Here is a 141,886-nt window from a genome sequence, read left to right as displayed (position 1 = left end):
GTTTGATGGACTATTGCTTTATAATTATGATGTCATCATATTTGAAACGTAAGCCCCTTCGTTACTCTTCTATTTAAAATCTTCTAGTCTGTTGTATTAGTTAGCTATTGCTGCATAATAAATGACCCCAAAGTCTAGTGTCTTAAAACAACGAACATTTATTCTCTCACACAGTTTCATGGTTCTGGGACCACTTTAGTGGGTGGTTCTGCCTCAGGATCTGTCCTTAGTTGGTTCCAAGGGGCTGGCCGGACTGCAGTTGTCTGAAGGCTGGCCTTGGGTGGGGGCCCACACGTACTTCCCCACAGGGCTGCTCCGAACATGGCAGCCAGCTTCCCCCAGAGGTAAGACAGCAACAAAGATGGGAGTCTTTCATAACCTACTTGGAAGTGCTGTCTGTGGCTTCTGCCATATTCTGAGGTACAATGTGGGAGGGACTGCAGCAGACGTGCTTCCAGGAGGTGGGCTTACTGGAGGCCTTCTTGGAGGCTGGCCTCCACAGCTGGCTTTGTTCATGGTTTGCTTCAAAACAACTTCAGAGTCATTAAAAAAGAGTTTGACTTTGCCTAAATCTATGCATTGATATGTGAACAGCTTACACTATTCCCATATTTTTCCCATACAGCTTTTTCTTCATATTTGTCCTGCACATATTTATGAGCCGGGGAGAGAGACGGGGTTCCCTTTCTCCAGTATTTTCCCGACTCTTCTGGAAGCCCCTGGTTTTGCACCTTGTTTTGTGTCTGGTCACCTCACAGCCTCCGGATCCCTAGGTAGTGGCTCCGGGGTCCTTGGTGAGCTTTTGACAACTGGATGACAGGATTATAGGGACCAAACAGGCCTTACAGCTGCACGTGTGGCCTTGCCAGGGCCAGCCCTCACCTACTGCAGGGGACATCTGCTTCCCACAGGAGAGTTGCTAGTGGGCCAGGGGTTCCCAGGTCGCTAAGCATCAGAATCACCTGGAATATCTTTAAAAAGAAACCCAGCTTTATCAGGCCCAGCCCAGGCCAAGGAACTCAGAATCCCTGGGGCTGCTCCCAGGACACCGTGTTTTTATAAGAAGGACCCCCAGGAAGCAGAGTGTCCGCAGAAGGGCATTTGGGGAGTCCCCCGTGAGTGCCAAGCAGAGAAGTCCTCTCCTCCCTTCCAGGCCTCAAGCTTGGGTCTGAGCCTCCCGTCTCAACTCTTGCCTGCCACTCACCTTGAGCCCAGGCCCTCCTGGACCCCAGGATACTGTGGGCCGCTCCCAGCTGGCCTTGGTCCAGTCCCTTAGCTGGGAAAGTGAGGGCATGGAGGGACTTGCCCAAGGCCATAGTGAGTAGGCAGGGACGCCTTAAGTTGGGCGTGCTGGCCCCCCTCTCAGTGCTCTCCTGAGCACCCTGGCCAGCAGGCGACCTCTGGGGCTGCGCTCTGTGTCTGCCGCCCACCCCACTCCGGGCCTCCTCTGAACGACAGTGTCCTGCAGGCGGCACACAGGGAGAGAGACATCGGAGTGCCCAGCACCTTCTGACCCCCGGCCCCCGGGCTCACCCCACCCGCCTTGGACCTGCACCCCGCCAGCCTGGGCAGCGGAAGCGCCCTGTGGACCAGCCCTCGTCTAGCTCCAAAGGTTGAGTTTTGGGTCTAAGTGCCAGGGCCTCATGACGGCAGCAGCGTATGGGATGCTCCCAGCTGCCTGGGGTCGGTGCCCTGCTCATTAGAACCTGCTCCTTAAAATACTGACACAGGCTGGTGTCACTGTTACCCCAGGACAGAGACCCCCTCATACGGGACCTCAGTCCACCCTCACCAGGACCCTGGGAATGGGCGGTCGATGCCATACCCCCATTTTACAGATGAGGACGTGGAGGCTCTGTGGGGCTAAGGATGCCGCCTCTGCTGTTTCGGCCGAGCTGAGCTGAGGACTGGGGTCTCGGTGCCCACCAGGTGCGGCCCTCTCTCTATGGGCACAGGTGCAACAAGCACAGGTGGGAAGGCCGGCCGGGAATGGATCTTTATTTAGCAAACTCACGTCCAGTGTCCGCCCTGCAGGAGGGTCTGGAGCTGGAGCCATTGCCAGCGCTGCCCCCCTGCCCAGCCCTGGCAGCTCCAATTGCCTGACACCCCCGACTTTATATTTTCCTGATCATCCCTCCCTGTGACAGCCTCAAGTCAGCTGGCTGGGAGGACCCTTTGTTCCATCCCACATCTTGTCTGAGCCCTCCAAGCTCTGTAGGCACATAGGGACACCACAAGAGACCCCTATCCCAACGGTCTGTCTGCAGGGAGGCGGCGGCCCGTAGAAGATTCCTGAAACCTCTCCCCCACACACTGCCTGCTGGGGCCACGGCACGGCTGCAGGACACCTCTCCCTAAAGCTCCTTGGTTTCCCTCCCTGACCCGGAGAATTCGGGAGTCTGGTCTCTTGCCCGTCGAATCCCGTTCTCTCCGACCCCCAGCTCTTCCGCCACTTCACAGGTGGGGAAAGAGGACAGAAGAGAGGAAGGGGCATGGCCCAAGGTCACCAGAAGGAACCAAGGCAGGACCCGAGGAGGGCAGACAGAGGCTCAGGACGCGACCAGAGCCACCGGCACCAGAGGAACTGAGAGAAGGGACACCCAGGCGACTCTGGAAGGAGGACCAATGGGAAACACGGGCTGGAATCACAGGTGCCTGAGGGAAGACCAGGCAGAAGGGCGCGGGGCTGAGATGGCAAGTCATCCAACTTCGGGGCCGACTGGGGGACTGACTCTCGGGTCAGCGGTGAGAAGGGCTCTGAAGCTGATTCCTGCCAGGGGGCAGACCTGGAGGGTGGCAACTAGCACGCTGGGTATCCGCCGGCCTGCCCTCAAGGCTCACCTGGCCACCTGGGCGAAAGGAAAAAGAGAAGAGAGGACCCAAACCACCCCGGAAACCCCTTTGGGAGGAAGGCAGGCTGCCAGCCCATCTCACTCCCCGAAGCTGAACATCTCGGCTTCTTTCTCCTTCCAGAAGGCGAAGCTCCGGTCGATGTAGCCACAGATGTCCTCGCTGTTGAAGCTGCCCCGCTGGGGGCGGGACCCCAGCCTCTGTGCCACGGGCTCGGGGCTGCCGCTGGGGCCGGCATGGGGCGGGGGCCGGAGCGGGGTCAGGCCCGACTTGCGGCCGGGCTCCGCGCCCCAGGGGGTGCTGCGGCTGGAGCCAAAAAAGCGGGCTTTGATGTCCTCGAAGCCGTCGGTCCAGGCACGGCGGCCGGCAGCCACCTCGTCCGTCACGGCCTTGTGGAAGGCGCGCGCGGCCTCCCAGCCGTGGGCGCCCAGGTGCTCGAAGACCTCGAAGCAGAGCAGGTGGCGCATCTTGCGCTCCTCGGCCGGCAGGTCGCACTCCAGGAGCTGGAAGTAGCCCAGCATGAAGAGGTCCAGCGTGAGGCTGCCGTAGGGCACGGGCGCCCCGTCCACGTGGGGCAGGAACTGCTCGGGGGACAGGGGGCCGCGGGGCCGCCGGCTCAGCCGCCGCAGCTGCCGGGCGGGCACGTGGGCCAGGATGGACTTCCAGGTGCCCAGCAGGTGGGTGATGATGCTGCGCTGCTGCCACAGGTGGCCCAGCCGCGGGCTCTCGCTGGGCGGCGGCGGGCAGGGCAGCCGAGGGCCCCCGGCCGCCTCCCGCCCCCGCGGCTCCAGGCGCCGGGCCTCCAGGGTCCTGCAGGCCGCCGTCTTCAGGGCCGGCGTGTAGGCCGACTTCTTCCAGTGGCTGAGGAAGAGCATGACGATGCGCTCCTTGCGAAGGCTGGCCGGGTCAGGGCCAGGCACGGCCCCCGCCTCTGATGGGGCCTCCTCGCAGCTGATGCCCGAGTCGCTGGCCTCCTCCGCGTCGCCCGGCCCCGGCTCCCCTGCGATAGGGCCGCCGCGGGGCTGCAAGGGGGCGGGCCAGCAGCCTCTCAGGCACGGTCCCGGCTGGGGATCCAGCTCACAGGGGCCAGGGCTTGGGGTGCAGGGCCGGCCAGGGGCTGACTCGAAGTTGCCACGAAGTGTCCGCACCGACACCCCACACTCCTGGATCTCGCGCTGGGCCTCGCTCCTCGGAAGGCTGGCTGGGGCCTCCCTGCGGGCCTCCCTGTGGGCCTCCAGTGGGGGCCTCTCCTCGCCCTGCACCAGCCCGTTCACGCCCTTCAGCAGCAGGGACAAGCTGCGCACCAGCCGGGCGACGTGGCTGCACCAGAAGGGCAGGGGCTGCGTGCCGGGTGTGGCCTGCGAAGCCCCCATGGAGCCCTCAGGCTCGACCTCGGGGCCGGGGGCTTCCTCGCCCTCCAGCCCAGGCGCCCGGGGCAGGAAATGGCTGTTGACGGTGATGCTGACCAGGGGCGCGGGGAGCAGGGCCTGCAGCTCGGCCGCCAGCCGGCCCAGCTCGCTCTCGTACTCCTGGCAGCGGCGCCGCAGCTGCAGGTCTGCGATCTGCTTCTCCAGGTACACCAGGTCGTCCTCGGTCAGCAGCTCCCCGAAGGGGCCCAGGATGGCCTGGTGGGTCTGCGAGTACCGCCAGGCCGCCTGCTCTGTGGCGCCCGCGCTCCCGCCGTTGTCCTGGGCACAGGGAGGGCAGCTCAGCGGGGCCACAGCCCACATGGCGAGTTCCTGCTGGACACAAGCTCCCCGGGGTGGCCTGACCCCCCTCTGACCTCACCTCTGCCCACCACGCCTACTCACTGCGCTCGGCAGTACCAGCAGCAGCCTCCTCCCGCTCCTCCCTCGGCCGGCCCGTCCGTGCCCCAGGACCTTTGCACTTGCTGTTCCCGCTGCTCCCAATCACTTGTCCCACACTCCCTAGGGCTCCCCTCTCACTTCCTTCTGGCCCCTGCTCAAGGCCACTCCCCAGAGAGGCTGCCCCTGACCACCCGGACGGAACAGCCCCCTCCCCTTTTCACTGCTTCGCTTCTCTCCTTAGCACTTGGAACCACCCTCAGCGCAGTTGCCCAGTCACCCCGCCTTCCCTGCTGGAATATAAGCACCAGGGGGCGGGGCTGGTCTCCTTCACTGCTGAGAACAGAGCTTGGCACACGGTGGGCACGGGATACAATCGTTAGATCAAAGAACATGTGGGTACCACATCGTTAGAGATGAAGGGTTACAGGTGAAGGGACACAGCCCTCTGATCTGGTTCAGCTTCATGGTCTGGCAGAAGAGGAAGCTGAGGCCACAGAGGGACACGCAGTGGGGTTCCGGGTCTCAGGACTCGAGGTGTGTGCTCAGGGACCCCACCTTCCACGTCCACCAGCCAGTACAAAGCCTCCTGCCCCCGCCTCCGCCCTCTACGCTCTGGTCCCACCCGGGCCCCGCCCACCTGCCACAACGCCACGCCCCTCACCGCCCTCTCCAGTCCCACCCTCCAAGCCGGGCCCTGCCCCCTTTCAGGCCCCGCCCCCACCCTCGTCCCCGCCGGGCCCCACCTGGGCCTCTGGCGCTGGAGCTGCGCCCAGGCGAGCCCGCAGCTTCCGCACCATCACCTGACGCTTCCACTCGGGGATGGGCCGGCCGCGCTCATCCCGCGTGGGCACCAGCCCGTCGAGGTCGCCCGAGGGCAGCCCGTCCAGCTGCAGCGCGACCAGGCTGTCCGGGGTGCCCCCCGCTGCCGTCTCCGTCCCCTGTGCGGACAGGCAGGTCGTTCAAGGCCCCTATGGGCCTCTGGTCCGGGAGGGAGCGTAGGGGAGGGCTGCCCGGGACAAGCGCAGCTGAGGGAGGAGGGGTGGTGGAGGCTGACCAGGGAGGGCAGGGGAGCTGACCACTAACGGCACCCCCAGCCTAAGTGTGAGTCTTCTGAGGGCAGGGACCCCGCTGTGCCCTGTGGGACCCAGGCACGTGTTGGGAGGCTTGCTGGCTGAGAGAGGCAATCAGAGATCCCACCCAGAGCATGCCATGTGGCTGGGCAAACTCGTCTGGGGAACAGGTGCATAGACAAGTCTGGTGGCCAGTTCTGGGCTGCAGGACTTGTCAGAGCCTTTAGTGTGCTGCGTGCACTGTAACGCTACAGGGGGCGGCACTGCGCAGCATTTCCCAAACTCAGACAAACAGCGCATCTCAGGGGCTGAGGTTCCCAGGACCCATTCAGGGAAAGGGTGGGCTGGATTTAAAAGGGGCTGGTGCCCAGAAGGAGGAGGAGAAGGAGGAGTGGGCCGCTGGGAGCCCCCCGAGGAGGAGAGCAGTGGGCGCCAGGCCCACCCTTCCCATGGACTGATGCTTCCCTGTACCGTGACAGCAGCATCTGTCAGGATGAGGGGCTTGGGCCACTGGGACCCCCTGGAATCAGAGAAGTGTCCCTCGTCTACTATGACGGGGAGACAGGTTGCTTCTGGCCTTGGAATCTCCATCTCCTCAGATGCCAGCCAGTCACCCCAGGGGCCTCCTGGAGGAAAGGGCCTGGCTGCCCCAGGAGTGACCTGGCTGGGGCCTACGTAGGAGAACATGGTGAGAAGCCAGCCGGGCTTTGGCTGGGGTGCCTTGGGAGACAGGGATATGGCGGGGGCTCTCACCATAGGGACGGCTGTGGCACTGGTGGTGACCCTCGGGGGTGCTGTGCGGGTCGTGTGCTCCCTCGGAAGAGGCTGGGCAGGCTGGCCGGGCCAGGCTGGGCTGAGAGACGCTGCCACTGGGAGGAAGGGGCAGCTGGAGTCAGAGAGGTCGGGGGATGGGGAGCAGAAGATCCGGACCTGGGGCAGGACCGGCCTTCCTGAAGGACCACTGGACTTGGAGCCAAAGGCCCAGCCAGCTCCCTGCCAAGTGCCCTGGGACCTGGGCAAACTCGTTCATCCCTGGCATTCCAGAGGTGTCCTTGGAGCCCCCTCCAAGCCCTGCTGGTTGGGGAGCCTGCATTTTACCCACCTCATCCCATCCCACGGCCCGTCCCCCCCTCCCCAGCCCCTCCTGTAGCCTAGAAGGAGCTAGAAAGGGCATAGGGTTCCGTGGTCTGGGGATCTAATGCAGCCCCATCAGACCACAAACCTGTCCTTTCACTGCTCTTCCCTCCACTAAACACACACACACACACACACACACACACCCTACGTGTGACTATATAACTACAGTCCATCCCATGAAGCATGCTAACCTTCACGGCACATGGGGCCTGCTGACATTTTTCATGCTATTCCATGCCATTTCATTTTGATAAGTGCTGTCACAATTCCCTAACGGGAGGTGACCTGCAGTTCGAGGGCCGTTCCCCTGCCCCCTGCTGGAATCTCAGGCAACAGCAGCGGACTCGGAAGGCCCCTTCAGACACAACCTTTGATTTCCCTCTGGACAAGCTGAGGCCCAGAGAAGCGAGGAGGCTGCCCCAGATCACAGTGGCAGGACAGTCAGGCCGCGGGGGGTTCAGGGCTCACAGAGAGATGCCCGAGGGCTGGGCAGGAGGCTGTTTAATTGTGGTTATGGAACGCGTTTGTCCTCACTTTAAAAAGGCAACAGGACAACAAAGGAATCCTGGAAGAGTTGGGGTGCTGGCTCGTGGGAAGGGGTGGTCCCAGCCCTGTCCTCAGTGTCCTGCGTGCCCAGCTGCCGAGAGTCTGCTGCTTCCCACCTCCCCCCGGCCCCTTCGAAGGACCTCAGAGGTGAGGCCAGCAAGGCCCACTCCCAGCACCCACGGCCCAGGCCAGTCCTCCCTGGAGATGTGTACTCACCGGTGGGATCCCCGAGACCTGGGCCCCCGCTTCTTCCATCCTCCAGGGTGTGCCTTGCAGCCGACAACGGAGGAGGGGGGAACGGCGGCGGCGGCGGGGGCGCCATCAGGAGTGGCACCTGGGGGCAGACAGGCCTGGTCACTGGGAGGCCCAGGTGGGCCTCGACTTGGGCTTCCAGGTGGGGGTAGGAGGCATCCAGCAGGCTAGCCCTGGCCCGGTCTCCCTGGGGCTGGGGCTGTGCATCTGAACGGAGCTCGGAGAGGTAAGTTTGCGGGAGTGAGGGGCAGCACCCCTAGAGGTTCTGTCCCCCGTCTCTCCACCCCTCCACACGGGTGAGCAGGGCTCCCCCAAACACACCCACGCACTTGTCTGAGGGCTGCCACCCCTAGGTGAACCCCTCATCTTAAGGCCCGGCTCCCTCTGGAGGCAGCTTAACTCAGCGGCTCTGGGCTCTGGGTCAGGGTCTGGTGCCCCCCTTGTGCTCACTCACCACTCCTTGGCCTTACGAGAGACACGTGCACACGTGCACACATGCACACGTTCACACATGCACACACACACCCTCCCTGACTGTCCCCTGACTGTGCTGAGACACACTGCCTGGACCTGCCCCCTCTCTCAGCCCTGGGCATAGGGGAAACCACAACGAACTTGGAACTCTTCTCAGCCCCGTAAACAGTGCGGCCGTGACCGCGCCTCAGAGCAGAGGCGCCGCGCCCAGGACCCACCATGCAGTGTCTAGGCCACTCTCCCAAGGGCCACCCGGAGACAGAGACCACCAACATTGGTCCCCGGCAGCCTGGGGTCAGGGAGATCCATCAGCCCCGGTCTGGGGCTGCAGGGACACCCGCATTTCAACCCCATGTCTGCCCCGGGTCTGGGGCGAGGCACAGACCTGGCCTTGACCATCTCCCCTGCCCCCAAGCGCTGACTGGTGGGCAGCCGGAAAGAATCCTCGACCTGGAGGTGCCACTGCCCTCTGCATCCCCAGCTCAGCCCTGCAAGGTCTCAGCTTTTGCATCTGACCAATGGGAGCCAAGACTCCTGGAGCACGCAGGCTGCTGGGAGGCCGCAGGTGGTGACAGAAGCGGGACTGCCCTTGGCCCCCTGCCTTCGCCTGTCCCTCCCCAGGCGGCAGAGAAGTTCTCTGAGCTGTCCTCCTAGGACTCCAGAGCCGGGCTTGCTGCCTTTTGGTTTAAAGCTGAACGTCAAAAGGCTGGCCGGCCGGCCGTCTTTCAAGTGACGTGGGTCCCGGCTGTGCCAGTGTGGCCTGGATGCCTGAGAGCGCATGGCCGCCCCAGCTCGGGTCCCCAGCCGGGAGGGCCACTCACGGCGGTCTCTCTGGGCACCCACCGCTGGCCGTCAGACCGAAGCTCCTCGCCCACTCCCTCCAGTGGGTAGCTGTGGCGGAAGGTGGCCTCATGGCTGCCAGGCCGGGCTGGAGAGAGCCCTGAGCGGGGCAGAGGAGCTGGTGCCAGGCCGCCCCCACGCGGGACGTGTGGTTTGGGGCCGGCGCCGGCGTCACGCGTGGGCGGCTCGTGCTGCAGCTCTGTTGAAGGTTCTCCAGTCTCTGTCTTGAAATTCTTAAGCAGTTGTTAACAAGAAGCCCACGTTTTCATTTTGCACTGAGCCCTGCACGTGCTGGAGCTGGAGCTGCAGGGCCAAGTCCCCCGGCCACGCTGTGTCCCCTGGCTCACCTGTAGGTGGGCCCTGTCCCTCCCGCGGGCAAGGAGGCACAGGCGTTAGGCGGCCTCCCCAGCCTGGGGGGGGGGGGTCCCGTCAGAAGAATCCCCGGCTCTGCAGCCACGGCCTCGGGCCCCTCAGTCGCACTCCCGTCTAGGACCCGCGGCCCGCCGGGGCCACGGGGAGGGGAACACAGCCCGAGCCCTTATCTGCCACCGCCCTGCACCTCATACCTCACTCTCTGCAGGAATCTGTGCCGAGAGCCCAGGAGCCCTGGTCGTGGCAGGGCGGGGAGTGTCCGCCAGCCCCGAGCCGGGAGGACCTTTGGAAGCAGGCGCTGGGCTGTGAGCACAGGAAGCTGTGGCCGTCCTGGGCCGTCGGGGGCTGTCCCAGCTGCTGCCCCCAGGAGCAGGAGCTGTCGCATTAATATTTGAAGGCTGAGGTGTCAGGTGGCCCGGCGGGCTTGGGCTGGGTGTGGGATCCCTTACCACTGTGCTTTAACCCTCCACAGCGCAGGGGCCGGGGGAGCGGACCCTCGGGAGAGGTGGGGGAGACCTGAGATCCCTGGTCACGCAAGAGAAGACCACCCAGAGGACTCCCGCAGTACAGCCCCCCAGGCACAGATGGGGAAACCGAGACTCAGAGAGGGCAAGGGGCTTTCTCAAGGGCCCACAGCTGGGACGGGGCAGAGCTGGGACCAGAATCTTACTTGAGACCCCCCTCCTTGCTCCTTCCAGGACTGAGAGCCCCTCGAATGGCTGCTCCTTTTGTCCAGGGGCACCAACAGTGGAGGAAGAGGCGGGCGGGTGGGTCTCTTGCGCCCCTACCAAGGATGCAAAGCCCTGGCTGCCCTGCACCCGGCTTTTTCTCTGGGCTGCCTTTGCGCGGGAGGGGCCCAAAAGGAAGAACAGGCTGCTCGCCGACTGCTACAGAATACGGGCCTTCCCAGGCTCAGGGGCCCCCCGGCTGTGACACAAGTGTGCGCGCGCAGCAGCCATCTGGTCCCATATCGGTCACGCTGGGACTTGGAGGGGCGAGGGGATCCGATAAAACACGATGCTTTCTCCCTGCCGTGTGTCTCCGACCTAGGAACCTCCTGTCTTCTTCCAGCGTCCGCAAGGCAGGAGCGAGTTGGCTTAGGAACTTTATGCAGGGTCGAGTCAGACCCCAGACCCCACGGCTGGCACTGACAGTCTGATGGGCAGAGCAGGGCTGAGTCCCAGGTCGACCCTGGGCCCCTGCCCAACCAGGACGGGGCTGTGAGCCTGCCGCACTCTCCCCTGTTCCCTGCCCCTGCCTGGGAGCCTGCAGCCCCTCCCCGCAATTGAATCTGCTCTTGGGCTGAGGGGCAAGGGCCTCCCAGTCCCTGAAGAGTGAAGGGCTCAGCTGGGGTGGCCGGGGCCCTCTCATTCCGGGGAAGATGGAAGAGGCAGGAAGTTGGTCCAGGGCCCAGGGGGATGGACTTGGTGCCAGTACAGTAGCCACAGCCTGGGAGACCTCATGCCACCTGGTCCCTGAGGCTGAATTCTGCTCCAACCCTCACCAAGGAGAAGCCTTGCAGAGTCACTCAGTGTCCCCCAGGCCTGAGTTTCTCTGCCTTTACTGGGAAAATGAGGAGTTACTGAGAGCCCCTGGCAGGGCCTGGTACACCGTGGCACTCAGACCTCTTTGCTGTTGTTAGCACGGTGTCTTGGTGATCTCTGAATTTCAGCCGGGACGGGGGTCGGCTGTGGTGTTTCCCAGGTGACAGGAGTATCCACATCCCCGCGTCCCTCATTCAGGCCCTGGACACTAACGGAATCTACAAGGACCCGAGGGCGTGGCAGATGTTGGGTCCCGACATTTGGGGTTCTGACAGCTGGGCGTGTGCTGCCCCCAAAGGGGGCTGTTGCCCTAAGGTCAGCGGTCAGCTGGCCCTGGGCTGGTGCCCTTCCCACGGCCTGGTGTCTCCTTTTCTCTGTTTTTGATGAGATTTGAGCAGCGCCATGCCTGCCATGCATTATACATCGAGGACAGCTGTGGCGAGCCGGGTTACAGGCCTGTAATGCCACCCGGGCCGAGAAAATCATGACCCACAGATGGGCGACGGCTGAGATTCGGTTACTGGCTGCACGGCCAGGCCCCACCCCTCCCTGGGGGAGGAGACTGCCCAGGGGAGTCCCTTGCCCTCTCTGGACCTCAGTTTCCCCATCTGTAAAAGGAAGGGGTCCTAGGGCTCTTCTGGACCCAGGGGAGGGAAATTAGCACCCGCTGTGTGCTGAAGGCACATGTCTACCAGCCAGCAAGGCTCCTGAGTTACATTATACAGATGAGAAAATCGAGGCTCACAGACGCTCAGAACTGGGGATGCCGCCCGGCCGGGAAGACTCACTCCAGCTCTGTGAGCGCTGAGTACCGGGCTGGGGGCAAGCTGAAGGGGCTGGGCTCCCCCTGCACGGGGGGCTACGCTCACCCTCCTGGGCCGCTGCCCCTAACTGTTGCTGCCGTCCAGCATCTCGCTCTAACCTGGCCCTGCAGCCAGGAGCCCAGCTGCCCGGCCCACTCCTTGGGGGTCGGGATGCAGGGGGCCCCTCTAGCCGCTGCCCCATTCAGGTCAGAGAAGCCCAAGCCCTCACTGTGCAGAGGGGTACCCCAGGCCCAGGGGGTGGCAAGACTTGGTCAAGGTCGAGGTGGCATGGTCGAGGCAGGGCCTGGCCTTTCCGAGCCTCGCGGAGGCCCCGCGATGGGCAGCGGGTGAACCCAGGCCCTGCGGAGCCTTCCAGGAAGGGGGCGCCTCCCACAGGGCAGGCCTCCGCTACCCATCCAGCCGTGCCCCCCAAGGCTGCCTCTCTTGGGACCCACGGCTCCCTGGGGGCAGAGGCAGGCGGCCGTGTGGAGATGGCTTTCACCACCTCCTCCGAGCCCGACACAGGGAGAGGCCGCGCAGGCGACCTCTGGATATTGTGTTTCCATCAATACTGCATTAGGCGCACAGCCTCGCCTCGCCTCCCCCCCGGCGGCCCACAGCTGACAGCCCGCCGTCCCGCGGGGCCGAGACTGCCAGTGAGGCGGGGGCCGGCAGGGAGCGACTCCAACCAGCCCCGGATGCAGTGGATCTCAGGGAGGCGGCCCAGCCTGCCCACTCTCCACCACCACAGGCAGGGCACGTGGACGGGCTGGACACCACAGGCCGGAACGCCAGGAGGGGAGGCTATACAGACAGCCCAGCCCGGCTTGGGGAATCCTGAGCGGAGGGGATGCTGCCTTGTACCCTGTGGTGACACCAAGGAGACCACCAGGACCAGGCGAAACCGCAGGAAGCCTGACATGGGCTGGTCCCCAAAACCCTGGGGGCTCAGGAGAGCGCCCAGAGCCTCCACCCCCTAGGAGAGCTGGGCACAGCGGCCAGGAGGGGCTGGCAGATGTGCCAGGGGATGGAGAGCAGGGGGCAGAGACCCTGCTTGGACAGAAGGCTCAGCCGTGGGCACCACCGTGTGGGCTGGGGACAAGCAGGGGACCCCAGCCGGAGGCCAGGCGGCACCTGCTCCCTGGCAGCCGAGCAGCTGCGCACCCCACCTCCAGGCCGGCCCCAGGGCCCACACAGAGGCTGGGGGGCCCAGGCGGCCAGGGCATCCCTGGCCAGTGGACTGCAGAGCTCTGTCCGCTACACCAGGAACCCACTGAGTTCCCCCAACTTCTGGAACCCAAGCCAGAAAGACAACCCTTATCATACAATAGCCACTCGAAGGGTTAGTGAATAATCAGTACATTGATTACTTCAAGCAGTGAGTATAGTCCTGTTTCTGAAACTACGACACCAGGACAAACCAAGACTCCAACTCGTGTGCCCCGAAGCACCCCTGGCCTTTGACCCAAGGCCGCCTGGCTGTGGCTTTCAGGCAGTGGAGACAAGAGGCTCTCAGTGGTGGTCGGGTGAGGACCATCCCACTGGCCCAGGGCCGGGGAGGACGGGGGCTCAGCCTCAGTTGGTCGCGGATGCTCCGGGGGATGCCCCAAGGAAAAAGGAGGCACAGCAGCCGCGGGTGAGACCCCGTGTGGGGGGCTCATCGCCCCTCTGGGCCTCGGTGCTCTCACCTGAAGGTGGAACCAAGCGATCCCAGGGACGCCTTCCGAAGGGGCGGCCGCTACAGAAAGCTGCGGCACAATCTGTGCAGGTTGGGACGAATTGTCGGTCGCCGCCCAGGGCCTGGAGTCGGGGGTGCAGGCCGGGCGGGAGGGCACTGGCCCCAGCTTCCCCACCACACACCCGCCCGCCCACCCTCACCTGTCCACTCGCTCACCCGCCTCTCCACTCATTCAGCACACACGCGTGGCCCGCCACATGCTGGGGGCTGGGACCCACGAGGTCCGTGCCCTTGCGGACGCGAGGCCCGGCGAGGTCACGTGCCCCGATGGGAGGGCGGGACGAGACTCTCCCCTTCCGGGCTGCCCGGGGCTGGCCCGCCTCACCGGGTCACCTCACCGAGGGCCCAGGGCCCTGCTCCCACCCCCGGGGTGTCTTCAGCCTGACACGGCGTCACCCGACAGCAGCCCAGGCCGGAAGCGTGGATCCCACGTCCTAAGTGTGCTTTCTGTGGCCCGGGTGGACCTCAGCCGAGATCCAGCCACAGCCCAGCCCTGGTGCCGGCTGTCACGGCCCCTGTCACGGCCCCCGTCACAGCCCTGGTCCCGGCAGCGGCTCAGGTGCGGCCAGGCCCTTTCTCCTGACAATGACACTGTGTACGCAGATGGCTCTCCAGCTACCCGGCGTCAGCGCGGCAGGGGTCTGTCACCCGGCCCGGGGGGGCTGGGGACCGCGAAGCTTACCGGCCGGGTGCTGTCGCGGAGGTACTGGGCGCAGTCGCGGTGGCCGTGGTACTCCGCCAGGTCTGCGGCCGTGTAGCCGTCCTCGTCCTGCAGGGCGGGGTCCACGCGGTGGGAGAGCAGGGTCTGGCAGCACTGCGGAGAGGGCGCACCCATGGCCGCACCGCCGGCTGCCCCCACCAGCCCCAAGCTGGGGCACCGAGGCCGTTCAGTCCGGGGCACGGCCTGAACCCGTGCCCGGACCCAGGCTGCCCTGTCCCGCGGGCCCCGGCATCCCCCTGTCCCGGGTGGGAACCCCAGGCGCCCGCGCTCAGGAGCTCACCAAGGGCCCAGCTGGTCAGTCAGCCACCCAGCCGGATCCTAGCCAGGCAGCCTGACCCTGACTTTGCCCTTGTAACCCTTGCCTCGGGTTCAAATACGGAGCCGGTTTCCATTTTTACAGCGACCTTTGGAGGTGTGTGTCATTTTCACACGAAGAAACCGGGGTGCAGGAGGCTAAACAGCGTGGCTCCCCCCCTAGGACTCCGGGCCTGTGCCCTCGCCCACCTCACCCTGCCCACTCCTTGGTCTCCCGGTCAGGCCTGGCACTCGATGAGCCCCTCTTCTTGGCCCCAAGCCTAGGCGAGCTCTAGGGGTTCCCACCCTCATCCTCTGCATCTCTATCTCTGCGCACACAGCTCCACCAGCCACACGCGTGCTCCCTCCTTGGTCAAGCCGGGGCTGGGCCCCCTTGTCTCCCTCCTGACTGGTCCTCTGGGCTCGTGTGATGGGAGCTGGGAGGAGAGGAAGGTCTGGAGGCGCAGAAGCTGGGAGGAGAGGGGAGGATGGAGGAGAGCAAAGCGAGAGGAGATCCAGGTCTGTGAAGGGCCCTTTGTGAAGGAGGCTGCGGTGGGGTGGAGGGGAGGATACAGGGGGCTGCAGAAGCAGGCTGTGCATCCAGAGCATGGGGTGGGGGTGGTCACAGCAGAAGCAGAGTGGAGCAGGGGGCACCGGAGGGTCAGGCCTGGCCCCAGATGGGGCGGGGACAGCAGCCCGGGGGAGGGAGAGGGGGAGGAGAGAACTTTCCCGCAGAATGACGGCGATTACTGCTGGCAAACGACGGGTGATCCATTTGTGAGCAGAGGGTGGGTGGTTACAGATGACCAAGAGTTAAGTCTGGAAATCCATGAGGTAGCCGTGCCAGCGGCAAAAACAGGTGGGCGGACGGATCCACGTCAAGGAGTAGAGTACCAGGCAGGTCACACCAATCCACTCTCCAGAGTCAACGTAAAAAATGGGCTAAATGTGAAAGGCACCTTCCTAGAGCATCAGACAGGCAACAAGGAGGTGAGGAATTGTCGGACCAAGCTCAGGAGACAAGGAAAATCCCGAGGGATCAGCCCACCACTCAGAACAGCTTTCGCCCTAAGAGCAGGCTGACGCGAAGAAATGGCTGTAACCAGAGCAGCTGTGTCACAGGCTCACGAGGCTAGGGAGACCAGCAAAAGCTCAGGGTCCACCGCAGGCTGGGCCTCCACCCTCAGAGAAAAGGTGAAGCAGGAACCAGCCAGCCCTCTGCTTCCCGTCACGCAGGTGCTCCAGGAATCTCAAGCCCGGATTGTGGTCTAAGATGATCCTGACTCACAGTTCCCACGTGTGCCTGTCAGGCAGAAGCAAATAAGATGTCACCCAAGGCCCTAAATAATGATGTGCGGCATAGAGTCAAACAAAACCAGGAGCACAAGGAAATAAGATACCAGAAACGAGAACCAGAGGACCCAACACACAAAGGAACAGACCCACAAAGTCCCGAGAAATAGCAGACTGTAACACAGCTGTGCTCGCTGCTTTCAAAGAAGTAAAAACCAAGCTTGAAAATTTAGGCATGGAACTGTAAATTCTAAAAAGCGGCACAGATTTTAAACCATCAACAAAATGAAAAGACAGCCTACGGAATGGGAGAAAATACTTGCAAACAATGTGACTGACAAGGGGTTAATATCCAAAATATACAAAACAGCTCATACAACTCAATATCAAAAACAACCCAATCAAAAAATGGGCAGAAGGGACTTCCTTGGTGGTGCAGTGGTTAAGACTCTGCACTCCCAATGCAGGGGGCCCGGGTTCGATATCTGGTCAGGGAACTAGATCCCACGTACTGCAACTAAGAGTTCACATGCCACAACTAAGGAGCCCTCCAGCCACAACTAAGGAGACCACCTGCTGCAACTAAGACCCGGTGCAACCAAAAAAAAAAAGGGCAGAAGACCTAAATAGCCATTTCTCCAAAGAAGGCATACAGATGGGCAACAGGCACATGCAAAGATGCTCAACACCACTAATTATTAGAGAAATGCAAATCAAAACCACAATCACCTCACACTGGTCAGAATGGCCATCATCAAAAAGTCTACAAACAATAAATGCTGGAGAGGGTGTGGAGAAAAGGGAACCCCCCTACACTGCTGGTGGGGATGTAAATTGATACAGCCACTATGGAGAACAGTATGGAGGTTCCTTAAAAAACTAAAAATAGAACTACCATATGACCCAGCAATCCCATTCCTGGGCATATATCCGGAAAAATGAAAACTCTAATTTGAAAAGATACTATCACTTTGAATTACTGGTTTCCTCATTAATTAATGAATTAAATAAAAATGTTTGACACAGGCTCATTTTATAGTTGAATGAAAGTCATGATTACCAGCACTTTTAAAAATTATCCTTTAACATGTGGAATCATTACAAATTCACAGTTAAAAATCAGACAGCTGAAGACTCAAACATCAGGTTCAGCATTGCCATTGGTGATGTCATTTGCTCAAATAGTGAATAATTTTTGGTAAAGTGCTAAGTAAAACAAAATTCTATCTTCCCTCAATATATACAGTAGGACCATTCTTGGAAAACTCTTATGTATATTAAAACTATGAAGAAACATTGGTGTATGTGTACGTATATTTGAATTTAGGCTCTAAGCTTAATTACATGTACTTGAGTTAGGTTCGAAGCTCAGATAACTATGAACAGGTTTTCTACCTACATACATATCCAATCCATTGGGAAGTTGCTTGGGACACAAGACCCTTCCTCACTGTGCAGGACTGTTCTGGAATAGTGGGCCACCCAGCCTCCCCCACAAGAGCACCCCAATTGTTGTTAACAACAGAAACAGCCCTGAAATTTCCAAAACCGACCACTCATCTATTGCAGATATTCTCTGGTTCTCGAATCCTTGGTCACCTACTAAGCAAATGCTCAATAACTCTTTGTTGAGCGAGTGAGTGTCTGCATGAAGGAAAGCGTGGACATGAATAGTTGACCATCAAAGACGCTAAAAAATTAGCCAGCACAGAAAGTCGACAGAGGCAATCGTCTGCTCGGAACGCCTTTTTGGGGACTCACAATACTCAGTAAAAATTCTCTCTTGAATTAGCAGCAATGTTAAGCTAGGTAGAGAACTACCAACGAGTTATAACCGCATATCTAAACCTTGAAGGGACCTCGTTTACACCTGTCTTCTGCCGTTTCCTCTTCAACCTCATCAGCAAAGCCCCAGACCACACCCCATCTTATGGCAACTTCCCGGTCCACAGCAAGCCCTCCTCTAAACAGCAAGGAAATCATATGCCCTCTTCTCGGGATCCCACAGCAGCTCCCAAATGGCTCCTTACACAATATTAAAACTAGTTCAAGGTCTTCCACCACTGCCCTCTCACTACAAGCCCCAGCTTCTACTCTCCACTCTGTCCTAGCACTCCGACCACTTATAACCCTCTCTGCCTTGCTAGAAATCCTGCTCCTTCCGACATTCAAATCACTGCTTTATGAATGACCGTCTTCCAGTAAACTGTGTCAGTAACTCAAAAAAAAAAGAATGACCATCTCTATGAATTCTTTCTAGATTAGCTCAGCTAACGCTACTCACATAGATGGTTCTCAAATTTGACATATATTAGAGTCACCTGGGGAGTTTTAAGAAGTCCTGATATGTGGGCTCCCTAGGACCAATTAAATCAGAATCGCTGGGGTAGGTGGAGCTCAGGTATTAGAATAGTTTAAACCTGTTCTGGAGAGTTCCAGTGTGCACCCACGTTTGAGAACCATTACACTAGTGCTATCTACCACACTTAAAATCCTAAACAAAATGTTAGCAAATTAAATTCACCTATGTATAAAAGAGATCGTTTTTCATGACCAAGTTGAGTTTACTCCAAGAATGCAAGGTTGGTTTAACATTTTAAAGAGTAATCAGAGTAGAAAGCAAGGTCTTGAAGAGATAGTTGCATACCCATGTTCATTGCAGCATTATTCACAATAGCTCAAAGGTGGAACCCAAATGTCCATTGATGGATGAATGGATAAAGATAACGTGGCATAACATACCATGGAATATTATTCAGCCTTATAAAAGAAAGAAATCCTGATACATGCCACAACATGAATGAACCTTGAGGACATTATGCTAAGTGAAATAAGCCAGTCACAAAAAGATAAATACTGTATGATTCCACTTGTATGAGGTCCCTAGAGTAATCAAACTCATACAGACAGAAAGGAGAATGGTGGTTGTCAGGGGCTGGGGAAGTGGGGATGGGGAGTTGTTGCTTAATGGGTAAAGACTTTCCGTTTTGCAAGATAAAATTTCTGGAGATGTGTTGTACAACAATGTGCATATATTTACACTTCTGCACTGTACACTTAGAAATGGTTAAGATGGTCAATTTTATGTTATGTATTTTTTACTCAATTAAAAAACCAAGTAATCAGTGTAATTTGTGACATAAGAAAGACTGCGATATAGCAAAACAAAACACATACTAAACTATCATCATCCCCCATGGGGATGCTAGGGCACCAGCTCATTATTCTGAAGTTTTGTTTTTAAAGGGTTGGGGGGGAACTGTCACAGCTCAGGGGAGCCTAAGGAGACAAGATGATGAAACGTCATGTGGTGTCATGCAAGGGATCCGGGAACAGGAAAAGTACATCAGGTGAAAAGTAAGGAAACCTGAATGAAGTATGGACTTTGGTTAGTAATATTGTATCAATTTTGGTACATTAATTGTGACAAACATACCATGCTAATGTAAATTGTTAATAACAGGGGGAAATGGATGTGAACTCTGTGAGAACTGTCTGTACTAGTGTCTCAATTTTTCTACAAATCTAAAACTCTTCCAAATTATTCTAAAATAGAATTTATTTTAAAACGGGGTATGGTGTGGGGTGGGAATGAAGCATTATCCTATATTTCCTGGATGAATATATTTCTGGAATTGCTAACAGATTAAGACCCAACAGACAAATCAATAATGTGTGGATTTTGCTTCGCTCCTGATTACAGCACAAGCAGGGAAATGGATATTAGATGGCTATTAGACAGACTGGATATTAGATAATATTAAGAAATTATTGGGGGCTTCCCTGGTGGTGCAGTGGTTAGGAATCTGCCTGCCAATGCAGGGGACACGGGTTCGAGCCCTGGTCCGGGAAGATCCCACATGCCATGGAGCAACTAAGCCCGTGCGCCACAACTACTGAGCCTGCGCTCTAGAGCCTGTGAGCCACAACTACTGAGCCCACATGCTGCAACTACTGAAGCCCACGTGCCTAGAACCCGTGCTCCACAAGAGAAGCCACCACAGTGAGAAGCTCGCACACCGCAGCAAAGAATATCCCTCACTCGCCGCAACTAGAGAAAGCCCGTGCTTAGCAACGAAGACCCAACGCAGCCCAAAAAATTTAATTAATTAATTAATTATTTTTAAAAAGTAGTCTAAAAAATAAATAAATAAATAAATAAAAGAAATGATCATGAATTATTTTTAGGCGTGATAATGGTTTGAGGTTGTGATAAGAAACAAAGGGAGTCTTCGTCTCCTGGAGAAGTCCACTAAAGTATTTATGGATAAAAAGATGTGCCTTCTCTGACTTGCTCTTAAATAATAGTGTAGTGGAGGGAATGGCCAAGAAAGGCCAAAGAGCTGAGGCAGGAGGCTCGTGCTCTTGTGTGTTTAGAGTTTTCATAACAAAAAGATTGAAAAGGAAAGCAGTTCTCAGCTCCGAGGCTTGAGCTATTTTATTTTCGTACGAAGGGAGGGTGAGGAGCTGGTGGTCTCTTGGCTTATCTGGTGAACTTCTTGGGCTCCTATAGACTATTTCACTTGAAAAAGATGATGCTGCTTAAAAATAAAGTTTTTAGAGCACTGTTCCAGCCACCCTCCCGATTATGGAGCCGGAGGCTGGGAGATGGGCGGCTGCCTGAGCCACACTGCAATGGCTCAGGGCTCTTCAGGCCACCAACTGCCTGCGGGGACACCCCCTCCCCGCCTCCCACCCAGAGGCACCTCTGGACTCCCCATCCTGTCATCTGCTCAGCTTCTTCTTCTCTCGTGTCCAGGACAAAAGGGATGACTGTAGGGGTAACTGCAGGCTCTTCCTCTTCTCTGAGGACTGGCCTGGCCCGGACTGAGGTTCATGCCTGCCCTTCCCCTCCCTCTAGATAGGGGCGGATTGGGGGCATTGAGCCAGGGAGGGTTGAGTGGTGGCTTGCAGGGGTGAGAGGAGGGGGGCTGGGGTGGAGGGGTGGAGAGCGGGAGGGGGCCCTCAGGAGTCCTGAGAGTCAGAGGAAGACAATTCTCAGCAGCACTGCCATGAGCTGGATTGGGTCTCTTTCTGATTCTTCAAAAGGACCGTGTGCCTTCCCATGACTCTTGGTGGCTGCCCTGTGCTGCTTTTACACAACGCTGCTCAGCCTGGGCCCCAGGAACACTTTGGGTTCCAGCTGGAAACAGCTGTGCAGAACCGTAGGCCCAAAATGGGATACTCGGTTGCACCTCAGTAAAGCCCTGCCCCTTGCCTAGCCTTTCCTGGACCAGGAGCACATTTCTCATGACCGCAGATGCAGGAGGCTAAGCCCTGGGGGCTGTGGGAATGACACGGAAAGCCCGGGAGACGTCATGGGATGAGCTGACTGACTTCGGAGCCCTGCTGTGTAGGCCTGGGTGGGGCAGGTGCAAGAGTCAACCTCTGCGTTCCCCTCAGATACAGCCTTGCCTTTACAGGAGGTCAGTGGGCAGGTGATGCCAGTGCGGGGCCAGTGGCTGATGGCCAGGTCTATTCCCAGCGTTGGACCTTAAATATTTGAACACCATCCCTGCCTACTCTGGATGTCTGGATGCTGTTTCCTGGGAACTGGGCCATAGGAGCCCCCAAGGTCTATCTGGATCATAGCGAAGGGGCTAACCTCACACCCCCGGCAGGACTCTGCTCCCAGGCTGCTCATATCAGGGGGCCAGCAGCTAAAAGGCCCTCCGGGGAGGACCGGCAGGAAGACCACTCCCTGAGCAGGCACCCAGGGAGTCTCTGTGCGAAGGGAGGGGCCGAGAGCACGGATTTTGTTCCCAGATAGATCAGAGTCTGGATCCTGGGCAAGAGACTGGCCCTCTGAGCCTCAGTTTACCTGTCTGTAAAAGGGGACTAATAACATCTATTCTACAGGGTTGTGGTGAGGGTTTAATGGCTTATTCATAGGAAGGCTTCCAGGACTGCTGGCTCTCGGAGGCCCCCCAGCCCCACCGTGCATCCTCCCCCGGCCCCTGCCTCACCTCCATTTGCCCGTTCTCCGCTGCGTCATGGAGAGGGGTCCCACCCCAGGAGTCTCTCATGATGGGGGCGCCCATCAGCAGGAGCCGGTCTAGAATGGGCGTGTGGCCACCTCGTGCGGCAAAGTGGAGGACGGTGGCCCCCTCGTTATCCCGCGCTGTCAGGCCGATGTCCGTGAAGGTGACCTGAGGGAGGAGGCGGGGGGATGGGCCAGCTGAGGCTGGACGGGGGTGACCACTCCTACCTCAGGGCAGGAAGCCCTGGGACAGAGCTGGCTCCTCTTGGTGCGTCCCGGGCAGCATGGGAGGAAGTGAGCTCGGTGATTTTGCTGGGAGGCTCCATGGTCCCCAAATCTGCCCCAGCCCTGACCGTAAGCTGAACACCCCCAGGGGCTGGTTTCACATATCAAATAAAGAAATGCCTTTGGGCAGCACCTAAGGGACAGTAAACAGATGTTTGCTGATGAAGGGAGGGAAGGAGGGAGAGAAAGGACATCCTGGCACCAGGCCTGTTTGTACCCTGATCACGTCTCCAGTACGAAGATGCAGGGGTGCTGGGAGGTGGGTCCTGAGCAGCCTTCCTCATGGTGAGCCCAAGCCTGGTCATCCTGTGGCTTGGGCCCCATCCTGCTGGCAGCCACTGAGTGACTTCCGGCCGGCCCTCCTCACGGGCCCTCAGCTGCCCCTCTGTGAGGGCACCAGTGGGCTCTGGTCCACGGCACCCGGCCAGGCCTGTGGGCACGCACTGGACTGCGTGCACCCAGGGCAGCCATGTGACAGTGACACGTACGGGGCTCTTCTTCTGCCTTCCGGATAGAAGGGGCTGGTGGATGTGGTGTCACCCCATTTTCTCCCTCTTCCTGCCTTGAACGCGGCCAACTTTCACCATGAGAGAGAGGCCAGGAGAACAGCAGAGATGTGACCCAGTGTCAACGGCCTCTACGTGGGCGGGACAACCTTTTAGTGGTTTCGTGCACTGGTCACTGCAGCCAAATGCTGGCTGATCCAACATGCGAACGTGTCTGTTAGAAAAAGGACAGTGAGCCGGGAACAAAGACCCTCCCGTCGGCCAGCTCCCCGAAGGGAGGGGTGCCCAGCGCTGAGTGGCTGAGCCAGGCTGGACGCTGCCCCCTCCCCTCTCGGTCCATCCTGCAGGACGCGGGGATAGGGAGTCACATCTGGAAAAGCCTTTCTGGCCCTGGGACCCCGTGGCCCCAGCTGTTTCTTCCCGGGATGAGCCCCTATGGGGCTCCATGGGACTCGGTGGACATTCTTCCCTCCCACACCATTTGCTGAGCACCTGCCGCGTTTGTGGCCCTGCGGCCAGAGATGACCAGGACTCAGGCTCCCGCAGGGCGAGGAGTCCAGGTCTGGGGACAGGCATATTTCTAGGAGGCCAAGATCTGAACTACCGTGAGGGGACATAAGGACAACTCCACCCAACAGCCCCGGTGGGGCCAAAGACAGGAAAGTTAGTGCAGCAGGAGCCGCAGAGCTTTCTCCTGCGAGAGGAGCTGGCCGTGTAGGAGGAGCTGCAGAAAGGGGGCCCAGGAGGGGACACAGCCTGTACGAAGGTGTGGCTGTCTGAGGGGCTAAGGCCAGCCTGGGAGATCCAGCAGCGAAGGGAGGCTGGAGGCAACTGCTGGCGGCCTCTGAGGCCAAGGTGAGTGGCTGGAGGCCAGATTCCTTCCCTCCTTCACTCACTCATCAAACATCTCTGGAGCCCTTACTATGTGCCAGGCACAAGGAACCCAGCAGCAGGGCTGCACCACTGCTTCCTGGACCCGCTGGAACTTACACCCTGGGGTGGGAATAGACAACCACCAAGATGAAGTAAAACACAACGTTTATCAATGTTGGTGCAGGAAAGACAGCAGGAGAGCAGGACGGGGTGCTGGGCCAGGTGGCTGCCATCCTAAACAGGTGGACGAAGGATACAGTGGGGGGAGGCACACCTGGGGAGCTGTCACCAGGCAGAGGGTGCAGCGCGTGCAAAGGTCCCCGGGGCAGGGAGGCCGGCCTGCTGGAGGGAGGGCTGGAAAAGCAGGCCCCATGCGAAGGGAGGGAGGTTCTGCGTGAGGAAGGGCTCCCCCTTCTCCACCAGTGACCTGCGTGACCTTCAGAGATGCCAGCAGACCCTGGCGCTCCCAGCTCGCAGCCCTTCAGCGGGTCCCCAGGGCCCCAGGAAAGAGCCCAGGTCCTCCCGGGGCCTCGGTCTGCCTTTCCGCCTCACCCCGCCCCACAGGCTCTCCCAACACTGACTGAGCTGGGCCCCCGCTCCTCCAGGAACCTGCTTTGGGGCCAACCCCCTGCCCAGCCTCAGTTCTGCCCCTCCCCAGAGAGACCTCCCCACTCTGAGACTTGGTCGGGTCTCTGTAATGGACCCTCAGAGCTCCCAGACACCCCACCAGGCCAGGTTTTTGGTGACGGAGCCAGGAAGTCCTCAGCCCTGGAAGAAGTCTTGGCGGAAGGCATCCTCCCCAAGCTGGGTCACTCTGTGTTCCTTCTGGAAAGAGGGCCTGGGCTCCAAATGGCCAGGGCCAAGCACTGCCTGTGCCAGAGACAGAGCAGCTGGGTGCCACCGACCCTGAGAGCACCCAGGAGACCCACCAGGACTCCTGGGGGAGGGGCAGGAGAACCCCCAGGGGGCCCTGCACACGCCCACGGTCCTGCAGGGGCTGACTTTCAGTCCACAGCCACCTCCAGTCAAAGCTGTGGGCTCCGGGCTGCACCCCGGGGCCGAGACTGGGCCTGGCATGTGGGTGCTCTGAGCCATGGGCCTGCACATCTGCTCCCCCAACCACCGTGTGGATCCTCGGACTTCCTGTGGGGTGCCGCGCCCACCCCAGCCGGGCGCCACTCGCTCGAAGGCGGTTCTGCAGGCGAGGTGCCAGCCTTCCCGGTCCTCCCCTGCCTGCGCCCCCGGCGGCCCCTTACCAGCCAGACGACGAGCGAGTAGTGGCCGCGGGCAGCGGCGGCGTGCAGGGCGCTCATGCCGTCGAGGGCGCGCAGGTGCACGTCGGCGCCGCAGTCCTTCACCAGGAACTGGGCCAGGTGCAGGTGGCCCTCCTGGCAGGCCAGGTAGAGCGGGGAGGCGCCGCTGCGCGTCCGCCGGTTCACGCCGCTACGGGGAAGGGCGGGGTTCAGAGGGCGCTCGGCCCGGGGATCGCGGGGAGCCGCTCCAGCCAAGGGCCCGGATCGGGGAGGGCGTCCCGACACCTGGCCGAGCTGTTGCGGCCACCCCGCTTCCCGGCTGAGGTGAGAGGCCCAGCCGGCCACCTGTAGCGTTGCACAGGTTGCGCACGGCGCCAGGGCACGGGGTCGGGGGTGAGGTGGGCACAGGCCGCCGGAATGCAGCTTCCCCTCCCCCACTCCCGCTCCGCATCAAGATGTACGCGCCGCCGGGGGTTGGCCGGCAGGGGGCGCTTCTTAGCGGGTGACTAGCCCAGCAGGGCCTGCAGTGGGCGGGTCAGGGAACCTCCAGAGCTGGGGGCCTGCTCTGTACAGGGTGCCAGGGAGCAGGACACTAGCCCTTCTGTGGTGCCCAGCCCTGGCATCCGAATTCCAGGCCCCCATGTGGATGGACTGGGGCACGGTCGTCAGGTTTCCTGCCTCCGGCTTTGCCTCCATGGTGCTGCAGGCCCAGGAGAGTTCTTGGTCCCCAGGGCAGCCCCCTCTCCAAACCGGACCCACGCCCTGTTGACAAAGACTTCACCTCTAGGTCCTGTGGTCGGTGCTGGTGGGAATGTGGGCCCTGGGGCGGGGGACCTTCCCGTGTGCTTGTGTGTGCTTTAATGTGAAATCTTCCACTTTTCAAATGACAGAAACTGCTTCTAAAACTGCCGGTCTAAGAGACACTCTGTGGCCGGCCGGGCCCTGGGGCAGCTGGTGTGGACGCTCCGGGGAAGATCCGCAGAAGCGAGTCCCGAAGGCCTTTGCCAGGGGGTCGGGATGGGAAGGCCCGGGAACGGGAACACCGCTCCACAGCCGAGCTGTCCGGCCTCGTCCGGGAACAACAGCGGGGTGGCCAGGACAGCCGGCCGGCCAGCGAGAGGCCCCGCACAAGGAGAAGGCGTGTGGTTACAGAGGCAGGCGGGTTCGGGGGACAAAGGCCAGGTCAGGTGTGGGGTGGACACAGAGTCCCACCCCCAGCCAGGGCAGTAGCCCTGCGAACAGACGGTGGGGGGCAGGCCACGTGCATGGCACCCCTAGATGGCCCGTTGTGTGCCCAGGGTATCGTTTGTGGGGGGCAAGGACCACAGCGGTGCCCACGATGGGGAAGGGGAGTCCTGCTGCCCCCTGCCCCCGCCTCGCCATCCACCAACTCCAGGCAGTGGGACAGGGGTTCACAGTGTCAGCAACAGGACAGTGTGGAGGGAGAATTCCGGCCGACCTGATGGGGCGCCCAAGTCCACTGCACAGCCTCTGCTCGCTTCGGGTGACTTGAGGGGGCCACCTTCCCAGCCAGGGGAAGCCGGGCCCTGAGACGCCCCCAGGCAGGGCCGGGAGCGGCCTGAGCATATAGAGCGCCTCCTGCTCTGAGTGCTGTAGCAGCTTCCCCGCCGTTCTCACTGCCCCCTCCACGCTCCGAGCCTCACCCCATGCGCCCTCCCCCCTCCCCTCCCCCTCCCCCCTCCCCTCCCCCCTCCCCTCCCCCAAGGCCCGCCTCCAAGGCGGCAGCCCCTCCTCCTCCGCCCCCTCGTGCGGCCGCCCCAGCACCTGCACACCCCCGGACTGCCCAACAGGCGGCGCTGCGGCTCCTCACCTGCCGTGGGCGGCCGTCAGGAGCTTCAGGCAGGTCAGGTCCCCGCTGACGGCGGCGTGGTGCAGCGGCAAGGCCCCCTCCAGCGTCTCCAGCGTGGCTGCGTGGCCCTCTCGCAGCAGCCACTCCACCAGCACCGGGTGTCCGAAGCGGGCGGCCAGGTGCAGCGGGGAGACGCCCGAGGAGTCTCGGTCCTACGGAGGCACGGACGGGGCGGTGAGCGGGCGGCGGGCCGGACCCAGCCCTGCCGGGCAGCACCAGTGTGACCGGAGCCAGCCGCCCAGGACCACACCGCCCCGCCCGGGACCCCGCCGAGAGCTTCCGCCCCGCCGCTCCCCTCCCTCCGGCGTGCTGCATCGCGGGGCGTGCGGAGGGAGGTCTCTGGGGCTGAGCCCGGTCGCCTGCTCGAGGTCGGCGGCAGGGCCAGGATCAAGTCCAGGTCTTTTGGGTCCAAGTCCCTGATCCTGAGCATCCGAGCTCCCTCGCCTTCTCTGCTCACAGTCAGAAAGGCTTCCGCTCGCCCAGCTGCGCCCGCGCCGGGCCGGTGGCCTGCCGTGTGTCCAGGGATGCGTCTCTGGGCCTCTGCCCCACCCCCACTGAGCGCCCACCCGCCGGCCCCCGAGTCCTCTTGCCGGGGACCCTATCCACCGTGGGCCTCTGGCAGACCTGGGCGTTCTCCCAGGCACAGAAGTGGCCCCGCTCCCGCCCTCGGGGTTGTGGGGAGAGCCGCTGAGGATGAGGAGGGCGGCTCGGAGGCTGTTGGACACTCAGGCTGTGACCGCTGAGTCCTCCCCCTCCCGGACCGAGCGCGTCACGGTGATGCCCACCCGGCTCCGGCCTCTGGGAGGACGTCCTTACCCCGTCAGAGCTGGCTCACCCACCTCCCGTGGTCCTTCACCCACACACGCAGCACCCACGGGGCCGGCAGGAGAAGGGGGAGGCGGGCCGGGTAGAAACGTCCCTGACGAGACCATCACTGAGCCCTGAGACTCTTCTCTTTACATCAAGGTTCTCGTCCCACTGCCCCCCCCACAGCCACGCCTGTGCTGTCACCCACCGGGGCCCCCGGGCGTCCAGGCCGGTGCCCACAGCTCCCGAGCCCGCGTGCCCACCTTGCTTCTCTTCGTATGGACCCTTTTCTAGACCCTTCGGAAACAGGCCCCACGGATCAGGCCTGATAAGGGCCCGTGAGATCGCCACTGGCAAGGCCAGGCGCTCCTGGGTGGGGCGCAGGGAGAAAGAACAAGGGTGGCCCCTCCGTGCTGGGCGCTGGGGAACGCGAGGGGGTTTAGGAGGTGCCCATTTTGGGTGGGGAGGGATGTGGGGCAGGGACAGACGCCCCTGACTGTGCCGTGGGGTCCGCGTGGTGACTCCCCGAGAGGAACAGCCCAGGGCCGAGGTGCCCAGGGGAGGCCGAGGGCTCCGGCTCTCGGCTCACGCCTCCCTCGATGCCCACGGACACGGGTCCCCCCGCGGCCACCGTTCCCGCTCAGCTCACCTGCAGACCGCAGCCGCCTTCGCGCACCAGCCAGCACAGCTCGGCCAGGCTGCCGGTGGCAGCGGCGTCATGCACCGGCGTGGCCCCGTTATGGGCCCGCTGGTTGCCGGGCAGCTGGGCCCGCTGCACCAGGAACTTGACGCAGGCCAGGTGGCCGGCCCGGGTGGCGTGGTGCACCAGGCCAGCCCCCAGAGCGTCGGTGACGCCTGGGCCCAGGGCGCCCGCCTCCAGCAGCCGCTCCAGTGTGGCCAGGTCCCCATCCTTGGCGGCCGCGAGCGCCCGCTTCTCCTCCATCCACCCGGCCGGCTCTCCTCGACTCACGCACAGGCCGGGCTTCCTGTTTCAGGCGTGGACGCAGCTCCCGGCTCCGGTTACCTGATAAGCTGCGCAGAGGGCAGATGGGAGGCGGCAGGGGGTTGGGGGGACAGGCCTTGGGGACCGGGCCTCCGCAGCCCAGCCCGAGCCGCTCCCGCGGCGCCCAGAGCCGCGGTGGGCAGAGGGTGCGGGGGAAGGGCCCACACCGGGTTTGGGTTGGGGATGGGCGCTGGCCCGGGGGCACTGCCCTGTGCTGGCCCATGCCGCCTCCTCCCGTGGAGCGAGGGCTGGGATGGACCTCCCGCGTCGAGCGGGTGTTCACAGTGACAGTGTCCTTTCCGGAAAGCCGTAGGCTCCCGAGCATCTGTTTCCCCCAGGCTGGGGGCAGCCGCCCTGAGGGCTGTGCTGGGCCATGGGAGGCCACCTGGGAGACCCTTCTCACAGGAGGGCAGACCCATCCAAGTGGAGCCCCTTCTGGGGAACTTAACTACCAGGTGTTGGAGTCTAAGTGTTTGGGACGTGCTGTCACCCACCGGGAGCTGGGGGCCTGCCTGGTCCCTGGGAATTCTATGCTGGATCCTGGCCGCAGCTGGCCTTGGAGGCTCTGTGAACCTCTGGGCAGCGGCTGCTCCCCAGGGCCGGTGACGGGCACAGGGCCCTGACGGAGAGTCTCTGGGGCTGCAGCTAAAGGTCCCGAGTGCATTTTTCAGAGCTGCCAAGCATCTTTTTCCAGACTGTTCTCTTCCGTGGGGCTGGACACCCGTAGTTCTTTGCTGGGGGAATCAGGACACCACAGCCTCTGCCTGGTGGAAGCAGGATGCCGCATGTTAGGGACCTACTTTCTAGAGCTCCCAGAGACACAGTCACAAGCCGAGTTCCTGAAGCTAAAGCGTGATTATGCAGTGAGCAGCGGGTCTGACCCCACCCCCCAGCCGGCGCAGACACACTGGTGCCCCCAAGGGAAGCACCCACTAGAAGAACCACAAAATGTCCAGAACAAGCATTGGAAGCTTTTATTAGTTCATCTAATTTCTGACGGTTGTTTCCTCAGTGCCATCATGAAGTTCCTTGCACCTTTCAACCGCACATTAAAAGTGTTATTCAATTAAAAAAACCACTCCTATGTAAATGTCTCCATAGACATGACATTTGATGTGAATCAGACACCACAATGCCTCTGTGAAGATCAAAGAATCATCCCGCAAATACAACTGAGATGGGAGCTGAGCGAGGGATGAACGATTTTCCGCCTTGGGAATGACCCAGCATCACGCAGGCACTGCCGCCCGTGACTCTGACGGCTGAGCTGAAACTCTGAGTGAATGATCGAATGGAAGGGACGGGAGGGGCCTGCGGACTGGGTGAGAGGGTGCCCAGTGGTCGATGGCCCGAGTGACCAGCAAGTGATGAGGAGGATGGGCAGGCCCAGGAAGCGGGGGGACGCCAAGCGGGGAGGGGGCCTGACCGCAGGGGCCCCCTCCCTCTGGAAAGGGCTTGAGAAGGGCCATGAGGGTGAGGAGGGACCGACCTCTCAGCCAACAGGTGCACAGAGGCCAGGACAGCAGCCAAAAACCAGGTTTCCTATTTCCATGAGAGCAGCTGACAATCAATTGTAACTACTAGGATTTTACCTTTCGGATAAAAATGCCACCTTCCAGGAAGGGCGTGCTTGTAACAAGCTCGCCCCGCTTCCGAGAGGGGAGCGTGGACGTGGCTAAAGCGTTTCTAATCCAACTGGTGCCACTGGGCAGCAGTGACAGGGACGGTCCCACGAGGGCATCTTGTCCTGGGCCCCTCAGCACCGGTGGCATCTGTGTGCCCAGCAGACCCGCTCCCTCACTGACCAAGGGACGGGAGGGAGCCCGGAGCCCACACGCTCTGGGACAAGAGGAAGACTCCTTCTGGCACCACCCTGGGCACTAGGCCTGGCCCTCCAGCCGGGCCACCGCCTGCTTCAGGTCCTGCACGACGAGGTCCACTTCGGCCCGGGTGGTGCCGCGGCCCACGCTGAGCCGGATGGCGTTCCTGGCCACGTCCAAGGGGATGCCGCAGCTCAGCAGCACCAGGGATGGCCTGTGGGACGGGGAGACGGGCCGGCCGTCAGGACACGGCTCTCCCGGGCTGCCACGTGCCCTCGGCCAGCTCCCCACTGGCCACGCACACTGTTTGGCCCACTGTCGCCAAGGGCCGGCTCAAAGCCTCCCTGCTCTCCAGCCGGGCCTGCCCCAGCACAGACCCCGACCCCGGGAGCACAGAGGCGGCCGCTGGCCCCTGCACCCGAGAGCCGGAGCCCGGGGTACAGTGGTAACTCCCGTCTCCAAGGAGCTAGCGGGCTCAGTTCCCGGAGGGGACGCAGAGCCACACGCGAGGCAGAGGGACGGCCTCCTGCAGACACCGGAGGCTGCGGCCCGCCCAAGTCAGTGCTGAGTTTGGTCCCGGTGCCCTGGCCTCGAACGGGGCCTGTTTCTCATCACGACCACAGCTCTGCTCTCTCCAGAGCCCAGGTGGCGGCATCCAGCTCCACTCCCGCCTGCAGGCCCCCCCAAGAAACCGAACCCCCTTCTCTTCCTCCAGCAGGGCTGCTCCCGATGCCCACGCCCGGGGCTCCACAGCCTCCCCTCCCGCCTCCGCCTGCTCCTGGCAGGGGGTGTGATCTGAAGCCAAATCTGGTCACAGCTCCCGGTTTTCCTGAGGCTGAAGTGGCGCCTGCAGCCTGGCCCTGCTGCTCCAGCCCGCCCCTCCTCCCCGCTCCCTGCCTCGCGCTGAGCCCTGCTGCCCGTCTCCCGGTCCAGCCCGAGGCCCCTGTAGGCCGCAGCTCCCACTCTTTCCTCCCGAGGGCCTGCGGCGTCTGGTCACTGTCTACGTCCCTGCTGGGCTGCAGAGCTGCCCGGACCTGGCGCCCGGATGCGCCCTGGATGCCGCGGCGAAGCACGTGGAGAGCACTCACCGGTCTCCATGGTCCGAGTGGCACGCAGCCCCCATGCTGGCCAGCAGCGTCCTGCACTGGGCCAGCACCAAGCGGCCTAGGAGACAGAGCACAGGGCCCCTGAGGTGGAGTCCAGGCGGGGGCTGCCTCTCTTCCCTGCTGCAAGTTGGGAGGCTCCCTCCCTCGTACCACCTGACAGAATCCCAGGGCACAGGTCCCTCTGACGGCAGGTGAGAGAAACCACAGCAGGTCCCAGAGGAAGCGCTTCCTCTGCCCCTTGGCTGCAGAAGAGCAGACACTTTTCGGCCTCATAAGACTGGCCTTGAGAATGTGGTATCCATCAGCTGCCTGGCAGGACACACAGAATCCTGACGAGCTGCCTTACCGAATAACGTGTTGTCCTGGTAATAATGTCTAACTTGACGTCTCTGTTTTCTAAAGGGAGAGACATTGGGTTCTGCCTTTGTTAAGCTAGAAGGCACTTCCCTCTTCCTTCACAGGCACAGAGATTTAAAAAAATACAATGATGGGAATTCCCTGGCGGTCCAGTGGGTAGGACTCTGCCCTCTTACTGCCGAGAACCCAGGTTCGATCCCTGGTCGGGGAACTAAAAATCCCACAAGCCACGTGGCGCAGCCAAAAAAAAACAAAAAACAAAAACAACAAAAAAAACCCCAACACCGATGACTGCTGATTTAATTAAAACGAAGAGCCTGCCTCATTTAAATTAACACAGGTCATTACAGAATACAAAGTCTGCCCCCAGAAAAAGGGGGGAAGACACCAGAGGGAGGAACTTCCCTTCCCACAGCAGGGAGATCTGGAGAGTTTGCCATGTGCTTCCTTCCCAACGAGGATGCACTTCACCCCGGTGACGGCCGCCCCAGGGTTTCTTCATGGTCCAAACACGCTGCCCCTTTTCTCAGAGTGACCATGAGGCAACGACCTCTTCTTCTAAGAGGTGAAAAGTGCCCTTCAGGTCGGCTCTCCCGTGCTCTCGGGGCCACCATAATCTCCTCCCAGACAAACAGGATGCTCTACACCCTGGACTCGAGCCTCAAGGACTCCGGGCAGCCAAGTCCTACACGTGTCTGGGATACGAGGCGTCCTAAGGCTAATCCTAACGCTAACCCCAAGCCTAATCCTAACCCTAACCTTAACTTTTCCAGCCAGGAGGCAGAGATCGCAGGAACTAATGAAGCCCACAGATCGGCACTTCAGCCTGACTCTGAGCCAGTTTTTAGTTGGTTGCCTCTACTTTCCTGACCCTCATAAAATGTTTCGTAAAAATCGCAGCCAAAGATGGACCAACTAGCCTAAAATTCAGTTCGCTTTATCTCCATCCCTCACATCTTTGGGGCGGGGCTGGGACCCTGTGAGAGCTGAGCGCCGCTGTGCTGTGTCCAGAGCCTTAGCACCCGGAGCAGGTCAGCAGCTGTGCCCAGAGCCCCACCACCACGGGACAGTGCCTGGTGGGGCGACCCCGCCCTCGGCCAGTGCCCACGCCTCCCCACAGCGCAAGCTGTGCCCAGCCCAGCCCACCCCAGCCCCCAGCCAGGGAGAGCTGGGGGCAGTCGTCACCTTGCAGCTGGGGTCCCAGGATGGAGAAGTTACAGGTGTTGGGGAGTCGCTCAGTGCCTGGAAACTGGCTGTTCAGATGGATTCTCTTACCAAATTCAGCCTGGAAAATTAACAGAATATGCAGTGACATCTTCAGAGCCCCCTCCCCCCAACTGTGTGAACTTCAGACTTTCTGGAAAACAAAACCTCCCTCTCGGGAATTCCCTGGCGGTCCAGTAGTTAGGGCTCTTCTGCACTCTCACTGCCGAGGGCCTGGGTCCGATCCCTGGTTGGGGAACTAAGATTTCGCAAGCCGCACAGTGTGGCAGGAAAAAAAAAAACCCCTCACCCTCAACACACAGAATGATTACCTTACTGATAAGCATCTACTGATAACAGTCAGGGAGACTATGGAGAGCAAAGTTAATTGGGAGAAAAAAATTCTGAATACATTTGGGTCGTCTTCATACAATCCTTAAACATCCCGTCTCTGGGATTTCTGTCATGTGCCTGTGAAAAAGTCGCTTGGTCTGGAGCCCCCCGTCGCGGGTCGCGGCCCTGGCTGCTCCCAGAGCCCCGGGCCGGGCGCTCACCGCCAGCCTCTCCTCCAGGTAGCTGCACACGTCCCGCATGTGGGCTTCGTAGGCCTCGCAGTTCTCTGCCACCAGCTCAGCCGCCTAGGGACACAGGAGGGCCCCTCAGTTACGGTAAACCAAGGGGAGCAAGACAGCTTTAAGCAGCAGAGGTGATTCTTCCCGCGGACACACAGGCGACACAGCCTCAAACTGCTCATTTTCTGGAACCTCACAAATACACAGTATGCGCCGTGTGACCGGGGCCGGGATAAGTGCCGAGTCCCCTTCACTTGTTAACAGGAATTTACTTTTTCAGGCTTCCGGATACCCCAGGCACTGGAGAGGCCCTAGCCAGTGACCAAAGGCAATCCCAGTCCTGAAGGCACGTCCATCCCAGGGACAGACACACCAGGGAAGAGGTGACCACGGTAGACCGATGGGTGGGCGCCGTGACGGGAACTCGGGGCAGCGGGGAAGGGCATTCCAGGCAAAGGCCCCGCAGGGGGAAAGGCCAGCGCTCCTGGAACAGAGTGAGCGAGGGGGACAGCGCCCCAGAGGCCCCATGACAGGCGGGATCTGAGCCTAAACACAAGGCAGATGCACGTGGATTTTGAGGAAGGGATGAGATGCTCTGATTTGTGTGTTAGAACTGGATGCTACGTAGAGAATGGATGAGGCGTCCACACACAAGATGGGGATGATCTGGCCTAGAGTCGGTACAAGAGGCAGGTCCTGGACCTCTCGTGGAGACTGAACAGACAAGGCCCGGGTGCTGCATCAGGTGCAGGGGACGGGACAGGGCAGGTCAAGGGCACCTCCTAGATTTCTCAGCTGAGAGCCTGGGTGGCAGGAGGCACCATGGGAAGAGACGCCAACGACGGTGGAGAGAGAGCAGGACACATCGTGGGCTCAGAGGAAACGTTGAGGAAGCAGGTGGGACGTGGGCCTCCCAGAAGGTCAGGACCTGCCCTGAGACGTCAAGTCCAAGACCGGAGCGCAGGCTGGCATCAGAGCCACGGGACAGGGTGAGCACGGCGAGAGGGAGAGGAGGCTGGGACGGCACCCCGGAGGCGGACGGGCGAAGAGGCAGAGAAGGAGCCTCTGGGGGGAGAAGCGGTCCCACAGCTGCAGGAGGTCACAGGGCGAAATGGGGACCTCGTCGACCAGCTTCTGGGAGCAGAGCAAGGAGGTGTCGGGAGGATGGCAGGGGGCGAGAGTGCGTGCGGGCTGCTCCACGGGGCGGAGAATACGGGAAGAGGCTGGAGCGGTGAGGACCAGGGGAGGATGGTTTTAAAGGCTGGGGGAGGAACACCCTGGCAGAGGAATGTGAGGGTGCAGGAGAGGGGGCGGCCGCAGGGGGGCGCCTTTCTTCAGCCGGCACACGGGGAAGCGGTGGAGAGCAGCGAAGAGACCTTGACTCGCCCCAGGGGGGCCAGGACACACCTCCCAGGGGAGAGGGGGCGGGGTGTGTCCCGAGCCAGACCACACTGAGGAGGGCCAGGCTGAGCAAGGGGAGGGGGCGACAATGGTGTGCCACCCCCCCAGTGACAGCAGGGTCAGAGGGCCTGGGCACAGGTGCAAGCCAGCAGCGAGGAAAGGGTCACGGCCGCAGAACGGAGCGGAGGGGCCTGAGGCTGCAGCGCCGCCATCTAACCCTCATCAGGAAGATCTTTAAGAAGCTGCCCCTCTGTCCCCATCTCGGGGGGGTGGTAACTGGACCCAGGGGATGAGCAAACCTGTGGTCATGACGTCTTTGCTTTCAATATTAGAAGAGACTTGAGAAAAGATACTTCCCTTTCAAAGGCTAAGCGTATGAAACCCACTCCACAGATCTTAAAAAGCACATCTCCAGGTTGATAAATAAAATTCGAGGTTTCTCTTATGTTGGTCTGTTTCTTGGGATCATGAACCTGATCCCTCCTAAAGCCAGGATACCTATTAAAGCTGCTGGGAAACTGATGTGAGATCACAGAAAATACGCACTCTGGTCTCTGCCCTGGACCAGGCACAGAGCTCCTGAGACCCGTGGAATTTCCTAAGTGATCAGAGCCTGAGGAGCGGCCTTTATTCTAATATTTGGTCTTGGACTCTGGTTCCTGCTGCCGAGCTCCTAAATCCCTTGGAATTTCCTGGGTGATAGGAGTGTCTTTTGCTCTAATGAGGCGACCCTGGGTGGGCTCCTGGATAGGGGCTGGTCACCGAGACGTGATTAGAAGCTTGGAATTTCTTTAGAGGGGAGAGGGGCTGGAAATGGAGTTAATGATTGATCAAAGCCTCCATAAAAACCTCAACAGTGTGGGTTCAGAGAGCTTCCAGGTTGCTGATCACAGAGGTGCTAGGAGGGTGGTGCCTGGAGAGGGCATGGAAGCCCCTTCCCACATCCCCTGCCCTACATTCCTCTTCCTTCTGTATGCTCACCTGTATCCTTTATCATATCCTTTCATAATAAACCAGTAATCTAGTTTCTCTGAGTTCTGTGAGCTGTGCTAGCAAGTACACTGAACTCAAGGAGGGGCCATGGGAACCTCTGATTTACAGCTGGTTGGCCAGAAGTGCAGGTGACAGTCGGCATCTGAAGTTGTGGGTGCCCACAACTGAGTCCTTAGCCTGTGGGATCTGACAGCAGCTCTGGGTAGACAGTGTCAGAATTGAGTTGAATTGTAGGACACTCAGCTGGTGCCACAGAATTGCTGGGTGGGGACCCCCAACCCCGCACATCTGGTGTCAGAAGTGTGGTGAGTGTGGCAGTGGTTTGAGAGTGAGGCGGAAACACAGGAGGAAGACATCGATGGACAACGCAACGGCTTCAGCTGTCCGAGGTCACCAAGGCTTACCTTCCCAAGGCCGGCAATCATCGGGGTGTTCTCTGTCCTGTAAGAGACAAGGGATTCAATCCTATTTCCATGCAAAGCAATTAACAAACATCCCCGGAAGGAATCCCGTCTATCTGAAAGTCAGGTGTTCAAATAAAAGCAGTCACACCAACATCTTTCCTAAACAAGGGCAGCTGCCAGCCCCCAAACCCTCGTCATCGCCCAGGGACAGTAGACATGGCCCACCGTGGGCAATATACAGTCGGTGTCCAAGTGACAATTCTACCTGGACCCGCCTCCTACCCAGGAGAAAGCCCTCCTCCGACTGCAGGCCCCAGAGCCTCCCCCTTTGGTCCCCCTGCCAAACCAGGTGAGGGTCTGAGGAACTCACTCCCCGCCCCGTTCCCTTCAGCTGACGTTTCAGCTGAAGCCTCTCAACTGTAATATGGGATGAATCTTTCGTTACTAGAGACTTGGGGCGTAGTGCCTGTGTTCGGGGGGCTGTGCAGGAGGGGACAGGAACACCCCCGAAGACGAGTGGTTCCCATACACTGATGTAACAAACTGAAAAACAACTCTTCACTCTATTTCAGGAAAAACAAAACAAAACACTAACTTAATTTTCTTAGTTTTACATTTTGGCTAAACAAAGTTCTATTAAACCTTTGGAGCTGGCTACTGCTTGTTAACTAACAGAGAGCAAGGTAAGTGAGCACACAGCACAGGTATGACAGGAAACGAGATGCCACTGGTCATCTTTGGACAAGCTTATTGGTCAGGACTGTCCCCGGAGACGGGCTCTGACACCTGGGGGTGGTTTGGGAAGAACGAGGCGCTCCGGGCTCTGTCCTAGGCTGGGAGATCCTGAATGTCATCCTCTCTGGGCCTCACCCTTCTCTGTAGGACGATACGGTCAGACCAGAAGCACCTCTCAAGGCCTGTGACTTGTGACTGACTGTAGGCATGGCCAGGGTGGCCCAGCTGGGCCCGTGTGGGACCTGGAGCCCACGCGCACTAGCCCAGCGCTGCAGTCAGGCCTGTCCCCCCCTCCACGCCCACCCGGGGCCATGCACACCCTGCTCTCACACCTGTCCACCCACGGAGCTGCCCACTATGGCTCCTGGCACAGCTGAAGTTCTGCCTTTCTTCCTTTTTTAATTAAACTCTTTATTTTGACAGAATGTAGATTCACATGTAATTGTAAGAAACAGCACAGAGACATCCTGCGTACCCTTTACTCGGTTTCCCCCAAGTAACACTGTAGGACAGTATCACAACCAGGATACTGACAAGACACAGACATTCCCACCACCACAAAGACCCCTCCTGCTGGCCTTTTATAACCACACCCACTTTTATAACCCACACCCTTCAGCCCCCCTTCCCTCTTTAACCTCTGGCAACCGCTAATCTGTTCTCCACATCTGTAATTCTGTCATTTCAAGAATGTCACATAGGTGGAATCACAGAGTTTATAACTTTGAGGGACTGGCTTTTTTCATTCACCAAAATTCTCTGGAGATTCTTCCAGGCTGCTGTGTATCAGTGGTTCACTCCTTCTCATTACTGAGCAGGGTCCCATGGCACGGATGTGCCCCCGCTGGTGTAACGCTCACTCATTAAAGGACATCTGGGTTGTTTGCAGTTTGTGGCTATTATAAATAAAGCTGCTAAACACTTCTGTGTACGGGTTTTGCTTGTGAACGTAAGTCTTTGTTTCTCTGGGATAAATGTACAGGAATGAAATTCCTAGGTTGTATGGTAGTTGCATATTTACTTTTTTTTTTTTTTTTATAAATGTATTTATTTTATTTATTTATTTTTGGCTGCGTTGGGTCTTCGTTGCTGCGCGCGGGCTTTCTCTAGTTGCGGCGACCGGGAGCTACTCTTTGCTGCGGTGCGCGGGCCTCCCATTGCGGTGGCTTCTCTTGTTGCGGAGCACGGGCTCTAGGCGCACGGGCTTCGGTAGTTGCGGCTCGTGGGCTCCAGAGCGCAGGCTCGGCAGTTGTGGCGCACGGGCTTAGTTGCTCCACGGCATGTGGGATCTTCCCGGACCAGGGCCCGAACCCGTGTCCCCTGCATTGGCAGGCGTATTCTCAACCACTGCGCCACCAGGGAAGCCCCATATTTACTTTTTAAAGAAACTGCCAAACTGTTTTCCAGAGCAGCTGTACCATTTTACATTCCCACCAGCCAAGTATGAATGATCCAGTTTCTTTCCATCTTCGCCAGCATTTGGTGTGGTCACTATTTTTTATATTAGCCATTCTGACAAGTCTGTAGTGATGGCGTCTCCTTGTGGTTTTAATTTGTATTTTGCTAGTAGCTCATGATGTTGAACATCTTTTTATGTGCTTATTTGCTATCCTCTTTGGTGAAATGTGTTCCTGTCTTTTGCCCATTTTCTGACTGAATTGTTTGGGGTCTTTTTGCTGCTGAGTTTTGAGAGTTCTTTATATATTCTAGGTGCTAGTCCTTTGTCAGATCTGTCATTTGAAAACATTTTCTCCTAATGTGTAGCTTGTCTTTTCATCCTCTTAACAAAGTCTTTTGCAAGGCAAAAAGTTTTAAATTTTGATGAAATTCAATTAAATGTTGATGAAGTTCCATTTATCAATTTTTGGGTGTTCTTAGACTTGACACCACAAGTGCATCCATTTTATGCTGTGGTGTCAAGTCTAAGAACTCTTTGCTTAGCCCTAGATCCTGAAGATTTTTTCCTGTTTTTTTCTAAAAGTTTTATAGTTTTATGTTTTACATTTCAGTTCACGATCTATTTTGAGTTACATTTTATAAAGTGTGAGACTTAGGTTGAGGTCTACTTTGCCTGTGGATGTCTTGAGTGCTCCAGCACCATATGTTGAAAGGCTATCTCATATTAGGTGAATTGTGTTAGCTTTTTGACAAAGTAGTCCACTTCATCTGAGTTATCAAATTCATGTGTGTAGGGTTGTTTGTGGCATTCCTTTATTACTCTTTTGATGTCTGTAGGGTCCGTAGTGATACCTTGTTTCACTCTTGATATTGGCAATTTGTTTCTTCTTTTTTTCTTTGTCAGTCTTGCTAGAGGTTTGTCAATTTTATTGATGTTTTCACAGAGCCAGCTCTTCAATTCATTGATTTTTTGTCATTTTTGTTTTGAATTTCATTGACTTCTATTTGCATCTTTATTATTTCCTTCTTTCTGTTTGCTTTGGGTTTATTTTGCTCTACATTTGCTAGGTTCTTCAGATGGGAGCTTAGATTATTACCTTGAGATTCTTTCTCTTGTCTAACATGTGATTTGGTGCTATAAATTTCCCTCTCAGCAGTTCTTTAACTGTGTCTCACAAATTTTGGTAAATGTATTTTCATTTTCATTCATTTCAGTGTATTTAATGAGACTTCCTCTTTGCCTCATGGATTATTTATAAGTATGCTGTTTGTTTCTAAGTGTTTGGAGACTTTCCTATTATCTTCCTATTATTGATTTTTAGTTTGATTCCACTGTGGTTAAAGAATACACTCTGTATGATTTCAGTAAATGTACTAAGGTTTGTTTAATGGTACAGAATATGATTTATCTTAGTGTATATTCCATGGCACTTAAAAAGAATGTGTATTTTGCTGTTGTTGGGTGGAGTGTTCCAAACAAGTTGATTAGATCCTGTTGGTTGATGGGTGTTTTTGCGTTCTTCTATACCTTAGCCAATTTTTGTCTAGCTGTTCTATCCATTGTTGAGGGAAGGGTGTTGAAGTCTCCATCTATAATTGTGGATTTGTCTATTCTTCCTTTCAGTTTAGTTTGGTTTTTTTTTTTCCTCACATATTTTTCAGCTCTACTGTTTAGTGCATCCACATTAAGATTGCTATGTCTTCTTGGAGGACTGATTCTTTTATCATTATATAATTCCCCCTGCCTCCCCCATCCCCGGTAATTTTCTATTTTCTTTGCTCTGGAGTCTCCTTTATCTCATGTTATATAGCCATTCCTGCTTTCCTTAGATTAATGTTAGTGTGATACACTTTTTTCCAACCTTTACTTTCAACTTGCCTCTTGCTATATTTGAAGCAAGTTTCTTATAGACAGCATATAGTTGGATCAGTTTTTTAAATTTTTATTCTGCCAATCTCTGCCTTTTAATTGGTATATTTATACCATTTACATTTAATGTAATTGTTGATGTTCGGGCTTAAGTCTTCCATTTTATTTTTTCTCTGTTTTCTTTTTCCTACCTTTCTGTGGGTTAAACAGTTTTCAGAAGTTCAAGTGAAGAACAGAAACCTTACCTCCTTTTACATCCCTTTACCCTCCCCCATTCATAATATAATTATCTTAAATATTTCTTCCACATACATTTTGAACCACATCAGACAGTGCTATGATTTTTGCTTAGGCCATCAAACATAATTTAGAAAACTGAAGAGAAGGAAAGTCTATTTTATTTACCCATATTTTTGTTTACCATGCTCTTTCTCTCTGATGTTCCAAGGTTCCTTCTTTTACTGTTTCCTTTCTGTGTAAAGAACTTCTTTAGTCATTTTTAGCATAGGTTTTCTGGTGACAAATTCTGTTAGTTTTCTCCTTCATCTGAGAATGTCTTGATTTCCTCTTCATTCCTGAAGGATATTTCTGCTGTGTTTTTAATTTGGCTTGACAGTTCTTTTCTTTGAGCACTTGAAAACTTTTGCATACTTCCTCTGGCCTCCATGGCTTCAGATGAGTAATCTACCGTCATTCGAATTATTTTTTTCCTATAGATAAGGTGTTATTTATTCTTTCCTCTGGCTGCTTTCAAGATTTTTCTTTGTCTTTCATTTACGGAAGTTTACTTTCTATGTCTACGGGTAGATTTCTTTTGGTTTATCCTGTTTGGGTTTTGTTCAGCTTCTTGAATCTGTGGATTTATGTCTCTTGCCAAATTTGGGAAGTTTTCAGCCATTATTTCTTCAAGCTCTTTTTCATCCCACCCTCTTTCTCCTATCCCTCCAGGACCTCAACGAAATGAATGTTAGATCTTTTGTTATAGTCCCACAGGTCCCCGGAGGCTCTGTTCAATCTTCTTCCAGTCTACTTCCTGTCTGTTTTTTATATTGGTTACTTCTATTGTTCTTTCAGTTCACTCTTTCCTCTGTTGCCCCTATTCTGCTGGTGAGCCTGTCCACTGAGCTTCTTACTTTGGCTGTTGTAGTTTTTAGTTCTAAAATTTCTGTTTAGTTCTTCTCTACATCTTCTTCTTCTTTGCTGACACTTTCTATTTTTTCTGTTTCAAGTGTGTTCATAATTGCTCAGTAAAGCATTTTTATTGTTTTTGCCTTAAAATCTCTTACCAGATAATTCTAACATCTTTGTCATCTCAGTGTTGGCATCTATTGATCGTCTTTTTTCTTTAAGATCTTTCTGGTTCTCAGTATGATGAACGATTTTCAGTTGAAACCTGGACATCCCTATGTCGTTATGACTCTGGATGTTTCTTAACCCTTCCGTATCAGCTGTCTTTTTTTGACCTTCCTCTGGCAGGAGGAGTGTGCCAACTGACTACTGCCAAGCGGGGGTAGACGTCCAGGTTCCCTCCTCGGCCTGTGTCAACATCCAAGAGGAGAACGCACCTTGTTAGTGATGGGTATGGGTGGAAGCCCAGGGTGCCCACGTGGTCTCCACTGACACCTGGCTGGGGTGCATGACTGTGGTGGGGCAAAAGTCCTGGCTCTTCACTGGGCCCTGTCTGACACAGGAGGGGCGTGGGGCTCTTGTCACAGCCTGTGTGGGTGAAGTCTGGGCTCCCTACTCTCCTTTGTGGCACAGGTGGGGGTGGCGGCAGTTTACCATGGTGATTGGCTGCAGAAAATCAGGTATTGTCTAAAAGTTCTCTGTTTTGCTAAGCTCTCCTTTCCCTGGTCCACTGGCTGGAGAGAGAGGACTTTCTTGGGCATTTTTCATCAGCCCTTATTGGTGTTTCTGAGTTGCTGGCTTCTTCTGCTCTAATTCTGGAATAAAGAAAGCAAGAGAAACCCTAGGGAAGTCACCACATGTTGTCTGTTTCTTCCTCTTGTTATCAAGTTTCTGACAACACGTGTGGTGCTGGTGCCACCTCATTCCCTGGTTAAAACATCCCTGCAGGTCATGGGGACACAGGAGCTTTCAGAGAGGAAACCAGGTGCTTCTACATGGCCCTGCTCACCCCACAGTCAAGAGAAGGGCAGCACATCTCAGCCGGGGGGCTCCGGTGGCACCTCTTTGGTGGGCTGGGCCAAAATAACAAAAGGAACTGGATGCTTTGAAGCAGCTGTAAGAGACTTCCTTCATCTGCTTTGAATCATCCCCAACGAGACTGCAGATCCGTGAGTCCTAAGTGTAGAACCGGCCAGTGGAGCCACGTCTGACTCAGCGGAGATGAGAGCACTGTGCTATCACCGTGCTTCCAAGAGACGGGAGAGCCACTGCCCTACATACAGACAACATAGCCAGCGGGCCAGACACCTCGTTAAACTTCTACCTTACCCCGGCCTGAAATTCCGCTCTTGTCCACCTCCAAAGAGCATAGGGTACAGAGGGGTGAGTTCACCGAGCCCTCGGACGTAAAGTGCTCCAATCCTGGGGCCATAGAACTGAAAGAAAAGTCAGTCACTTATTCAACAAGAACCTTCTGGGGACCTTCTCCATATATGTATTGAGAGGCCCACAGAGATACTCTACGACGTCCAGGCCCACCTCCTCCGGTCCCGCAGGTGGCCACCCAAACCCACTGCAGACACGCGGGGGTCACAGAAGCCTTCGGGTGGGGGCAGGTGCTGGACTCTGGTCCCCAGCTCGGGGGCAGCGGAGCACCTGCACGGCACGTGGGAGACTCTGTGAAGGAGAGGGGCTGGAGAGAGAGAAGGCCAAGGGCTGTCCTGTGGATGACTCCACGCTCTCAAATCCACATTAGCTAGAAATCTTAAGGGCCGCCGTGTCAGGCCAGCACCTCACTCCCTTGGGAACCAGCTGGGGGAAATTACTAAAAATACTCCAGCTTCTAGTCAGCTGCTGGAAAGACGAGCAAAAGCTTTAGAAGGGTCTTCACTGTTAACTATTTCCCCAGCACACCCGAGAGATGAGGGCCATGAGAACCACACCCTCACACTCAGAGCCACACTTTGAGTCAAGTTAGAGAGGCCATCATTCTTGAACCCTGCATCTTCCGTCCCTGGGTGGGGGGGTGAGTAGGCTGAGGAGGGGTCTGCACACACTCTCCGGGCTGCAGAGGTCACTCACTCCCGGGCTAAACCCACCTGTGACCTCCACTCCCCCCACCCTCCCCCCGACCCCGCCTCTCCCCCTCCCCCTCCCCCCCTCCCCCCTCCCCCAACGGCCTTGCCTGGCCTCCCCTCCTGCCCCGTATGGGCTGCACTGCCCAGCGTCCCCGGCGCGCACTCAGCACTCGGCATCCTAGCTCTGCCGGGCTCTCCTCTGAGCTGCCGAGGCCGGGGCCGCGGTCTGCCCATCACCACGACCCAGGGCCTCGCTGGGCATGCGCGCCGGGTGCACCGGTGACGGAGGATGAGCGGGGCCGCGGGCTCTGCTCGCAGGTGAGCCTCGCGGGCGCCGAGGCGTCTCCCTGGCAGGAGGGCAGGAAGGCGAACGGACGCACCTTGTGGCCCACGACGGTCAGGAAGTCCACGCCCAGGTCCCGCACGTCCACGCGCCGCTTCCCCAAGGCCTGGGCGGCGTCCGTGTGCACGAGCACCCCCGGCAGCCCGCCCGCCGCCCGCTGCTGGTTCAGGGCTCGGACTCGCCGGCTGATCTCGGGCACCGGCTGCAGAGGGAGAAACACACGGCTGAGTGTGTTGATTTGATGAAGACGGAATGAAAGAAACGAGGACGCAGCAAAAAGTTCCCGGATTGAAGAACAGGGGAGAGAAGAGGCGGGGCTGGGAAGCCGGAGTCCCCACTCCATCTTCCTAAGAGGGACAGCCACTCACCATGATGACGCCTGTCTCGTTATTGGCCAGCATGATGGTCACGAGGCACGTGGCCGGGCGGACGGCCGCCAGGATGTCCTCAGCCTCCGCCTGCCCATTTACCTTGGACACGGGGACAAAGGTGACCTCTGAGGAATAAGACACAAGTATGAGGTCAAACCCACAAAGTATCCTTTCTGGAACGTTTACTGAGACACAGTGAAAAAAGCAATTTATCATAAAGGTTCAGAAAACTCTGAAGAAGGAATATGAGCCCCCTTTATCGCCCCGCCCACAGACAACTGGCTTGAAGGCTTCCTCAATGAGCCTCAGTTGGGGACACCCTGTTCCGCCTCTAAGGGACCCGCAAGCAGCTGAGACACCCTCAGTTCATGGGAGCGTCTCGAGGCGCTAAGTACTTAACCTTCCCTCACTCGGCACTGACCCAGCCTTTGTTAAGCACCTACCGTGTGCCAGGCGCTGCTCCAGGCACCTAGAATCCTACTACTGCAGATGGAAAATAACGAGGGGTGACCAAATCGAGGTTTTGGATTCAAAATGGTGAAGACAAACACACCCACTTTCCCCTCAAGGTCCCACTGAAACGAGAGAACGGATATATTTCTCGATAAGGGCGACCACCTGTGGACAAGGAATTTTGAGCAATGCCCCGAATACAGAAAGATGATGTCATTAGACTAAGAGCATCAGGGAAAACCCACCCAGGACACTGATAGGCGAAAACTAACTCCACAGAAAGTAGGAAAGGATCCAGAGGCCATCCACGTTCAGGGTGCACTTGTGGAGAGCAGGGTGGGGGCCGACTGCCGAGGCAGGCAGAGGACCAGGTTCCGACGGACAAGGACCCCCGCCTCATACCCAGCAAGTGGGTGGCAGCAGCGCTGGCCTCGACAGCAGGCGGGCTCGGGGGTGGGCGGGCGGTGCGGGGCAGCAAGAGAAGGGCAGAACTGGTGCATCCACTACGGGACTCAAAGGGGAGCAAAGGAAGGGCAACTCCGGCCAGGACTTCTGTCTTTTTATTAAGTATATGAGCACCTGCTCAACATCATCAGCCCTCAGGGAGGCGCAGATCAAAACCCCCATGAGCTCCCACTTCACACCCGCTAGGATGGCTGTTACAGAAAACACAGACACTAACACATGGTGGCGAGGACGTGGAGAAACTGGAGCCCCCAGGCACTGCTGGTGGGAATGTAAAATGGTGCAGCTACTGCAGAATACAGAGGTTAGGGTTAAACACCGAGATACTTCAAAGGTGAAACAGAGCTACCACATGACACAGCAGTTCCACTCCTGGGTATATACTCAAGAGAAACAAAAACATTCGTCCACACAAAAACTTCTACACAAATGCTCACAATGGCATTATTCATAGTATCAAATGTCCATCAAATGTTCATCAACTGACGAATGGATAAAATGTGAATATTATTCACCCATAAAAAGGAATGGAATACTGACACAGGCTACAACGTGGATGGACCTTGAAAACATGATGCTAAGTGAAAGAAGCCAATTACAAAAGACCACATATCATGTGACTCCATTCATATGAAAGTCCAGAATGGGGAAATCTCCAGAGACAGAATGTATTAGTGGTTGCCCAAGGTTGAGGGAAACAGAGTTACAGTTAACAGATGCGAGGTTCTTTTGAGGGTCAGGAAATGCTCTATAATTGACTGTGGTGGTGGTTGCACAACTCTGTGAATTCACTAAAAACTACTGAATCGTACACTTCAAACAGGTGAAGAGTATCATACGTGAGTTCCATCTCCATAAAGCTGACATATATATTAAAAAACAACAACAGCAACAGTTGGACCGTGTGGAGGTGGAGGGGTGTGAGACAGTTGAGGTCAAGTCCCCATTTTATACCAGGGAGTCAACAAATAGATGCTTGAGTTAATAAACTAAGAAATGGAGATTATGTGTGCAAGTTATTAAGTATTAAAGTGGAAGTAATTAAAGTGATAATGCCAACCACGAGAAAAACTGAAGGCAAACTTGAGGGGCGCTGCCTCCGAGGAGCAGGACTGGGGGGGGGGGTGGGGAAGAACCTTTACTTTACAGCAATACTTGAAGCCTTTCTGTCATCTTTAGGTGCCCATCTATTCTTTGTAAAAACGTGTACAATTTTAAACAAGAGGTAAAATGTAACAGCAACTAATAACAATGTATTAAGTTGCCCTTCCCTGTACCTGAGACACAGAAAAAAAGGCACCAGGGATTAAAAGGAAGGACAGTTTAAACAAGAAAGTTGGACCTGACTTTTTTTTAGTTAGAGTGGTGCATCAAGAGAAAAACCTTTCCAGTGGTCAAAGGGGAAAGTGGTAACAAGGCTCACAGTCAAACCGAGCAGCTCTGGCACAACCCCTTTATCTTTAAGATGAACACTCTCCCCTGCCTCCCCTTCAGGTTTCTAGGCAGATTAGGTAAGAAGGCAAATGCTGCGGAGAAAACCAGTCTTATTCCAAGGAGAGGTCAACCCTGGCTGTCTTGGGACAAATGTCTCTTACATTTTCAAAAGCTAGTATCTATACCCTGTGTCTCGAGATGTCACATCACAGGAAAAGTGAAAGGACCAGAAGTAACCAGGGCCACTGCCACTGCTGCGCAGGCCCCACCTGCCCCTCAGACTGCCTGGCCAGGTGCACCTCCCGGTGGGGCCCCAGCACCCCCCCCCCCCCCCCCGCCTCTGCTCCCCTCACCCCAGGAGGCCCTCACCTCCTCTCTGCTGAGATAACAGGCTCCCAGCAGGGGTGCACTTATTCTTGTTTTTACCACCAGAAGTTGATGTCTATTGGATCCTTTTTCTTTCTACCAGAGGGAGTGCAAGCCAAGATTCAATCATTAAAATCAAACAATGAAAAGCACGGGTTAGCATTTCTAGGCATGCTATTAAATATGCACGTATTTATCATACACAAGAGTCTGACGTATCATGCGGTGGTAAACGACCAGTTCCACGCACTGGTGATTGATTTCTCCCTCAGGGAAAATCTGGAAGGACAGGCCTTGTAACCTTTGCCCCTGGGCACAGCCAGGGAGCCCAAGTGCCAGAGGGTAAATGATTCACCGGGGCACCCGGGTAGGGCCAGGCCGGCCCCGCCGGAGCTCAGCCAGCTGCCCACTCACCGGCCACTTGTTCTTCCACCAGGTGCTCCAGGGGCAGGCGGATGGAGTCGTGTTCCACGGTGCAGGTGATGATGTGAGGCAGGGCCCCCTCCACTGGGCTGGGATGCTCGGCCGTGTCCCCCACTGCGGCATGGATTTTGTGGAAATGTTTCACCACAGAATGGATTACTAAATTATTTGACTGCAGAGACAGAGCCGAAAAATCATTTACGAAAACTATCCTAAGGGGAGACTTAGAGTAACAACTTCTCTCATTTGTAGTTTCCTTTGTAGCTAACATTTAAAACAAACAAACAAACAAATGGTCTCAAAGAAAATCAGCTCCTGAGCTGCACCTTCTGGAAGGCCTAACTACAAAGATTTGGGGGTTTCCAACTTTCAAAAATGTCAGAATTCGTTTCCGGTGGATTACACAGGCTTTTTGTTAAGCAACATCATGCATTTAAAAAATTTTCTAAATCTGGCAAAAAAGAATATTTTGCCCAGGCGCCCATCGCTGGTGGGAATGTGAACTGGCACAACCTCTGTTAAGGGCCATCTGGCATATCTATCAAATAGGCCCTCTGACCCAGGAAGTCTAGTTCTTGGACTTGATCCTACAGCTACACTTGCACAGAAGCAAAATGATGGATGTAAAAGGTTACTGGTTAAGTGTACAATGACGTAACAGCAAAACCTTAGGAAACCCTTCAACGTCTATCAATAAGGGGACTTGTTCAGTGGACCCCAAGCAGATGTAAAAGCACAGAGGGAATGCCCTAAGGGCTGATGCCAGAGATTTCAAAGGCACTTGTTAAATGAAAAAAGGTAGCGAGCATTATATACAGCATCATACAATTTGTATAAAAAGGGTGAGATACATACACATTTGCTTATACATCCCCAAAATCCTTGAAGAGGTAAAAAGGGAAGGAGAAAAGAATATATAAATCTACACACTTAATCTGTTTTTAAGGCAAAGGCTATCTCTGCAGGACTCGACAGAAACTAACAATACTGGTCTCCTGTAGGGAGAGGAAGTGGATAACTGAGGGGATGGGTGGGAGATTTTTTTTTTAAGGACCTTTTCTCTTATTGCTAAATACAACATATACACAGAAAAGTGTATAAAATAGAAATGTAAGTTTCACGAGAAAGTATGACAGTGAAGGCCTGAGTAACCGTGACCTGGGTCAAGACGAAAACATGACCCACAGCAGGAAACACCTCCCACCCGCCCTCAATCACTGCCCCACCCCCATGCCAGCTAACCTCCACCCTGATTTGTATGGTAATCATTTCCTTGCTTTTCTTTATGCTTTTCCTTCCTATGTAAGGATCCCTAAGTGATTTTGCTTATTTTGCCTCTTTTTGACCTCCAAATGAATGGAATTGGACTGAATTAATTTTTCTCTAAACTGAAGATCCAACCTATTCGAGTATCTGAAGGCACCGCCCAGTGGGAAGGCGGTGGCTGCTGCTTGTCCTGTGCTGAGGAGACCACACACTGTCACCCGGCGCTCAGAGGACTTAAAAGGCACTGAGAGTCTAACAGGCGGTCCTGATGGAGAACGAGGCGGCCGACGGCAGGGCTCACCCAGATCTGAGACACATCGAACCAGATGATGGGGAGGAGACGGTCAGGATGGAGGGCTTGGATGCGCTTCTCTGAAGGCGGATGGTTCTTTAAAGTCCCAGGTCACCCCCTCGCAGATAACACAGCGACTCCTGGTCCAGAAAGGAGGGCCTCCGTGGGCTGCACACCTCAGGCCAAAGCTGAACCTACCCACCGTGAACGCGACAAAGGTGCCTGGGCCCCTCCCATGTGCTGCCTCCACCTTCAGGTACCAAAGGGCACAGGACTTCACGCTGAGCGCCCAGGTGGCACTGGGAGCACAGCAGCCTCTGTCAGAACCGGTCGGTCACAACTAAAAACGTACCACGTGCCCCCAGGCCACCAGGTTCCTCAGCACCTGGCCCCCGACAAGACCAGGACAGCCCACAGGGCAGCTGGGGCGGCTCCTTGCGGGGCACCAGGAGTCTGGTCCTGGGGGGTGGTCGGTGCCCAGGGCCCTGGCGGCAGCTCCCCTCCCCTCTGGTCAGCTTGGCTCGGCCCGGCCTGGCTCAGCATAGCCTCTGGCTGACGCCCTGCGCTCCACACTCAGGATCCCGCCGCGCTGCTGCAGGGGACTGTGTGGTACCCTTCCACCCAGGACAGCATCAGAGGTGTGACTATCGGTCCATGCTATTGGGAGGGACATCTGGGTTGTCCCCAGTCTCTGGCTGTCATGAACGCTACCACGGACAGTCCTGCCTGCCCCTGCTGCCCACGTGCCCCGTTCTTCTACGGTACGTACCTGAGGGGAGCTGCTGGCTGATAGGGTGGCGTGGCCTCGGCTTCACAGGTGATGCCAACCCACCTTCCAAAACGGATGCCAACCCACCTTCCTTACACTCCTGCCAGCACCGTGCGTGCTCGTTGCTGTACATCCTTTGTCAATACTTCCTGTCGTTGGACTTCTTAATTGTCACCATCCTGATGGGTGGGCAGAGGCAACCCATGTTGTTGTTCACCTTTGTATTCTGATCACTTATGAGGCTGAGTACCTTCTCCCACGTAGAAACCACATGGGTTTCTCTGTAAAGTGCATATTCACTTTTCTCGCCCATTTTTCTACCGGGCTGTCTGCCGTCACATCCTGGATGCTAGTCGTGTCTCTGTTACGTGCCGCTACCATCTTCGCCCACTGTCAGGCCGGTCTTCCGATTTCCTTCAAGGTTCTCTGATGAACTACAAATTGTTTAGTGGTGGTGGTAAAATGTATCGACCTTTTCTTTTCTGATTAAAGTTTTCTGTATTTTATCTAAGAAATCCATCTCTTCAACATCACAAAGGCCAGGCCTTGTCACATGACAAGGACCCATCCAGGTATGGCCCTGTTTCGGGCCTCGAGTCTCTCCTTGCCCTAAGACCATCTGCCTTAATTAGTAGAACAATTCACTGCGTTCTTAATCTTGAAGAAGATTTGGCTATTCTTGGCATTGTGTATTTCCATATAAATTAGTTTGCCAGATTCCATCAAAAGAGAGTCAGAATTTTGACTGGAGTTGCTTTGAATCTACAGATCAATCTGGAAAGAGCTGACATATTTATCATACTGAGTCTTCCCATCTGTGAACATGGTATATGCTCCATTTATTTAGAACTTCTTTGAAGGCTCTCGGTAATGTTTCTATTCCTTTCCCAACGTGTGTGTGCGGGTGTCTTACAAAAGCTTTTTTACTAGATTTATTTCCTAAGTATTTGATATTTTTTGGTGCTCTGGTAAATACCTGTTTGTTGCTGGTACATAAAAATACAACTGATTTTTTTATCTAATAACTTTGCTGAATTTACTTACTAACTCTAATAATCTAGCTGCAGATTCTCTTGGTTTTTTATGGGGATAGTCACGTCACCCATGGATGACCTTCTTCTCCAATAAGGAAATGAGATGGCGAGAATTACTAATTGAGTAGAGACCTTGACATCATCACACTGTCACTGAGTATCTTCCATCAATTTAAAAAGAAGTACCTTTGAAATTGGGTCAAACCTCAAACTTTTTTTTTTTTTCAATTGAAGTATAGTTGATTTACAATGTTGTGTTAGTTTCAGGTGTACAGCAAAGTGATTCCATTATATATATGTTCTTTTTCAGATTCTCTTCCATTACAGATTATTACCAGATACTGAATATAGTTCCCTGTGCTATACAATAGGTCCTTGTTGGTTGTCTGTTTTATATAAAGTAGTGTGTATCTGTTAATCCCAAACTCCTAATTTATCTCTCCCCCGCTTCCCCTTTGATAACCCTAAATCTGTTTTCTATGTCTGTGAGTCTATTTGTTTCGTAAATAAGTTCATTTATATCATTTTTTTAAGATTCCACATATAAGTGATATCACATTATATTTGGCTTTCTCTGTCTGACTTACTTCACTCAATATGATAATCTCTAGGTCCATCCATGTTGCTGCAAATGGCATTATTTCATTCTTTTTTTATGGCTGAGTAGTATTCCATTGTATATATATACCACATCTTCTTGATCCATTCATCTGTCCATGGACATTCAGATTGTTTCCATGTCTTGGCTATTGTAAATAGTGCTGCTATCAACATTGGGGTGCATGTATCTTTTCGAATTAGAGTTTTTGTCTTTTCCAGATGTATGCCCAGGAGTGGGATTGCTGGGTCATATGGTAGTTCTATTTTTAGTTTTTTAAGGAACCTCCATACTGTTCTCCATAGTGGCTGCACCAATTTACATTCCTACCAACAATGCAGAAGGGTCCTCTTTTCTCCACCCCCTCTCCTCATTTATCATTTGTAGATGTTTTGATGATGGCCATTCTGACCGGAAACCTCACACTCTTAATAAGGTAAGCAACTTAGTGGGATTCAAAGGAATGATTACAGGGCAAAATGAAGGGAAAACTCTCTTTATTGAAATAGCGATGCAAAGCAAATTAATTTATACGTTATGCAACAAATATCCTATCAGCCCCCTGGAATTCACTTACAGGATAAATGTTGGCTAATTATATCAAGGGCAAAGCATTACTCTTTCTTTAAAAATCAATAATACCAAGAGGCAGCCACCTTCTACTTTTTTAAAAAAATAATTTACAGTTAAAAGAACATGAGACTGTTGAGACTGTTTACCTCTGTGCCCCCGGAAGTGAAGATCATGTCTTGAGGTCTCCCGCCTATCATCTTGGCAATGTTTTCCCGAGCTGCATTGATAATCTCCTTGGCCTTCCTACCTTGAGGGACCAAAGTGGAAATTCATTAACTTTGCTTCAGCAAGTCCAATCAACACATGTTTAAAAGAACAACCAGACATGAAGGAGCGAGAGATCTGAGTGGGCAGTTCTAAGACAAAACGTGCTCCGCTAACGTGAGCTACAACCAGAAATCACTTGGCGAAGGGGCAGCTGTAAGATGTCGGCAAATCAGTGAAAACTACTGAGATTTCAGTAACTTAGTAAGAGCCAGAAACAAATATGGGAGGATGCCTGGGAACCCTAAAATCCCTGAGACATGGTTTTCTTCTTACCGGATGCTACGGGAGAGGGGAAGCTGTGACCATCTGCCTTGCTTCCCATCCGTCAAGACAGGAGAATGAAAGGATGGAATAATTTGCTTAAGATCATGCTGCAAAACAACAAAAATAAGCAAAAATAGAACTTGTGACTCCTCAACACAAAGCCCAATGCCATATGTCATACTGCCGGTCCCCTAGGTAACTAGAAAGGTCACCGCCTCAGGGACACATTTGCTTTCAAACAGCTGCTAGGAGCCCAGCTATTCCCAGTTTCACTGGAGAGCAAAAAAACAGGAACCAAACTTCATGTGGCAGAGAAAGAAAGGCTCTGGGATGGGAATTCTGAAAATTTTGATGACCATTTTTAGTCTGTAGACCAGTAGTCTCCATACTTTTTTGACTATTCAGTCCTACTTATAAAAAAATTTTTTTGAGCAGGTACCACTAAAATAAACATATAAATAATAAAACATACGTAAAAATAGAAATGTAAAAAGATGTGGTAAAAATAAATATACAAAGTAATCCACACACTCCTTAAGACTGTTGCATAGGTTTTAATTACAAGCAATGAAGGTCTGGGGTGTTGAGGAAACCCAGTCCTTTCAATTAGTGATACTTTAAAAGACTGCAGTAAATGTCAATCAGTTTGGGCAGGACCCCTGTTAGCTCCTCCTGAGTGCCACGCAAACCCCGTCCAGCAGCTCACAGCCTACCCTTCTTCCAGGATTCTGCTGAGAAGCCCCCTCTGAGGAGCTGCTGGGCTGATCCCACAGCAGCAGGTCCCCTGCCCATGCCCCACTGCCCTTCCCAGGACAATCGGGTGGCCCATGTGGCGTGTGGCCCCCAGAGCCTGTTTCGATGTGCCTGTAGACCTTCACAGAAGCATTTCACAGGGTTTTCTTTTTCCTTTTCAAAAATGGGTTTCATAATTTACAAATTGGTTTGCAAAAACTTCCCTTTCCACTTATCGACAAGTCTTGGAGACCCTTCTACATAAGGATTCGTGGGGCTACCTCACCACCGTGATGTACCTATTGGAACGGCTAAAATGAAAAGACTGGCCAGTCCAAGTGGTCAGGAGGATGTGGAGAAAATGCAACTCTCATTCACATCAGTGGGAACAGAAACTGGTACAAGCACTGTGGAGAGAGCACAGCAGTTCCTTAGGAAGCCAAACTTACACCTCCCATCTGACCCCGCCGTTCTGCTCCTAGGTGTTTATGGTAAATAGTGTTTACCCAAGAAAACAGAAGGTTATGTCCACAACCTGTACATCAACATACGCCCAAAATTCCAACCCAGACCTTGTTCTGGACGCCGCTCACCCCACCTGGATGTCCAACAGGCATCTGAAACTACACACATTCAAAGCTGAATGTCCGGGGACTTCCCTGGTGGTGCAGTGGTTAAGAATCCGCCTGCCAAGGCAGGGGACACGGGTTCGATCCCTCGTCCGAGAAGATCCCACATGCCGCAGAGCAACTAAGCCCGTGCACCACAACTACTGAGCCTGCGCTCTAGAGCCCGCGAGCCACAACTACTGAGCCCACATGCCCGCGTGCCTAGAGCCCGTGCTCCACAACAAGAGAAGCCACAGCAATGAGAAGCCCACGCACCGCAACGAAGAGTAGCCCCCGCTCGCCTCAACTAGAGAAAGCCCGTGCGCAGCAATGAAGATCCAACGCAGCCATAAATAAATAAATAATAAGTTTAAAAACAAAAACAAACAAACAAACAAAAAAAGCTGAATGCCTGCCTCCCTCCCCCCAAACTGGCTCCTTTCTCAAAGGCTCCCAGCCTTTCCTTTCTCAGTAAGTAAATGGCAACTTAGTCCTTCCAGGGGACCAGGGTGAAAGCTCCTGTCTTTCTCCTACCCCATCACCCAACCCATTATCAAATCCTGTAGGATCTGCCGTGAAAAATATCCAGAATCCAACCCACCTCCCCCTGCCCCAGCCACCAGCTGAGTCAAGGCCACTGCTGGGATACTCCCCTGGCATGACCCCCAACTCCACGGACCCCACTGTGGTCCATTCTCCACGAAGCGGCCAAAGTAATGCCTTGAAAACCCAAACATTCTTTGTGCTCTGTGCTTTTCCCTCACCGGGAACAATGCTCGGCACACAGTAGGTACTCAACCAATATTGGTTAAATCACCTGTGTTCAAAGTGTGTTCTGGGGAACTCTGGGGGTCCACAAAGTCAAAACTATTTTCATAATAATACTGAGACATCATTTGCCTTTTTTACACTCATTTTCTCGCAAGTATATAAGGAAGCCCTCCAGAGGCTATGTGATGTGAATATTGCAATGGACTGGATACAGAGCCAGGTATGGGACCCAAACGTCTTCTATTTATCCAGACCTTGAAGATTTTCAAACATGTACAACAGTGCCATTCTTCTCACTAAATTTGTTCTGTTTTGGAAAAGATAGTTTCTTTTTCATAAAAAAAAAGTTGACATGTAATGGATTTATTATTGTTACTTTTAATGAATAGATACGTATCTATTTAAAGTTTTTTAGCGTTAAGTTCTGATATGGCAAATATCTACACACAAAGCGTGCGTAAGCAGAGGCTCTTTGGGGTCCTTAATACGTTTTCAGAGTGTGGGGCCTCGTGAGTGACCTCAGTTATGTCACCCCTCTGCTCAGGCCCTCCAGACACACTCCACCCCAGGCCCACGAGAGCCGGCCCTCACCTCACAGTGGCCTCCACAGCCCAGCGTGGCACTGCCCCCAAACCCCTTGGACCCCCGAGCCCCCTGCTGTCACCCGCAACCCTCTGCCTGCAGTGCCTCCCCAGGTGTCCCCTCCTCATGTCTGCAAACGTATGTCATCCGAGATTAGGATCACCCTCCGCAAAGCGGGACCCCTCCCGCAGAACTGTCTGCCCTTTATCCGGCTTTACTGCTCCCCACAGGGCTTTGTCCACCTCGCACACTTGTATCTGTTAACTGCCCGCTGCCCGCTGCCCCCTCACAAGAGCAGGACCTTTGTCTGTTGGCTGCTCCACCCACCAGGCACAGAGTAAGCGCCCTCCAGGCAAGCTGAGTGGACGGCTCACAGGGGAGGACTGGAGCCCTCGAAGGTGAGCCCCAGACCCTCCCTCCTGAGGGAGGGCTGCCCTTGAGTGCGTCAGAAGACACCTGGGGAAGAGGCCCTAGGGAATCCCTGACGGCAGCAGGAGGGGTGATGGTGGGAAAACCCCAGAACCCAGGGCTAGGAGAGCTGGGTTCCATCTGGGGACCAGCCCGAGATGCTGCAGGCCGCTGGCCCACTCTGAGAGCGGACGCCCTCAGCTGCGAACCTGAGCCCTGATGCCCACCCACCATGCAGGTTCTCACTAATGACAGAAGTGGGTGCGTGCGAGAGCACCGTCAACCTAACTCACTGTGCCCACAGTGACACCCTCCCCGCGTTTCCACAGCCAGAGGCACCCACAGGCGCTGGGGGGTGTGCCGGGGAACGTCATAGCACAGCGTGTGTACTGCCGTGTCAGCTAAGAAACAGAGTTTTGAAGAGACAAAAGCTTGGCTTTAGTAAAGTTTTCTTCTCATTACACTAGGCATGCTGATTGTAGAAGAATTAAATACCATGATACAAAAAGAAAATACTCAAAACCTCCTGCAATCCCGCTACTCCAAGATAACTGTGGCGGGAGCATCCGGTGGGCGTCCTGTCTGTGCTGGGGCTGCCCTTGCTGCCACTCTCCCTCCCTACCATGGAGACATTTTCAGCTGGAACACATCTTAATTAAGGCCACATTTAAATGAAGAAATTCTTAGATGAATTAAGAATTTAGACCTCATTTCCCAACTTCCACTGCAACTGAAATGCCAACGCGTGGCCATGGGACCAACCTCTGGCAATGGGTTACAGGCCAGAGTGGTACTTGCAACTTCCAGAAATGTCTTTGAAGGACTCAGGCAGCCCTTTCTTGTCCTCTTTCTCTCTGTCCCACAGGCCGGACTGCTTACATGATGGCTTGAACTGCAGGAGCCATCCTGACCACAAGGGGCAGGTGCATGTTAAAGATGGAAAAAGCTTTAAGATAGAAGGAGCTGGGGTCTCTGGTAGTGGCTGAGCAGCCACATGGGCCCTGGAAGGTGAGAGAAATAAATTTCAAGCTGTTTAATCTACAGTTATTTGGGGGTTTCTGTCTCTCACAGCAAAACTATACATTTTCCATACTTGCTCTACATAATCTTTTCTTGGGTGGCGGGCAGGGGAAATCAATCACACTGCACATTTATAACGTGCATTTTCCACTTGGGTCAAATGCCGCAACTCTCCTCCTAGGTCATCAATACAGTCCACACCATTGCTTTAAGGGGGACCAGAACTCTCGCCAGGGCTTCTGCATACTTTATGTGATCCATCCTTGACTGACAGACACTGAGGTCATAAGCGAGGTAGTAAAAAACATCTTGGGTTTCTAAACTCTTCCCATACCTCCCTAATATTTGCCTTAAAACAGATTACCCTCCAAGAAATTATTATCATTATTAAATCATAATATTGTGAAAATAATTAAACCATTCTATCATACAGGTGATTTTTTCTTTCTTTCCTTTTTTGTTTTTTCTTTTCCATTTCTACCTGAGTGTCAACAGAGAATTATTGCAATGCATTTTTAGTTATGGTTCTTCATTTGTGGAAACAAAGGCTGTCAAGGCAACATGCAATCCACAGACAGGCTTCATCAGGTCTAGAAGGGTTATTTCTCCCTGAGGGTTATTCCTAAATTTCTTCATTATAAATGCTTTTTATTAGCACTTAACTGTTCTCTGGATTCTCCAGTTCTATGCGTCAGAAACTTCAGTTTCACTAGAGGAAAGATTAGCTACAAGGCAACGTCCAGAAGATTAGCCAGAATACATGTATAATATAAACCAACAAACAAAGTTAATGAATGACTAGTATCTGATTTTGCAAAAGCTTTTAGTTATCAAGTTGTGAAGCTTTTAATAAGCAAACCGACATGAAAACCCACAAAAGCCTATAAATTTGTACACAGGTATTGCTAAATCCTAGGGCGTGGCAGTAGTCTGAAAGTTATTTTAGTCCATCGTGATCCACAGTTAAGAGAGTTTATCTTCATTATCCCTGATAAAGTATTAAATAAGAAGACGCAGCTTCAGCTCGCTGTCTGAAAGACACCACGTGACTCTGCCACGTAACTCCTGATCTGAAGCAAATTCTTTTCCAAGACCTCCAATTTAATGCTCTACATTAAAACAAGAATAAACGAGAAACATATAAGAATATTTATAACTAAAGAATTTGAAAGTAATTTTTATTTTTAAAAAAAGGAGACCAGGATTCTATGGGATCCTGATGTGGTAAAAGATCTACTTTGCAAATTTTGTAATGGTCAACCGAGACAGATACGTGACAGGGTTTTAATAGGTACTGTCACTACACACAACTCTTAATAAGACAGCTTTTTCATCTGGGAAAGGAGGACAGGAGAGTATGTTAAAGATGAAAGATTATGGTATCAACAAGGCTCAAATTTGGACTTCTCAGGAAAAAACTACCCAAAATCACAGCTAAAGATTTGCAGTTAACAGAAAATCCATTCAAAACCGAGTCATCCCATGTGGTATACAATCTCTCTAAGAGTACCTCTGCCCCCCACATCTCTGATCTGTGTGTGTCTTCTAGAACTACCTGCCGGGTAAGGGCTGCTGGGATTGCCCCAGGCTTCCTGCATGGCTTCAGTCATGGCCTGGACGACCTCTGGCTCCAACGGGGTGGTTGCGTTGTAGTCCATATACACTTTCCTGCTGGAGAGAAAATAAAGACGTGCCTATTAGGGAAAAGGTGAAATCCGGAAACACAGCTGCACCCTGTCTATCATATCAACAGGAGCAAATAATGTCAAGGTCGGGGTGCTTCTCTGCATTTACATGTGCCGGATTCTACAAGCTGCGCTCAGAAGTCTCCACATCTTCATTACTTATGGAAAATGTACATGTGTTTTCCAACCATCTATCAATAGTATTTGCTGGTTTCCTTTATCACTGTTAGGAAATTGTCCCTTTGGACTTTCAAAACTTCTTTCCACCGCTTGGTAGGAGGGGTGGTCCGCTGGGCCTGGGCTACCTACCCAACTCCGGCCTTCCTCCTGAGGGAAGCAGGGGAACCTTGCAGTCCCAGGGAGCCGCACATTCCCCAGGGCTTTTTCCCTGGCTTTTCAACGTCACCACTTCACCAGCAGTTTTCCTCTATTTCCCTGCAGTGTCTGCGGTGGCCGTGAGGCTCGGGTGATCTAGGCGCCCACTGCTCCCCCCCTCCCCGCTCTGCTTCCCCTGAGCTGCGGTCTCCTCTGCGGGCTGGGGGGCATGTGCGGGCTTGCTTCTCCTCCCTTTGCACTTTCCATTTTCTTTGCCTAGAATGACCACACTGACACCCCTACCTTACTTTTTAGGTCTTTGCTCCAACTTGACCTTCTTGTGAGGCAACCTGGGCTCTACATAAAATTGCAGCCACCCATGCCCTCCTCCCCAGGGCTGTGCCCCCTGCACCCCGTTTCTCCAAGGCACCCCATCATCTAACACACTAGACTTGCTCCTTGTTTATTCTCTATCTCAACAGAAAGTAACAGAACAGCAGCTCCACAAGCTCCCGTTTTCCTCCCAGCTCTGTCGCCAACGCTGAGGACAACGGCTGGCACAGAGTAGGGGCTTGATTTATAAGGTGACAAATGTCACAGAAAGTGACAGACCCTGAAAGATCCCTAAGTGAAATTTATCTGTATATCTTTTTACCAGTATCAAAAACTTTCAGAAACTCGTGACTATGTAATAGTAGGCAATCCTGCCAGATACCATTAATTATTTTACCTGACTTTAAAATCAGCAATAGCATTTAAACCAATCCACATGAAAATTCAAACACAATTACCAATGGTGGCTGTTAAAACACAGGTTCTTTAACCCATGGAGTGTTTTTTTTTTGGCCGCGCCTTGCAGCATGTGGGATCTTAGTTCCCCGACCAGGGATCAAACCCGTGGCCCCTGCAATGGAAGTAAGGACTCTTAACCACTGGACCACCAGGGAAGTCCCCCCATGGAGTGTTTTAATGCAGCATCTTGTCTCTAAGATGCCCAAGCACAAGCCTTTGGGGCTTGGGAAGTCTGAGCAGCCATCCTTGGCCACCCGGGTATTAGGAATCCCTGGGTCCTGTTGAGTCTTAAACCTGCATGTGCCCCTAACTCTGCTCTCACTTCCAATGATAAGTATTCCAAAATTCCTCAAACTACTAGTGACCACAGCTCTTCAATCTCCTGCTTGGCTGAGCTAATTCAAAGCTTGAATTTCAGAACACTTCACAGATTACTCTGCCCCATTATTTGCTACTTCTTTAAAGTGCTATCAATATTGCATGGGAAAGCTAAACTTTATTAGGTTCATAACCAAAAAGAAAAAGGCATCATGAATCTCTTCTCCACTCAGTACATTTTCCCAGCTCCCTTTTCTCAGATCCAGGCAAATGAAACCTAATGAAAGACATGGCAGATTTAGGCCTGGACCCAAATTTTAAAGACACACACCCGTTCCCCATACTCAGGTAGAGAGGATTACCCCTCCTACCCAGAAAGTATTTAACAAATTCCTGGATTGAGGGTGAAGACTCACAAACAAACAAAGATGCATTTCCCCCGCCCAGGGGAAGGTCCCAGCAGGCTGGAACAGCTCTGTGGGCTGGAGTGCCCCCCTGTCTTCACCCCCACTCTGCCAGGTGCTCAGGCCAGCAGCCTCGGGGCATCCTTCTTAACCCCACCTCTCCCCTACTCCGAGGATGCATCAGCAAGTGCCGGGTTTATTCTCAGTACAAACCCTTCTCCCGCCACCCCTGCCACCACTGCGGTCCACACCGCCTCTCCCTCCTCGATTATGACAAAAGATTCCCAACTGGCTTCCCTGCTTCCTGCAACCCCTATTCCCTACAAAGCAGCCAGAAGGATTCCTTTAAAATATAAAGTAGTAATTTGTAATATAATTAAATGACGTCACTCCCCTCTCAAACCTCCAGGACGCCCCAAGTCCTTCCTGGGCTCTGCGGCTCTGCTCGCGGAAAGCTGCCCCAAGCTCCTCCGCTCCGCAGCCCTCGCTGCCCTGGACCCCGCGGGCTCGTTCCTGCCCTCGGGGCCTTTGCTGCGGTTTCCTCTTCCCCGCGCGCTCGCTCCCAGAACTTGTGCGGCTCACTCCTGGATGTCACTCAGGTTTTAGCCCATGAGTCACCTCCCCGGAGCCCTTCGCAGGCCACGCCTCGCATCCGCTCATCCTCCCAGCGCTCATCCCTGCTTTAGGCCTCCCGCCCGGACAGCCGGGCGGCGCTGCATCCCCGCGCGGACCCTCATGCCCGCGAGAGACCGGCCAGCTGGCGGCCCCTCTCCGGGAAGGACCCCTCCCCTGGAGAGTGACCACCAGCTGGCCGCCCCCTCCCTCGGGGAGTGACCACCGGCCGGCCGCCACCCTCAGACCTCGCCACGCGGCGCCTGGAGGGCTTCCTGGAGGAGGGCGCCGACGGCTTTCCCTGCCTTCCGCTCAAGGAGCGCACCTCTCCGGCGGGCTCTTCTCTGCTCGGCTGCCAGGCTGACTCGCCGCTCGCCCCCGCGCGTCCCTGCTCCGCGGCCCGGCCGCCTCCATCCCGACCCCGCCGCGGCCGGGTTCCAGCCCGCCTGCCCCGAGAGCGGCCCCAACCGCCAGAGCATGTCACCGTCAGGAGCACCACCGGGAGGAGGCGGGGCCGCGAGGGCCGGAGCGAATCCGGATTGGCTGAGGTGCACACTCCCAGCCAATCCTCGCGCTTCAGTGGCGCTCCGCCGGGAGGCGGGGCCCCGGCTGCGCACGGTCAGGTGACGGGCTGGGGGCGGGGCTGCAGGCGCGTCAAAGGGGGCGTGGTCCCGGCGGCGGAGGGCGGGCCCTGGACGGTGAGCGGGTAGGCGGCACCGGGAGCGAGGACGGCGGGGGCCCGGGGGGCGGCCGGGGAGCGAGGGGTCCGCGTGCTTCCGCCCGGCTGGAGCGGGAGACCCGGTCCTCCGAGGCCGGCGGGCCACGCCCTGAGTCACCGCTGTCCCGGGGGCTCCACCATGATCCGACCCTCTGCTTGGGTGACTTTGGGTGAAATTAGGGCTCATTTCCTGCGGGTGGATCTGAGGGGTCTGGAGTGGAGGCTGTTACAGGAGCCAAGGCAAGACATGAGGAACACCAAGCCCGGGCGCAAAACGCAGGAAAGATGGATGCCGGACAGATTTAGGGAACGGGGTCTGCTGAATGTGGGGCACGCGGGAGGGTGAGGGAGGAGGATGTTAGTCCCTTTACCCGGACAGGAGGGAGCCCCGGGGCGGGGAAGGTGATGGGCTGAGTTTCCGACCTGTTGCTTTGTCTGAGAGGCAGTCAAATGGACATGTCTAGCATTCGTGTACCCTGCCAACCGTAACACAAGTCAGTTGCGAAAGCGGTGAGAGAGGGCAAAGATCCAGATGCTTGACTTCTAATGAAGCCACCCACTGTCTCTTGCCCTTTTGGCAAAATAACAATTTCTAAGTTTAATTGAGCCCTGAGCATGTGTCAGGCAGTGTTCCAAGCGCCTTTCGTGTATTCACTAGTTTCCTCTTGATAACGCCCTTATCAAGTGGGTGCCTTTATCCCCACTTTATATATGAGGAAAGTCAGGTACAGAAAAGGTCAGCATCTTGCCCAAGTTTACACGGGGAGCAATGGAGCCAGAATTTGAATGCAGGAATGCTTTGTCAAGAAATTGAATTTTAATTGGATGTTTGTAGACTTGCTCAATTTTATCTCCTGTTGGGGTCCAGACGAAGTTTTTTTCCAGCTCTGCAAGTCTCCACATTTCTGGACTCCTTATTTCCTTTCATTCTTGCTTGCAAACCGAGCTCATTTCTTGCCAAATGTGGCCAGGAGCAAAGGACACACCAACATTTAAGAAGCAAATAGAGGGCTTCCCTGGTGCCCAATGGTTAAGAATCCGCTTGCCAATGCAGGGGACACAGGTTCGAGCCCTGGTCCAGGAAGATCCCACATGCCACGGAGCAACTAAGCCCATGCGCCACAACTACTGAGCCTGCGCTCTAGAGCGCACGAGCCACAACTCCTGAAGCCCGGCCGCCTAGAACTGTGCTCTGCAACAAGAGAGTCCACTACAATGAGAAGCCCTCGCACTGCAAGGAAGAGTAGCTCCTGCTCGCTGCAACTAGAGAAAACCCACACGCAGCAACGAAGACCCAGCACAGCCAAAATAAATTAATTTAAAAAAATACCCTTTTGAATTAAAAAAATAATAATAATAAAAAAGAAGCAAATAGATACACAGAAGCTCAAGGCCAGTCAAAAGAGGAGGAAAGGAAAGGGAATGAAGGAAGAGTGTCAAAATACAGAAGGTAGTGTAAGTGCAGCTGAGAGGAAATCTGAAGTGTCTACTGATACTCAGTAGACAATCAGGAGACACTGATGGTTTTAGCGAGAGGAATTTCAGTAGAGCAGTGGTGGGGGAGGGGTGATGCAGAGCTGAGGAAAGAACAGGACAAGAAAGGGTGGAGAAGGCAGTCAGCTCTTCAAAAGGTGGAGGAAGGAGGTAAAAGGGGTACAAGATGAAGGGGAAATGTTTTAGAGACTGAGCATGTTTACAGCTGACAGGAGGTAGCTAACAAGGAAGCTGAAGATAAAAGGAAAACAAGAGGTAAAGTCCTGGAGGCAGTGAGCGGGCACGAGGTTAAGAGCAAAGGTGGGGGGCATGTTTCATTCTCTAAGTCTATATGGAAGGCCGTAAGGATGGGAGCTGGAGGGGCCCAGGGACCACTGACAAGGGGATTGATTCATCTCCAGCCCCCCTTGGACCAGTTAGGCAGCGGTTAGAGGGTTTGTGTTTCCAGGTGGATATAGTGAGTGTAGTGGTGAAGTCAGAGACAAGACAGCGCCCCATGTGGCTGGCAATACCCACACACAGAGGACCAGTGGCCTCTTCTCCACTCTTCCTAAAAGTGGTAGCAGCCACCACGATTCCAAGTGGGCTGGTCAAACAGATGCAACAGGTGCCCTAACAGGGTGTCTTAATTACGAAATCAGTGCCCAATAAAGACCAAACATTTGAGGAATGCCATCTCCATGGAAATGAGGTAGTAAATGCACCAAACAGAACTCACACCTAAGGGAAAAAAGTCATACAGCACTCAGAGTGTCTTCAATACAGGAAAGGTCTACAAGGAGATAAGGGGGTATATCTTATTTTTTTTAAAAGGCAGTCATAAAACAAGAACAAACAACAATAAAAAAACATATCGGGACTTCCCTGGCAGCCCGGTGGTTAAGACTTTGCACTTCCACTGCAGGGGGCGCAGGTTCAACCCCGGTTGGGGAACTAAGATCCCGCACGCTGAGTGGTGAGGCAAAAAAACCCCCAAAAAACCCATATCAGACAGAAACTATAATAATTGAGGTTTAGGGCTTCCTTGGTGGCTCAGTGGTTAAGAATACTCCTGCCAATGCAGGGGACACGGGTCCGAGCCCTGGTCTGGGAAGATGCCACATGCTGTGGATCAACTAAGCCCGCGAGCCACAACTACTGAGCCTGTGCTCTAGAGCCCGCGAGCCACAGCTACTGAGCCCACGCACCTAGAGCCTGTGCTCCACAACAAGAGAAGCCACCGCAATGAGAAGCCCGCGCACCGCAACTAGAGGAAGCCCAGGCACAGCAACGAAGACCAAACACAGCCAAAAATAAATAAGTAAATAAATAAAAATAAAGCTTATTAAAAAAAAAAAGCTGAAATAACTCTGGGGTTTAAAAAAAACAAACCATATCAGACAGAAACTATAATAATCGAGGTTTAGGGCTTCCCTGGTGGTGCAGTGGTTAAGAATCCGCCTGCCAATGCAGGGGACACGGGTTCGAGCCCTGGTCTGGGAAGATCCCACATGCCGCGGAGCAACTAAGCCCGTGCGCCACAACTACTGAGCCTGTGCTCTAGAGCCCGCGAGCCACAACTACTGAGCCCGTGTGCCACAACTACTGAAGCCCGCGCGCCTAGAGCCTGTGCTTCTCAACAAGAGAAGCCACCGTAATGAGAAGCCCGTGCACCACAACGAAGAGTAGCCCCCGCTCGCCGCAACTAGAGAAAGCCCACGTGCAGCAACAAAGACCCAACACAGGCAAAAATAAATAAATTGAATAAATAAGTAAATAAAATATAATTGAGGTTTAAAAACAGTAGAGTTGCCAGGGATTGGGGGGAAGGGAAGGATGGAGGTAGAGCATAGGGGATTTTTAGGGCAGTGAAACCATTTTGAATGATACTATAATAGATAGATGTAATTATACAGTTGTGAAAACTCATGTACAACACCAAGAGTGAACCCCAGTGTAGCATGTGGGTGACAATGATGTGTCCATGTAGGTTCATTCGTTGTTAACAAATGTTACCTTTGTGTGATGTCGGTAGTAGACGAGGTTAGACATATAGGGACAGGGTTATACGGGAACTCTGTTCTGCTCAGTTTCCCTGGGAACCTAAAACCGCTCTGAAAAATAAAGTCTGTTTTTAAAAAATCAACAGAGGGACTTCCCTGGTGGTCCAGTGGTAAAGAATCCACCTTCCAATTCAGGGGACGCGGGTTCAACCCCTGGTCGGGGAACTAAGATCTCACATGCCGTGGGGCAACTTAGCCTACGCGCCACAACTACTGAGCCCACACGCCTCAATGAGTGAGCCCTCATGCCACAAACCAGAGTCCACACACTCTGGAGCCTGCACACCACAACTAGAGAAGAGAAAACCCGCACACCACAACTAGAGAAGCCCACACGTCGCAACGGAGGATCCCACATGCCGCAACGAAGACCCAACGCAGCCAAATACATAAATAAATAAATATTTTTAAAAAATCAATAGATGGGCTGAATAGAATAGGCATAAAAAGTGAATTAATGCACTAAATGCCGGAGCATAGCAATTCTCTCAGATGATTGCTCAAAAGCATAAAGAGATGAAAAATATGAAAGAAAAGAAACATCCATCTCATAGTGATTCTCAACTGGGAGTGACTTTCCCACCAGGGGACATTTGACAATGTGTAGAGACGATGTTAGCCGCTGTAACTGAGGGTTGGTGCTTCTGGGGTCTAGCGAGTAGAGGCCATATATGCTGCTAACCACCCTACAGTGCACTGGATAGCCCAATTTGGGGCCAAATCTGGCCCCAAACGTCAATAGTGCTGTGGTTGACAAACCCTGATGTGGTTCCATACTTCCACTTGGTATCACTTCCTTCTGCCTGAGGACTTTGTTCAAAGTTTCTAGCAGTGCTAGTCTGCTGGGATGACTTTCAGCTCTTGTACATATGAGAAAAATCTTTATTTTGCCTTCATCTTTGATATCTTCCCTAGATACAGAATTCTAGCTTGAGTTTTTTCTTTCGATAAAGATTTTTCTCCACTGTTTCCGTGCTCGCATTGTTTCCAACAAGAAATGTGCGATCACCCTTTATAAATTATGTGTCTTTATTTCTTGACTGCTTTTAATACTTTTGCTCTGTCACTGATTTTAAGCAACTTAGAATGTGATTTGATGTAATTTTCTTCATGTTATTGTGCTTTGAAGTTGGTATCTGTGGGTTTGTAGTGTTTACCAAGTTGGAAATTTGTCAGTAATTATATCTTCAAATAATTTTCTCTCTCCCCTGCTCCTTTGGGAAACTCTAATTACAAGTTGATTGGGCTGTATGAAGTTTTCCCACAGCTCACTGAAGTTCTGAGGGTTGTTTTTTTCCTAGATCCCACCCCGTTTTTCATTTTGTTTTTAATTGCTGTATCTTCAAGTTCATGAATCTTTTCTTCATCAATATGTAATCTGTTGTTAAACCCATCCATCCAGTGTACTTTTCATCACGCATTTGTGTTTTTCTTCAGGAAGCTTATTTTGTGTCTTATATTTTCCATCTCTTTACTTAACATGAATAATCTTTTCTCTACCTTATGGAACTGTTTTAACGCTCTGGTCTCTAACATATTTGTCATTTCTGGGTCTGTTCTGACTGATTTTTTTCCCCTCTAGCCGTGGCTCTTGTTTTCTTGCCTCTTTGCATACACTGAAATTTTTTATTGATTACTAGGTATTGTCAATTTTATCAATACCTTCTAGGGTGCTGGGTATATAGTTTAATTTAAAATTTTATTGAGATCCTTGTAAGTTTAATGCAGTAGTAAGAATGATACAGAGTCCCTTATCCAGTTTTCCACAATGGTAACACCTCTCCACACTATAGTAATCCACTCTGTAAGTCTTCGTCTTTGGGTGTATTAGACCATTTACATATAATTATTAAATGGTAATAAATCTTAAAGCTACCATTTTATGATTTGCTTTCTATCTGTTTCATCTGGTTCTCAACTCTGTTTCTTTTTGCTTGCCTTCCTGTGGGTAACTGAACATATTTTAGTTTTCCATCTTAATTTCTCAATAATGTTTAAAAACATATAATTCACATACCATAAATGTCACCCTTTTAAAGTGTAAAACTTAGTATTCACAAGGTTATGCACCCATCACCATCTACTCCCAGAACATTTTCTTCACCCAAAAAAGACACACTGTACTCGTTAGCATTCAGTCCCCTCTTCCTCCTCACCACAACCCCTATCAACAAGCCACTTTCTATCTCTATAGACTTGCCTTTTCTGGGTGCTTCATACAAATGGAATCATACAGCATGTGGCCTTTGTGTCTAGCTTCTTTCAGTTAGGAGAATGTTTTCAAGGCTTCAGTCCAGGTTGTAGCATGTATCAGTAATTCCTTCTTGCTGACGATTACTATTCCATTGCCTGGCTATACCACATTCCGCTTTTCCATTCATCACTTGATGGGCATTTGGATTGTCTCCAGTTTGTCACTATTATAAAGGACGCTGCTCTGAGCATTCATGTACAAGTTTTCACGTGGAGATGTATTTTCAGGTCTCTTGCTTATATAATTAGGAGTGGAATTGCTGGGTAATATGGTAACTTTATATTTAACCTGAGGATTCCAATTTCTCAACATCCTCAGCAACATTTGATGCCTGGTTGTTTTGTTGTTTTTAATTAAAAAACATTAAAAAAAAAATTTTAGCCATCTTTGTGGGTGTGAAGTGGTCTTGATTTGCATTTTGCTAATGACTAATCGTGATATTGCAATTTACAGTATGCATAGTTCATCTTTGTCCCTGTTCCTGGTACACAGAGGAGATTAATCCAGTCTTGTGGCTCCATCTCAGCCACAAGCACGAGTCCCCTCTGTCCTGTTGTCCTCTGTCTGCAGATGGCTTTTGTCTCTGTTGTCCTCGTCTGCATTCTGGGAGAATTGATCAAGTTTGTCTCCACATCATTGCTGTTTTCCCAGCATCGGTCCTGCCCTGTACTGTTGTGCATTTATTATTATGGTTATAGTTTCATTCTGTTGCCATTTCATCTTAGCCTGTAGTCTCCTTATGAATTTTTTTTTAAAGATTTTATTAGCATTATTTCTTTTTGTTGCTATTAGTTATTTCTTTTTTTAAAAATTAATTAATTAATTTATTCATTTATTTATAGCTGTGTTGGGTCTTCATTTCTGCGCGAGGGCTTTCTCTAGTTGTGGCGAGTGGGGGGCCACTCTTCATCGCGGTGCGCGGGCCTCTCACTGTCGCGGCCTCTCTTGTTGCGGAGCACAGGCTCCAGATGCGCAGGCTCAGTAATTATGGCTCACGGGCCCAGCCGCTCTGCGGCATGTGGGATCTTCCCAGACCAGGGCTCGAACCCGTGTCCCCTGCATTGGCAGGCAGATTCTCAACCACTGCGCCACCAGGGAAGCCCCTCCTTATGAATTTTTGATTCCGGGTCAAAGGTGCTGTTTACTGCATTTTCCTAAACACGTGGACTTCTTTTCCCCTGAAAAAGTTTAAATCCTACACTTCATTCCCAGCGTCATGTTCATCCTGAGTCTGCTGGATACTGTTCCTCCTTTTTCTGCAGGATTTTCCACAGAGCCGTTGACTCAAGCTAAGCAAGCAGTTCAGACATGGCGCCTGTCCGCTGAAGGGCAGGTGGTCTGCCGGCCCGTGTGGCCTGGGCCTGCCGGCGTGCCCCGTCTCCGGCAGGGGCCTGTCCCGAGCAGGCTTGCCTCTGGCCGACTTGTGCTCTTAAGCTCCTGCTACATCTACTCAACGTTAAGTCATCACATCGTAAGAACCTGCTCAGTTATTGCCGGATGACTAAGGTGAGGCCCTGTGCTCCAGATGCTGACCAACGCCCGGGACAGGCGGAAATACACATGCGAGCAAGCGTGGACCACTTCCTTGGTGCTTCTGGAAGCCTGGGCGAGATGAGGACACTCCAGGAACTGCCCATCCACCTGTGAGACAGGCTTCACGGGGGGCACCACCTGAACTGAATCCTGAAAGGAGCCCCAGGAGGGAAGCTCAGAGTCTGGGGAGAGCGGGCCTCACCACAAGGTGGGCAAGCACTGCTCTGAGGCCAGGGTCCCCGGCACAGCGGCTGGCAGGGTGGACAGGCCCAGCCACAGGGGGCTCTGTGTGCCAGGCCCAGGTGCTTCTTCTGGATGCGTGGGAAGACGTGGCACGGGACGGGCTGTCCTAGGAAGCCCTCTGGCAGCACGTGAGGCGGCCGCCCACGTTTGCTTTGGTCTCAGCCGGCTGTGGCCGGGCCTTCCTGCGCTGCTGCCCTTGTGCAGAGACTGTGGTCCGTGTCACACCCCGGTCACCGGCCTGGCGAGACACCAGCGACCACACCGGCTCCACCCAGCCACCGTGCTCGCCCGGGACACAGGCTTTCTCTGCTCAGACTCGAACTTGAGGCTGAAACCGCTTCGGAATAGGCTGCATCAAGGCTCTTTCTCCCTAGCGCTGCCCCCAGCTATGGCTCCCAACCTCATCCTGGTTGGGGGAAGGGAGGACGCAGGTGAACAGGGGTACTGAGGTTGGAACAAATTTCTAAAAAGAGCTGTTTGGTAACGACTGGCTTAGGAGACAAAACAATCTTTGGCCATCAAGCACCACGCATCTCCTGGGAACGATGCGTCGTGCCGAAGATGAGGGCTGACACCGAGGCGATGAGGATCCAGCGCCAAAAAATACAACACAGACAAGTGAGTCCTGCCAGGCGGAGAGGAGACCCAACAGGCCTCACTCGGGTACCAGAGCAGGGGGAGCATCCCTGGATGTGCCCTGTGGGGGGAACACGAGGTGCCGGCCCACGCGCAGCCAGTGCTAACCCTCTCTCCGGGCCCCTGGCCCCGGCCCAGCATTTGTCCTGGACTGCAGTGCACGGGGCCTGTCCGTAGTCTCCCCTCCAGCACCGGGAGCTCTTGGGACATGGAGTATTTCTTCCAACTGGCCATAAGTTAAAAACCAAACCAAACCAAAAGGAACAGTGAATTTACCGGAAGAACTCTGGCCCAGTGCATTTGGCAATGAAAGTGAATGAGCCCTAAGATGGATATTTAAAAAGAGATTATAATTCAGTTTATACAGCTTGACACGAATAAACAGACATTCTTAACAATGCAAGGTCCCCAAAGGCCTCTGTCACGGAGTGTTTTGAAGAACTTTTTTCAAACTACAATTCTTTCAATAAATCAATTTTGGTAACCCATGGAACCCCAGGGCGTGAGCGGTAACCTCAGCAGGTGATATGGGCCCCTCTGCACTGGCCCCTCCAACCTGCTGGACTTGCTTGAGGCCGGGCCACGGGAGCGTCGGGAAGAAGGGTGTGACAGGTTTTCTCATTTTCCGAGTTCCTCCTTGGCAAAGGAAAACATTATTTTCCTAAAACTATATATTAGCATCTTACTAGACACTTTATTTTATGAATAATGAACTTGTAGCAAACCTGACTTTCCAAGATTAAACATTTTTAAGTGGATGGAAGTGAAACGACCCCGGAACAGATTGCACCACCTGGGAAAGGGTCTCATTGAAGCTGCCATTGGTGGTTAACATCTTTTTTTTTTTTTAAATTAATTTATTAATTTATTTATTTTTGGCTGTGTTGGGTCTTCGTTGCTGTGTGCGGGCTTCCTCTAGTTGCAGTGCGCAGGCTTCTCTTGTTGCGGACACGGGCTCTAGGCTTGCGGGCTCTAGAGCGCAGGCTCAGTAGTTGTGGCTCACGGGCTTAGTTGCTCCACAGCATGTGGGATCTTCCCGGACCAGGGCTCGAGCCCGTGTCCCCTGTGGTGGCTAACATCTTGGACTTTTTATAAGAAAAAAATTCTGCTTGATCTGATAATCAAATCAGCAAAAAGTCCGATGGTAACAGGAATTTGGTTTTTTCACAGCAGTTCTTTAAAGAAAGAAGGGTGGGGCTAACGGAGCAACCCAGGGAACACTGGGATTTGTCCCCTGAAGACACGTAACACGTTGTGGTGATCACCACTGCCTGGGCGTTTGCCCTCCGAGATTATTTTGCTAAGCTCCAGCATCCGGCAGGACTGCTGACTCCGCTTCTGCTGCCCTAAGACAAAGACATGCTGCCTCTGCCCCCAGATGTCCCAGAGCGGCCTGGCTGCGGCCAAGCCACGGGCAAGGGCGCTGTCGCCTCCCGAAGCCGTGAAGTATTCCTAGACAAGTGTGCAAGCCCCGGGAGTGTAACGAAGGGCAGAGGAAGACATGCACGGACACTTCGGAGCACTGAAACCGGCAAACACGAAGGAACATGTTCCTCTCAAAGACTACATTCAAAATGGTTTAGCTACTGCAAATGGTCTGAATAGGGCAACGTTTTAACATGAAGTTTGTACTGCAGACTTCTCCAGCCATGTGCAAAGCCCGACTTATCTGAGGTCGGTCGATCAGACAAGCAGGCCTCAGGCTTTCAGTGCTTGGAGACGAGGGCAGGTAAAGCAGGGCGTCTTGTGAAGCTACCCATAACCCACGACACTGCTCCCTGGGGCCAGCGTTCTGCAACAACGCACAGTGGTTGAAAGGAGCACACAGGAGGTGCGAAGACCAGGGCTGCAGGGAAAGAGGAGACACAAGGCCGGGAGGTCAATGCTCGACACCCGAGTTACGCTCGGCCCAGCTCCTTAGAAAGGCTGCAAAGGCGGTAGCCTGCAGGGGGTGTGTTTGAGGGAAGGTGAGAGGCGAGATGTGGGCCTTCTCCTTCTGAGAGGGCTACCCTGGGGAGCTGTTTCCTTCCAAGTGTGCCTGAAAAACACGCAGCTGACATACCCCATTTTAAACAGTAGAGTCGTGGGGCTCCAACTGACCTTCAGAGTCAGAGCTGTGCCACAGGATCATGCCCCAGGCCTGCCCCACCCCACCCGGCCCCAGGGCTGGTCTGGCTGGCCAGAGGCTCGGCATCCCACCCCCCCGCAAATCAGAAATCATCAACTGTCTCTGCGCTGGTGGGGCACATGGATGGCCGCCAGAAATGTTACTTTGGCCTAAGAGTGGGAAAAAGACCCCAGGAAACAAAAGTCCTGGAGGGCAGTGTCCCGCAGCCACCAAAAGGTGCCACGGGCCCCGCTGGCCAAGCACCCAGCACAGTACCACTGGCCCACGGAGATGGGCCAAGTTGGGTGGGCTCCTTAACAAGATGGGAGGGGGCAGGGAGGTAAAACGCCTCTGAGATCGCCACTGGACAGAAAGGGATGATCCAGTTACGTGGAAATGTCATTTTTGAAGAACTGCTTGACCCCTGATAAGCAAAGTATTTTTCTACGTTGTGTGAGGTCAGAATTAACAAGGGATCCTCTCTCTTTCAGTCTGGTCCAGAGGGCACAGTCTTCTCCTGCATCACACACGTTTCCATTTCACTACGGGCGCTGCCATCATTTCTTCCACCTCTGTCCGCACCACCAGGGGAGGGTGCCCCTGGGAGAGCTGGGGGACGTGAAATGACTCGGGCTAGAGCTGGCAGACAGCGGTGCGCCCTGGGTCACAGGGGCACCAATCAGGCGTGTGGACGGCCAGCTGCTGCCCTGCTGACCCACCTAGCAGGGGATGGCTCTGAGGCCAGTTGGTGAGTTGAAGTATGTGAACTGGAGCGCCCCCCCCCCCGCCCCCGCCAGGGTGACTGTGCCTGACAGGCTCTGGGCCCCAGAGACACCGCCATGCCCTTAACCAGCCCCATCCTTCCTGCTCTGCGCACCCAACGGAGTGGCCCGTCAGCCAGGGTCACCCTCCAGTCTAATGGGCATGATTCCTGGCTACAAATGGGAAGCATGGCCCAAATTCCTCCCCCGCTGATCTCCAGGACAGACTGATCTCATAATCTGGGATTATGTTACAAATTAAGAAAAACAAGCCAGACCGGGTAGCTGGTGGACGGGGGAATCCAGAGGCCTAAGGAGGCTGTCAGGTAAACTGGAGCGTGTTAGGTGAGCAGCAGACAAAACCATACGGATACTTATTTTGCATATGATTCCAAGGGTTCAGATGTCGAACGCTATAATAAAGCCACTCACCTCTCCTCGGTGCTCTGACTCGGAAGTGCACTGACCTGACCCAAGAATGGCTAAGTGGTGCCACTGATTCCTGGCCCTCCAAGGCCTGGGAGACTCACCCCCGAGACGGGGCCCAGAACCAGAGCAACTCGGAAGGCCACAGGGGCGGTCTCAGTGGCATCAGACTTTGTTTGGGCCGACTCCTGAGGTATCTCTCCCGTCCCCAGAGCACGAGGGTCTGGCTGTCTTGCACAGTGGCTCACAGACACAGGACCACGGCAGAAACACCACGCCCCTGGCTGGGCTGCGCTCCAGCCAGTTTCCTCTGGGCAGCACGTGAGAAAGGGCTCCCTGCTATTATTATTATTTTTTTTTAATTCATCCAGATCTAGCTTCAAAGGGTCCCGAAACTTCTTTGCCCCATCTGGACCTGAAAACAGGAGCTGATTTTCAAAAGCCAAATTCTCGTTGCATTTGGACAGAACGAATACTGTGTCTTTTATATTTTCTTTGTATTTCTCTTCAATAGTTGCTTGACCCAACATCTTTCTGTCTGCTCTATACAATGAAAATACAAACTAAATGAGAATAGAAAAAAATAATTAAAGCATTAAATTGTACAAATTACAAATCTGTTCCAAAATATACTTACATTAAATAAAATACGCATTTCAGTAAGAGATCTACAGTGAATGACTATGCATTCTGGGAAGCTTCACGACATCTAGGCAGGGCCAACATTCGTGGAAGGAGCTAAGAGAATTCGCATCCAATCACAGTTTGTAGCGGGTTTCTGATCGCCAATCTGCGAGCTACACTGAGCACATCATTAGCATCACCTGTGCAGGGACTGACTGGGGGGAAAGGGGAGAAGCAAGCTCTAGCCTCAATGCTGAGTTCATCACAACTTCTCAAGAATCTCATTAACAGCCTATACAGTACAGTTTCAAAAAAGTAAACATGTTAAGGTAAGCAGACAACTCTTTAGAACCCCAAGCACATTTTCTGGCTGTATTTATGTGGAACTCTCTGTCTACAACGGGCGGTCGTGAAGAGGTTCTTCCTCAGGACAGCATGGTCGCAGGACTGGGACGGCCCAGCGGGACTGAGCGGAGCCGAGGACGGGGAGGAGCCTCCCTTCTCGTTTCAGCTGGAGACAAACTGGTAGCGCACAGTCCACGGCCCCGCAGCCCTCTCCTCCTGTCATCTGGCGTAACGCTTAATGTAGTCTTCAACTTTATTCCGGAAGTCCTCCTGTGGGGCAACAGGGACCAGGCAGAGAGGAGGAAGAGGGGGAGTGAGTCAGTGCAGGGAGCGACACTTCAGGAACAAGTGGCATTCCCCCGAGCCAAGGACCCCTGCCAGCTCTCGGGGGGGGTGTGCAGGGTCCGGCCTCCAATCCTCCAGTCGCCAAGGTGGCAGGAGACTCAGAGACCCACGGGGCTGAGTGCCATCTCCCTGCCACTCTGGGTGCCGGGAGGGGACACAAACAAGCTCTGGGCGGAAGGGAACCAAAGACCCTTTGTTGTGCGGACGGGGAGAGTGAGATTCACCAGTGTGGTCAAGGTCACAATGTGGGTCACGCCGGGACTCTGGACCACAAATGGGCATGAGCCTTGGCTGCTGCTCTCAGGAAGACCCTTGTGTCCTAATCTGTCTCCCCAGGACCCTGCTACCTATGGTCCAAGTGCAGCCCGCCATCAGGGTGACCACCCTGCCCGAGAGGAGAGGTGGGGTTGCTACAGAGGGCCCTCCTTGGGCATCAAGCAGAGGCCACCTGGGGGCCTGGGCTGATCCCTCAGGTGTAAAAACGCTGTATGGATGCAGGTATCTCCCAGGCCAGCGTGGGCGGGAAAGCCACCTCAGATCCGAGCCAACACCCCAAGTGTGTCCCCAGGTCTCTTCTCTCTAAGGTCAGGAGCAAAATTCCCTGGCCTTGCAGGACTGGGAAGGGCCCCTGGGACTGTCTGAGCCACGAGTGACTTGGAGCTTGTCCACCTCAGAACACCCGCCTGCATTTGGTGGCGGGACAGCCTGTGACCTGAAGGCGGGCTCTCAACCCTCTCACTGCCACCCACAGCTGCACACAGGGTCCCAGGCTTCAGTCCCATCCAGCAAGAGGCACAGCCCCGGGCCTGACGCGCACCCTCTGGTGGCTGCCCCGAGCCCTGCCTGCTGCAGGGGCCACCCTGGGAGGCGCGGGCAGAACGGGCCTGCTCTCCTCGGCCACGCTGAAGTCACTCTTTCAGGGTGGGGCGGGTTCAAGGAAAGGGGAGAAGGGGACACCTGTGGTCGCCACCAGGTGGCCCAGGACTGTGCTCAGAGGCTCCCTCACAGCCGCCTGCCCGCAGCCAACACAGGCTGCACAGAAGCCCTGGCTGCCTTTAGCAAAACTCTCACAAGGTCGCCTCCAAAGTACCCAGCAGCCGACACACCGGAGCCGCGGCCAAAGCTCCCGGGATGTGGAGTGACGATCCCACAGACACCCCCAACCCCTCAACGTCTGACCCAGGACCACAGGTGCCTCAGCTCAGCCTTAATCCCCTTTGCTCTCGTCAGTGAGAAGACCACGAACTCGGGGGCCAAACCGCCCGGGTTCAAATCTTGGGCTCCGCCCCTTCCCGGCAAGTCTTTCACTTCTTGGTGGCCCTGCTCCCTCAGCAGCAAATCAGGGGCAAGAGTCCCTCCCTCGTGGGTTGTCGGGAAAACAAATGTGTCTGGGAGCAGGTAGGACACTGCCTGGCACCTGGAGGGCCACGCAGGGCTGCTGCTACTACCATGTCACCACTGCCTCCTGCTGCCCTGCCCCAGTCACACGGGGCCGCTGTAGCATCCCTGAGGACCAGGAGCGCAGTCCTGCCTCAGGGCCTTTGCGCTGCTGCTGAGGCCTCTGGAACACTCCTCCCTGAGGTCCACCTGGTTCACAACCGGCCTCTACCCACATCTTACCAGAAAGGCTTTCCCTGAGAACCCTACATAAAGCAGCAACACCCATATCTGCGAAGCACAATAAAATGAAGTCTGCCTGTAAGCTGCAAGTCTCTTCCTATTTCATACAAAAAGCAGGAAACACCCTTCCGAGAACAATAAAAAGTAAACAATCGTAACATGCTTCTCCTCCTGGCTCTATAAGGGTGTTCCCTCCCCGACAAGGTTTAGTCCACAGGGGCTACAACAGTCCGTTAGTGCTGAGTGGGGACATCCTTGTCGGGGACGGTGACAATGACAGGTGGAGTCAGAACGTGAACAGAGCCTCCTGGGGGCCCGCCTGCAAGGCTTGTCAGCGAAGCGGACAAACAAAGGCTCCTCCAGTGACACAGCCCCGCCAGGGCCGCCCCGAGGGTGCAGATGGCTGACTGCCGGAAGGCCGGCGACCTCGGCCGCCTCCCGGCCTGCTCAGCAGGACGTGGCCTCCTCTGCCCGCCCGCTGACCCTCCGGGGCCACCGCCTGGCTCTCTGCTCCCCGCGTGCCGGGACACGTGCTGGGGGGCCCTCCTGCCTGCCCTCAGGGCCCTGCTAAGGCAGGCTGTGGTGAACACCACACGTGGCACATTTGAAAGGCCCGCGCGCTCTGGCACACAGTAGGTCTTACATGAACAGAAGCAGCTGCCCTCAACATTAAGCACGGTATTTAGAACCAACTTGATGGCCTTTAGAACGTCCTGCGTTCAGAGCCATGTCAGCCGAACCAACAGCGTCAGGTGGCTGACTCCTGGGCGGGGCAAGGATTCGCAGGGAATGTGGCTCAGAAAACGAAACGTGAGGTCCTGTGACTAAACGGAGTCAGCGCCGCAGTGCTGTCTGCTTAGGCCCGACCAGCTCCCAACAACCTCCAGCAGCCTCGCCTCAGCCACGCTCGGCCGCCTCCCGGGCTCCTGCCCCAGACCCTGTGCCTTGTGCCCGCACGCTGTAAGGATGTGTGTACGAAGGACATTTACTGCAGTGCTGTCTGTAGCTGGAAAATAATCCCGTGGAAAAACCTGAGTGCCCAGCCATAAGAGAATGGTTGAGAAAAGTATGGTAGAGCCACACCACAGGATATTATTCAACAGCTCCTAAAATGAACGAGTGATAGTTTATGCATTGACTTGGAGGGAAAAAGCGAAAATACACGAACAACGACAAAATAAACACGACCCCATCGCTGTGGGCTCGCGTGCGCCTGCGCTCCAGGAAGGTGTGGAGGGCGGTCAGCCCGCTGGGTGGCGGCGGAGGTGGGGGGGCGGTTTGGGGGGCGGTAACACCCTTCGTTCTCCCTTCTGTGTTCCTACACCGTCATGCGGTAAAGCGACAGCCGCCTGCTGTAGATCACTCATACTGAACTCTACCAGGAAACCACACCTAAAAACACTTCTGTTTGACCTTTTGTCTGACCTTGGGTCAAACACTTTTCTGAGACCACTCACATTTATTATAATACATCATTCATAAATTGCTTTAAATTCTAGTCCCATTTAATTCAATGGGATTTAATTCTAGTCAAATTCTAGTCACCATTCTCAATTTCATACTTATTTAATCAAGGAGCAGTAATTATCTTTTCACCAAATACATCAACCTAGAATATTCCTGTTACTAGCTTACCTTGTCCCGCAAATGATGTTCTGCAGCTTCAATATTCAGTGGGTCATCAAAATTCAAAAGATCCTTAAAAAGAGAGAAACTCAAAGTAAACAACGGAAAGAATCTGTTTTTCTGCTGTTGCAAGTCTTCATTTTATGAAGCAGGCAACAGAAATCTAATCAGCAAATGACAGAACGACCTAGAGAGTTGAAAAAACTCCTGAGAACTAAAGTTCCTTTTGATGTAGGAGCACTGAACGTGAGATGCTTTTTTCAGAATCGTGATTAACGGTCCACTGAAAGAAGGCAGGGATGTGTTTACTCGCGATTATCCAACGTTTGGTGAGGAAAGAGCGGTCACACTAATTTCTAATGCTAGTTTTGATACTTGGGGAATGACAAACCACTCTTATTATGAGCATTTCTAAAAAAAAATCCTATTAATTTTTCCTTAAAAATTCATTTTCTCCTTTATTTTGTGATTAACAACTCTGCCTTCTGTGTTTCTATTCTGACTTTGCCTAGACTCTCCCTTCACCTTTAACTCACCTCCACAAGCATGGCACTCACAATCCAGTAGGAGGGACGTCTGCAACCCGACCTAACAACGTAGGATGGTGCCATTGGGGCCAGTGCTCCCTGGCCCCAGGGAACCAGCACCAGACCCTTTCCACCTTAGAAGAGCCCTGGAATGCTACTCCCCCCCAACCCCACCCCAAGAATAACGACGGATTTTAGATCGGAGACCATGTCTTTTCTTTATACTACCTATTCCTCTTCTTAAAGATCAGGGTAGAAACATTTGTTATGATGAGTCACTGCTTTCCAAAGCCATTGATGGATCATTGTAAAGACAACTGTATTTCTCCTCAGGAGAAATGTTTAATCTGGGGATTGTATTCCTGATTTGGAAATAAATATGGGTGTGACCAATATGTCAAAAATACAGCCAGGAAAAATTATAAATCTCTATGATCATTAACAGCTGGGAAATTAATTCCAAGTCCCAGAAATAGGCAAAAATATAAAGCACATATTATATGAGAATCCCGGTGCATATAAAGACTACACCAGACATACAGAATTCTTCATCTTCTTTACCATTTATTTTACCTAAAATGAATATGTGAGTTGGAATAACCATTATAGACTTCATTAGCAAGTTTGATGGGCTCTTTAGAATTTGGCAGGTTTGGAGTGCTTGGAGAGATGGGGACCCACCAGATGCCCTTCAAAAGAAAAGCAGCACAACTGCCAGGCAGGTTTTAAATCACGCTCCAGCCTCTGCATCTCCAGAAGTAAAACTTCATTCACTTCAATGGAAAAGCCAAAAACAATCACAACAAAACAGCTGAGACCAGCAGAAAACGGTCCAGATGGCCCGGTACCCCTTGGGTATTGCCTTCTCCTGGAGATCACAGCAGGTCCTGAAATCAGGAGGTGTTACCGGACCACCTGGCGATATCAGCCAAGAAGGCAGGGGGGGGCAGGCACTTAAGGGTCTCCTCTGAGGCTCTGCTCTGCTGGTTTTTACTGGCTGAGGACGACAGGTGAGGGAGCAGTCCCGCCGTCCTGTGGGCCGTCCAGGATGGGCTCGTTTTCATGGGGGGACTTAGGTTTTACCAAAAGTAGCAGAGATTTTTTTTTTTTTTTTTTTTTTTTTGCCCAGAGACAGATCCCTGAAACTTATTTCTTTCAAAGCTTCTTTACGATCAAAAAGCCAAAACTCAAAGGAACAAATACTACTACATAAAAATCCAAATACCAGCTTTCCCCCTTCCCCCTTCTCCTATGCCTCTTCCCGCCCTCCGCCCTGCCTGCGAGGTGCTGTTCTCTGAGGACAGCAGACTTCACTGATTAAGAGAATAATTCTAAGGCTCTGGGTCTGTGAAAAGCCTAAAGGTTGGTGACTACACACTCCTTCTCCCAAACCGGGCCCCTGGGAGCGAAGGAAGCTGCGGACTGGCTGCCGCTGAGAGCGGACGGTCTGGGGTGGGCCAGGCGCTCCCAGAGGGGCCTGCGTGGAGGAGACCACCGCGAGCGGAACCGGCCCACGCCGGCCGCGGGAGCGAGGCAGCCACGACAGCAGGGGGAAGTGGGGACGCTTGCTCCCGCCCCTCCCGGCCCCAGCACCTCCCAGAGTGTCGCTCCAAAGCCCCCTCCGGTCTTGTCTCACTGTTCTTCTGATTCACCAAAGTGCCAAAGAAAAGACGGGTTCAGTAAGCCCACACTGCTGTTTTGGATTCCTTCGTGGTATCCTTAACGTGATCTTTAAAACCAGGAGACAGAGGAATCAAGAAAAACTTGGGATTCTGGTCAACATACTTACAGTAAACAAAGAGTTTAATCCCCAAACAACATCCTGAAATGAGAAAGACAAAAACAAGTTTCAGGTGGGGATGGTCTCTAAGAGATGAACCAGTTAAGTCAGCATATAGTGGAGGAGGTTAGTTTTCTGCAGGAGTTATGTTAAAAGGTAGGGCCTAGAAAGTCAATCTCAGGCTCCCCCTTGCAACCTGGGGACAGCATCCAGCGCAGCAGCTCCGTTACCAGCCATTGCTCGCCTTTTGTGCACTTGGCACAGACTTAGACCTACGAGTGGTTTTAGTTGGGACAGCGTTTATAATCCATGCCTGACTGAGCCAAAGTGGACATGTGTGGAAAAACGTTACGAGAGAGAGAGGCAGGGAGACGGCACGTGTGATACGCCACGCAGCTCTCAGAGCTTCACAAACAGGCTGACTGGACGCCCACGGCCCTTTCAAGTTGAAAGGTGGGACTGTCAGTGTCAGAGCAGCAGGACGGTCACCAGGGAAGACGGGCCTGGCTCAGAAGACCATGCCTTTGTGCTGAAGTGCAGCCTGGGAACACGGCTGCCCCCAAACCCAGTCCCAGGCGATCGCTCTTCTGGGCAGGATCGATCCCACAGCAGACAGGCAGAGGCTGCGACCGTGTGGAACCATTTCACTACTCAGTCAAAGAAGATGGCAAAAGGCAGGTAGCTGCTTACTACTAGATGAACACTGGCCAAAAGTCCTGGCTCCTTCTGATAAAAGGTCAGGCATGGGAAGAAACTGCAGGTGCCTATGGACAGCACCATGGAAAAGCCCTGAGGCGAAGCACAGCCGGCGGCCTCACGTGGGTACCCACGACACGCACCCCTGAAACCCACTCAAGCCATGTTGGAGAAGCAACTGGGGCCACTTATTTAGTCCCTGTGGCTCCCCTTTCCATCCCCTGCCCCGGGAGAGGGGCCCCCGTGCAGCACCCCTGGCTGCACCCTGCCACCCCTCCTCTGTCCAGTGTAACTCAGAGCAGACATAGCACAGCCAGACTTTCCTTCCTCCGTCTCTACCCATGCCTGGCGAGTCTCCACTGCTTAAAGGGGGAGACAACTATCAAAGACTGGGGCGAATAGCAAGACAAGCGTAGAAACAGTAAACCACCGAAGCACAGATGGTAAAGGGCAGCGGGGAGAGGAGATGACCTGACACCCTAATCCCCGCCCCCAACCGAAGAGAAGTGGGGACAGAGGAGCTGAGCAGGGCCAGCGCTTGGCCAGCAGCCCCAGGCGGGCGGTGGCGGGTGAGCAGCGTGGGCCCGTCCACCGATGCGGATGGGACAGCGTGGACATCGCTGTCCTTACAGGAGGCTGGTTGCCGACGGAGGGGCCTCCGGGGAGGCTGTGGGCAAAGGACACTCTACCTTCAGTGTCCTCGTGGGGGCCCAGCCGGTGCCGTCAATCGAATGTTCTCTCAGTAAACTGAAACAGACACAGAAAGGCACAGCGGTCAGCAAGGAGCAGGCTCCAGTCCCGCGAGCTGCTCGGCGTGATTTCTGTCGGAACGGAGGTGCACGTCTCATGCTGCCCGTCTCTCCTCTGTGGCTCCGCAGTTTCCTGTGTCGCTACAGAAGGCCTTCCCTGCCTCACGCCTGTACGGATCCTCCAGTCTAATCGCGAGTGTTATTTTTATGTATTGTACACTCAGCAGGGGGAAAGCATGCTTAAATCAGAACATACAGAGCGCATCTGTCAATTTAACATTCGGAAAAGGACGGTGACAACAATGACAGCAGAGCTTCCTGTCTGTGTATCAGCAGGACCCAACACTCCCCCAGGGCCCCGAGACCAGAGAGGGAGGGGTCCCATGCTACAGTGGAGAAACCAAGGCACAGGGCGGCACGCGCCCCCAAATGGAGCTGTGGACTCACACCCACGTGAGCACCCAGCACAGGACTTTAACAGCTGTTTAAAAAATAAAAGCAGATTAACACAAAATTCTGGAAGGTGCTTACCCGTGGGTGGGAGGACCATGCTCAGGGAAGGCCACGTGGGCTCCAGGGGTATGTGACGTGAGCTGCCCTAAGAGTCATTTTCATGACTGTTCTATCAACTGCAAATGCACAGCATATACTCTCATATAAATAACCATTCCATACTCTGAAAAATTACCACTTACTGCCTAGTCTCCTTCTGGTGAAAAAAGGAGCTTGGCATTGTTGAATTATATCACACTGTTGCTTTCACCTGAACCTAACAGCTCCTAAGCTAACACGTCAACATGAGGTTTTCCAGGTCATACTTGTTACTGTTAAGAAAATTTTTGAATCAGAACACGTTCAAATTCACAAAAATCAATGACGATCAGGAGAAAATACAAATATGCAGAATTTGAATCAATGCCATAATCTTAATTGCCCATGAAGATCAGTTAGAATAAATAAAACTAACCTACAGCTTACTTCGAGCACTAAAAAGAAAACTCACATCATGTACCCTACTCCCATCTGCCCGGGGGACGTCTTTCCACCCTGCAGAGGTATCAGTGAGTTGTTGAGATAAAATCTCTACAACTTTTGAATAACTTTTTGGGAACCAACTGCCCAATCCTGGTGGTTTATATGATCCAACGAGAGACTTCTTTACTAAGACAGGGGAAATAATTATTTCTGATCTAGCTTATCCTTTTCATTTATAGACCTTATTGCAATTTTAGCTATACCCTTGCTTGTCTACTTGTTTAATGCCTGTCTCCCCACCAGCTGGCAAACCCCATAAAGCAGAGAATGCAAACTGCTCCCCACTGTGTCTGGGCTCAGCCAACATTAGCCGATGGAAGGCAGGCGGGCAGACTGGCCGACCAGTCAGCGCCCTCTGAGCTTCCCTGTCAACAAGCACAGACAGAGCAGGAGGCCTCTGCCCCTGGAGGCCAGGTGTGCCCATGTCTGGGGGCTGCAGATCTGGGCAGGGTGACACCATGGAGGTTCGGGCCCAGCCTGAGCAGATGGCAGTCCCGAGGGAGCTCAGGTGACAGCCACGTGGCCATCAGAGAGGGTACAGGCAAGGGGACAGAGGATGCCCCAGAGACTACACTGGAAACTCAGGTTCTAGGAGAAAAAAAATCTGAAGTGCAACCGCTGGGTTCATGGCCCTGGTCCCTCCAATCCCACAGATATAGCACTGCTGGTCCTGAGCCAAGAGCAGGGTGTGGGCCCTTGGTGGGAGCAGGGCAAGTCTCACTAAGAGAAGCAAGCACCCCTGTGACTAGACCAGGCCCCATGGAGCGCCAGGCACGTCATTTCCTTTATTCAGGAGATGCCATGAGTCGGCTGTGCCCAAAACCATCGCTGGACACTGTCTAGTTTTTCACAAAGAGGTAGTCTTTGTACATAAACCTGGCACATTACTTCCCTCAGTTAAATTCCCAGAGGTGCAGCTGACAGGTCCGAGGGTACATACAAGTTAAATGTAGGCCTTGTGGCTGAAGGACCAATGAAAGGTGTACAGATACACGCACCCTCCAGTGGAACGAGGGAGCCTGTTCTCACACACACTTTGCTCTCGTACCTGCCAGTCTGAGAAGTGGTGAGCGGCGTCCCCTCGCTTCCATGTGTCCTCTGATCACCAAGGAGACGGAGCATCAAGCAGATGCTCACCACCCACTGCATTTCTCCTTCTATGAATCACCTACTCGTAGGCAGTGCTCATTTTCCCAGTGGATATGTCCCACCTTTTTCATATTGACTGAAAGGACTGTTTACATACAAAGGATGTAATCCTGCTGATCTTTTCTCTTTCAATTTTGTGTTTTTGTATTTTTATTTTAATGTGGCTAAACCTATCAATGATTTTCCTTTAAAGTTTCTGGCTTTTGTAGCAGGCTACCATCTGTTAAATTCCTATTATACTTTGCTAATAATCTGATTTCTCAGAAGACTGCAGAAGTGAGTAGAGAAATGCCCTCTCTGGACCTAATTCTGACCGGAGAAGGGGACGTGACAGGAAGTGGAGTGTGGGGAGCCCCCAGGAGAGTGGGCGCAGGTGGAAAGCCTGGGGAGACAAGGCCGGACCAGAAACCACTTACAATCTGGACCTGAAGCTCATAGATTTTTAAAGTTTCAATACTTAAAGGACAGATACTTAAAAGGGAAGATGACTGACTTATAAAGTGTATTTTTAACTATCTTTTTTTTTTTGGTGGGATCGTGGTTCCCCAACCAGGGACTGAACCTGGGTCCTTGGCAGTGAGAGCATGGAGACCTAACCACTGGACAACCAGGGAATTCCCGTCAACTATTTAATAAAAAATGAAGCTGATATGAAAGAAAAGGGGGCTCCACATACAAAACAAAATGGGGAAATGAGTCCTAATCGTCGTCCTCGCAGGGAGGAGCGGTCACAGTGCACGTGCGGGGAGAAGAGGGTAAAAGGACAGGATACAGAGGCAGGGCCTGAGGAGGGACTAGATCACACCAAGAAAGCAAAGGACGCGCCGGAGAAACCCTGTCTGCCTGCTCTCCAGGTTCCTGCAGTCCCGAAGCTGGCAGCGGTGGGGCTGGGGCTTGGCCCGGGGGTCCAGCACCAGAGCCCCTGCAAGTTAACCTCACTGCCCTACCAGAGAAAGCGCAAGACGCAGAAAAATAAAGCCCACAAGCTAAATTTACCTAAAAACGACAACCACCAACACCCTCCACAACTCCACCAGTTCTCTACGTTAGTGACCAGCAAGCTTAAGAGGCAGGAAGTCACTGACCCCTGACCATCTGCCATTGGAAGGGCGGGGACCCAGGCACAACTGGGAAAGCTTATCCTGCTCCGAAAGTGCTCCTATGCGCATCAAGACTATTTTGGGAAAGAGAAGACATTTAAATACAAGTGCTTGGGTCTTCTGAAGCCGCCCATCCACATTTCCCCCACCCTGGATTCCATTACTCATATTTTCCCCTCTTAGCTAAAATCAGCCACATGGAGGGAAAAGGGTAAGGGCCCTCAGAGGGGGGCACCTGGGTGGACTGCAGAGGCGGGGCTGGGATGGGGGAGCTGGGAGGCCACTCCAGTTACTTGAGTGCAGCCAGAAGCCTCCCTAACCTTGGCCCAGCCTCAGAATCTCCTCTCGGGGGAGATACCATGTAGAAAGCCCATCACTCACGCACGGTGCTCACAACACAGAAGACGGGAACGGAGAGAAACTCACCTGAGACATATCTCGCCTGTCTCTGTGATATTGGGGTGCCAGATCCTGGTCAAGCACTTCACTTTAGGAGGCTGCAACACAGAAGGAAGAGATCACAGGCTCTCCAGAGCCTTCCATGTACCCCACCTAGTGCCTTGTCTCACCGCTCACTTGGCTCATCAGTCACTACAAACCTGCTAAATCAACGTTGTCTTCATTCGCATCCATATGAAATATTTCCCCAGGATGAAGGCCAGGAAGGGGAGGGGCTGGCCAGAGAGCAGGCTGCGGATTCAGCGCCAAGTGCCCTTGCCTCCAGAAAGGCCGCGAGCCCACCCCACCTGCAGTGGGTGGGCCTCTTCCCCAGGCCCAGTTCCACTGCGAGGTGGCCTTGCTTTGAGGAGCTTGACAGTCTTCCCACAGAATCTCACCAGACAGGTCATCTCACAGATACGAAATCTTCGTCATCAAATTTTTATCTTTGATACCAATCTAGAAAATATTTCACCATCCAGATCTTTTCCTGTACTATTTCTAGTACTCTAATAGTTTCAGCTTCTTATTTGTATAAAACAAACATATTTTTCAGTACCCTCATAAGTTTTCTTCCTGAGTTCAAAACACCATGACATCAGAATGTCAAATGTCATGTCACCTAGACTCCCCAAAATGACTAATCCAACCATGCAGATGCTGGTGTCTGAGGATTACAGAATTTAGGTTCAGAGTGAGTTGAAATCAACTGAATATGCTAATTTGCTTTTCTGCAAGTAAACAGGAGTGCATTCGACGGAAGGAAGGCTAGCACAGCCTGCACTTTCAGCAAGGCCTTCAGGCTGAAGAGGGAAGGTCAGCGTCACTGGTGCTGTATATATTGGTAAATCTCTCTAATGAACACACTGAACACAGGTAACCTACCGGGTAGACCGCATCACCGACTCAGTACCTGAAGGGACTGAAGGCTCACCCCCTCCCTCCTCCGAGGCCCCGACACACAGTCGCCCCGCCCAGTGTCCACTGCAGCTCCAAGGGTCTGACTGCACTTGCCCCTCTCTTCCTTGTCCCTTCACACCGTCCACAGTTAGATGTTGGTGCAGCCGCCTCCCTGGCCAATGGCCCTCGTAACAGCGGTCCCCCACAAAGAGAGCAAACCTCTGCACCGGAACTGTGGTCCTGGATTCTGACACACACTTTCCAAACTGAACCATTCTTGTAGACCCTTACCACGCCCAAAGCAAGACCAAGAAATACCAGCTCCACCTCCTACCTCAGTGGTGGCATGACTAGCCATCCCATCACACAGCTAAGGGTTTACTATATGACAAAGACTGCAGTGCAAATCAATGGGGAAACAGGGATTCTTCAGTGGACAACTGGCGAACCATTCGGAAAGTACAGCTAGATGCTCACAAATGACACGGAGCTCTGAGAGTACTAGAAGAAACCATGGATGGGCTATCTCGGGGTCTGAAGGCCTGTTGTAAGCATTTCACAGCATGAGAAATTCAAGAAGGAAAAGCAGATTTGACTACAGTGGTGAAACAAAAAAAACACAAACTTTTATAGAACAACAAAAAAAATGAAAAACAGGAAAATGTTTACAGCACAGCTAAGTAAACTAAGAAAAAAGTTTCATGTAATTTCTATATAAGAACTCTTATAATAAAAAAAAAAAACCTCAACAGAAAAAAAGGGCTAAGCACATAATAACAGCTCATAAAAGACATAAAGAGCTAATAAGTAGGAAAAAAATTTAGCATCCTACTTATTTAAGAAATGAAAATTCAAATGACATTTAGATACCATTTATTTCCTCCCAAAATAGCAAAAAGAAAAAAAATAATGAAAATATCCCATGTTGGTAAGGGTTTAGGAAAAAGGGAATTTTCAAACACTGATGGTGGGGATGTCAACTGGAAAAACTCTCTGGAGGGTAACTGGATAGTACTGATAAAAAGCCTTAAAATTAGCATCAGTTACTCAGTACCTGTAATTCCACTTCTAAGAATTTATCCAAAGACAGCGGCAGGCATGCACAAGCTGTTGTCTAGCACATGTATCACAGCACTGCTTATTCCAGGGGTCAGTAAACTACAGCCCATGGACCAAATAAGGCCAGGCATGTTTTCACGTGGTCTATGATCTAAGCATGGCCTTTACAGTTTTAAAAGGTTGTTTTAAAAAAAGAATATATGACAGAGACCATATATGGTCCACAAGGCCTAAAATATTTACTATTTTGCCCCTTACATAAAGTCTGGTTCATATAATCAAAATATTGGTCAGCCAGTGATCAACTATAAAGGATTGGTTTAAAACCATGATACATCATACAATTAAGTGTTCTTACTAATGATGATGTAATTATATATTAATTGACATGAGAACATATGTTCTCACGATATGATGACATATTGTCCTATACTATAATGTTAAAAAAACCCCAAGTTACCAAGCTATGTGTACCGTGATCCCACTCGTATGTATGATTATATATCGTGCATAACACACATCAGAAAGTTAACGGTGATCATCTCTGGATGGAGCGATAACAGGTGATTAATATTCTATTTTTGCATAGTGGTATTTTCTCAATTTTCCACAGAGTATAATAAATTACATAAAAAGAAGAGGGGTGACTGGGTATTCAAGTGTTACTTGTGGTACCTCCGGTTCTCCTCCTTCTGGAAACGTGGCAGGGCAGCCCTTCCTGACCCCTTTCAGGGCTGGTCACAGTCACATTACTCGATTTGGTTGCATCACATAACCTCACTTCCAGGGGGAGAGGAAAGCCGCATTCCTTTCTCCTGCTTCAGCACACGGTTTCCTCTGACCACTCACAGCAAAATGCCATGGGAGCATCGTGAGGCCTGGGACTGTGTCACATCACAGCCAAGCTGCCATCTGCACTCAGGCCTCCTCCTCCTCTGGGCATCCCCATCACCTTGGTTCGTCACTGTTTCTGTGTCTGTGTCCAGAGACTGAGCTTCTTCAAAGGCCGCTCGACTCTCATCTCCAGCCTACAGTGTCTGACACAGAGCCCAGCGCATTTTAGGAGCTCATTAAACGTCAGTCAATCATTGCAGCCTATTTCTAGGACTGAGAGAGATTACGAGGCAGCTGGAGACTGTGAGATAAAGTTCAGGGAAAAAAGGACAAAGATCCAGAGGAAATACCTGCCTTTTAGCTGCTGGGGCAGAGGGGTGTGAGGGGTGAGGGGGATACCAAATAGGTGCATTCTTTCTTTTCTAAAAAAGTTTATTCTAAAATAATGATCTACTTTACTGCTTTAAAGGTTTTCATTCACAATCTTAATAACTGACCTTAATTATAGGAACTATAAGTGTTAGGGGTTAAAAAATTCCTTCTGAAGTACAGAAATCATGTAAATTATGGCATCAGAGCAAATGAATTCTGAGAAAGCTCCAGAAAGTCCTTTCAGGCTGACTTGCTAAAAACTGGCTGTATCTCCTCATCCAAATGAAACATGAATTCCTTAAAGTCTGCTCTCATAATCTCTACCCCATTTGCCTGTAACCTATGTATTTTCATATGCTGGTTTAATTTGCAACACCATCAACTTGTTGGGGGGCAGAGAGCATGCCAAGCACTGGAAATACAGTGAGATTAAGACACCCCCAGACTCCTCCTCCAGGGAGCAGATGGTCCAGTGAAGAAAGACGCTAAGGAGAATTCTACAGATAAAGCTTAACCACAGAAAAGGTGAACACAACTGCCTCTGTATCAGTGACGCACTTCACCTCACGCTCCCTGGGGGCAGGGCTGGCCTGTGCGCCCTGCGTGAGCTTGTGACCCTCGCTGGCCTGCTGGTAAGGCAGCTGCGCCACCTCTGCCTGGATGAGAGGCAGAGAGGCCCTCACGGCAGCAGGGTGGCGTCTGGATACAGCCCCGAGGGCCTGGCCTCTCAGTGCTTCCTGGCTGGAGAACATGGGTCGCCTTCCTGATGAAACAGGACTTAGCCCATCATTTAGAAATTTTCCAAAGGAGACAGAAACTAAAACATAAAAATGTAAGGTCTTTATACGCCACCAATTAATACAGGAAAAGTGTCTTTGAGGCCCAGTGGCTTTCTATCCTCTGTTTATTTCATCTCCTACTTCTCTGCTTCTTAAACGGGGCAGCATGACAAACATTTTCTCACTACAAAGTGGCCACCAGGTGCGGTGGGAAGGGCACACATTAGGAAGCCGGGCAGCTCTGGACGAGAATCAGCTTTGGCAGTTGAGCCACCTAGACCGGCAAAGCCAACAAGTTCTTAACTTTACCTTTCTGAGCCCTAACTTCCTGATGGGTAAAGATACGAACATTAATGTCACCGAGAGAACTACTGGAGAGTGACGTAAGGTAAAACTGAGTGGAAGCGCCTGACACACAGAAGCCCTCAACAAAACTCTGTTCCTTCCTTGACGTTTCGGTTTTGCTTTCTCCTCACACTGGGAAAAAGACACTCTGCCACTAAATGATGCCGATGCACCCGAACTACGGTTCTCAGCTTCCTCGAGGCTTGTTTGGAAAGTTCATCAACTTACGCTAAACTCCTCCGTGAGCCATCCTCCCCCCGCCCCAACCAAACTCACTGCTTTTTTGAAAACTGTCACAAACTCACCGCCCTTTAATTTTAACGTTCTTTAGATGAGTAATCCACAGATACGGCATATGTCCAGAAGGTTAGAGAGTCTAGAGTTTTAAGTACCGCATGTCGGGTTGTTTCCAGAAACCATCAGAACAGCCCCGAATTCTTAACATGTGCACTTAAACCAAGTTCTCAAATTGCTCTCACCTGAGGGAGTGGAGTGCCCTGTCAGGCCAGGTTCCCCTGCTGGTGATCAGGGAAACAGGGGGAGTCTCAGCGGGTGGCTGGCTGGCTGGATTGACAAAGACCTGAAATGCATATTTGCCTGTCTTCACTTAAAAATTAAATTTATTTTTTGTTTTTCTTGGATTGCTAACTCTTCCATCCTCATAAATTACGTTTCCGAAAGAACTTTTAATACAGTAGCCCAGTAAAGATCAATTTCCATAGACAAAAGTTTGGCTTTAAACAAACAAGTGTTACAGCCACTGAACTAGGCCTGGGCGGTGGAGGTGGGGCGAGGTCGCGGGGAGCGGGTGATTCCCACTGTCAGAAAGGAGGGAGCAGTTACTGCAGGGAAAGCAGCAGGACCCACGCTGTGCCCGATTCCCAAAGCCTCAGGTTAACAGGAGACTGAACTTTACCATCAGGTTTTTCTTTCCTAGTCGACAGGCCAGAGAAGGCTGCGGAACATCAGGGGGGAAAAGATGTACATAACATCGGCAGAGCTGGCCACGTGCGAAGCTCAGCAGCTCAGGGATGGAGAGGGCCCGCGTACCACGTCCACTCCAGCGCCCGACTCAGGGGGGTGCGGTGCTGTTCCGAACCTTCAACGATTTCTCACAGCCACAGTGGAAACGCTCCAAAACCCCCAAATCTGAGTTTTCTCACCTCTCCATTATTCCCCGACCCTGATTCTTCAGACCTGGTCAACTTGACCTGTACACAGGTTGCCAGTTCTTATTTCCATACCCGCTGACACAGCTGCAGAGATGTCCTCGTCACCTAGAACACCCGCCCCAGTTGTGCATGAGCCACCCTAGGCAGGACGACTCCAATTCTAGCTCTCCTCAGAAGCTTAACTGGCCTCGACCACTTTCCAAAAGTGACCCTCTCTCTTCCTTCTCTGAATTCCTCTAAAGCATTTTCCTATTATTAACCAATATCACTGTCTGCTACTTACCACTTTTATCATTTTATGATAACTTTCTACACTTTCTCTCACCTTCCTAATGGGTTAGCACGTTCCTTAAAAGCAAAGACAGATGTGACAGCACTTGGCACGGTTATTACTGGGAGGGTCCTGGAGGGATCAACATGTAGCTAGGGGTGTAAATCACTTCATAGTTTGAAACTACAGGTCATTATTCTTTTCCAAAGTTCTAAAACGCACATTTTATACACTTCTGGAATTCTGGTGTTATACCATAAACAAAACTACAGTTTTAAATAAAATGCTCTTTTCTCCGGCACCAGAATCTAACAAGATTTGCATGAAATGCCCAAGCCGCCCCCTGTAGAGGTGCCAGCCTCGGGGCGGTAATTCCAGCCTCGGCAGAGCTGCACCCCAGCACACACTGGCACACGGTACTCGCAAACACTTGTTGAGAAAAGGAACCTCTCCACTAAAACTCTCAATACTGCTGATGAGGGGCATTAACCACACAAATATCAGCCATTTCGTGCTCAGTCCCAGGACCGGGTGGGCTGCACTCGGACACAACGCGGGGGGACTGCCGGGCCCTGTGACGGCCACCCGCCACGCGAAGGGGGAACAACGGCTCAAGCGCGGGCTACTCACCACCATGTTGTACGCATCAGGAACTTCAGTTTCAAACTGAAATTTTCCACCCTGGTAGTAACCCTCATCTATCAAAAAACACAAAACAAAACAAAAAAATCCTTTAAATTAAAAAAAAAAAAAAAGGAAACAAAAGGCAAATACTATGTTAGCATATGGCAAATACAGAGAATTAAGAGTTGAAAAAGAGGACTGCAGGGCTCCTTTGTCACTTCACTAGCCTCGCCCCTGGCCTGACGGTCACAAGTCAGCCCACACTGACTGGCGCCCGCAGCGCTCTCCTCCTCACTGGCCGCGCGCCCTCGGGAAAGGGGAGGCCTCCCCTGGGAGACGGCCCCCTCCCTCCGCTCAGCCCCTGAGCCCGGCCCGCAGCACCCAGTGCCTCCCCTCAAGCACAGCTCATGACAGGTAACCACCTTGCTTCAGCGCTTGGTCACCTGTTTGCCGCTGGTCTCCCCACGAGAAGTCAGTTCCACGGGGGAGGCAGGCTTGTGTTGACTGCTTTTTTCCCGGTGCCTGGCACGTGGCTTCCAGTCACTCGGTAAACACTGACTGAGCATGGACCCTCTGCCAGGCCCTGCTCCAGACCCTGGCCGGGGACACAGCAGTGAGCCAGACAGACAGAATGACTGTCTCAGCGACTGTGCCCGGTCAGCAGTCGTGGGCTGGCTGGCCGAGCGCTTGGTACAGCCTTCAGAACAGAGCAGGCCCTCTGGAAAGGGGCTGGAGGGTATGCAGAAGAATGTCCAGGGTCAGAGCGGCACCGCCGTGCCCCCCCCCCCCCCCAGGTCTGCAGACCCCACAGCTCAGTCCCAACTCCCTCGCTGCGCCGCCCACCTCTCCGCCTCTCCTGGGGCCGGCGGTGGGCTCGGCTGAGTTGCAAGCGCTGCTGGTGTGGCTGCCAACAGAGGGCGCTCCAGCACGAATGCCCCCCACAGGAGTTAAATTACTCTGAACGTCACAATTTGATAAAATTACCACCATCTTTAAAACGAATGTTCAACTTCCTCTAAGATATTATCACCGTGAACAAATCAGCAATATTACATTTTATCACTTCCCTCAGCTCTTTATATAAAACGAACATTTAATAGGAAGTTGTTGGTCTCAAACCGGCCACCACTAAAAAACCATTTTTCTTCTTTAAGGGCGTTGAGATTGTGTCAACATTTATGTCTGTCCCGCAGTTAGAACTCGCCTTATCTCGCTGTGTTACACAGGGAGCCCTCTGTGCCCTGGAGCCTACTCCCTCCTTCCTGCCAGGAACCATACGCCAGTGTCTTTCAGCCAGGGTAGGGGTACTGTGGGGAGGACACACTGTCCACGGGGTACGTGGGCACTGACAGCTTTGAGAGAATCCACTTCTAGATGGCCAGTGTCCATGAGTGCCCTATCGTGAAATGAATCTGCCCAACAGTACCTGTGAGGTCAAGGAGTCATGCCAGCTGTCCCTTCCCAGCTCTCCTTTCACTGTCTTTCTCCCACTTGTAAAAGAAGGCCTACTGCTCATCTAGCCTCTTCCTATGATGCACTGCACCAAGGTGTGACGCACTGGTCACAGTAAGGCTCCTTGAATAGAGGCACTATTGCAGGGTTGTGCCTTTCCCTATCTTACACCCATTTCTGTAAAGGGCAAAGCATGGCATTAAAGATAAGATGTCCCAGTTCAAGTTGGAATGTCTTGAAATAAGACACACTGTGGAGCCTGATGGCAGGGATGATTAGATGTCATTTAGTAACGTCAATCACGGGACTACTGGAAAAGAATGCCTCACCCCCGTGAGAAGCAAGCAAAGACGGTGCCAAGAAGCAAGAGGCCCGTGCCTTCCCCCGCGTGGTGCCAGCCCCACACCTCACCTCTCCACTAGGGGTTAAACTCGGAAGTAAGGTAGCTGTTGGAGACACATCTTAATTTAGAGGCTTCGCCAAAGAGGGAGTCTTGGCAGTTAGAACTGGTCCTGCCTATTGATGCACATGGCAGAAATTTCTGATACACTGAAAGAGCTAAGTCTGCAGCCACGAGTTTTTGTAAAGCCTAAGTTTTTTAATATTATATTGGTAGGGGTATGATGAAATTAATATCACAATTTTCTCAATGCTTTCTGAATATTTCAGGTAACATGAGAGGCTGTCAAGTGAAGAATGACGGGTATGATTAGCGGTCGGTTGGCAGGTCTTAGGAAAGTGGTTTTGGTGCATACCTCGGAAAATGCAACACAAAGGGATTCTAATGACTGGGTTTGTAAAGCCATTTCCAACCAGGTGGTTCCCAACTCTTTGCTTTCAACAAAATAGAAGAAGGAACCTAATCTAGTAACCAGCTGAAAGACCACAGTAAAATACCTTGTATGATTTTTGGCCCCTAACTTTGAAGTCCAGGGACACAATGACGTAGTGACAACAAACACCTTCCGTGCCTGCCTACTTATTTATATGAACAAGCAGTTCTCAGTGTCTACACCTACAAAGACAAAAGGAAGGAATAAAACTTATATTGACCCCTTCTTTCTGGCATTAAGTAACATCGTTCACAAGCACATCAACTAAATCAGAGAAAAATGCTAAGAGTAGCCACTCATTCTCAGATACATTTCCGATGAAATGCTATTTTGTTTAGTAACCATCATTATTAATCCAACAAACATTTGATGAATGCCACTATGTGTCAGGCACTGTTCTGGGCACCACCAGCAAGAGACCTTCCTGCCCTCATGAAGCTTACATTCTAGTGGGAAGAAACAAAGTAAGTAAGTTAATAATATAACAGAAAGTGAAAAAGAGCTGAGGGGCTAGGAGGTGGGAGGAGCTGCAATTTTAAATAGGGAGGTTTGAGAGTGAAGGCTTGAAAACGGAGGGTATCTGGGAGAAGAATACTCCAGGTATGGAAGCGTGGTGAGAGACCCGTGAGAGGGCCTGATGCATTCAGGGAACATGCAGAGGCCAGAAGGTGAGGCAAGGGAAGGGGACGCTGCGGCTGCAGAGGTAGCAGGCCTGGTCTCGCAGGCCACTGTAAGTGCGCTGGCTTTTATTCAGCAAGGCAGGGAGCCACCAGAGGGGCCTGAGCAGAGGCGGGCAGGACCACAGAAACATTAGGCTGGTTAGGAGCAGGGCAGGAGCAGCTGGGGTAGAGATGCTGTGATGGTCGCAACACCAGGATCTGCTGGCAGATTAGGGCTGGGGTGGGGAAGAAAGGAGCCGAAGCGCTGCGCTGTTGGACCCTGCAGTGGAGAAGGGCAGAGTCGTCACCTCGAAGATAAAAAGACTGCAGAGGGCACAGGTGCGCCAAGTCCAATGTCGGATTTGAGATTAATTTGAGATTTCATGTCAACAACCAAGTGGAGGCACTGATCGGCAGCCGACAGATCTTTCTGGATAGACCTTTCTGGAGTGTAGGGGAGAGGTCAGGGCTGCATGAGAGGTTTGGGAGCTGTGTACAGGAGCATCCAGATTTCATGAGCTGGCGAGGTCCCCAAGGACCTGACTATGGAGGTCCAAGGACAGTGCAAGGCCTTGAGGCATCCCCGACTTGGGTCAGGAGATGGGGCAGGAGGGGCAGTGGCAGCAACAGAAGAAAACCAGGAGCCAGGAGCCGGTACAAACAACAACTGTCACAATCGTTCAAAGAAAATGCTCAACACCCAGGAGTCTCACAGTGACAAGAATTTCTTAAATAATTAAATATAAATATATAGTTACACAACAGTATGACAGGGTGAAAAAATTCTTATAGGCAGAGGAATGTTTATATTAGGATAAAATTCTATGAGACAAGTGGAATAAAAATATATGAGTGCAAGGAGAAAAAGCAGCAACGAACGTTTTCCAACCATTAAAGTGGAGCTTGTTCATATATATATGTAGTTTTTTAATGCATGATGGTGGGTGTAGCCATGGTATTTAGATTCTACTGGAAACATTTTAAAGAGTAAAATAATACTTTCCCCTTTAAATGTCAATATTTACAGCACACTGGAAATTACACTCTATGCAAATTTTAAACTTAAGGGCAGGAAAAACACAATCCCCGCCAAGATAACCTTGTAGATCAGGGATCGGCAAACTCTCTCTGAAAAGGGCCAGGCGCTACATACTTAGGGCTTTGGGCTACAGGTCTCTGTCACGTACTGTTTTGTCTTATTTTGTTTTATTTTTGATTTTTTTAAATAGCCCTTTAAGAATGTAGAAACCATTCTCAGCTCGAGGGCTGCACAACAACTGGCCCGGGGTGGGCTTCGGCTCACAGGCCTGGTTCGCCCACACTCAGGTGAAAATACAGCAAAACAAAACCACGGCGCCAAGCTGAGTGACCCTGAGCACCCGCGCAGTGGGCTCACTTAAGAGGGAGAGCCGCTGGCGGCTGAGCTGGTCAGGGAGCCCGTGGGGCGGGCGTCAGAGAAGACCTGGAAACAAGCACCAGCAGCAGCACAGCCACAAGCACGCTGACACGTGGAGCGCGGACCACGTGCGGACCACGTGCGGTCGCCGGGCCCTGCTCACGCGCCCACGCCGCCACACTGCTGCTGCTGTGAAGGAGCCACTGAGGCAGGCGGACTGAGTACCAGCTGCTCCACAGCTGGCGGGCCGCTTCACATCAGGCGGTGTCACAGGGGCCGGGGGAGAGCGGGGCAGGGGAAAGGAGACAGAGCGGCGGGGGGGCGGGGGGCGAGCGGAGCGTAGAGAGGAAGGCCGCTGGGAGCAGAGGAGGAGCCAGGCCGGGCGGAGCTGCAGACAGACACCGAGTCAGCTGTGAGAGAGGGGTGCTGAGATTCAGAGGAAACCACGAACATGAGGAAAGAAATGGAGAAGGCTTTTTAGATGTAGTAAACAGAATATCAAGAGCTAAAAAACATAATATCTGAAACGAACACTTCACTGGATGAGCCTCAGAGTCAATCAAATGCTGCAGGGATTTCCCTGGCGTCCCGTGGTTAGGACTCGGAGCTCTCACTGCCAAGGGCGCAGGTTCAATCCCTGGTCAGGGAACTAAGATTCCACAAGCCGTGCAATGTGGCCAAAAACAAAACAAACAAACAAAACTCAGCAGAAATAGAAACGATCCACACTGAGGCACAGAGAGAAAAGTGAACAAAACCTTGTGACCCCAATGGAGGTCTAGTTTGTATGTACAGGGAATATATAGGTAAGAGATATATCATTTTTAAAGTTTTACTTGGGGATATGCACACTTTAAAAATATTTATTTTATTTATTTATTATCTTTATTTTTATTTCTTTTGGCTGTGTCGGGTGTGAGTTGCACGTGGGCTCTTCATTGTGGCGCTCAGGCTTCTCTCTAGTTGCGGCGTGCCGGTTTTCTCTTCTCCAGCTGCGACACACGGGCTCCAGAGCGCGTGGGCTCTGTAGTTTGTGGCACACAGGCTCTCTAGTTGAAGTGCCTGAGCTCAGTAGTTGTGGCACGGGGGCTTAGTTGCCCCGCAGCATGTGGGATCTTAGTTCCCTGACCAGGGATCGAACCTGCTTCCCTGCACTGGAAGGCGGATTCTTTACCACTGGACCACCAGGGAAGTCCCTAGGTAAGAGATATTAACATTCGTATATCTTACTGGAGTCCCATAAAGGGGTTTATAGATAAAATATTGAAAGAAATGTTGGTCAGTTATTTCTAAGTTTGATGAAAACTGTAACTCACAGATCCAAAAAGGTCAATAAACCCCAAGTGAGATAAACAGAAAGAAAACCACATCAAAGCACATCATAATAAAACTGCTAAAAACTGTGACAAAGAGAGAACATTAAAAACAGCCAGAGAATAAAATGCACATCACATAAAATGAAACAAAGAATCACCACTAACTTCTTATAAGAAAAAAAAAAGTCAGAAGGCAGTAGAATGATATCCTTAAAATGCTGAAATTGTCAACTTAAGAATTCAATATTCAGCAAAGCTGGCAGAATTCATCATTCAGCAAATCTGCACTACAAAAAGAAAATCCAAGGATGTTCTTCAGGCAGAAGAAAAATAACAGATGGGAACTCAGATCTACAAAAAGGAATGAAGGTTGTTAAGTGGTTAAATATGTTGATAAATATATGAAGAAAATACAATTATCTAAAACAAAAATAATAACAATGTATTCTGGGTTATAACAAATGTAAAGTAAATGAGACTATAAGATAAAGGTTTGGATGGGGAAATGGAAGTATAGCAATATTAGTCTAAGCTTCCACCTTAAGAACTAAAGAAAGAAGAGCAAATTAAACTGAAAACAAGCAAATATGAGCAGAAAACAAAAAAAAATTAGAGGAAAATCAATGAAACCAAAAACTGGTTCCTTGCAGAGACCAATAAAATTGACAACCTCTAGCTAACTTGATCCAGAATATAGAAAACAGAAATTTTCAATGGCAGGAATTAAAAAGGGGATATCAACACAGACTCTACAGAACTTAAAAGGGTCAGAAGATATTAAGAGCAACCTTATACCAATAAATTTGAAAATGTAGATGGTATGAACAAATTCTTTGAAAGATACAAATCACCAAAGCTCACTCAAAAATAAGAAGTCCAAGTAACCCATATCTATTTAAGAAATTTTATTCATACAGTACTTAAACTCTTACCACAAAAACAAAACAACAAAATACTAGACCTAGGTGGCTTTACTGGCGAATTCTACCATTTAATAAGGAATTAGTAGTAATTCTACATAAAACTCTTCCAGGAAACAGAAGGGAACACTTCCCCATTCATTCCAGGAAGAGTAAGGAGGGGAGGGGAGGGAAAGAAACTAGAGCCTTATCTTGCACCATATGCAAAAATTAACTCAAAATGGCTCACAGACCTAACTTTAAAACCTAAAGCTATAAAACTACTTAAAAAAAAAAAAAAAAGGAAATCTTTGCATTTCTTAGACAAAGATTTCTTAGGACACAAAAAGCACTGTATTAGTTTTGTATTGGTTGCTGTAATAAATTACCACAAACATAGCAGCTTAAACAATAAAAACTTACTATCTTTTGTAGGTCATTTGTCCAAAAGGAATCTCACTGGGCTAACATAAGAGTTGGCAGGGCTGCATTTCTTTCTGGTGGCTCTAGAAAAAATCCATTTCCTTCACTTTCCAGCTTTAAGCAGCCACCTGTACTCCTTGGCTCACAGCCCCTTCCTCCACCTTCAAAGTCACTGATGGCCAGTGGAAATAATAACACATGCAACAACATGGATGACTCTCAAACGCACTGTGCTCAGTGAAAGAAGCCATGGACAAAATGCTACATACTGGTTGGGGCCATTTATATGACATTCTGGAAAAGGTAAAACAACAGGGCAGAAATCAGATCAATGATTGCCAGGGGCTGGGGGTGGGGAGAGGAAACTGACTACAAAGGGGCCCAACTTTTGAGCTGATGGAAACATTTCATGTGTATCTTGACTGTGTTGGTGTTTACACAACTGTATGTGTCTGTCAAAATGCAGAGAACGGTACACCTAAGAACAGTGACTCTACTGTCTGTAAATTATACCTCACTAAACATGATTTTTAAAAAAGATAAAGGTAAAGCCTGCTACATAAAAGGCACCATCAGGTGGTCCAGGGAAATGAAGGAGCGCTGGCAATTTTTACAATGCCAAAAAGCTCAACGTTTAAACAGCGTGTAATTTTTTAATATTTTATATACATTATACACGTTTTTACTGGTGACCATCAGAATATATATTTAACCATGGTAATGAATGGCTTTTAAAACAGTACGTCAGACATTTAATTTCACAACCACTCCTAGAAACCTGAGCATCCCAAGAGAGAATTTGCCTCAGTTTTACGTGCGAGGCAGAGGGCAGAAATCAGTGCAAGAACAGTATATATCGGACAACATGTCACCTACTCAGCAGTAAGCAGAGACATATTGCATCAACACAGTTCTTGCAAGCAGCAAGGAAAAGAGCAGTGAATGTTTCCCTAACAAAAATTAGCTGATGTGAAGGGAGATAACTGTCTCAAGAGCAATCACCACATATCTATTATATATGGAAGGAGAAGAATTGCCACCTGCATTTCCAGGATTATTTGGAAGAAAAGACTCCATCAGGAAAAAGTCTGTCCCTCATGATGGGTATCCATATAAAGCTAAAAATCAACCTAGAAAGAACCAGGGATGAGAGTACACGTTCTGTGTCTGAAACCGTGACATATTAACAGTAAACTACACACAAACTACTATGAGACTCGGGTGGTGGTCAAGCCAAAGGCCTGCTTCAGTGCTCTAACCCATTTCCATATCTTTTAACATGTCCATGATTATTTAAATGTTGTTCCAAAATGTTCATGTGTGGAACCAAACCTGTGTTTCAGGCTTACTAACCATATTTCTTTGCTCAGAAACTGGGAATCTTACTTTATGTCACACTAATAAATTTTTCCTTCTATAACTCCAAAGCTCTGAAACAAAGCTTAGAATAACTAAGAACCAAACATAATGGGGATAACAGATAAAACAATTTAAATTTCATGACTCAGTGTAAGGCGCACTTTTAGTATCATGCTCATCAGTTAGGGAGTTGTTTTTTTTTTTTTTTTTTTAATTAATCAATTTCTTTATTTCTTTATTTTTGTCTGCGTTGGGTCTTTGTTGCTGCGCGTGGGTTTTCTCTAGTTGCGGTGAGCACAGGCTACTCTTCAGTGTGGTGCGCGGGCTTCTCATTGCAGTGGCTTCTCTTGTTGCGGAGCACGGGCTCTAGGCACGTGGGCTTCAGTAGTTGTGGCATGTGGGCTCAGTAGTTGTGGCTCACGGGCTCTAGAGTGCAGGCTCAGTAGTTGTGGTGCACGGGCTTAGTTGCTCCGAGGCATGTGGGATCTTCCCAGACCAGGGCTCGAACCCGTGTCCCCTGCATTGGCAGGCGGATTCTTAACCACTGCGCCACCAGGGAAGCCCAGTTAGGGAGTTTTTATAAATTAAATGTTAAAATTAAGAAAACATGACAAATCTAATAATCAACACATTTAAAAACATACTTACGTGAATATACACATAAATATACAAGATTTACAACATAGCTATAGAATTCCCTGATCAGAATTTTTAATATATGTAACAATAATAAAAAGAATGTTATTAACCATTAAAAAAACCTCCCACAGGGACTTCCCTGGTGGCACAGTGGTTAAGAATCCGCCTGCCAAAGCAGGGGACACAGGTTCGATCCCTGGTGTGGGAAGATCCCACATGCCACGGAGCAACTAAGCCCGTGTGCCACAACTACTGAGCCCGCGCGCCTAGAGCCTGTGCGCCACAACTACTGAAGCCCGCACGCCTAGAGCCCGTGCTCCGCAACAAGAGAAGCCACCGCAGTGAGAAGCCCGCGCACCACACTGAAGAGTAGCCTGTGCTCACCGCAACTAGAGAAAACCCGCGCGCAGCAACAAAGACCCAACGCAGACAAAAATAAATAAAATTAAAAAACAAAACTACAAAAAAACAACCTCCCACATATCTAATAAAGAACTTATACCAGGTATATAAAACTTACAACTCAATAATGAGACAAGCAATACAATTTTTAAATGGGTAAAATATTTGAATAGACACTTGAACAAAGGAGATATACAGAGAGTAAACAAGCTTGGGAAATGATGCGCAACATCTTTAGTCACTAGGGAAATGCAAATTAAAGTCACAATGAGACACATACCTAACAGAATGGCTAAAATTGAAAAGACTGATAATACTAGCTATTGGCAAGAATGTAGGGTAACTGGAATTCTCATTCATTGCTAGCAGGAATGCAAAATAGTACTTTCATTTTGGAAAACAGCATGGCAGTGTTTTATGCAGTTAAACTTACTCTTATCACATGACCTAGTAATTGCACTGCCAGGAGAAATAAAAAACATTGGCAAACGAAGACCTGCCCACAAAGGTTTACAGCAGCTTTATTCACAATGGCCCAAAAGTGGAAATAACAAAAGGTTCATCAATAACCTGTTATAAATAAACTGGAATACACCCATACAATAGAATACAGCCCATCAATAAAGAGATACAAAATACCACATAGATGAAACTCAAAAGCATTATGCTGACTAAAATAATGTAACTTATACCTCAATCAACATTGCTTAACAAATTTTTTTTAAATCAATCTAAGTTTCCACCTTAGGAAGGTAGAAAAAGAAAAGCAAATCAAACCCAAGGTATAAGGAAGGAAATAATAAAGAAAAGAGCAGAAACCAATAAAATGGATAAACAACTGAGAAAAACAAAAGCTTGCTCTTTGTAAAAGATCAACTGGATAAACCTCAAGCTAACATGACCAAGGAAAAAAAGAGAAGATCCAAATAAACCAACATCAGGAATAAAAACAGGGACATCAGTACAGATCCCACAGACATCAGTAGACTAATAAGAAAATACTCCAAACAACTTTGGATGGTATGAGAATGCTAAGGGCAGTCTTACTCATCATTGCCAAAAGCTGGAAAGAATTCAAATGCCCGGCAATAGGAAAATAAATAATTAAGTCATATTCATACAACAAATACTGCTACCCAAAACAATACATATGAATTTAAAAACATGTTACATGAAAGAAGCCAGAGAATAAGAATACACAATATGATTCCACTTATATGAAATTCAAGAACTGACAAAACTAATTTATGGTAAGAGAAATCAGAAAGCAATTTTGGGTGGGTAGCAGGGAGCGAGGAATTGACTGCAAAGAGGAAGAAGGGAACTTTGGGAATGCTGGAAATATGTTTACTGGGATTGTGGTTACACAGGGATGTGTATCCATTTTGCAAAGCTTAGTAAGCTCTACAGTTCAAGTTAGTACATTTTATTGTTTGTAATTTTATACCTTAGCAAAATTTATTTAAAAAGTAAAAACTAAAATTAAAAAAAAAAGGTCCATGGTCCCCTCTGCCTACAAGCCACCACGTCACAGTGTGGGCAGGCTGAGGGGACCTTCACAGGTCAACTGGGCAACTCTGACCTGGCCCAGGTTTTCAAACCATCCCTCTAACTTCACAGAAGACTCTGGTGGTATTTCAGCCAGTCTTTAGATTTTTGCTTTGTTTTGTTTCATTTTACTTTCTAGTATTGTTTCTTGTTTTGTGAGTTGATGTGGAGATTTTTTTCTTCTAAGTTCATTTCTTTTCTTTTCCTCTATCACCAAATTACATTTCCATCTTCTCTCTGAAGAGTACATTTATTCCCAAGCATGAGGGACATTCCAAAAACAAACAAAACTATAAAAATGTTACCAAGTACGAACAGGAACTATCTTGCCAGGAGCCAGATAAAGAAGAGCTTTGAGCTTCAAGTGCAGATGCCATTCTTCCACCCTGACCACCTAAATATCTAGATCTTCTATATTATTGAGTTTTCAGACTGAGCCCCAGTATTACTGGCTGCAAATGAGCCAGTTTCAATACCATCTGCTCCATATACTGTTAAAACTTTACTACTTAGACCTATCTCTATAGTTTTTCTTTAATAACTAAGAAGAGCATGACTCCAAAAAGTTTTTTAAAAAACCAGGATATTGGGCAAGTTTTTAGGGTTGGCAGATCTCTGCCATGCTTCACTTAATAACAAAGGACAAGAGCCATAGCAGCTTTCTGAGTCACTGACACCACAAAATATGGGCACACACACAGCACCTAAAGAGCACGCCACACAAAGCTCCATGTGTGCACCTCCACAAATATAAATGCTCAAGTACTAAGCAGTTACAGGCACCAAAACACAAATTCCTTTTTTACCTGATGGAACAGTGAACACAAAAACCGTAACAAACAATCGTGCTGCAGTTTCAAGAATAATAAGAACATCAAAGATGGTGTCATAGACATAATCTCAATAAGAACAACACCCATGTAATTTAGTAAAAAAAATTCAGTTAAAAAAAGAAAAAAAAAAAAACGAAAGATTTATCCAGAGGTTGGCTGGACTCGACACAAACTCATTCATGTAAGACAGTAATAAGCCTGGCAAAAGCAAACAGGGCCTCTGAATAGCTGAGAATCACAAAGCTCTCACAAATGCCCTAAAAAGGCAGAGAGAAGAAAATATTTTTACTACAAACACACAAGTGTGAGACTACTTAGTAAACAGAGAACCGATCTTAATCACCACAATTTCTGAAAATACCTTGCATTGCTTAACAGTAATAGTAACTGACGTCCATAATGGTGACCTTTAGTCACCTGGAAACAGACTGTGCTCAGTATCCCTCACTAAAAAGGGCAGAACTTGCAATGTGTTTATGAAGGTGGCCAAAGAATGGTTACAACCTCCATCACTTCACAAAGTGCTGAGCTTCAGTCCTCTCTCGAGGTCAGGCGTGTGGAACGCCCGTGTTCTGATGTTAGTATCTCTACCCTAGTGCTCACTCATCTTAGAAATGGAAATGGTACCAGACTGAATTTATGGATACGCCCCAGAGTCGTTTGTAGAACCACCACACAGACTAAATGAATTTTTTGAAGTTTTCAAGCACATTTTGAAAATGGGATTTCTCCTGTTATAATACAACATCTTCCATGGAAAAAAACCATCCTACCTGCAGGGAGACAATGCCAGCCAGGGCTTATCTGTGGGTTCATTATCACCTACTGAAATTCTGCATTCTTTCACTTTTTAATTACATTAGCTAGTGACTCATTCTTCTCAGTTTCTCACTCCCTTTCCCTCCCCCAAATAAAATAACACCCTCCACCTCCTCCACAACACTGCTTCCCCTCTTGTTAATTCCCTCTGTCCTGCTTTCTTCCTTCACCACCCAGCCCACAGCAGCTCCACTGGCCATGGCACCCACCGTCAACGTAAACGCCGGAGGGCTGCACTGTTGGAACGCGCAACTCCTGGAGCTGCACTGTAACGAGGAAACCCCAAGCCCTCCCTCTAGCTGCGCAGGGTGACCAAGGACAAATATCCACCAGCTCGGAGCGCTTGGAGCTTGGACACTTATCAGTGCTAACAAGGACAGGTGGTAATCTGCTTGCTTCCTGGTGCCTGTAACAGCCTGGGCTGAAGTGCTTCACACCCATTATCTATTTATTCCTTGCAACGGGTCCCATGAGATAGGTTCTATTTGATCCCCACTTTGCAGCTGGGTAGGCTGCAGCTGAGAGGTTATGATGCAATTTAACCATGGCCACACTGCTGCTAAATGGCAGAGCAGGATCTGAATCCAGTTATGACCTCAGAGCTCATACTCTCCACCCTACACCAGCAGCCTTCGTCGTCATTCGCTGGGGGCGTTAACGTCTGTACCCAGTTACTGGGTACACGCCACATGCCTCAAAGCACTTCCCTATGCTTTATTGGACTACAGCACGTATCTCGTCTTCATATGGAATGGTCATTACCGTCGTTGCTTTCAAAAAGTTGGAGGACAAATCAAACCAAATATTATAGATTTCGAAAGCCTTTGGAATTTGCTGTTTGAAAATCACTTTAATACTTACACATGCAAGAATATTACCTGGGGTGACAGTTAGCTGAAAGCAATGAAGCTTGTTTGGATCAGGAAAATACACTTTGCACGTACCTGCAAAAGAAACAGGCCGTCACGAAGGTCTGACAGTTAGCAGCAGTCCTTACGTTGAGGCTAACTTTGAAACACATGGGAAAGTTTAACGGTGCTGAGGAGTCTACAGACTAAACCGGTATATTTCCCCTGTTTGTTTGATAATCATTATGCCAATGTGCTAAAGTTGCAAACCAGCGATATTTGTTATGCGTTTTCCTCCTTACAGGTTTTTATTAGTTAATTCCAAATTGGGATGCTATCTTTCACCCTTTAAATGGTCCCTAAAAATAGAGATCTTTCCATTAATTTCAAGAATGATGCTACTTTACTTTGAAAAGAAGAAACCATACCTCAAGGAGATTAATGTATGTGGGTAAAGGCTAACTAAACATAGAAAAACCAGAAAAAGAGCCCAGGCCAAACTTCTGGTCTGTTCACCCAGCACCACAGTCATCTGTACCCACCACAGCAAAGAGAAGTTAAAAGCAACTGTGCCAGCTAAGGTAGCTCACACCCAGACCACGGCTCTTCTTTGTTCTTTGTTTTTGAATGTCTTCACAACCCGACCGATAATTCACCTTGGTTTGCTGGTGACAGGATGCTCTGCTGTCGGCAGAGCATGACGGCAACACTCTAAGCGCATGTGCACTGCACCAGAACGGTCTGGATCAGGAGACCCAAGTAGTTCCCACTGGAGAAGAGCTACTGCAGAGGTGCAGACAGCGTAAGACATCCTACATCTGCCTCCTTCAGACAAACGATGCAGAAGAGGGGTAAATACCCAAGGGATAAATACTGAAGGAATGTGGAGGGAATATACGTAGAAATTGTCTGTATTTTATAAACCTGGAAAATATTATGCTAGATTCCTTGGGTCGTCTGCTATTTCTTACAAGTCCTGCTGAAAATATTTGCCTAGTTTTACATGGTATGAATTTTCATCAAAAATAGGACAATTCAAATTTAGCCTTGGAAACAGCCTTAGAGACCATCTAATCCAACATCATCAATTGTGAGAGATGACATGAAGGTCCACAGAGGTTCAGTGACCAGCCCAAGACCACACAGGTTATCAACAGAAGGAAGTTTAGTTCCCAAATTAAAAACTAGTTCATGCCTCATTTCATTACTTCATGAACATGCCAGAGATGACACATAAAAACAATGCAGAACTGTTAGTGGGGTTTCGTTTTTTGACTAATCCCTCAGAAAAATCGTTGCAGAGTGAAAGGTAACTCCATCTAGAAGAACAGGAAAGGGTCTCAGAGATTACATTGTCATTTTCCTTGTTTTCAAAATAAAGAAACCAGGGGCCAAAGAGTTCAAGGCTTTCACCCAAACCACACATTTGAACTGTGTGGAATAATTTAAATGGCATTCGTTTTTCCTAATCTTAACTTGGAAAGATAAACACCATTTTTCTAGTGCAATATATGTAACAAAAACATATGACAGGGGGTTAGGAAATGTTTCATTGGTTAGTTAAAGTTGGCAGCATCCATTTGTTTTTAATGTCTAGTATTCTCCTTTGTTTGTTTTAATACAAGTACAGATGTAGAAATCAATCCCTCTAATATAGACTGGCCCACCAAGAATAAAGAAATTATCGAGATGGATTAAAAATAACAATAAAACTTCTAAAAAGAACCAAACATCTCAAAGCTAAAAAGAAGTCTTAAGTTCTAACAATGACAACAAAAGGTTAAAAGTCAGCTTCTTGTTCCAGTTCAATGCAGCAGCTTTATTAAAACTTCAGAACTAAGCTTTTCCTCTCTGCAAGCACAGGCTAAGGCTCTCACAGTATCTCCGTCCATCTGAAAGAGATGTCTTCTACTTTTTGCAAACAGAGAAACCTCTACAAACTTGCATGAACAGAGCTCCAAACTAGTTCTGAATCATTACTAAGCAGCACTGCTATATGGCAAGTTATTTTGTTTGCCTTAATATTTTAGAAAGATTATTAATCAGATAGTAAAGATCTATTCTTTGGTGGTTTCTTGTTTCCCCTTTGGTGAGTTGCATACTTTTGGAAAGCCTGGCTTACTTGTATAAACTGACTTATATGTCCCCCCACTTTGAGAGAATAGGCAGGGAGAAGAAGAGAAAGGAAGCATAGAGCATGTAGTTTTTAAAATCTGACATCTTAGCTATAAGGGCAAGGAAGATGGGGCATGCCTTTTTCAAACCTAAGGTTTTTAGTTAAAGTCCTGGTTTGAAAGCCAATTATAGTTTTATTGTTTTTAAACCAAACATTTAGATAAAGCTAAACTGTATTGGTTACAAACCAACAATCTCTGTAAGATTCACATACAAGGACAAAATAAACTGGGTGTAAGTTGGAAGTTTTTTATGGTCTTTGATTAAATGTCTGCATGTGTATATATATTCAAGATGGAGGGCCAGTGGGAAGATATGATGGGGGTGGAAAATAGAAGGATCACTTCATTTTCCTTTTTAATTGGATTTTATTAGATTACTTTATAATCTGAAAAGAATAGAAAAAAAGAGGGAGAACAGTATAATGACCCCATCACCCAGCTTCAGTATTTTACTAAATCTTGCTTTGCCTGTGCTACCCACACACAGTTATTTGTTTGTTTTCCTGGAACGTTTTAAAGCAAATCATTTGTAAATACTTCAGTAGGTGGAAAGATAACCTTTTAATAGAAATCCAAGATACTTCCTTCTAGTTCTGACTAGAAGAAAACTTTGAAATCAAGCAATCCAGTGACTTTTAAGACATTTTTGACTTACACTAAAATATATTTTACAGCACAACCCACTATCCTCATATATAAATACTATGTATTAAAAATAATTTTTCAAGGAACAATATGAACTTACCGTTACACACTGATTACATAACCACTTAAGGGTTGCACCCCACAATTATCTTTCCAACTTTAGGTGGAGGTTGGGATGGGCCCTCTCTCACCCTGTGTCAGATGGCCTCCGTATCAAACTCTCTCGAGCATTCGCCCAGACTAGGAGACCCACGTATAAAATAGTTCACTCATATTGATAAATATATTCAGCCTTAACCAAGTATAATGATAAAAAGTTCTAATTTCAAAAAATACTAAAATGGTCGAAGCTTTCAGACTTTGATGGTCTTAAAAAATATAATGGCTTGGGAAGGCATCAATGATAGGGGAAAAAAGAAACACTGACACGTATCACAGGAGTTAACTGGCTGGTAAGCGAGCCTGCTCACGAGTGAGGCCCGCAGTCAGTCCCTGTGTGCTGGGGCGAGAAGGACCTAGCAAGGTAAGGCGACCTGGAAACATCAAGGCAGCACAGCTGTCCTACCTTGGGCACAATGATAAATTACAAATAAGCACTTTTTGGGCCAAAAACATGGTACTGTCACTAACAAAAATAGGACTGTCCATCATTGATTTATACGCCTTTTCACTAAAAGAGGACGTGGGACAGAATGCTGTGTAAGAGGAACAAACCCTAACCAAACGCACCTCTGCAACAGTAAGGAGAGGAAGTACTGCCGTGCTACATTCTCCTTCTTATCAGAGCCTCGAAAAAAAATCCTGTTTATTCCTAACATATATATAAAACGGGCTTTTTGCTATGCAAAGTTATCAAAACATAAAACAAACTTCTCCATGCAATTATTTTACAGCACTTAATGTTTGGGGATGCTATACTTACAAGGTAAATTAGCTTCAAGTTCTGCAACCTCTGTAGAAACAAAGAGATTATTGTTAATATTAGTCAATTGCGCCACATAAAATCACCAGCTCTAAACTGGCAATTCCCTCCAGAACAATGAAGAAACAAAACAAACAAACAAAAAACTGAATTAACAGAAATCTACACTTGGTCTAAAGTTTAGACTTTAAGCCATGAAGTTGCTTTCAAATACACAAAGTGACTTGCAGGATGCCAACAAGTGCAGTCAAGGGCCCTTGAAATTTTACTTCAGCATGAATGAAAACTACTCAAAATTAACATAGAAATTATCTATAGGTAAACAGTCACTAAAGCGTTTTTGAAAATCTTGTTCCCCCAAGTAGTGGAACTACTGCCCTCAAAATCTGATTTATATTTATATCTCTGCCTCTTCCAGTTTTTCCGGATTTGTCTTCCCGTGAGGGCTTGCCCAGTTTGCGCTAGAACTTTTCCAGTGAGAGAAAACTCTCTACCTCCTGCTGGGCCTGTGTGTTGCCCTTCCATCTGTGGGCAAGCTGATACCCAGGGGAGCCTCCTCCTTAGAGCTACATTCCTTAGCCCTAGTGCTCTCCTCTGGGACCTCTTCTGTCAGTCACTCATTCAGCATTCAAGCCCAGCACCCCTCTGCCAGGACAAAGCTGCAAAGCTCCCACCAATCCTGCTACGAACGAGCTGAGGTCTGGGGGAGCACCCAGAAGAAACCGGGCAGGCAAGTCGTCACTGCCTCTGACATGACATAACATAACGTGCTCTGGAGACTCTCCAGCTGCAGAGACTAAAGGAAGGAGGAGGTTTATCAAGCTGGGCTTTAAAGAACCAGTAGAATTCAGTCCCACAGAGGTGGGGAAAAGGGTATTTCAAGGAGATAAGCCGGCAACGTGCAAAAGCATAGAACGCAGACAAGCACAGAAACCAGACGGCATGCCGTGCGGCCAGCGCAACGGGAAACTAGGTGGAAGACCAGCGCCAGGATGGTGGAGGGCCCAGAATTCTCAACTTTATTCTGCAGCAATAGGGAGCCAAGGGAGATTTCTGAACAAAAGTTCCTAAGCTTTGCCTCAAGAGGACACCTTTAGAAAGGGCAAAGCGGAGGCCAGGTGACCCATGAGGTGGGTGCTCTGAGAGGCAGCGAGGACTCAGCAGAGGTGGGGAGAGCCAGCGTGCCTGACAGCAAAGAGGACGGAAGGCTCTGCCAACTGTGTGTGTGTGTGTATGTCAATCAGAGATGGCACCGAGGCTTGAGGGCTGGGGAAGCTGAGCGGGGCAGGTGGGGGAGTTGAAGTCTGGGTGCACGACCAGGGCCGGGGCTGGGGAGCCCCTGCAGAGTGATGCCACCTGACGTCATGAGACCAACAAAGGGGAGAGACTGGTGAGAAGAAAGAACTTTGGCAGAAAGCAGAGGACAGGAGCAGGGAGAGTCACCAATGAGAGACAGGAGGAAAAGCAGGAATGATTCAGTAGAGAGGACAGACTGGTCTGAGGGGAATGAGGCCTGAGGCAAGGCCATGGGATGTGGATCATTCAAAACAACAGGAAGGTAAGTGGAAAGAAGAAACCAGTCTACAAAACACTAAGAAGCAAATGACTCCTTCAAGTGCAGAGCGGGGGTGGGGAGGGGGGAATGGGTGGGAAGGGAGAGGCCACAATGTTTGCAAAGCTGAGTGCGTTAGTGGGGAGACCGGCAGATGGCTATTTTGAGGCTAAGGGTTTAGGAAAGGCACAGGCCTCTGACATCAGCTAGTTGAGAATCTGGGTAGAGACGGGTGGCGCACTAAATGTATTAGCTCTGGGTTCCAGGCATTTGGGATGGGCATCCAGAAAAGTGAGGTGAGGCAGAGGAGGGAGGAGATAAGGACTGCAGTCTTGGCAGTCTTGTGCTATGGTACATACTAGAATATATGCACTTGAAACAAATGATGAAGATCCTATGAAAGGTTCACTAGCATCATAACGACCGTGGTGATCTTTAGTTTCGCCTTTCACCCTAGCAGGGCACGGGGTAAAGAAACACTCTGAGGCCACCCACCCCGGCCCTCTGACCAGGAAGGGGTCCGAGCCAGGCTCTGCTCCAACAGCCCACACAGGGCACTCATTTTATCAAAAAAGCACACCTTTTATCAAATGAGTCATGCATATTAATCACTTTTAAATAGATGTTATCCATATAATTAAATCTAGATGGTTTTAAGGCGAAAACTATTTACGTATTTATTATACTATTACTTAACTTTTTGTTGATAAGAATTCACAAGAAACTCTTCTTGAGGACCCTTCTTTTGAGAGACTGATGCTGGCCACTGGAACCCGGTTTTCTCTGGCGTGCCTATCCTGACTCCTGTCATGAGAACTCTGGTCATTCAGTTTTACAAAAACCCAGTGAAATAGAAAACAAGCCCAGAGGGTTTGAAACGGGGCCACATGACAGAAGTGAAAAATTTGAGAAGACAGTCTACTGCCAAGGAACAGGGAAGAGGTGAGGCCCGGACACAGGAGGGCAGGGATGCACTGACCAGGGTGTCGTGATGACCAAGCAACAGAACCGGATCCTGCATTACAGGGACCTAGTGTGGGGATGAGAGGCTCTAGACCAGAGGATGCCTCACTGTAGGACAGGGATTCTCCGCCCTGGCTGCACACAATCATCTGGGGAATTTTTTTGGTTTTTTTTTTGTTTTTCTTAACAGCTTTGGTGAGGTACAGTTTACATAGTATAAAATAGACCAACTTTAAGTGTATAATTCAATGATTTTTAGTAAACTTTGGAGCTGTGTATCCATCCCCACAACCCAGCACCTGCTGAGCAAACCCTGCCACCCCACCCTATCCAGACCAATGACACCAAAAGTCCTAGCTGGGGCCTAGGCCTCTGAATGTTCTATTCCTCCAGGTATAGGAACTGCTGTAGGCTACTTTGCCAAGCTAAACTATTTACACACAGCTAATTTACACAGACCGATTTAATAATTTCACACTGTGGTCTAGAATTAAACTCCAAAGAGGAGAGCCCTCAGACCTAGTCCAGTGATGACCCCCACCACAGTCAGGGCCTCTGCAGACTTCTGGTCCAAGAACCAGTGTGGGCAAGGAATATGACCTTGGAGGCAGAAGGATTTCATTAAAGATGCCTGGCATTTTAGTCCAGCCCAGTATAGAAGATAAACGAACTACAACGCAGCGTTCCTCTCAAGGAGTTGTCACAAATGACAAGTAGTTTGAAGGAAATAATAATTCATTAACATCGATAGTAATAACCTCAGAATCCACCTACAAGTAGACTATGACCAAAGAAACCAGTGATTTGCTTCACATGCTCAAGAGGCCTCTTGGCAAAGCAGCAGTCCTTCCCTGTATAACCTCATTGCCCAAAGGACACTACCCCCACCTGGAAGGTAACAAGAAGTTCAGATATTTTTAAACTGCTAAAGTCTCGCCTGTTCCAAAGATGCTAGCACCTCTCCGGCTCACCGGCCCAGCCTTTGGGGAGGCACCTGGCACCTTGCACAATTAAGTGGCTGCACAACTTCCTTCTGAGAAATTAGACGCTTTTCCTTTCTAACTACAGATCAAACCACAGAGCCCACTTGAAGCATGACTGCCCAGAAATATCCGATTACTAAATCCACCCCATTACCACAATGGCCCCCACACAGCACGTACTCACTCCCTTCTGCCGTAGGTTGCCCACAACACAGTGCTCTAGCTGTTTCCGCACCGCCTGCCACTTGAACCTGTGCCTTTTTCGTGGCGGGGGCTGTAGATTCTGACCCAGCCCTGGGACCCCAGTGCCTGGGCCTGAGCTTGGCACACCTGGAGTGCTCAGGAAACGCTCGACAAACAAGCACACTTGCCAGCAGGGTGGCAGTACTCTCAGTGTGAAAATCCTGGGACATGAGGAGCCTTTCTCCTCAGACAGTTGGGGACTGAGGCATTCCAAAGGTGCTGTGGACTGAACAGTGTCTCCCGCCCAAGTTCCTATGCTGAAGCCCTAAACCCCCACCCACCATGTGATGGTATGAGGTGGGGCCTTTGGGAGGTAATTAGGGTCAAATGAGGTCAGGAGGGTGGGGCCCTCATGACGAGATTCGTGCCCTTATGGGAAAAGACACCAGGTGCTTACAAGCCAGGAAGAGGGCTCTCACCAGGAACTGAATCTGCCGATGCCTTGATCTTGGACTTCCCAGCCTCCAGAACCATGAGAAATAAATGTGTATTGGTTAAGCCCCCCAGGCTGTGGTATTTTATTATGGTAGCCTGAGTTGACTAAGACAAAGGCCAATCATAGACGCAGATGGTTCTTAGCAAGAGCCAGCTCCGAGCCCCATCAGGTAACACCAGGCAGGGCAGCTGTGCCCTTTGACCCAGGTAGAGCTGGCAGCTATGTCCCCTGAGACTTGATTACCTCTTTCCACCTGAACCACTACCTCTTCAATTTCTTGAACTAGAACTTTATCTCTTAGCCTCCTGTCTGTCTTTATGCCTTGAGCACCTCTTCTGCACCGCCAGCATCCATGCACAGTGCCCTTATGGGGGAGACACTTGTCCCCACGGCATCATCCTATCCCCAGAGATGGCATGGCTACTGCCCAAGAACCCCACCAAGCCCCACATCAGCCTTTCCACTCAGTCCAAGGGCCTTCTAGCAGCACACTGCAGAGTGCAGGCCCAGAGTACTCACAGCCCCCTCCCTCCACACTCTGGGGGAGCTAAGATGTAACCCCGAAAACCAGCACAGCCCCCGCAGCAGTCTCTGGGAATGCAGCCCCAAGGCCTCGTATCACCCATTTTCAACATGAGCAGACAAAGCTGACTTGAGCCCTCATCTGTCTTCTACAGATCCTCCCTGCCCACCACCATTCCTGGGCTATCCGGCACACCTCAGGGCCGCCAAATTCCCTGGGCAGTTTCACTGGTGTTTAACCCTGCAGCAAAGCATTTAAAGGTTAGCCTTGGGCCAGCTGCCTTACTCCACGTTAGCAGGACTCCCCCTCTTTGGGCCACTGCCCTCGTTTTTAAAACACATATTGTAACACACAGCCAGAGCTTCAAATGCTGCTAAATGCTCTGAATACCCTGCCAACGTGACAAGCCAACCCTGAGCCCACCTCCAGAGTCCTGGGCAGGGCCTGGCATGGAGAGAGCAGCTCTGGAGAACAATAAACGGTTCTCTTTCGCCCACTCTTCCAGGAAGCGCCCTGAACCGGAGCCGTTCCTATACCACATGACCAGACCGCTCATGTGGACACAGAAGCGCTCACCCAAAGGAGGCCCCATGTGGCACCTCGTGGAGACACCTGCACCTTGGATGCTGGGAAGCCCAGGCAGGTGGGCAGCCAGGCCTCTCTGCTCTGCAGAGTAGGCTCAGAGTATGGAGAGCCGCCACAGCCGCTGAAACAAGAGAACACCAGGAGCCACATGGAGCACAGGGGTTGATGGGACAATGGCTGTAGATTCATTCCCTACTCCAGACCTGGCCCTGAACTCAGTCAGCTCAATTCCAAATCTCCACGTTTAGCAAAAGCTTCCTGCCAGCCTGCCTGGAGCCCCTTGAGGTCTTCAGGGGCCACTAACAGGAGGCTGGCACACACCAGGCACTAAAATCTTTGTCACGTGAACAAGTCAAAGGACAGGGAGACACACAATCATGCTCCCATTATATGAAAAGTGCCAAGCTTCAGACAGACAAGAAAGCAGGTCATTCTGCCCAGAGGCTTTCTTGGAAGGTGGGAAGCATCATCAGACTCAGAAATTGATGGACTCGGCAGAACCACAAGGTCCACCAGAAAAGCAGTGCCACCTGCCCTGTGGCTGCAAGCACTGGTGATGGCTCTCAGAGAGGCCCAGACCTGAGCTGGGACCAAAAGGAAATGCGCAGACCTGAAACTCTCTCTCCCCAGTGTCCCCAACTCCCGGGATTCAGGGCAGACAGCAGCCCTCAGTCCTCGCCCAGAAACACCTGATTGTTCTACACCCTCCAGGGACTGCTGCTGCAAGCATCTCTCCAGTTCCAGCCTGGAGGATGTCCTTGAGAATGACCCCAGGGGTTCAAATGAAAAGCTGGTATGGCCAAGGTGCCAGTGTGGTAGAGCCTCATACTGGCCAGCTGCTCCAAGGCAGGCCACAGTATTCCAGGGACAGCTGACTCCACCTATCACCTGCAGAACTGGGCCCACTATCCCAAGAAAAAGAACAGGAGTTTCAGTTTTGCAGCTACCACTGGCCCTCACCACTAGGGACAAGTGTCCCTGTCAACCTCCGATCTCCCACGTTAACCTTACAGCCATCCGCACCAAACCAGATCTCCACCATGTATGGTCAATCAAGCATGGCAGTGGACCAGCTAAAAACATATTTTTGCCTCTAAGTGTCTGTGGTCTTTCCTCTGGGCGATGGACGCATGGCCCAGATGCCCTCTCAGCGAGGGCTCGCAGCAGATGGCCTTCAGCTCTCAACCCTTCCAGGGACTGTGTGGGCTGCCCAGAGCCCCACCTCAGGCCAGACCCACCTGACGACTGGTCGAGCAGAGCAGGCAGGCCTGACCATCTCACCTGACTGGGGACAGCTCTGAAGGGCCACGCTTGCTCTGGAGCAGGGGCTGTCATGGGGCCTTCGTCAGAGTTCCCCCTCTCCCTCTGCCTGCTCCTGCTTCCTTCACCACCCTCCACAGGTATCAGTCCCAAGGATACCCTTTAATAACTACACCGCATGCCAAATTCCCCACTCCCGGGAACCCAGCCTGTGGCACTGAGTCCCCAAGACACATTAATACACCGTTCTACTACTGACTGATCCTCATGAGTAACATTCTCACATGAGCCAAAGCCAAAGCCACAGCCCCAGATGACAGTCCTGACTGTAGCAATCTCGCTGAACTCGGACAACTGACTTTTCTCAAAGTCCCCAAAGGGAGTTTCAGCTAGAAGGGACTCTCACAAGTGCCTCCCAGGCCCACGACAGCCACGGACTCCGCCTGGCTCCACCTGACCACCAGAAATCCCCAGAATGAAGGCTGCTGCCACATGCTGAAGGAGCGCTCTAGGTGCGGACCAAACAATCACCAGCCATCAGAGCGTTCCTTATTACACTATTACACTCTTGTTACAGCTTCCTCTCTCAGGTCAGCTTCCTCTCTCAGGTCACCCTTCCTCTCCACCTACCCTCCACCGTGAGCCCAAACTACTCACCATTCCGTCAGCCCGGCCCACACTGGCCTGGCCACCCCCGAGGCAGATGGAGAGAGCAGGCCACGTGAGGGGCGTGTTACACGGAGCCTTGCTGCACAACCCCCGTCAACTGCGAGTGCTCTGGGCCCGGAAACCTAATAATCCCCAGTGTCTCTGAGAGAATGCAAACAGGTGGCCTCTCGAGGAGGTTTTGCACCTCTCCTTGATAAGCCTCACAAAATCAAAGGACCTCAGCTGGGTCCTGTAAACCCAGCCAAAGACATCTCCTGTCCTAGGAGCTGGGGCGGAGTCCAGCTTTATGGGCCTCAGTGGGCTCCCCTGGGCCGCGTCAGGGCCTCGAGTCACTTGAGAGCGCTCAGGGAATCCTTGAGCAGGAGGAGGCGTGGTGGAGCCTCTGTGCCTCCCTGAATGCTCCTTTCTGTGGACTCACACTTCTGCTCTGCTCCCTCGGTTTCTGCTTGCTGGGTCCGTTCCCCAAGTGCCTGCCCTACCCCAAAATGTGGGTCTGGCTGTCTTGCTGCAATAAAGCTGCGACCTGGGCAAGTTTTTGAACCTCTGAGTCTCAGTTCTTGAGCTGTAAAATGAACCACCCACCTGGCAAGGCTTAGCAAAAGTCCAACAAGAATTGTCCCTATAAAGTCCCCAACAGAGGGCCTGGCCCAAGTGCTCAGCAGACAAATGCCGCTGTCAACCGTGACGAGGAGATGGCAAAGAAGAGGGCACCGTCTATTTGCCAGCTTCCCACCTGCCCTTCCTCACCGCAACTCCCTGGCATTAGAACACCCTCCCCTCGAAGGATCTGACTCACGCATCAAACCCCTTCCCTGGCTTGCCTGGCTCCTGGCTTCCTCTGCAGATGGAACCCTTGAGCGAGCATCCAGGAAAGAGACTCAAGTCCTATCAGGCCACCCAAGTGAGGGGCTGCAGCCCAGGCCACAGCCCCAGACCCCACAGGGTAAACCTTCCTGTGTTGTAACAAACTAAATACAGTCTAACGCTCTCCCTGACACAGAAGGTATTTTGCCAAAATGTCAAAAACGATTCTGACTCCATCTTTAACCTATCACCCATCAGGCTGGGAAAGCCAGAGCTCAGCCACAATCCAGGGGCAGAGGGAGAACAGGGAAGAGTACACCACTGACGTCTCCCTGAACCCAGCACCTCCTGGTCCCACCCCTTCCCAAACTCAGCCGTGCTTTGCTTCTGAGAAGGCCCAACACGGGGCATTCATAAACGCTAGGTCTCCCACCATCAGATCTGTTCCTGGACATGCAGATGCCAGCCACCCCCACCGTGTCCACCTAACACAACATGAAAACAGACAGTTCTAACAAATCACTTAACCCTCTGTGCTTCCTAGCTCCTTATACTTAAAAAATGTAAACACGTGTCATAAAGTAAAGAGGGCTCCTTCAAGGCAGAAACTGTTTGATCTTTTGTAGTCCTCATGACCCTAGAAAACTGCCTTTGCACTCAATAGTTGTAAATCTGTTCAATGAATACATGCAAAAGTTCCACACAAACACTCGCAGAGTCACACACACACATCACGTAACCCTTCTCCAAAGACTACCGCTCTAGGACACCCTGTTATTAATTCTGGGACAAGAACCAATTTTGCACAAGGCTGTCCTCAGGCTGTGAACAAATAAAAGAGAGAAGGATCCTAAGAGATTACCGAACTCCACTCCCTCCCTTTACAGGTCAGACACTCTGGTGCTGAGGAGTCCAGAACGGAAGAACCTCCCCAACTCCCCACCCCCCCACACACACACCAGCCGGATAACGACAGCACTGAGACCAGAGTCGTCAGTCTGCTGGTTCCTAGTACCGTACTCCTTCTCCTAGCATCCTGGCAGCCCCTACACTGAATATCCCAAGTGTATAAGACACACCCGTTTTAATACCGTTTTCTTGCCATCAGCATTCCCATAGCGTGTGCACAGTACAAAGTTCTTCTGCTGTATGTGACAGCAATTATATTTCAAAATATTTTCAAACAGGTACTTCTATTCAGCAACAGGCTGCTTTGTATCCCGGAAGAGCCTCCAGCCAGACTTCATTTTGTTATGGGATAGAAAAACAGCTCGCATGGACAGTCATTACCTTTGACAAGCAGCCTGTCTCTCACAGAAACCCGCCGAGTGGAGTCGGAGGCTGTGGCTGACGCCGGGGACCCTTTGAGACCGTCATCCCGCTTCAGTTTGCTTGCCAGCGTCAGCATCACTGCTACCTTTATCCTGAAAGGCCAAAAGCAGGTTAAGACAGTGACTGGACACTGAAGACAATGATGTAAGGTGGTTTTTAATATTTTCCCCATAATTTAGTTATAGAAAAGTTTAGCATGTAAGAGATACATTAATAACACTGCATTCCTTCATAATGAATTTGGATAATCTCTATGCCTCTCTAAATCTAATGTTTTAAAGTATGAATGAAAATTTAACAAGGGGGAGCCAAGCATTTAACACTCACTGGGCGCCAGGCCCTGGGATGTAGCAGTGGCAATGCTCCTGGGCGCTCATGGTCTAGGGCAACCTCCGCTGATGGGCCTCACATAGGCCCACCACTGCCCACTGGTAAGTCTGCCCATCCCTGCTGTGTGGACCATGCACCTGAGGGTGTGGCCCCAGAGCCTGGCCCATCACAGACTTAAGGGAGGGCCCATCCGCCTCTGGTGAGGAGGGAGCACCGCAATGCTTTCTTTCCTCCTTCCTTTAATAAAGGTGTGGCTAGAACCTTAATAAGCATCTTCACATTTATGTTGTATTGTATTTACATTGTTAGGCAACAGCAACATAATTAAGTTATAATTAATGCCCCAAACTAGATTCTTTTCACTTGGCTACTTCCAACCCACCTATGTTTCAGGTTCCCTCACTGACAGCTCACTGGGAAGGATAATAAAGACCAAAAATAGGTGATGCACCTGACTGCTTCGGAGAAAGGACCAAAGATGTCAGCAATGTTTACAAACAGAACTGTCCTCTAGAATCTGCCTTCTGTTTCTAATATAAACCGCCATTCATCTGACAGGCCTCCTAACTCTTCTTGCTTGCTTTACCAGTTGGAGAGAAATTCTGGAACTTTCTTTTTTTCTTTAATTTTTAAATTTTATTTATTTTTATTTTTGGCTGTTGGGTCTTCGTTGCTGCACGTGGGCTTTCTCTAGTTGCGGCAAGCGGGGGCTACTCTTCATTGTGGTGCGCGGGCTTCTCATCGTGGTGGCTTCTCTTGTTGAGGAGCATGGGCTCTAGGTGCGCGGGTTTCAGTAGCTGTGGCACGTGGGCTCAGTAGTTGTGGCTCGCGGGCTCTAGAGCGCAGGCTCAGTAGTTGTGGCGCACGGGCTTAGGTGCTCTGCGGCACGTGGGATCTTCCCGGACCAGGGCTCGAACCCGTGTCCCCTGCATTGGCAGGAGGATTCTTAACCACTGCGCCTCCAGGGAAGCCCTGGAACTTCTTCTGATTGAGGACAAAAATTGGTCACCAGCTCAATATTTTCATAATTTCCTTTGTTGCTTTAATGTGATTTCCTTTCAATACCACTCTGATCATTTTCAAAAGAAAATGATCTAAAACTTCCAGATGAAAAACATGACCTAAGCACAGAACTTTTAGTTTGAAGCCAAGATCTTGTTTTTTTGTTTGTTTGTTTTTACAAATGAGGCAATTTATTAATCCAGCATCATTTGTTCTGATGCTTCTTCTTGGCAGCTGCCACCTGTCCAGCGATTCTGTCCAGATCTCTCTGTCCCTGAGGTGTTAGTTTGCAGCCCCCATCTTGGTCCTTTTCCACCATTTTCAGCCCCTCCAGGGCTTGGAAGACCCGATGGGCCACGCTCTTGGAGCCTCTGCTGAAGTGGCTGGGCATGACACCATTTCTCTGACGCCCCCCATAAATCCTGGTCACGGAACCAACCCCAGCGCCGCCCCGGAGGTACAGGTGCCGTGCTGTGGAAGCAGCTCGTGTGTAGAACCAGTTCTCATCGTCGGGAGCGAGCTCTTTATGCTTGGCCAGCTTGACAGTGTCCACCCATTCAGGGACTTTCAGCTTCCGGACTTTCTGAGGAAGGCTGCCAGAGCGCTGACGAACTCCCGCTGGTTCACGTCTTTTACTGTAAACTCCAGGCATCGTGCAGCCTCCGCACTGCCAGCCAGGGGCTGAAGCCAAGATCTTGAAAGCCAAACTATAAGAATAACTCTCCCCCCATCAGTATTTTTAACCATTTTAACCCAGGTCCCTCACATAGCTTTTCACACCATCTTCTGTGTATTCCCCCACCCCACAAAGACTGTAAGATTTAATTTTCTATTATTTGTACCATGAAAACAACATATTGAATATGATCTTCTGAACTGTACCTACGCACAAACACACACACACCTAATCCCTTTAAGAGTCACTGGTCTAGGGACTTCCCTGGTGGCCCAGTGGTTAAGAATCCACCTGCCAATGCAGGGGACACGGGTTCGAGCCCTGGTCCGGGAAGATCCCACATGTCGCAGAGCAACTAAGCCCATGCGCTACAAATACTGAACCTGCGCTCTAGAGCCCATGAGCCACAACTACTGAGCCCACGTGCCACAACTACTGAAGCCCGTGCTCTGCAACGAGAAGCCACCGCAATGAGAAGCCCGCGCACCACAGTGAAGAGTAGCCCCCGCTCGCCGCAACTAGAGAAATCCATCCCACGCGCAGCAATGAAGACCCAATGCAGCCTAAATAAATAAATAAACAAACAAACAAATAAATAAAAATTAAAAAAAAAAGAGTCACTGGTCTAAATGCTTCAAGAGATAGTTCTATTACACATAAGCGCTCACAAGCTCCTAGAATTTCAAATCTGGGAAGGACTTCTCCCCTGACTCCCACTCCATTTTATGGATGTGGACTCTGGGACAACCAGGGCCCAGGAACTAGGTTGTCTGAGGCCACTCAGCTGCTAGAAGAGGTCACCACGGAACACTAGTTTCCCTCGTGTAGATGATGGGAATGTTTTTATCTTGAATATGGTGATGGTTTCAGGGGTATATACGTACATCAAGACTGATCAAATTGCATACTTTAAGTATGTACAGTTTAGTGTACTTCCGTTATACCTCGATAAAACTGAAAAAAAATGTGAAACCAAACCATCGCTAGTTTCTTTATTCCCACCCTACCACGCTGTCTCCTCAGGTGGACCTACGGGGAGGACCATCACCGATGGACACACATCTTCCCAGCTTCACCCAGGGCGGGGGACTAACGGTTCAGTTTACGAAGTCCCCTCACAAAGGAGGGCGGGGGTGGGTGGGGTGGAGTCGGGAGCTCCTGTGGAGGCTCCAGCCCACAAGCTACCAGACATAGCAGCACCACCTAGAGCCAGCCCCCCTGCTCAGCGGCCCCCGAACGATCCTGCCAGTAATCCCTCAAGCAGATCTGGATCCCAAAGCAGCGTCTGCCGCCCCAGCAAGCCCACTGCCAGGCACCCACACCTGAACACACCAGTCTCACCACATCAACGGGGTCGCCTGATGGTGGGCCAAGACACGCGTCTATCACGAAGTCCACTTGGTTTCTATCCTCTAGCTGACCTTGGTAATACAAGCACGTCAAGCAATAAAAGCACAGCGTGTGTAAAGAGAGTTCCGTAGGCAGTACCCTAGGAAAGTCATAATACAGAGCCCAACAGAAAGGGGAGTCCTAGGGCACGTGACTGGTCCGCACCCGGCTCCCTGCAGACCTGCCCTGAAGGAGCTGCTCAGAGGCTCCTGGCAAGACTCACTCATACAAAGAAAGGCTCACACCAAGACACTCTTCTGTGTGGCTGCTGTCTAAGGACTGCTCAATTCTCTCACACTCCTACCCCACACCGAATTCCTCTCTGTGGGCAGAGTACGCCCCATACTCCATTCCACTTAGATCAGATTCCTGGTTTTCAATCTTCAACAAGTCTGTGGCCCTTAATAAAATACACTGGACACTGACTCTGCAAGACATAAAAGAAAACACTGGTGCTGTTCTCCGTAGAAGACAAAACTTAGTTTCCTAACGTTCTAAGAAAGCTAAGTACATAATGACCATCTATTTCTCCATCATCTGCATCACGTTCACACACCACTTTAGGGATAAACCAAAGGCCTAACTGTGGAATGCTTCATAGCTGTTAATTTAACTCTATACAAAGAGATCTGAACGAAAATAATTATTCAAGCTGTCAGGTTAGCTGAACACCTGCAGTTTGCTTCAGAATTCTCTTTTCTTTCTTCAGTATGCTTCACCCCTTGAAGACCTGATTTAAAACTAAACTTCCCCTTTACTGCAAATTACGCTTTGACTACGGCAGCATTTTCGGTAACAGCACCCTCAGTCTCTAAATTCCACAAGTTGTAATTGGCCCATTTAAGTTCTTCCTCTGGGTGGGACTTGCTTGCAGGCTGTTCAAAGAAGATTCTGATGTGCCATATTTACTAGGCTCATCATCGAGCAGTACTGACTCAGTGTTCCTGCCTGTAGTGGCAGAATCAGGCCCTGTCACCCGTGCAGGGGCCAGTCAGCTCACGGGGTGAGGAACTCCTCATTTACAATTCTTCCTGCCCTGGACAAGTCCCAATCTAAGTGTAAAAGATGGAACTGCAGGTCACTAGGGGACAACCAACTTCTCCAGCCAAAGAGGCCCAGATCAGGACACGAAAAAGTCCACACCCCACCCTTTTCCTGTAGAATGCCAGGGCCCAAGGAACCTCCCACCTGGCTCCATGGCTGGCTGACTGATGACCTTTGGAGCCCAACCCTTTTATTTGAGCAGTAAACCTGCCTCCTGCTGCCTACTACCTGAGCAGCAGGTACGTCCAGTCCTGCACCACTCAGCCTGCTGCTGATTTCTGTCTTTGAACACCTCCCCCACCCGTGCCCTCCCCCTGCCTTCATCCCCTTACTCAGCCAGGAATCCTCTGCACAAGGTAGGTGGGCCTCCTCCTTGTTCCTCAACAACACCCCGCTCATTTCTGGAAGCTTCTGCTCACTCTGACATCCAGGTCTGGAATGCCCTCCCTCCCTCCACCACCTAATCCTGCTGCTTCCTCAGGATAACAGATGACTATCCAGATTCCTACCTCTCCTCCAAGAAGCCTTCTCCGGCCACTCCAGTCCATCCTGACCCCACTCCAGCGCTGGAGGGAAGGCAGAGGGGCGGACCCAATCCCCTCGTGGGACGGATGAGGGAACTGAGACCCAGGGAGGGGAGGGGAGGGCCACACCCAAGATTACACACCAGACTTGGCCGTACGAATCGGTCCAAGATGTCCTCCCCGCTCCTCTGCCCCGGGAAGACCCTCAAACCAGCCGTGGTCGCCCCCGGTTGTGGGGAAGCCGCAGGCAAGTTGGCGAGGCGGCAGCCGGGATCCTCCGCACCCTCAGCGGCCCCCTGGCCTAGCCCGATTCCCAGTCGATCAGGAGTCCGGCCGCCTGAGTCCGAGTCCCGCTGCCTCCGGCCACGTCGGGCCGGTGACCTTGGGCCCACTCGGCGCTGCGTTTCCTCCCGGACAATGCGGCTCGCAGCTCCCCCGCGACGGCGGGCGCGAGCGAGGCCGTGTGTGTGCCCGGCACAGGTCCGGGCTCGGGGCGCGCTGCCCCTGGAGCCCGGCCGCGGCCAGCGCCCCGGACCCAGCCCCGCGTTCCCCGGCCCACGCCCCGCAGCGTCCGCCCGGCCGTGAGGACCCGCACGGCCTGGGCGGCCCCGGCGCCGCCCGCCCTCCGGCCCGCCCGCCGGGTGCAGCGGCGCCGCGGGAGCCGAGCCACCCTCCAGCCCGTGGCAGCCCCTCGCCCGCCGCAGGGCCCCGCGCTGCTCACCTGGGCACCCCGAGACAGGCGAGGCGGGCCCGGCGCCCAACACCATGCCCGGCCGGCCGGCGGCGGCGAAACGCAGCCCCTCACAGCCGCACCGGCTCCGGGGGGCGAGACCGGAAGTGGCGGGGCGGGGAGTCGGCCGCTCTCGCCCGCTGCGGCCGAGACTGCAGAGGGCGCTTTAAAAAAAAAATTCAAAGCCCCGAAGAACTTTATTTGGAGCCTGACAGGCGAACAGCAGAGTGCGCCGGCCGGGGCTGGGCTCGGCGGCCGGCCTCTCGGGCCTCTCTCATTGGCTGCGGGCGTGGCCTGGGGCGGGCACGGATCTAGCGGCCCGCGCTGATTGGCCAGCGGCGACCAGGGGCGAGGTCGCCCAGTTTCCGAGCCTGCGCGCCGAAGGACCGGGGGCTGTGCGCGGTGTTCCTGCCTCCGTTCGTTTGGCCGTGTGCTAAGTCTGGGCCTGCGGCTGAGAGAATCCCCGCGCAGCGTGGGCTGCAGGGGCTGCTAGGCCGGTACTGACTGCCTCGGTGGATGGGGCGCCTGCTGTGTGCCCATCACAGTGCTCAGGATGCAGAGGAGCGGCCGCCCCACAGCCCCCAGTGTCGGAAGTGAGCGGGGCCGTGCAGCCACCAACCCCCGGGGTGCTCCGGGAAGACTGCAGTGGAATGGGTGGGCGCTTTCCTGTTGTCTTACGGTTTTCATGCCTTGTTTTAGCTCTTACGCTTTTGCAAAGTACTTACTTTAAAAAATCTGTTTCAAATTGTTCTAATTTCTAGCTCGTTGAATACAAATTATTCTCACGTCCATTCGCGTCCTGGTGTGGTTGGTAATAGGCGCTCTGGCAGGGTCAGGCGGGGCTCCTGGAGGAGTGAGCCATCTGAGAGAGGAGGTTCACCTCGTGGACAGGGAAAAAAGAGCCAAGGAGTTAGAACTTCATTTCCAGAAGCCCCACTGATAGGTTTTAAACGGTGGAGTGACAATATCAAGTTTCCTTTCTGAAAGAGGCTTCTGGCTCTGAGAGAGCTGGTGGGAAGGGCGCCAGGCAGAGAGGAGACCCGAGTGAGGAAGACCAGTCATGGACAAAATTCACGGTATTCCTTCTGTCTGGGAACAGTTTCCTCCTTCTTCACCTGGCTAACTCCTAAATTTTCCTAAGCTTAGACACCACTTGCTCAGAGAGGGCCCAAAGTCTGGGAGGGGCAGGCGCCCTTCTGTGACTTTGCTGAAACCCAGTGCTTCCTCATTCCTGGTGCTCAAGACACTGTCAATGCCTGTTTCCCTAAGCTCAGCTCCTCAGGTCCTCCTCTTCTGTGTTTCCCATCCTTCTAACCCGATCCTGGCAACAGGTGGTCAAAACACATCTGCTGGATAAGTATTGCATGAGCTTGTAGCAGCAGTCCTGGCGAGAGAAGATAAGGCCTGAAGCAAGGCAGCAAGTTAAGGTACAGTGCATTGGCTTGAGTATTTGTCTTGCTAAGGAACACTGACTATAGGACAGCCTGAGTGCACATGGGCCCGTGGTGGCCCAAATCTCACCATTGTGGATAAATGAAGCTCCATTTCATGAGGCTGCCTCATGCCTTCACCTGAGCCTTATTTAGGGTTTACTAGATTATTGACTCATGTAATCCTCACAACAACCTCATGAAACAGGTGTTTTATTATCCCCATTTTACAGACGAGGAAACCGAGGCACAGACGTTAAGTAGTCTGCCTGATAAGGCAGAGCTGGGATTTGCCCTCAACCAATGCTCCATGTCCATTAGGTGGCAGGAGAGGGGCAAAACTGGCCCTCCTGCTTCCTGGAGAAGCAATTTGTGTTCATCTGAGGCTCCTTCAGAACCGAACTTTCACTAGCTTAAGCACAAAAGATTTAGAAGACAAGATATGTTCATAGGATCTAAGGAGGCAACTGGGAGCCTGGCCTCTAGCTCTTAGTGGCTCCATCTGAGTCCTGCCCTCTGGGGGCTGGCCTTGTCCTCCCGGATGCCTCAGTGGAGCTGGGGCCTGGCCTCAGATACATCTTTACAATCCAGGCCACAGAGGGGGCTGTCCCTTCCCTCCCAATTTCACATTCTCCAGGAGAGAATGGCTGGGCTCAGATCATGTGCCCACCGTGTGTGTGTGTGTGTGTGTGTGTGTGTATGCGTGCGCACCCGAACATATGAGAGGAAGGGGTAGAGGACCAATCGTGAGCCTCTAATAGGGAAGAACCTTTGTATTTTATTACAAGTTAATCACTAAAGGGATGTTGCCTAGAAGCTTGAATGATATATGATGGCCCATCTCTGGGAACCCTGCCTCCCAGGTAATGAGCATTAAGCTACAATGCGTATGTTTAGCTCACAGGAAACATCCTGACCAGGCCCACCTGTGAATGGCTGCAGAAAGGAAGAAATGAACACATCCCTTCGGGAGGCTGACCAGAACTGGGACTTTACCCCCTCCCCTTTTAGTATAAAAGAAGCCTGAATTCTAACTTGGGTGAGATGGTTCTTCGGGACACTGGTCCACCACCATCTCAGTTTGCTGGCTTTCTGAATAAAGTCACTATTCCTTTCCCCAACAACGTGCCTCTTGATGTATTGGCCTGTCGTGCAGTGAGCAGCACGAGCTTGGATTCGGTAACAAGCCTCCCGGAATAGCACTGGTGCCGGGGAAGAGCATCTGGACGCAGCTCATTAGGTGCCCCTCCCACCTCCTTCACCCCTGCCCTGAGCAGCTCAACCCAGGGCTTCTGGCTGGAACAGGGAAGGGAGATGTCCCCTGACTTTTCAGCCATTCCTGTCTCTGGACACAGCTGCACAGGCTGTCCCGGCCTGGTCTGGGACTCACTGACCTGGGTGACATGGTACCACCAAGCCAGGGCTCTGGGCACTCTTCAGCCTGGGGCAGCCTGCCAGCTGGTTAACATCGTCTGGTGCAAGGGCCTGGGTGCCTGCTGGGTTAGGGCAGGGCTTCCTAGGCAGGAAAAGCCTAGGGAAGCCCTAAGGGGCATGACTTCCTTAGCCATTCACTCCACTCTTCCCTCTTGCACACACTGTGGACGGAGCAGAGCTCTCCCACACCAGTGGCACCTGATCGGGGTAGACATTCCTGGCTCTGTGCTCCAGTGGAAGACTGCTCTGCCCCACGCCGTCCCGTGGACTCGAAGCCTTTGCCAGGGCAAGACCTCAGCGATGTTCCAAACGCAGCCCCTTGCATGGATTGGGAAACTGCACTGGCAATGCTAGGTGTGGCGTAGACATGGATGGAAGGGTCCAACTCAACCCTCAGCTGGTACCTGCTCCAACCTGTTCTGTGTTGTTCCAGGTTATTCCAGGGCGTGCATCCTACCCTCCAACCAGGCCCTATTCTCCTAGGGAGTAAGGCCCAGGGCACTGAAGAGCAGGCCTGGACACACACAGGCCCATGTCCCTACAGGTTCTTCTGAAATATATGTCAGTAAGTCAAGAACTGTATGATGAGCATCTACCAAGTGCTGAGTGCCGGAAGGGGACAGAATGTATAAAGCGCACACCCTGGGCTTCCCTGGTGGCGCAGTGGTTGAGAATCTGCCTGCCAATGCAGGAGGCACGGGTTCGAGCCCTGGTCTGGGAAGATCCCACATGCCGCAGAGCAACTGGGCCCGTGAGCCACAATTACTGAGCCTGCGCGTCTGGAGCCTGTGCTCCGCAACAAGAGAGGCCGCGATAGTGAGAGGTCCGCGCACCGCGATGAAGAGTGGCCCCCGCTCGCCGCAACTGGAGAAAGCCCTCGCACAGAAACGAAGACCCAACACAGCCATAAATAAATAAATAAATAAATTTAAAACGCACACCCTGCCCTCCAAAACCACGAGCTCCTTGGAGAACTAGTACTGGTAAATCACGATAGAATGAGGGATACAACTGGGACTCAAGCTTTGCTCTGCACACAGCAGATCAGCGACTCCGCAGTCCCACTTGAGTTTAGAGACTGTTGGGGGAAGGAGGGAGGGAGGACAGCTATGCCTTAGAGTCCAACTGGGGAGGCTGAAGACGAATGTACAAAACCCAAGGTCCTCCTGGTGCTTTCTGTTGCTAAAAGTGGAGAGATGGTATGTTATTGTTAGGAAAAGCTTTATTGGGCCTTTTATGGTGAAAGGCAGTGCCCTGGGTCTAATTTGGAGAGGAGAGGATGAAGCAAAGATGAGACTAGACAAACAGTGGCTGGCAGTGGTTGTGGGGTACTGCGAGAGGTTGTCAACCAAGACACATCAGCATCCTTGGTCCACCAGTTCTGGGATCCTTTGTACATGAAGGCGGGGCAAGCCCCTTATAGTTGGGCCAGATCGGGGCTTGAATGATGGTGATGATGATGATGATGGTGGAAGCAGCTATCATCCAGGCAGCAGACAATTGGATTCTAAGTGGTATGACTCTAATTACACATCTAGTATAATTAACTTTTGACTGCTCCATAACTGGCCTCCAGGGAAAGCATCACGTTTCCTTTTATTCCTTTAAAAAATAATAAATGGGCTGTGACAGCTTTCCTGAAAAGGGACTGAATCAAAGCAGTGTTTTAAATATTACAGGACTGAGATTTTCTCACTCACCCTAAAGCCACACTGGGCACATTTTAACAAGGGCTGTGCGTTGTAACTGGAATAGAGACATCGTACAATCAGCTCCCCGTGGTCCCTGCTGCCCCTTCCTGCAGACTGCACTTCTGTGATTCTTCCCCCTTCAGGTCACCCCGTCAGATCAGGCCCCCACATGGAAAAGCCCTGGGAACATTACACAAGAGAGAAGCTGCCTTCCTCTGAGACTTTTGCTTTTACTTTCTCAGGAAAATATATTAAAATCATCTGCCTTTGTCACACTCTCTCCTGTTTTGCATTGCATATTCTTTTGTATTAGTCACTGACAGAAGTCTGTTCATGTTTTCAGGTATTTTTATGCTGCTGATGAAAAGTTTTTATAGTTTAGTTCTGGTAGGGGACATAAATAGTAGGAATGTGTGTGTGTGTGTGTGTGTGTGTGTGTGTGTGTGTGTGTCTGTGTGACCATACATGCTAAGCTGAATAATAGTCCCCTGAAGGCGTCCTTGAACTAATTACTAGAACCTGTGACTATGTTACTTTACATGGTAAAATGGACTTTGCAGTTATGATTAAGTTAAGGATTTTGAGATGGGGAGTGCTACATATGGAATGTTTATGTCCCCCCCCCAGATTCATATGTTTAAATCCTAGCCCCCAAGGTGATGATATTAGGAGGTGAGGACTTTGGGAGGTGATTAGGTCATGAGGGTGGAGCCCTCATGAATGGGATTAGTGACCTTATAAAAAAAAGTCAGAGTTCCCTTGTCCCTTCTGCCACGTGGGGACACAGAGAGAAGGCGGCCATCTATGAATCAGAAAGTGGAACCTCCCCCGTTACCATATCTGCCAACACCTTGATCTTGGACTTCCAGCCTCCGGAACCATGAGAAGTAAATTTCTGTTGTTTATAACCACCCAGTTTGTGGTATTTTGTTACAGTAGCCTAAATGGACTAAAATGGGGATTATCCAGGTGGGCCCATCATAACCACAAGGTCCTTACAGGAGAGAGTCAGGACATCAGAGTCACTAGTAGAGGATGTGACAATGGAAGCAGAGGTGGGGGTGATTGGAGGAAGAGGCCTGAGCCAAGGAGTACAAGTGGCCTCTAGAAGCTGAAAAAGGCAAGAACATGTCTCCCCTGAATCCTCTGGAAGGAACAGGGCCCTGTAGACCCCCTGATTTTGGATTTCTGAGCTACAGGACCGCGAGAGAATAAATACGTGTTTTAAACCACTGTTGGTTACGGTACCCATAGGAAGCTCATGCACAGTATCTCCAGGAATCGTGCCAAGAATGGTGGTTGGTGGCTTCAAGGGCAGCCTGGGATCTGGGTATTAAGGAGACTCCCTGGAGGACTAGGCAGAAGCCATCAGCCCAGGGCTCATCATGACACATTCATAGGGATTCAGGATGCTCAGACCACTCTTGCAGTGAGGTGCTGCTGCCTGGGTTTTATATTTTGTATAATACCTATAGTTTTTGTTGCTCTAAGTATCTGACATTGTCCGTTTCGGTGAGTGCTATGGGAAGAATGCCACAAAACCTGTTTTCCCTTAAAAAACAAAACCCCTATGGTTGAAAATGTATATCCACGAGAGTTTATGTAAACACTCGAGGGAAGAAGGCAGGAACAGGATTAAGAGCAACCATCCCGTGTTCTGAGCAACTGTAACAGTCCAAGATGACATCCATTGGTCTGCATCTTGGGCTGCAACCCCTGGGACCACACTGGGGTCACCCAAGGCAGTCACCTGGCACATCAAGGCAGTCCCACTTCCAGGGAGAGCCCCTCCCCCTGCAGCCACAGCTCCATCTCACTGGAGGCGGGGGTGAAGAACCAACATTCCAGTAACTCCTTTCTAAACCCTCATGACTGACGTCTGACTCCAGAGCTCTGGTGATGGCCACGCTGTGGCTCCTGTTTGTGAAGAGGAGGAGCCACCGTTCAGAGTGGACCTGGGCTACTGCTTACTCTGCTGGTATCAGGTGACCCAGCACAAACCTTTAAGAGGGCAAAAAAAGTCCTAAAAGCCTTCAGATCTTTTGACCCAGTAATTCTATTGTAGGGATTGGCCTAACGGAGTAATCCAAAAGCAGAAAAAGCCCTGGCACAAAAATATCCATTGTTATAGAACTTGGAAGCAACCTCAAGCTCAGTATTAGGGGAAGGTTAACTAAATTACCATTCATTTACTTACAAGAATATTACACAGTGATTAAACTTGATTGTTATGCAGATTATGTAGAAGCATGAACATACTTATTAAATTAAATGAAACAATCAACATTCAAATTGTATAAATTCAATGACCGCAATTCTGGAAAACAAATATATGGGCAGAGACTAGAAGTAAATTAACAAAAATGAATATAATTTTTGTGTCAGAATGGTAGCATTTTGAGTGAATTTTCCTCATTTTTTCTTCAAACTTTATTTTATTTTGTCTTCATAACAATACAAAGGTCTCTTTTAACATGACTGACCCTTACCTTGGAGCACAGGTCTTGCGTCAAATAACTGATTTTAATGCTGCTACTCACTAGAGAAATAACTATGGAGCAGCATATGGCTTCCTTGAACACACTGTTTAAAAAACAGGCTTCCAAGGCCTTTCTAAATTTCAAGAAGACGGATAAAACTGTTTTGAAATAAATGGTGACTATCCACGTGGCAGTAGAAATGCCCCTCCACGTGCTATATGTACAGTACATTCAAGTCCAACGAAATTCTCAACATACATTTTCTACAAGAAAATACAGTCTGCCTCACGGCAGTCCCCAAACACATGTTGCAGGAAAAAGGGGACACTACCTCCATCTGAGAGGCCAGGAGAAAGACCCAGAGAGCACTGGGGCAGGTTACAACGAAGAGAGATGATGGAGTGGGCACAGTCAATAGGATGAAGAAAGACTCAAAGATACCCACCCTCACCATCATTATTACCTAATATTATTCTGGAAGTTCTGGCTACCTCTATAAGGCATGTGCCAGAAACAGAAGATAGTTAATAGAAAGGACTAGGCAATGTGACCATTACATAATGAGACAATGTGATTGGCTCCCTAAAATATCCAAGAGGCAACTGAAAACTAAAAAACTAAAACTGAACAAAGTGACTCGAATTAAAAAAAAACAATAGGTAAATTTTATGTACCAACATCAGCCGATTAGAAGTTATCAAGAAACCCTTTCCACAATGGGGGGGAGGGGAAAGAAAGGCATGTAAAATATTTAAATAAGCTTGATGGCAAAGAGGCATGACCTGGGTAAAGAAAATTACAAACTTTACATCTCTCAGAATGTACATGTCTGGATCAGGGAAGAGTTTGAAGACATCGTCTGCATGGAAAAGCCCACATCACGTGAAGGAACTGTTGAGAACCAGCTAGCAGGGGAGAGTGGGACCTGAGCCCGGCCAGAGGCCACATGGGATGTCAGGTGCAGAACAGGTTACTCTCACCCCGTCACTGCTGTACTGTTCTCAGCAGCATCAGTCTGGAAGCCACCTATGACTCTACCCACAGGTCCTTGAGGAAATCAGGCGCTTCAGGGGGTGAGCTTGGGTAGCTACTCACAGAAGCAGCAGACGGGCACCTCCTGGCATGGAAATGTGTCCACCATCTATCATAAAATGGAAAAATTAGTGGCATAATTGCATGAATAGTATAATGACATTGTGTAAAAATAGTCTGTTTAGAGATAAGTTTACAAACTATTAGAAAATATTCAGAAGCATATTGTATTAGTTTGCTAGAGCTGATGAAACAAAGTACTATAAGCGGAGTGGCTTAAACAAAAGAAATTCATTGTCTCTCAGCTCTGGAGCCTGGAAGCCCGAGACTAAGGTGTCGGTGGGGCTGGTTCCCTCCGATGTCGCGAGGGGGAATCTGTTCAGGCCTCTCTCCTTGGCTCGTGTCTTCTCCCTCTGTCCTCACATCATCTTCCCTCTGTGCGTGCCTGTGCACAAATGTCCCCTTCTTACAAGGACACCAATCATATTGGATTGGGCCCCACCCCAATGACCTCATTTTATTTTAATTAAATCTGTAAAGGCCCAATCTCTAAATAAGGTCACATTGTGAGGGTCCAGGGGTTAGGGCTCCAACATAAATTTGGAGGGGACACAATTCCACTCGTAACACTTATACACTGACTGCTGACAGTTGCTCTGGGCTATGGGATGGGGTGGAGGTGGAAACCTGGCTTTTCACTTCTTAGAACCCTGCATGTTGGGATTTGTATGCAGTGGGGAGGGAGGGAGAGTCTAGGACCTTGTTCAAAACATTGCCCATCAAGTGCTGAGAGGGGTGGGAGCTGCTCACCTTCCAGGTTCCAAAGCCACATAGGCAGCCCAGCCGTGGATGGTGGGGGCACTGCCCGATTGGAGGCCCCTGGGCCCGCATGACGTGGGGAGCTGGGGGCAGAACAGCCCTGGGGCTCAGAGAGCATCTCAGAGACCTCTGTAAGTGGTCTGGGAAGGTAAGGGTCTGAGACCAGGCAGTCCGAGCGAGATAGCCTCCCCCCCCCCAATCTCCTGTCACTTGGCATCTCTTGGAGGAGGGGGAGAGGGAAGAGGAGGGGGAGGGAGAGGAGGAGAGGGAGGGGAGGGAGGGGAGGGAGGGGAGGGAGAGGGGAGAGGGAGGGGAGGGGGGGGAGGGGAGGCAGGCTGCTGGGCAGGGCTAGGCCCGCAGCTTCCCCACCTCTGCCTGGGGGTGCGGGGGGGACGGGGGGGGGGCGGAAGCCGCCCACCCCCAGCTCCACCCGGACCCCGGTTGCCTCTCCGAGGCCACGTGGAGGCGCCGCCAGGGCCGGGCCCCGAGGGGTGTCCTTCCACCAGGGCCATAGTGGGCGAGGTGCCTGCCTGCCTGCCAGGGTAGCCCGTGGGGAACACGGAGGTACCTCGGACGTCCTGGGCCGCCAAGTCTACACCAGCGGGGCACTCGCGGCCGCTCTGGACGCCCTTCTCGGCTCAGGCCTTAGACTCGGCCGGGCTGCTGGGGTCCAGCCCCTCGGGAGCCTCCGGCTCGGTGCGACCCGGAAGGCCGGGTGCCCACCCCGCGGACGCCGTGCTCCCCCGGACCATGGGCGCGCGGACCTGGGGCATGCGGTTACCCTGGACTAGGGGACACGGGCGCGGGGACACGGGACGCGGGGTTACAGGGGGCGCGGGGGTCCGGAGCGTGCGGTTGCTCGGGGAGCGGCTGGGGGCACCGCCCGGCCGCTGACACCACCCCCCCGGGGGCCCCCTTCTCGGGCGCCCTCCGGATGGTGAGCGCAGTGGCCTCTCCCCGGGTCCACGCAGGAGGTGGCCCAGCGCCGCAGTTTTGCCAGATCCCGCAGCCCGGGCCGCCTGGGGCTGGGTGAGAACCGCACTCAGGCGGTGGGCCGCCGAGCGTGGCTCCAAGGGTGGGCCTGAGACGGTCGCGGGCAGGGCGGGGCCCGCAGGGCCGACAGCCCAGCCCAGGGCTGCGAACTGCGTTCCTGCAGCCGGGCTGTCCTGGCCTCGGAGGAAGCTGCAGGAGCTGGCTGCAGGGCAGGACCAGCCTCCAGGGGGCATCTAGAGGAGCCGTGGAAAAGCAGAGCAGAGGAAAATCCGTGAGGGGAGACGCTTTATACATCTTCGGGAAGAGCTTCCCTGCACGGGGGAGGGCGGCTACCCCTCCCAGGATGGACTCTAGGACCCCGATCCCAGCCCTCCCGCCACAATGGCTCACCACCTCACATGAGAGATCGCAAAGGGTTTCCATTACAGGTGGATTGTAGATCTAAATGTGAATGGTAATAATGCTTTAGAAGAACTCAGAATACTTTACTCGGAGAAGGCAAAGATTCCTTAAACAGAACTCAAAAAGCACTAACCATAAAGGACAAAAAGAATACCTCGGACTACATTAAAATTGAGACTTTCTCTTCATCAAATGATACCATTAGGATAGTAAAAAAAAAAAAAACAAGCCATAGAGGGGAAGAATATATTTGCAGTACGTGTACTCCACAAAGGCTTCAAGTCCAGAACCTATAAAGACTCTGCAGATAAACAAGAACAGGGAGAAATTCCCAAAGAAAAACCAGCCAGAGACTTGGACAGGCGCCATGCAGACAAGATTACTCAAATGGCAAGAAGCACATGACACATGCCTCCTCACTAGTCATCAGGAAAGGCAAATAGAAACCTCAGTGTAACATCCCTTCACACCCATGAGAACGCCTAAAACGAAAAGGCTGGGAATACCAAGCAATACCAAGGATGTGGGGCAGCTGCAACTCTCATGCCCCGCAGATGGGAGTGAAAACTGGCACATCAGCTTTGGAAAATAGGTGGTGAGCAAATGCTCACCGTACAACCAAGCAATTCTACTCTGAGGTGTTTATACATTTATTCACACACACGTACTTATTCCACAACTTGGTTTTTAAGCTTAATAGTATGTTTTTGAAGTCTATTCGTATCTGTATATAGAGATCCACTGTATTCATTTTAATCGATGCTTGTGTTATTCCTTCGTAAGAATATTTCACAATTGTTCCTCCCGTTTCCTGGACGTTTAGGTTGCTTCCACTTACCTGGTATTACAACAGCGCTGCAGTGAACACCGGTACAGCAACCTGGGGCACAGGGAAAGGGCTTCTCCAAGGCCTGCCCCCAGAAGTGAAATTGCCAGCTGGTGGAGTACACACATTTTTAACCTTGCTAAAATTGCCAAACTGGTCTTCCAGGTGGTCATAACTTAACATGCCAACAAGCAGTATATAAGAGCTTGCATTTCCCCATAACTTCCTGGCAATGACAGACTTGGTGATTTTTGCCATGTGATGGGTATGAAATGGTCTCTCACTGTGGTTTTAATTTGCATTTCCCTGAATGGTGAGTTTCTGCATCTTTTCTCATGTCTATTGGCCATTCAGGGAATGGCCTCTTCATATCCTTTGCCCACTTTTTCTGTTAAGTTGTCTTTTTCTTATTGATTTGTAGAAGTTCTTTGTACATTCTGGAACAAATCTTGCGTTGAATACACAAAATCTTCTTCTGGTCAGTGGCTTGTTTGTGCTTTGTTTATGGTTTCTTTTGTCATATGGAAGTTTTCAATGTTGATGTCAAATTCATCAATCTTTTATTTTTTAAAAAAATTTTTTGGCCGCACCTCATGGCACGTGGGATCTTAGTTCCCAGACCAGGGATCGAACCCCGGGCTCCCTGCATTGGAAGCTCAGAGTCTTAACCACTGGACCGCCAGGGAAGTCCCCAGTCTTTTCTTTTATGAGTTGTGCTTTTTCACTAAGAACTCCTCTTCCCAGAGATTATAAAAGACATTCTCCTATATATTTTTCTAATAGTTTTACAGTTGTTAATATTTGAGTGTATAATCTTTTAATTCAACTGGCATTTATGTTGGGCTATGGGTAAATAGAAATGCAATTGCATTTTTTTCTGTACAGAAAACCAGTTGTTCCAACGGTATTTCATTGAGCTGTCAGCTCTTTCCCCACTGAAGTGTAATGTCATGTCAATCATATGTCAAGTTCCCAAATGTGTTTGGGCCTGTTTCTGGACTCACTATTCTGTTCCACTGAGCTATTTATCTTCCCACCAATACTACCCTCTTCTCATTATTAGTTTTATAATGGTAGATCTTAATCTCAGGTAGCACGAATTCCCTTCACAAATTCATCATCCTTCCCCCGCACCCCACCAGAAATGCCTTAGCAGTTCTAAAATCTTTACTCTTCCATATGAATTTTAAAATCAGTTTTTCTAATTCTTTCTGAATTTGTATTGGATTTGAATTGAATCACATCCTGATTTTGACTTAAGAAAACAATTAAATTTTTCTTTATAAAAATACTCCAGGGCTTGGGAATTCCCTGGCAGTCCAGTGGTTAGGACTTGGTGCTTTCACTGCCAGGGCACCCCTGGTGCCCTGGTCAGGGAACTAAGATCCTGCAAGCCACGTGGCCCAAAAAAAAGTACTCCAGGGCAGATCAGGTTTTGGGGGTCTATGGCTCAATGTACAGTTTGGGGCCCTCTTTAAGAAAGATTATACTGAATTATATAAAGTTGGTATACAAAGTATACTTAAAGAATTCAATGTTAGAGATGAAAGTGAATATTCATTTAGAGTGAGAAAATAAACAATAAATACTAAAAATATTATGAAACCCAAAAAATATGATCATATAATATTTATATATAACATGTAATATATAATATAAATTTTATTTATTTAATATAATATATTTATTTTATATTTATTTTACTTAATATATAATATAAAATTTTATTTTATATTATATAAAATAAAATTATAAGTAAATACCATATGTGAGTTATATCTTTTTCTGTTTTTTCATGTTTGTGGTATTTGCAATTTACTTTCTCATTCTAAATAATATTTACTTTCATCCTTAATTTTGTAGTCATAATTGAATGTCTTCTTAAGAGCCCCCCACCACTATATAACAAACTTCTCCAAAAGTTTTTATAGCCATTGGGATAGGCAGAATATTGCACACACACACACACACACGCCACTTAACACCAAGATATCCATATCCTAATCCTTGGAACCTATGAATATGTTACCTCCCTTGGCCAAAGGGATTTTGCATATATGATTAAGTGACAGGTTTAATATGGGGAGATTAGCCTGGATTATCTGGATGGGCCCTAAATGTAATCATAAGGGTCCTTACAAGAAGGAGGCAGGAAGGTCAAAGTCAGAGGGAGAGAGATGTGAGGATGGAAGGTCGGACAGAGAGTGATTTGAAGATGTTGTGCTGCTAGTTTTGAAGATGAAGGAAGAGGGCCACAAGCCAAGAGAAACAGGCAGCCTCTGGGAGCTGAAACAGGCAAAGAAACGGATTTCCCCCCGAAGTCTCCAGAAGGAACACAGCACTGCAGACCCCCTGATTTCAGCATTCTCACCTCCAGAATGATAAGAGAGCAAGAGTGTGTTGTTGGAAGCCGCTAGGCTTGGGGTCATTGTTACAGCAGGAAGAGCACACACACAGCCTTGTCTCCATAGCTACCTCTAGAGCCATCTCTTACACAAGCAGGGTCACACTCTACCCGAGCTCGGCAGCTTGCTCTCCCCCTTTTCCCAGCTAACAACAGTCCTGAAGGTCTTTTCTTTTCTTTTTTTTTAAAATTTATTTATTTATTTACTTACGGCTGTGTTGGGTCTTCGTTTCTGTGCGAGGGCTTTCTCCAGTTGCGGCGAGCGGGGGCCACTCTTCATCGCGGTGCGCCGGCCTCTCACTATCGCGGCTTCTCTTGTTGCGGAGCACAGGCTCCAGACGCGCAGGCTCAGTAGTTGTGGCTCACGGGCCTAGTTGCTCCGCGGCATGTGGGATCTTCCCAGACCAGGGCTCGAACCCGTGTCCCCTGCATTGGCAGGTGGATTCTCAACCACCGCGCCACCAGGGAAGCCCTGAAGGTCTTCTCTACACGCACACGCAGAGCACCTCACTTGTGTGAAAGGCTCGCAGTGTTGATGTTCATGCTCGCGAGCATTCTTCCTGCTCCCCGAGACCCCAGACCCCAGGGAAGTGGGGTCACGTGCCTGGCTCTGGCCAATGGGCTGTGGGCAGGAGTGACGCGGCTCGCTCCGATTTAGACGGAAGGGAGAGGGAATTAGCAGCCTGGTGTTGTCTACAGGCCTAAGGCTGGGCCCTCTTTCCCCAGAGGGTATCTTGGGAGGATGGTATGCAGAGCCATGCAGAGCGGAGGAGGGGAGTGACCGACAATGTTAGCTGCTTACCCCAACATCCGTCTTCTTTTCAGTAACAAAACACTGGTTTCTAGATGGGAAAATGACTTGGTCTACCTGGACACTAGGTGTGGCCTTGTGTCTCCGTTCCGGGTGGGAAGGCTGCTCAGATGGGGATGACTCGGTGGGGAGGGGCTCCCTTTGTTTTCCTGCACTCCTTGGGCTTTCCAAAGTGATTCTGAGAAGCAGGCATTGAGAGTCCAGAAAATTCTCTTTATCCATCACTTGGCTTCATTGAGGTGATGATGGGGAGGCCCCTCCCCATCAGCATTCCAAGTGCGTCCCCTGTACCAGAACCTTCCACCCACACCCAAATGCTACCCCCAGCCCCACCCCACCCTAATGCACAGCTGCCTTGCAGACGTGGTCTGTGCTTGCTCGATTACTCTGTAACATTAGCAGGGGGAGATGGGAGGGGGGAGTTTCTGGGGGGTTCAGGGGTCAGGGCATATGTATATCAAGGCCCACAATAGCACGCAAACACCGACACGGCTCCCCTCTGGACCATGCCGACGATCTACGTGCTGCCCTCACTGTCCTGTCTTTGGTTCTACCTTCCATTAATCCACCTTGCTTTAGTCAAGATTCTTTGGTAGCAACACCCAGAAACCCGCTCTAACTTGCTTCCAAACTTGGCATCTCTAAACTGGGGGCAGATCAGCCAGCAAGCATCAGGATACTAGGAGGCCTTCAGGAATGGAAGCTTCTAGGAGGCTTGCTCGGTCCTGCCTCTCTCCACCACTCGCTCCCTCCTCATCAGGCTCCCTCTGCCCGATGGGAAGCCCAGCAATGTCTACCTGCTCCCATGACCTTCCACAGGACTGGTGGGTGCTGAGTTCCAAGAGATAATGTGCCAGCCAAGAGGGGGCTTATCTAGCCACCCACTTTATTAAATAGATAGCATGCACCAGACCTTGTGCTAGGTTTTTATCATAGTTGATAAAGACCTTGCTGCTGGGTTGATAAAAAGACAAGGTAGGCACATACTTTTGACTAAAGGTTGAGGGCAGGCAGTTTACATGCTTAACAGGATCTGGGCAGCCCTAGATAGGAATCACAGAGGGGGCCTCGTTACCCACCATGACAAGATTAGGTTGGAAAGCAAAAGTCAGCTAATGTGAACATAACTTCCAAAGAACACTCCACTTATAAAATGACCATTCTCTGTGCCTTTTAAGTTTATTTTATTTATTTTATTTTTGACTGCATTGGGTCTTCGTTGCTGCGTGCGGGCTTTCTCTAGTTGCGGTGAGAGGGGACTACCCTTCGTTGCGGTGCGCGGGCTTCTCATTGCTGTGGTTTCTCTTGTTGCGGAGCACGGGTTCTAGGCGTGCGGGCTTCAGTAGTTGTGGCGCATGGGCTCAGTAGTTGTGGCGCACGGGCTCTAGAGCGCAGGCTCAGCAGTTGTGGCGCACGGGCTTAGTTCCTCCACGGCATGTGGGATCTTCCCGGACCAGGGCTGGAACCCATGTCCCCTGCGTGGCAGGCGGATTCTTAACCACTGAGCCACCAGGGAAGCCCTCTCTGTGCCTTTTAAAAATGAATATGGCAAGTGACATGAGTAAAAATGGAGTAAGGAACCCGGAAGTTCTGCCGCTTCTAAAGAGCAATAAAAAATTGGCCCAAAGAGTCATAAGAGTCCACTTTTTGGAACTCTGGAAATTAACCAAAGACTAGCAACGAGGGCTTCCCTGGTGGTGCAGTGGTTGAGAATCTGCCTGCCAATGCAGGAGGCACGGGTTCCAGACCTGGTCTGGGAAGATCCCACATGCCGCAGAGCAACTGGGCCCGTGAGCCACAATTACTGAGCCTGCGCATCTGGAGCCTGTGCTCCGCATGAAGAGAGGCCGCGATAGTGAGAGGCCCGCTCACCGCAATGAAGAGTGGCCCCTGCTTGCCACAACTAGAGAAAGCCCTCACACAGAAACGAAGACCCAACACAGCCATAAATTAGTAAATAAATAAACTAAAAAAAAAAAAAAAAAGACTAGCAACAAGTCAGGAAGCACTGATCAAAAGGAGCAGGTAAATCTCAGCAAGAACAGTTAGAACTTGTGGGTGTCAACTTACTCTGGTCCCATCCCCAGCTCCCCAGCCCAGCAGTAGCCGAAAAATGAGAGATACTGAAATATAAACAGACAATGGTCAGCCCGTGTATAAAAATAGAACTCTGGCCCATAGCCTGCAGCAGCGGCCCAGGTCACTAACCCCTTCTCGACAGTACACAGTGCAGGAAGCCGGCTTGCTGTAAGTCACACTTGCAGGGAATGGGATTGTTGTCTCTAGTAACAATCCAGGAAGCTGAACAGTTACTTCTGTAACAATCTGCCCCAAATGGCCAGGACTGGATTAATAACTGACAGCTTCCCTAATTTTTGTCCTCACGTCCAGCTTAGGACCAACCAGAGAAAGCCAAAAATACTAATCACACGGGCCGCCCCAGGCCCATGGCCCCATCAGGCACTCTGGAGCCTTCCCTGTCTCCCACTGGGAAGCTCTCCCGCTCCTCTGCCTGTCTTTGAGTCTCTGTCAAACACAAGTGATGGTGGCTGACCCTCTTACTACAGCCGGCTCTGAATAGATAAGCTTTTTTTTTAAAAGAGATGTTTAAAATATAAAAACTTGCATTTATTAATAATTACACAACCTGTTCCTAAATATAACTGAGTATAATTAATACTATTAATTAATGAAAGGGGCATATATGTATGTGTGGGTGTTACTATCTGTCTATCTTACTACATACTATCTATTTATTTTACACTTTAATGGTTATGAATAGATAGGCTTTGCTCTTCTCATTTGGTTGGTCTTTGTTGATTTCCACAAAAATAACAGCCCACATTCCCGGCAGGGGGAAGAACAGACCTTCACAAAGAATTGTCATTATTTGACCTGCCTGGTAACTAACTCCCTGAAAGACCAGCTCAAAAGACTTATCCTCCTTTCTCCTGACTTGGAACTCGGCCCGGGGCTTAAGCCATTCTGTACGGGGTGTTTGTCAAAAATATTCACAGGTGGGTTGCTGCTGTCAGAGGTGACGGTTAACAGGTGGGGCAAATGACAGACTAACCCAAAAGCTCGCTTCCTTTTCTTGGAGAATGGTGTTAGAAACCAACGTCTGAGGCTTCCCTGGTGGTGCAGTGGGTAAAACTCCGCCTGCCAAGGCAGGGGACACGGGTTTGAGCCCTGGTCCGGGAAGGTCCCACATGCCACGGAGTAACTAAGCCCGTGCGCCACAACCACTGAGCCTGCGCTCTAGAGCCCTCAAGCCACAACTACTGAGCCTGTGCACCACAACTACTGAGCCTGTGCCCTAGAGCCCGTGACCCACAACTACTGAGCCTACATCCTAGAGCCCACGCGCCACAACTACTGAAGCCCGTGCGCCTAGAGCCCGTCCTCCGCGACAAGAGAAGCCATCACAATGAGAAGCCCATGCACCGCAAGGAAGAGTAGCCCCTGCTCGCTGCAACTAGAGAGAGCCCACGCGCAGCAACAAAGGCCCAACGCAGCCAAAAAAAAAAAAAAAAGAAGAAACCATTGTCTGGGTGCTTGGCACGCCCATTGCTACTGGGGTTTGGACCTGGTTGGATAAGCTGTAGGCACAGCCCACTGGATACCGGAGAGGTTTGCTGGTTTATCCTGGTCAGAACTGGTCTGCAGTCACGGGGTTAGCGGGAAGCTATCCTCCAGAGTTCCGCCTGAGAACAGGCCATCAGCTACCAATGCCCAGGCAGGCACACAGGCACACAGAGGCAGTGGGGGCTAGTGTTAATCCTCCGGGTGCAAGGGGACGCAGGTAAGACATAGTCAGGGGCCAGGTGTGTGGGTGAGCAAAAGGAATCGGGGCACTGGTGCGGCAGGAGGCCTGGAGCTCGTGGTGTATCAGGGGGACCATAGGAAAGTTGTCACCAGATCAGGCTGCAAGGCTCTTAAGGGTCCATGTGTTCTCAGTACATGCTGGGGACAGAGCACCACCCCACTGACCCATCATCCAGCAGCTGCAGGCAGGTGAACCTTTCTTCTTGATGTGTCCCTACAGCGCCCTCTGCTGGGGAGCTTAACACTATGCTCACTGTGAGAGGAAAGGCTTACAGACAGGAATTACTCCATCACTGCAGGGCAGGTACTGAAGGGTGAATTTGGAGCTGAGAGGCGATATATTGATCACTGGCATCAATTAGGATAACTGT

General features: G+C 51.5%; 3 protein-coding genes and 1 pseudogene across 10 annotated transcripts; all 4 read right to left on the bottom strand.

Annotated features, from left to right (window-relative positions):
• Positions 1-2,930: 2,930 nt before the first annotated feature.
• Positions 2,931-28,259, bottom strand: ESPNL (espin like). Its single transcript, XM_061206269.1, has 9 exons — positions 27,966-28,259; positions 26,471-26,661; positions 24,643-24,829; positions 21,709-21,891; positions 14,117-14,248; positions 7,628-7,745; positions 6,482-6,591; positions 5,402-5,596; positions 2,931-4,538 (listed from the first exon to the last, which is right to left on the bottom strand). Exons 1-9 carry the CDS (start codon positions 28,257-28,259, stop codon positions 2,931-2,933), a joined length of 3,018 nt encoding a protein of 1,005 aa, XP_061062252.1.
• Positions 28,260-29,291: 1,032 nt separating this feature from the next.
• Positions 29,292-61,054, bottom strand: SCLY (selenocysteine lyase). Of its 5 annotated transcripts, none has more exons than XM_061206223.1 (12): positions 60,875-61,054; positions 57,979-58,094; positions 51,918-52,018; positions 47,231-47,411; positions 44,096-44,223; positions 43,765-43,929; positions 42,636-42,742; positions 36,176-36,212; positions 33,360-33,443; positions 32,788-32,887; positions 31,228-31,303; positions 29,292-30,353 (listed from the first exon to the last, which is right to left on the bottom strand). In XM_061206223.1, exons 1-12 carry the CDS (start codon positions 60,961-60,963, stop codon positions 30,200-30,202), a joined length of 1,338 nt encoding a protein of 445 aa, XP_061062206.1. In that variant the 5' UTR covers positions 60,964-61,054; the 3' UTR covers positions 29,292-30,199. The 5 variants fall into 5 exon arrangements, with proteins under 5 accessions (XP_061062206.1, XP_061062216.1, XP_061062226.1 ...); XM_061206233.1 differs by having other exon boundaries at positions 57,979-58,091; XM_061206243.1 differs by lacking the exon at positions 60,875-61,054 and adding an exon at positions 52,312-52,409 and having other exon boundaries at positions 57,979-58,065.
• Positions 61,055-73,864: 12,810 nt separating this feature from the next.
• On the bottom strand, positions 73,865-123,503 carry UBE2F (ubiquitin conjugating enzyme E2 F (putative)). Of its 4 annotated transcripts, none has more exons than XM_061188954.1 (10): positions 123,360-123,503; positions 117,632-117,765; positions 108,324-108,353; positions 104,610-104,675; positions 91,160-91,227; positions 84,786-84,856; positions 81,016-81,073; positions 79,640-79,672; positions 77,333-77,395; positions 73,865-74,002 (listed from the first exon to the last, which is right to left on the bottom strand). In XM_061188954.1, exons 2-10 carry the CDS (start codon positions 117,747-117,749, stop codon positions 73,952-73,954), a joined length of 558 nt encoding a protein of 185 aa, XP_061044937.1. In that variant the 5' UTR covers positions 117,750-117,765; positions 123,360-123,503; the 3' UTR covers positions 73,865-73,951. The 4 variants fall into 4 exon arrangements, 2 of the variants coding, with proteins under 2 accessions (XP_061044937.1, XP_061044941.1); XM_061188958.1 differs by lacking the exon at positions 123,360-123,503 and adding an exon at positions 122,782-123,015; XR_009700800.1 differs by lacking the exons at positions 73,865-74,002; positions 77,333-77,395; positions 79,640-79,672 and adding exons at positions 89,566-89,666; positions 90,003-90,041; positions 90,331-90,363 and having other exon boundaries at positions 81,045-81,073.
• On the bottom strand, positions 119,192-122,268 carry LOC133092182 (small ribosomal subunit protein eS19-like; annotated as a pseudogene).
• Positions 123,504-141,886: the final 18,383 nt, after the last annotated feature.

Source organism: Eubalaena glacialis, chromosome 1, assembly GCF_028564815.1.
Source record: "Eubalaena glacialis isolate mEubGla1 chromosome 1, mEubGla1.1.hap2.+ XY, whole genome shotgun sequence".
Taxonomy (NCBI): domain Eukaryota; kingdom Metazoa; phylum Chordata; class Mammalia; order Artiodactyla; family Balaenidae; genus Eubalaena; species Eubalaena glacialis.
The sequence above is the reverse complement of the archived record's forward strand: the minus strand, read 5'-3'. Positions and strand labels throughout refer to the sequence as shown.

Coding starts and splice junctions, on each gene's coding strand:
- ESPNL (XM_061206269.1), bottom strand. CDS start 28,259: ATGGAGGAGAAGCGGGCGCTCGCGGCCGCCAAGGATGGGGACCTGGCC. Junction 24,830..26,470: donor CTGACGGCCGCCCACGGCAG/GTGAGGAGCCGC, acceptor CCTTCCCCGTAG/CGGCGTGAACCGGCGGACGC. Junction 5,597..6,481: donor GTGCCACAGCCGTCCCTATG/GTGAGAGCCCCC, acceptor CTGTCCGCACAG/GGGACGGAGACGGCAGCGGG.
- SCLY (XM_061206223.1), bottom strand. CDS start 60,963: ATGGAGGCGGCCGGGCCGCGGAGCAGGGACGCGCGGGGGCGAGCGGCG. Junction 52,019..57,978: donor CAGCAGCCCTTACCCGGCAG/GTAGTTCTAGAA, acceptor TGGTCCCTCAAG/GTAGGAAGGCCAAGGAGATT. Junction 30,354..31,227: donor CACTCGGACCATGGAGACCG/GTGAGTGCTCTC, acceptor CCCGTCCCACAG/GCCATCCCTGGTGCTGCTGA.
- UBE2F (XM_061188954.1), bottom strand. CDS start 117,749: ATGCTGACGCTGGCAAGCAAACTGAAGCGGGATGACGGTCTCAAAGGG. Junction 104,676..108,323: donor ACTTGAAGCTAATTTACCTT/GTAAGTATAGCA, acceptor TTTCTTTTGCAG/GTACGTGCAAAGTGTATTTT. Junction 77,396..79,639: donor GATTAAACTCTTTGTTTACT/GTAAGTATGTTG, acceptor TCTCTTTTTAAG/GATCTTTTGAATTTTGATGA.